The sequence below is a fragment of the Oxyura jamaicensis genome, chromosome 9, assembly GCF_011077185.1.
Source record: "Oxyura jamaicensis isolate SHBP4307 breed ruddy duck chromosome 9, BPBGC_Ojam_1.0, whole genome shotgun sequence".
NCBI lineage: Eukaryota > Metazoa > Chordata > Aves > Anseriformes > Anatidae > Oxyura > Oxyura jamaicensis.
Genome location: NC_048901.1, coordinates 21,034,529 through 21,177,220, shown reverse-complemented (window position 1 = coordinate 21,177,220; position 142,692 = coordinate 21,034,529). Strand labels below are relative to the sequence as shown.

Genomic DNA, 142,692 nt, shown 5'->3' with positions numbered 1-142,692 from the left:
GAAGACAAGTGATTAAGAGTTTGTGTATGCTGGTGTTAAACAGAGGTGATAGTATTTCCACATGAAAATACTTCTCCTGGCTTGAGTGACTGAAAGACTCCCTCATTAGCCCTGTATACAACAGGGGCTCTTTGCTTCATTTCCAAGGCTGAACATATCTGCAGCTGATTCTATTTGGCAGCAATTCCCTACTACCTCTGACCACAGCACTCCAGTTCATCTCACAGTCCTCAGAGCTGGGGGAGCCGAGTGCACTTCTCAGTGAAACTGAGACTGCAACCACGAAGTCCAGGGAGACCCTTGTGTGAAATCATGGATTAAACAACAGAAAGGTATCAGCAGAACATGATTAGATGCTGCATATAGCCCTGACCAGTCAGAAGTTGGTGTTGGAAGGGTCACCCAGGCTGAAAGCTGAGTATTGACCTGCATCTGCATGAGTGGAATTGCTGAGGGGTCCTTGCAAGTTAGCAAAGTGCCAGTGAATGGTCCTGTTGTGCCTCTCCTCCAGGAGACTGCTGCAGCATGTAGACATACTCAGGGCTAATTGAGCAGTACTTTATCCCTCAAGCTGCCTCAGGATTTCTCTAAGACTCCTCACTCAGTGGGCAGATCCAATATCTTTACTTCCTAAAATACCTTACCAGTGAATAATCCCACTGCAGACTTTGAGCTCATGTGTGGGTTAACAGGCTCCATGACACAAGTCAGTATGCCAGAATTTGGGTCTGTGTAAGCAAATCCAATAAATGCCAAATAAGAAATCATCAAATGTAAGAAGAGGAGCCACTTGTATGGATCCAAGTTGGTGATTTTTCTAACAGGTTTGGGTGTAAAGGAGGATGCTCTGCTCCTAGTTAGAAGCTGCCCTGAGCTTTTAATATTAGCTTTTGCTTCCCTGGCTTGGTTTCCTCCTTATTTAGAGGAAGTGAAAGAACACATTTTATGTCACAATGTGTTTTAAAGGCTAATGGATTAATCCTGAATGCAGAGAGCATGAAGGCACTCCAAGAACTCCTACTGGCTTTGATAAATGTGGGATCAGAATCCTCAATCTCAAGGTCTGATTTTGTGCTGCATTCCATAAAAGGTTCAGTGCAGGGAGCTCAACCCAGTTAACGATGGAACACCTCAGGATGTGAAGGACCATCTGAAGTTTCCTGATTTTTTTTTCATAGCCTAACCCAGAACGCTTACGAATTACTCTGTATTCCAAAGCCTTACTAAAATAGCAGAACTTTTGATCTAACCTTCTGCAGCACCTTCTTTGCCCAAGGCTTGCAAAGACACCAATCAACCGTTTCTTACCTTGATTTCATGCTGATTCTGTATGCAGAACTCACCTACACTACCAGATGGCACCGAGGGCCAGAGCACAGGCAGAATAGCTCCTTCTGTATTCTTCTTGCTGGACTGATATATAATCCTGAGTTGTTGGGATGCTTTCCAAATCTCACAATTATGTAGCTTTAAAGCATTCACAAAGGGGCAGAAGTTTTGGGGAAGAAGAAGCCAAATTTTAAAACATAGAGGTTTCAAGTATCTTTACATTAGAGGCATTTTCCTTATAGGCATGAGGCTATAATCACACTGCCCATCTGTCTGCATCAGTGCATACCCCAGCCACTTGCTTCCACTGGCAAGCCTGCAGTGTGTCTACCTGAAATCGTCATTGCTCTTTTGCCATCAGTCATTGTAGCATTCACAAGAAGATTAGGCATATATAGTAGTGTCACCATAGCAGCGTAAGAATGGCTCAGAGAATCTGAAAGAATACGTTAATAAATGGAAGGATCTGTGTATGCAGAAGGTTAAATAACTGTTTTATATAATTTGGAACTATTTCAAGAGCTCTCATGAGAAGAGATTATTCAAAACTGGGCAGTTTTCTAAGTCAAAGACACACAATGCTTAGTTCATATGCTGCTTGTGAATGGCTTTCCAGAAACCTTCAACCTCCATCAGCAGTCAAAACGAATGTTTCTCTTGTTGTCTTGATTAAAGCTTTCCAATTGTTGCCGCTGTGATTCTGAAAGGACCCATCTTTGCATCCCCAGCTCTGCCAGTGCAGGCAGCTTTGTCAGTGCTGCTAGCAGCTCACCGAACCATGTCCCACAGTCACGGCAGGACGAAGGGCGAAGGCTGACATCCAGCTCTGAGAGTTCTTTGAATGCTGCTAAGCCGTGACAGAAAACCATCCACCCTTCGTCAGAGATGCTGTTATTATAACTCAGATCCAGCTTCCGTAGTCTGGCGAGATGGCCATCCTGCGTCAGCAACGCTGCAAGAAATGACACACACAAACAAAATCAATACATCCTAGCAATTGCTTTAAAAGCTTATAAGTAAGAAGAGGAGTGTTTTAATACCATATTATTTAGAGCCTTTCTGCAGTCAAACAGCAAGGATCAACTCCTTGGCAACGTACAACATGCCAATCGCTTGCTGTTGTTCTCAGAAGGACTGTTTTATCACAGCTGAAGGTGCGTACAATATTTAAAACACAGACAGTTCCAAAGGAACAGAAGTGTCAGGTTAAAATTGTATGGCAATCTGAACACCTCTGAGTCAGTTGGAGGTTATATGAAGTGCTAATTAAAATAGGTAGGCAGGCTTTACAGGGAGATTTAGAAAGAGAAAAGCAAAACTCTGCAACGCTGCATGATTACAACAGCCACCTCTCACTATGGGAGGGTAATGGACCTAATATACCCTAAAGGGAGCTGGGATCATTAATGTATAATTAGCAAAAGAGCCACCTGTCAAGGGTGATGTTTATAAAGTCAAAAATGTTCAGGCTTTATTCCACCAGCCTTCAGATTACAGGGCCTCAATAGCTATTGCGCAGCTATTGCCATTTTCAGACACTCAAAACTCATGAGCCAGGCCCATAGAATCACAGGGATGGCTTTAAAATAAATATATTTTTTAAAGGATCCTGAAATTTATTCCTTCATTGGGTTCCCATTTTCCAGAGTTTCTTAGCTGCTGAGAAGTAGGTTAAATATTACTATTTTAATTCTCCCACAACAGTTTGACTCTAGAAACATACCTAATGGACTGAGAGCTGGTAGTGCCTGCTTTACTAGCTGTCAGCATGAACATTTCTCATAAATTACTAACCCAAAAAGAGCAATTGAGCAAAATAAAACTCCTCAGTGGCAGCTTTAAACATCTGATATAAAAAACAGACTCAAACCCTACATTTTTTCCAAGTGCTGCAGTTTTGTATTAATACATAAAACTGCAAGGGTGATTCTTTGCATTTTTATCATTTTCAGTTTTTGCACTGTGCATGTAACAGGGCACACAGCTTTCAGCAAAATGAAAACCCTTTCCGGGAAAAATACTGCTGTATTTTCCATCTTTTCATTTGATTTATGCAAAAACGTGCTCAGCACATGGAACAAGTCCCTTCTGAATTGTGGTCTACATGCACTGGGTCCTTGACTGCTAGTAAATACCATGTCATACGTACTTAGAAGTGCCAAATCTTCCGCCACCAAGTTACAGCTGCTCAGTCTTAACACTTGAATCTCTCTTGCAAGCTTTAGTGCTCCCAAAAGCAGCTTTAGGTTGCCACCAACGCACTTATTCCAAGAAAGGTCTAATATCTCCAGTTCAGGAAGGTGAAGGGCAGCCTCAGCTGAAAAGATTAAGACCAGCAACTTCTGCTTACTAAGAGAAAACAACATGGCCTCAATAGACATCTCACCGGCAATTCACCTGCAAATAAGCTCCTAATAGGCTGCCTACTTGTGCTCAGAATGATTTATTTTGTCTTAATAAAAGTCAGACCAACTCCCTCACCCCTCAAAAAGATCCCCCAAACGTACCTCCTATGCTCATTAAACAATGTAACAAGGGTTTTTAAGGACTCCAAAGAGTTTTCTTGCCTTTCTCTTTACATTTACAACCTCATCCCACTGAAGTCTATTTAGTAGAACTGCTCATTTTTACAACATTTTAAATCCATTTAAAACCAGCAATTTTTTACTGTAATTCACCTTGGAAGGTGAAATGCACGGTATCTTTTGACAGCACTGATTTCCATGATGTCATCCTTACATAATTGTAATGATATAAATATCGTGCTCTTCCTGCGGGGACCTCACAGCAGTTTAGCTTGATGCTGCTTCTGCTGAAGGAAGTCGAGTTTTACTATGGGTTTCAATGTGACCAATAAACAGCACAAAATATACCGTAACTGTACAATGCACAGGAACTAACAGATCCCTCTGTTATAAATGTAATGATTGCAGTCTTACAACCAAATTGTAATTCCAGCATAATATAAAACCTTGTTCTGCCTCCTCCTCTTCTGAGGAATCATATACTTAGGCAGTATATGAAAGCTCACTACCAGACAAAGGACTAAAAGGACTTCATCCAAGCAGGTGTAACGGGGGAAGACATACAATGATCTTCCCTTGCAACCAGATCCCAAGAAGCACTGATTTCATCACAAGAGAGACAATTACTTTTCTACTCAGGACACGTAGTATGACGTAACCATTATCTCTGGAGTTCAGCCAACAGAATTAAGATCTTTGTCCCACAACAAGACACACTTTAAAAAAAAAAAAAAAAAAAAAAAATTCTTACCTAGTGATGAAAAGGACTCTTCACCTAAACCACAATTGCTGATGGCCACAGATTTCAACTTTGGTAAAAATCTGAGTCTGCCAAGAAGAGGAGCAGATGAGACTCCTACATTTTTATTAGAAGATAAATTCAGCTCTTGAAGACTGGAGAGTAAAGGTATCACCTGGGCTTTGAAAACAATAAATATTTGTTAGACAGTCACTGATCTAGGACAAATATGTAGTTATAAATTTGAGTGACATCATTACTTGTCTTTATAAATCAATCCAAAAGTCAAGGCCAGGTTTTGACACTCAATGGTATGATGAGTAATGTTTTACTCCATGAACAGCCTTGACATTTTCAGTAGGAATGCTTAAGAAATTAGGTATTACAGTGTATGGAAGGTTGTCAGGACACAGCTTCCTCTTGAAATTTCCCTGGCTGAAATTCCTAGATGGAAAAGTAGCGAATTTAACATTAAATAAGATGGGGGGGTTATTTCCAAAAGTCATCACTGCTAACTGAAACTATATTAATATGATTATTCTATATTGGTTTTAGTGAGTGTACAATAACTTAAAAATAAACACTTCCAGAACTGCCTAGCAAAAACTGTACTGAGACCTGTTAGACTAGGTTGGGCAGAATCTCTTATGCCTTTGAGGTATTTTCAGAAGTCAAAACCATACATTTGTAAAGAATTTCCTTAAAATGTCCTTACACAAAACATTTACATCTTCTTCTGTTACACAGCACTGGTGGAGATCAAGGACTTCAAGATTTTTCAAGTTGGCCAAATGAGCTGCTGCATCTTTGAAGCTACCACCGATCTCTTTGTTACATGATATGTCTAATTTCCTTAGCTCTGCAAGGTGCTGTAAGGCAGCATCTGAAATGGAAAAGGCAGCATGCTGGTCACTGGCTGGTGCAATAGCACAGATCACAGCTTTAGCATTTATTTACTTTAATGTCAAAGTTTGCACCAGCTATTGAAGTCAAAGCTCTTACACTAAGCTTCAACGTATAAACACAGCAGACATAACAATAATACTGCAAAGCTTCCCCATCCATGCAACTCCATTCTTCTCTAAAAGAGCAGGTGAAGGTGAGGCTAATTCATCCCCTAGATCCATTCAGTCCTCAACATTTTGCTGAAATGATGACTGGAAGTGCTAATTGGTGCCAGCTGTTTTGTCTTACGGACAAGACCTCCACTAGGGAGAGCCACAGATAATAAGCCCATCTCATACGGCTTCACTGGACACTCATTAAGTGAAAATGGTAAATTTGGATTCCCCTCTGAGAGCAGGATTAGCTCTTTAAAAGTTAGCTAGCCTGTCTGTGCCCTTGCCTATGTTCTGTCTGGAGAGAGAGGACGCATGTCCAGAGAGTCATTAATCCACCCTAAGATGTGTCTCAGATAAATGGCATGGAAGGTGACTCTCCCCACTGATTTTTTAAGCTTGAGCTCAGGGAAGATAAATGCTACTCCTGCTGAAAGTCTCTGCAGTCTTTTATCAATCCTCAAACAGCAAATAAGCATTGCCCATTAATACTGCCAAACCTTCAGCAAAACCCCACCTCGCTGCCTTTCTTAAATGGGTTTCAGATGTACAGTTTATTCAGAATGAAAGTCTTTCTGAATGTGAAGTCTAACCTAAGCCCTGGAGGCTGTCTTGCTTTAATCCACACATGTGCAAGTTTAACTCTTTGAGGCCTGGCACATTTTTCAGATCCTGAGCAATGACCTTCATGCTGCAGCCAATGTGTTTGTTGATGGAGAGATCTAATACTTCAAGGTTTGGGATCACGTTTAGTATTTCAGCTGGAAAACAAAAACAAAAACTGAATTGGTAATTTTCTGGAATACACAGATGAACCTTAGAAAAAAATAACACCCTGACAAACAGGAAGAGGCAGGCTGGGTTTGCCTATATGTGTGGTTTAGGCTTATTCAGTTTCTGTTCTACCAAAAAATGCAGCAAAACAGGAATTGGATAGGAATCAAGAAAATCACTGAAAAAACTATATGAAAAAAATATGAAAAAATACAAGACGGTAAGAAAAAATACAGGGGAATAAAAGGCGGGAATACAAGGGGAAATAAAAATTTATAATGAAAAGATACAGAACTATATGTTGCATATGAGCCATTTCCTGCACTGGAGATCAGAACAGAGCATGGGGAATTCTTTTTAGGGAGAAAATCTGTTAAAACACGGAATCAGATCAAAAAAACATAAAGGATTAAGCTATGGTAGAAAGAAAGAGGGGAGGAATGGCAACTGAATGCCAGCTCAGCCTAAACTCCTACCCCTCAGTCATTCCTTTCCATCCCACAGCTAACTACTTATTCAGCTGTTTAACTTCAAGTAATCAGTGTTGGAAGTGCTGGTTTACAAGACTTGCTCGGGGTCTCAAAGGATGCAGCAATCGTGGACCACTGGGCCAGCCAGACTGTGGTTTAGATCCAGCTATTCTTCCGCTCAATCCTCCCTCATGTGATTAGGAAGAAAAATATTCTTTGGAAGAAAGTGTGTTAAATATCAATACTGTGTGGTAAATGCTGTTATAATGCTAAGCACGAAATAAATAGCTCTCGACTAATATTGACCTAATTACAGCCATCATCTAACTCAAGTGAATTACGTTTCTGTGAAGTCAGTCATTCAGTCTAGCTATGTAGATACACTTACCAAGGGATTCTCCATCCTTTGCTGTCAGGTTACAATCTGTAATTTTCAGAAGTTTTATCTTGCATCCTTTTGGGAGTTTTTTTGTCAGGAGTGATAGTTTTCCACCTATATTACTGTTCCATGATAAATCCAGTTCTTCAAGCTGAGGAACAATTCCAAATGCCTCTCCTGTAATAGAAGTCCAAGGTGATTCATTCTAAATATCAATTTCAGTGCAAGACAAAAATACGGTCTTTGAATACATAAAAGGGGAAAGTTAGCCATTTAATTCTCAAATTATTATATTTTATATGGTTTGATAGGAAAATCGGTATATGCCACGCTCCTGCAGCAATGTTGTACAAATTCTCACCTTGTCTAAGGAGCAATATAGATCACAAGTTACTGTCATAGCACACGCAGACCTGATATTTATCCAGGTTCCCAAATACTCCTCAGACTGCTTGCCTATCATTGCAGACCTGTGCCACGACCCAGAAAGTCTAGTCTACAGGGAAGCGACAAGTCTGAATTTACCGTCCTGTATAGTTTTTCCTTATTTTATTTGGCAAGCTCCCAGCATCCTCTGTACTGCGTCTCCAGGTCATTTTGGATGGGATGAAAGAAGTCCTCTCATTGCTATTTCTGAAACTTGAAAGGTTTGGTTCTGGCAGGAATTTCCAACTCACTTCATAAGGAATCAAGATAAGCATTGTTTTGACCCAAACTAACTTTCCCAGGATTTCAAGGCAGGCAGCACCAATTTTGACTCTATTCAGAAAAATGAGCCTTTTCCAGACATGACACCAGCCAACTGGAACTGTGTTAGGACTTCTTTGCAATACTAAAATATCCACTGCAAAATCCAAATTCCTAAATTCCTTTGCAGAGGGGAGAGGCAGATGTACATTCTCCTAACCCCATTTCAATTAATCAGACCATATGCAAATGCAATTTCAAAGTGTCATACATAAATCATTGATCTAAAACCTCATCAGCAGCCTAAAAACTGAGAATTATATTTTAATAAGAAGAACATTTCTTGTCTGTATGTTTTCATAACTAATTCCTCACAGAAGTTTCTTGATACAAAAATAATGATTTCTGCTGTTGTAAGTGAACATCCAGGCTTGAGAGAAAAATACATCTTATTTTTTATCTTTTTGTCTTTCATTTATTTTAAGTGATTTCCTCAATCTTGAATACTGAGCAATGCTCTACAGCTGAGAAATGGCTTTCCCTGTGCAGCACAGCCTGTTTCTGTTTGATGTGGGAACTAGCATTCCAGACACATTTTCCACCCAGAAGATAAATAAGGGACGATAACTTCAGGAATGGCTTCCTACCACCTCTTACAGTCACAGCTCAGAGCAATCAGATCGGAGAGGTTGATATTATGGTTATATCTGAGGCATTTATTTCCAAGCAGAATACACAGATTCCACAAACGAATGCATTTCCACAGATGGATAGACAAGGTCAAACAGGCAGTATTGGCCTAAACATGTGTGTTATTTTTAAAATTGCAGGCAGATCAATGCAAACAGACTGTTGTCATTCCACGTCTCAAGGGAATCAAATTTTTTGACTGGAAATTCAAATCCTATGATCAGTTTTGCATCTGTCTCAGCAGAGACCAAGCCAAGGGGGAAGGAAACAGCATGGAAGAAGCAGACAGAATAAATTAGTTGAAAATATAACCAATAAAACTCAAAGGGAAAAGAAAGAATGAGAAAGGGGGCTGAAAAAGAAAGAAATGTTTGAAAAAATCCAATAGAAAATGAAACACAGCTTTTGCCCTCATCAGAAACAGACCAATTTTTTTCACCAGCTTTTGCAAAGATGGATTTTCCCTCCCCAACAGATAGCATGACCCACTTTTGAGCTATTACCATATATGTTGTTTTATTTCTACATATTTGCTGAAAAAAGCTTGGATTTGAATGACAGAAAAAAACAGCCTTTAAACTCAGACCAGTTTTCAGAACTTGCAAAATAAACAGTAGGTTTCTAGAATAACTTAGTTGGTCGAGTTTGCCCTTCTTTCAGATAACTATCACAGACCCACCCCAGTAGTAAACTCCAGGCCCAGAGGTAAGTGACTCAGCATCAGGACCTGAGTGCATAACACCACTGTTAAAACTTTTACATCTCATGCTTTGCAGGGCTGCAGGCACTCCAAGCAAAGAAGTAAGGGAAGAATAAGTTTCTCCAAGACTCACAAAAAACAAGTTAAAAAGCTCTGAGGCAGCACTTCTGGTTTTAAGTCTCCTCCAAAAGACCATCAAATATTTTGTGATGAGCACTGCATCTGTCCTGCAGCATGAAGTCCTAAGCTGACTCTATTATGACTGACAGCTTGTTTCAGTCCTTCTGTCTACCATTAGATATCAAAAGTAGCCAAAAAAATACTAATCCAGATGGAAAACATGCTTTTTCTCCAAATGGGACTGAATTCTGTTCCCTTCTTAATGAGACAGCTTCACAATCTGAGCAATGAACTCGGCAGAGCCACTCAAATGCATGAGGTTACACATAAACCCAACTTCTTTCTAACCTCCCACAGTGGGAGTTTATTTTGTCCAGTGTGGAAGCAGCAGAGGTAGGATATGGTAAGAGACGAGGAGGATTACATTACGCCCCAGCCGTCTGGAAGTAAATGTAAATGCCATCCTGTACCTAAGGAGGTGACATCCTCAGCTGTCAGCCTGCAGTTGTTAAGTCGAAGGACTCGTAACAGGTTCACATGATGGAGCTGCACAGTGAGGGCTTTCAGGGCCCCTCCAACGCAACCATTCCAGGACAGGCTGATCTCCTCCAGCTCTGGGAGAAATGGCAGTAAAGAAGCTGAAGAAAAAATAAAATAAAATAAAATAAAATAAAATAAAATAAAATAAAATAAAATAAAATAAAATAAAAATGCATTCTGTTTGCATGTTATCTACAAACCCTGTGTGTGAATACATCTTAATACAGAGATGCTTTCTTAAACCAATACCGCACTATAACATCATGACATTCTGTATTTTCTTATCAGTAGTTTGAGCATAAGGACATTCTCCTACTTCACAGACTTGCGTGGTTTTAATATTTATATATATTACATAATTAATATAATTCATTAATTAACATTTCTCAGGGAGCTGGGACCACCAGATGGAATGTTAAATAAAGCCAGGCCTGATATAAAAGAAAGGGAAAGGAAAAGAGGAGAGTGAACTACTGAATAGGCAAATAAGAATTAAAGAAATATACGAAGCGTCTAGTTGAGTAAAGTGCATATTTACCCAGCTCTGTTACATCTGCTGCACTTAATGCACAATTGTTTAGATCCAGATTCTTGCTGTTGGGTTCCTTTCCCAGTTTCTGCATGAACTGGTTAAATCTCTGCTCACCAGATGGTGACTCCGCTTCAGAAACGGGATGTGAAGGGCCATCTGAGTAACAAAGAAATAGGGTCCTGGTTAACCCTGCAACTAACCCAACATGTAGAACCTGTCTGTGGCTGCCAGGTGAACACTTTGCAAAATTAACTAAACCTGCCAGTAAACTGGGTTCTATGTTTGATCAATACGGACCAACAACCTGAGCAGTAAGATTGCTGTAGACCAGATCAGTACAAAGCTCCTGATGCACAGTGAGAAAAGAATCTTCCTTGCACATCTCTGTGCTACCTATGCCAGTGGATGTTTGCACCACTAGCTCAAGCACACGAAATTCTTGCAAAACTCAGGGCTGCAGCTATCTGGATGCACAAGTCATACAACCACCTCTGCGTGCCATATTGCTGGAGTACAGTCTGCACTTGGACAGTGAGAACCAAGCGGCCCTGCAGTTGCGTAGTGATCTTCTCCTGCCTTGTAACAGCTTGTGTTCATTTTCATACATTGTCCGCTTAAGGCAGTTCCTGCTTTCCTTACGTTCTTCCCCCGCACAGTTTGTACAGAAAGAAAAATTGCATTTACACTCTTTACTAAATCCTTTAAAAAAATTGTAATTTCATCTAATGTCCATAGCTGGAAAAGAAACAATCAAACAGCCCCAAACTACACAAAATAGTAACCCCACTCACAGTACCTGTCCTCTCCTTGTTTTCCCCACGCTACCCAAAACTCTCAGGACAAAGGATGGGATTTAAAACCTCACCTTCCAGCATCTTTTTAAAAAGACCTTCATTTTTTCTGGTGTGGATGCAAAGAATACTCGTGTGTGCATAAAATGAGACTCCTAACGAACCTCCATTGCCTTCCCCTCCCCCTCACGAGTGCCAAGGGTAAGGGACATCTGCTCTTGTTGTCTTCAGATTGCTTTAGCAGCAGGGTGGACAGAGACCAATCTTAAATACAACAAGCCAAGCTACTGCTCAAAGCTTGGCTTTGAAACCAAATAAGCTCTGCAGCTAATGAGCTGACTCCAGCACTGACCTCTCACATTGGAAATCAAGAGGGAGGTCACCCAAAAGCTTTATCCCTCCTCAGCAACATGGGTCCCACTCCTTGCATGGCACCTATTAAATTAGAGGGCACATCCTTCATAATGTTTCAATCAGAAGCAAATTCTGGCTAAAGAATAAATTATAGGCAGCAAATACAACATTTGGGCTAGCAAGAAAAGCAAATGATTATGAAATTAAAATGTACACACATGCACCTGGATTTCTTTACTGTATCAACATTACCGTTTAAAGAGAGATCTTGCTTCTCACTCTGATCATCAGCACTGCAGTTGTTTTTTTCTGTTTCTTCAGTTTCCCCTCCGTCCTTGCCTTCAGATTTCCCAAAGTCAAAGCCACTGAAGAATTTTTTGATGGCTGAAGGCTGCTCTTTCCTTTTCCCAGAAGAGGATCTCTTCCCTTGGAACTGTTTTATAACAAAGTCAAATGGGGAACTCTTTGGGATGTCCTCTTTATTCTTGGTCTGGCAGCCCTGAGTGTCTCCTTTTGGGGGATGAGCAGACAGAGAAGGAATCGGCTTTAGTAACGTTCACTCTTCCCTACCCTCTTTCACAACAGCAGATGTATTGAGAATTTCCTACCTTCCCCTCCACACTAACATTGGTATCACTGTTTAGTGGACTAGTCTCTGAACTCATTTCCCCTCCTTCCAAAGGACCTGCTGAGGCTCAGCAGCTGCACAGCAGACTCAGTGGTATCTCTCCCTGCTGCCCTGTTAATGCAGACTGCTCCTGAGGCCACTGGGTGCTGAAGGGATAAACCTGCTGCTTCCCCTACGGCCAAATGAAAGATCCCCGGTCTGAGGGAATGCTAAGTAAGCTTGGCACCGGAGCAACCCATGCCAAATGCCAGTCCAGCGGTCAGGAAGGTGACAGGAGGAGGTGTGCAGCAGGGAGTACAAGGACATCTTTGCCCAAACAACGTTAAACTCTCCCAGCTCAGGGTGGAACAAGCTGATGAAGCCCCATTAACCTTACAGCAAAGCTGAGGTGATAGTGCAGAAAACAACCAGATATTGCAGCTCTGAACACTGGGAGCGTGCCAATGCTGGGAAGAAAAAAAACAAGCCCCCCCAGACAACTTGTTTGAAAAAGTTCAGTGCTATAATGACCTCAATTTCAGTGACTCATTGTAAGGTAAATTAAAGTTTAACTTTATAATATTTTTTATATATTATTTCCTTATTTCTGTTTATCCTACACACTGTATCATCGCCTGCTGGCTCTGAGCTGCTTTGTTTTTCTCTAAACGTTAATATAACACTCCTTCTCCAGGTCTAATTCTAGCACTTACCTGCACACGCATGCTTTTAACCGGGCAGTGACTCGTGCAAACCTAGCAGGCCATCACTGACTCTGCTGTGTGAAGCCTGGGTGGGAGGGGGACGTACTGAACCCTGCTGTGTGCCAGTGACTGCAGGGGAAGGACGGGGGTCAGGGCTCGTGAGCAGATCCCCGTGCTCACAGCCCCCGGTACAGAGCTGCACACTGAACCCCTCGCGCCATCCGCTGTCATCCCCAGAGCACACGAACTCAATCACTTCAATAATTGATAAATACAGTGTCACTGGCAGCAGCAGCACACACGTATGCATTTTTTCTCACGCTGGAAGTTAATCTGCTATGATACAAGTGTTCAAGGGCAGAGCACTTACAAAAAACTTATGCGTTGTTTTAAGCTTGCTCTTAATAGCCTATCGCAGCTGTATTTCTCAAATAAAGCACAGACGTTGTACAAAGCAAAGCACAGAGATGTTACCCTGGCTGCTTTTCATGCTGTAGAACAGTATTATTCTAAGTAGACACAAACACATACCTGTTTTTTCCATTGGTACACCTGAGGATTTGTTTCACCTCTTGCAGCACTCTCAGGGCTTGCAGAAGAGAGCCATGACATGCAAACAGAACCTCGCTCCGTTCCCTAACAGGACTTTCCACATACTTTTCTTTCAAGAGTTTCTGTCTTCACCAGCCTGGTAGCAGCAGTTGTGCATGACAGGTCTGCGGGCTCCTTCCTGCTGCCTCTGTTCCCCTTCACGACCTTCTGAAGAAATCAGCCGGCCTCTCCTTGCTGGGGGGACAGCCGAGAAGCCACCTGAACGCCCGGACCATGTCCCAGCTCGGGCCACCGACGGGGGAGAAGCCAGGAAGCGGCAGCACAGCCCTCGATGCTGCACCCCAACCACTGCCTGGCCCTGACAGCTGCTGCTGGAAGGGGCCGAGCCACCTCACCGATCAGGTTGCAGTGCACCTGAAGAAAAGCTCTTTGTTTTCCCACCCCTTTTGTCCATACCGGTCAGAAGGGCTGCGTGCCGTGCCACCGGGCGTTGCACAGCTCTGTAGGAGAAAGGCACCCAGACAGCTCGCTCCTGGCACTGCAGGGCAATGAGACGGGGGGAGAGGTCCTGCTGTGCTGTCCCGTGCAGGCTGCTTGTAGGCAGCAGCATGACACGGCTTTATGGGGTAATCGTGCAACACGTCATATAGATAAACTGCACTATACCATTTTTGTCCATCTACCCTAGAATCTGAGTTCTGTAACAGTAAGTGTTATGTTTTCTAGCTTAAACATGCTCGTGGTCGCTTACCCTGAGTCTGTTTGGCTTCGGTGATTTTTTCTAACCTACGGTGTCTTCACTTATGTAGCCTAAGCCACCCAAATACTTCTCGTCTCCCCTTACGGGGCAGACTCTCCATTTCCTGCTCTCCCGGGTCTCCACCTGTTCCGACACCACTTACACTTCCTTCAATGCCTTGGGCCTTCCTCTGCCGTGTACACACCGGAGACATATGCAAAGTGGAGTGCTTTGGTGGGGAGTGATAACTCTGGTCAATAAACCCAACGGTTCGGGAAAGCAGCCTGAGGACGACTTGACTCAATGTGTCAACGTAGGAATGATTCAGACCCAGCTGAACGAGGCATGGGTGCTGCCAGGAGCCAGCAGGATAAGATTTAAAGAGGAGAAACTTAAAGTGCACAGCAGGAAAATCCTCCTGCCCGTGAGAAGTACTACATGGGGAAACGATTACGGTAGGAAAAGATGCACAAAACACTGCGATGGGCAGTCTTTTCCTGCAGGAGCGGGGGGCACACTTCCATTCCCAGCCAGGAAGGATCTCCAAGTCGGCTGTAGTGTTGGCTGTTCTCTTTCCACTTTCCACGCTGTGCTTGACAAAGGAACGGCCAGGGATGAGACGGAGGCAAGGCAACCCCTGTTTGTGCCCGTGTGCCAGGCTCCACTGGCCTGCGGCGTTTGATGGGAAGCTGGCAGGGGAATATCTGATAAGCTCTGGTCCCTGGGACCAGGGAAATCCTTAAGTGTGTTAAATCCTTAGCCGTCACAGTGGTTAGGCTGGGCTAGCTTCAGTGCTCTGACATCAGTGCGTTAGGTGACACCTTGCCCATTCAGAAGTTCTTTCACCACTTCAGGCTGTTGGACGATAGCAAAAATACCTCCTGGCACCAGGACAGCATCCCTGCAATCTGCTGAGAAGGGACACACAGTTTCGCAGTGACCTAGTTTTCACTTCCTCGAAATCAGATCTTTACCTTTCTCAACATCCTATGCAGGATGAGGGGACAGCAGGGTTACCCCTGAGCACGGCAGGATGACTAGAGCAAGGGCTGAAAACACGAGTGTTACTTTGCAACAGGCAGGTTGTGCCTGGAACATGCAACATACACGACGGCAGTCCCAGCCAGGCCCCTGCTAGCTGGCAGACCAGGCTGTGCCACATCCGTTGTTGTCTCCTCCACGGCGTGCTGCTGAAGAGTTGTCCTGCTCCTGCCCCACGGAGCCGCGCATCTACTTCCCTCAGTCCGTCACGGGCAGGCTCAGCTTTTGCAGTTTAAAAATAATAAGCGCCTTCCCCTTTGTATCCAGCGACATGGTTTGTGACCATCTGCCAAGTGCCCAGTGTCACATTTGTTTATAGCTGTACCTCCCTCTGGGTAGACCTGGGGCAAAGATAGGAACAGAACCGATTTTGGAACAAAACAGTTAAAGTTGCATCCCACACAGCATCCACTGGTGAGAGATTAATGTGGATTTTTGTACTTTGCCTCATTGTGACTCCTTAATCCGGCATATATTCCAAAGAAATAATGCCATTAGAGGATTAGTGCCACAAGTTCATTTGAAAAAAAGGATTTGCAAACACTGAAATCCTATATTCTATGTACTTAATCACTGAGTATCATTTTGGGGATTTCCTCTCCCTTTAGTAGTGTGTCTTTCAATGCAGCTCAAGCAAGGTAGCAACTCTGTTTTCAATGGCCCTTTTTATCCATATAAGAAAATCAACCCCCCAAGCCCCTGGTGTTGTGGTTTAACCCGGCTGGCAGCTAAACACCACACACCTGGTTACAGTGACACAGAATGCTTGCTGTCGTGCAATCACTGCAGTTATACCAGGTAGGCATTTGGCTCAATATTTACACAGAATGTAATGTCTTTGGATATTTATCTGCTAGGGATTTTTAATGTTGAGTCCTGTAGCATGCACTAACACAGCGACCCTTGTTTACTTCCCCCTAAGGCTGCTCCCTTTCCCAGCTTTACTCACGCCCAGCGCAGCCAGCACTCTCTGTAGGAGGGGACTGAGTCACCACGATGTTATTTCTTCCTCCCGTCCCTTAGCACGCACCTCTGCTGCTCTCTTCCCACCTTCTGCACGAACGTCCCTGCCTGCAGCAGCTTCCGCGGCGTGCTCCCGCTTGGCTCGATTTGCTGTAGGCTGCCTTGGTGAAGTAGGCACCGCATGGGCCAAGAAATTGCTAGGGATGGAAAAATGCTTACTGGCATTGCCGACCTGGCCAGAGCCAGGTTAGCTGGTGCTGGGCCTGCTCCAGTACCTGGTTCACCTTTCCCAGACCACACCATGCTCCCCACAGCTCCCCTCCTGTTCTGTCTCTTCCCTTTCTTCATCCTCCACCTTTTTTCGGTTCTGACGCCTTATAACTCGTCTCCACAGCTGCGAAGCTTTCCGCTGGTGCTGATGTTGCCAGCCCCACAATATCCGTGTCACCCACTAACTGGATGCGGACTGGTTCTGTGTCTCACACCATCACAAACGTTGTGCGACGCTGACAGTTCCCTGGAGCAAACCCATTCCAAACATCCCCACACTGAGATCAGCGTGCGTGCCTGAGGATTAAATTTGGTCCAAAGTATCTGAGTATTCTCATCGTTTCCCACAAAATAAATATTTGGCCTTCCAATGGAATATCAGCCTACGGTTGGTCCTGAGGCAGCTGTTTAAAGTAGATTTCACTGGGTTAGGAAAACTAAGGCCAATCGTTTCATTCAGAATTTATGTATAGCCATAGGCTGATCACAGGAGGTGTTTGAAAAGGCACTGACAATATGCTAAACCAGAGAAAACTTTGGGTTCAGAAATGCATATTCCTCTGAATAACCTTAAAACAGTCCCCTTAAACTCATGGGTGGAAAGGCTGAGGGAAATTTTAACTTTTGATTGTACCTTTACACTTTAAAACATAACAAAAAATAAAGTAACGGAGCTATGATGCTGATGTGCAAAGGTGGGCTCTGCTTGAGCTAACGGGGCTGCACACTCGGCAGGATAATCTTGCAAGTGCCTGTGCTGGATGAACTGGGCGTGAGCAGGGCTGTGACGTGTCCCTCGTTGCCACTGATGTTTTATAGTTATGAGAATTTCAGCCTTTAGCCCAAGCTGCTAAACACAAAGTGTGAAATCACACAATCAGAGAATATCCTGAGTTGTAAAGGACCCACAAGGATCACTGAGTCCAGCTCCTGGCTGCACACAGGACCACCCATAAATCAGACCATGTGTCTGAGAGCATTTCCACGGGGCTGGACTTTTAAAACATGTTATGATTCTCAAAGACAGAAATGACCTTACTTATTATAAAATCATAAAAATGGTAAGTAGATTTTTCCAAATACTATTTCATATTGTATACGCATTTTTGATTTCCTAGAAATTTTGATCCATAAAAATCATAATTGAAAGATGTATCACAGAAAATGTAACTTTATATCCACCATGCTTATATTTTTAACACTCTTCTATCGACTCACTCTTTTTGAAATGAAATTACACAAATACAAACTTAATATTTTTTCCCTGTTACTACCTACGAGTCTGTCAAAGAAGATTTTCAGGGCTGGAAAATTCTTTTTGGTTGAACTTATGCCAGGAGTAATCCCCTTTCAGTTAATCATTTACATGAATGGGTAATCTGCAGAGTTCATGCAAGGCCTGCAAACTATATTAATTACTAGAAACCTAATTAGAAATCAACAGAGTCAAAGGATCAGTGTTACTTCCATACGGTACCATCTGGTACAACGGGTCTGGATAGTTCAGGGAAACTCCCCATTGCATTCTGTGGAACTCCCTGGAAACACATATTCAGATTGGAGAGCTCATTTATGCTGATGTACGAGATGGTTGGCAGGCATTTTTATGGTCATCCCAAACGACAGCACCTGCGTCCCTGTATTTTTAGCCATTATTTCAAAAGTTAATTCAAAAGACAGTGTTTACTCAACACTTCTTTATCAATGTGATACCAGTGCAGTTGCAATTTGTCCTCCCACAACCAAAAATACCCTAAATCCATACATAGGCTAATGAAAAAAATCCCCAAACAAGCAAATATGAAAACAATGTAAAAATGTATGTCCAGAGTGAAAGGAGTGAAGTGCCATAGGTGACACAAGCATGGCAGAGTGCATCTTCCGTTATGTGCCAATGGGCACAGCTTTGCCCATTCCCTTCTCCGGTTATTTTTCAGTTTCTTGTGAGTGGACCCAAAGGCAGGATCCCCTGTATTTTTTAGCCAATGACATCACCGTAGAGTCCGGTTATTTTTTCTAACCCTAAAAATATAGGATACAGCTTCTTGTTCAAAATCACTCTTGGATTTCCCAGTCAGACCACATTGTTCCTTACCTATGCTGCCATAAATACAGGTACCTCAGCAGTGAACACTCTTCTAGTTTAAAACCTTTTGGGGAAATATAGAAAAAAGTGAGGTTTCGCTAAAGAATTTCATGTTTCTGAACACAGATTTTGTTCTGGAAAAGGGCAATCAGTGATAAAGATGCCTTTCGCCAAGTTCTGTGTCAGTCCAGCTCATTTCATTACACAGAAATTAGGCTCCACTGAAATGTATCTTGCTTCAGTGAACTTCATAAGGAGAAGAAATAAGGATTATCGCTCTTCCACAGATTCCTCACTTATGACAGACAATGTTTGGAAACTGTGGATTAAAACCTGCCTAGACTCTAGTTTAGCAGGTTCTCTATTTATACAAATCCATTCCATCATTGTGTTTTGGTAAACAACGATTCCTGAACTGGTAGCAAAATTGTCTAATATCGTTATTTTCCCTCCATTTTTGAGGACCAAGGCTATACATCCCATCAGCTGAGACATGTCCATTATTGATTTTGTAAAAAGGGGAGCAAGTACAGTTCTGGCTTAAATCAGTGCTGACAAAATATCTGGTGACTACGGTAAGGTTAGAGCTACTAACATCCTAGTGTCTGGCACTTCAGGAATTGTGAAATAGGTGATAGAAGTGGCCATTTCTTTTGAAATGAATTGAGAAAGGGTCTCCTGGTTCTTAATTCAGCTTCAGTATAGTAAAACAGACAAAATCTGTTGGTTTTTGGTAGTGTTCTTCCAACTCCTCATGTTCAATGATGAAGTGATGCTATCTTGGTGCATCCTATACCAGAAGGCCCAAATCCCAGTTTTGGGACTTCTGCACTGCTTGCCACAGAGGTAACCCCAGGCACTAAATCTGGGTAGGAGTGTACAGAAGAAGGTGGGGATAACGTGGACTATGCTGCCCTAAATCATCTTAGCTAATAGTGACACTAATTGCCAAACCTAGTCCTAGGCCGAGCCGATACAGTCCACATTACTTTGTGCTACTCAGAACTCAACTTCTACTTCCCCCTCTCTCTTCCTCTATTGCTGCTCTACCACTTTTCCAGCAAAAAAGGACTACAGAGATAGACAGACCACTGCATGACTCAGAAATATACCCTGATGCCTGTGAAATCCAGCCAAGAACATCTAGATCTTCTCTGGAAAGGGGCCAATAAAGCATCTTTATGAATTGTGGTTTTCACACCTCACTACAGCATACAGCAGTCCTGCTCCTGTGCCAAAAATCAAAGACAGGATGCCGGGGGGCTTGAGAAGTAGTGTTCTCTCTCCAAATTTCCCTCATTAGGTAAAATAGAAAAAAATATATACGCATCCCTATTATATTGTTTCTGCTTCTACTGCAGGAAGTATTTTTTCCTAATATTAAGCTTTCCTAGTTTTCCTGAAATGTGATTCATATGGCTTAACACATCTGATGAAAAATATATGCTGATGCAATACTTCGCTCTTAATCTATTTGGGCAACCCAATATCTCAGAAAGCGTTTGGTTCATCCTCGCCCAAACAATCTTGAAACATCCCAGCAAAGGAGTTGTTCTCAAGACCATTTTGATTCATTACATCTCAAGTCACAAGCAAATTATTCTCAGGTTATTTAAAAGAACACTAGTATTTGATTTATTTATTTTTTTTAATAACGATTCTGGGTATGATTTTCTTCTTAATTTAGAAGGTTCCGAAAGCAAAAATATAGTTGCAGTAGGATCAACAAAAATATTTAGATTCACCATTGCTAACCTTTTTTTTTAAACTATCTAATGTAAGATTTCTATGTGTTTTGCATTACGTTACAAAAAGGTAGCTTGTTTTCTGTAAGGTCATGCTGAACTATAGCAGAATTACAGCCCTTTGTTAATGCTAATGCTTCCCCGGGAGCAATTTTTATAAGGAATTTTCTCCAGGTTTAGGTATTGTGTTAGCATTTGAGAGGACTTGGGGCAATTTTTTGATGTTTCAGCGAGCATTTGATGAACTTTAGGTGTGTGAACAAGGGATTAACAAACATGAACTCTGATGTCCCATCAGGTGACATGGATATTAGCAGAAACCAACCACACCCTGCCATTTTAAAATTTGCCACTTAGCAGGCGTTCATTCTGAGAGTTAACTCACCAACAGTGAGAATTAAAGAGTAAATTGCCAGCTTGAGCAGTATAGCCATCTGATCCCTGTGTTAGCCTCACAATATGCTTAACGGGATTTCCATCTTCTAGTTCTCCCCAATCCAATCGGATACACAGCCCTGGAATAAGGCAGCTCTGGGGGGAACGCTTGCCAACTGCCACAAGTACACCGTTTCTGAATATCAGTGCAAAGAGGTGCACCAGAGCTGGGCACTTCTTAGCCTTCTCTCCTATTTCTTCTTGGAACAGGAAGATTTTAAGTGAATGCATCAAGCATCTTAACAGCTAACAACAGCTTAGCAGGTTAAATGTGAAATAGGTTTATCAGATCACCGCGGTGCTCTTCTTGTAATTATGTTTTTACAGCCTGGTTAGAGGATGCTATTGGAGAAGGGCTTGTGATGTCAGAGTGGGTAGGGCTTAGAAGCAGGGATGAGGGCTAATCAAGATAAATTCAATTTGTATTTAAAGTAAAGTCAGCGTTAGTTAAGGCAGTTTTTGACATGTTAATCTTGATGTGTTTTAAAAGCTGCCAATCACATTACTGAGGCAGCTCGGAAGGAAGACGTCTAGTGAAGGCACACACTCTCGGAGGTTCATGGTGTCATCATTCTTCTCAAAACTAAGGCCTTCACAATAGACGTAAGTATACATGATAAAACTAAATCGTGCTATTTTTTTTAACGTAAATAGCAATGCTACATCTGCTAAGCAAGAAGAGTATGATTTTTCATATTTTATAGGAAAGATTTGTGATAGAAACTGCAGAGACTGAAGGAGCCTTCTCCAGGGTGTTTTTCTTTAAAAGCAGCACTGGATTGAAAAGAGTACAGTTAAGAGTAGGCAGGGGTGATTCAGAAAAAGTATGTGATTAACTATGTACCAGTTTCTCAGCAATCTTTTACGTGTATTCTTGTGGGTTAATAATCCTGCATATTCAGGTGGAAACTCTGTGTTTGTTTTACAACTTCTTCCAATTTGTTTGGAAACTTTTAAAGATCTGTTACACAAATGAAAGGTTTTACTGTGGGAAGGCTTTTCATTGCAAAGTCAGTATTTTGCAAGAAAATTGGATACAGATTGAGTCGCTTAATATACAGATTGAGTCGCTAAATCAATGCTTCACTGTCTTCTGTCACAAAATATTCTTAATAGATAACTGGCTGTTAATGTGTAGAGCTGAATCTTTGTGCTTATTTATCTTTTTTTCAATACTATAATTAAAAATCAATATTTTGCAGATATTTCCTAGAGCAGTGGATTTTCTAAACCAATGTGCAATCAGAATTAATCAAGGCTATCGATTTTGGCTGTTTTATTCTGATATACATACACTAGATTTGCCTAATTAAAGTTTTGCTCCTATGCATAGTCACTGTAACAAACCCCAGGGATAACAGCTTTGTAGAACACCAGCATATGCAGTGTGATATATTTTGTAAAAATAACATCATTATGCCGTAAGAGTTCCTTACATCTTGTTATTATCGGAATATGTGGGTGGAATTAACTATAGACCGAGAAAGGCTTGGGCACTATTATATTGCCTTCTAAGCTAAAATTTCAAGCTGCTCAGTTACAAAATACATGAATTTCCCCTCTCCCCCAAGCTCCAAAGATAAGGAAAGAGTGAAAGAGACAATCCTGACTCAAGTAATTTTATTGTGGCCTGATCCTCCAAACTGTGGAACAGAAAACAGTCATTCTGTTGAAGATGCTGACTTTTGAGTCTGTATGCGGGATCTAGCCTGTAATTTCACGTCACTCTTGTAAAGGGTAAAAGGTTGTATTAAAACTTATAATTTTCTATATGAATGTGAAAAATAACCATGGCTTTAGTATCTGATATTTGATTTGCATATATTTAACTATACCTGCAAATATTTTTAAAAATCAGTTTGTGCTGTCTTTTGATTTATAATGAAGTAGCCTGAAAAGATTAATAATACAAAAAAAAAAAAAAAAAAAAAAGGCACCATTTTGTTTTATCTGTATTGATCTAAGACACACCAAATGCAGTTTGCTACATTTTTATCAAAGAAATTTGGGAAGTCTGAAGGATACTGGTGTGATTCTAACTCAAGAGGAAAGGTACTGAGGATTTAGTACAGGTTTTCAAGATTCAAACTCTTAGTTAGACAGTGGAAATCAAAGAGTTGTTAAATATAAATAGTTTTAAAGAGCCTTCCTGAAACCTCTTCATCTTTCCACTGCCTGGTTTCTTTTGGGACTGGCAGTGTTGTCATTTGCACTGGTGTTTCAGGTTAAAGCAAGGCAAGAATCCCACTACAATTCAACTGCATTTCATTTGAAAATACCTGCCTTGTTCTCTAATTATCAGAAATTTTTCCATCCCAGGTCTTGCATTTCCATTATTTAGAAATAAAAAATGAAAAAAAAAAACAAAACAAAACAAAATAATGCTTCCTTAATGCTTTAAAAGTAAAAACGATCTTAAAAAAGTGAAAAATATAGTTTGTTTTTAACTGATCTCACTCATGCCATGTTTTGCAATCTTTCAGCTTTGAAAAAAATAAAAGACAACATGATAGTGTTTCACTGAAAAGCCAAATGTCGTTGCCAATTATTAAATAAATCCATAAGGAAAACAAATTGCATCATGCTTTTCTCTCTGTAGTTAATCCATGTTAACGCAGAGCCCCATCCCTCATAACCAGATTGCCACGTACCAGTTTGTCAGCAGACAAGGGTTGGTGTGCCATGTTACACATAGATGCACGCATGCACACACTTGCTCCGCTACCACCACTATTTGCATTAGTTCTTGTTTAGTTATTTCCCTATGTTTTTAGCCAGCATAGTTATAACATTTTGTGTGCATGCTTAAGCTTCTGCTCAGCAGGAGCCTTTGCGTGCTGCCACGAATGCAAATGCAAGTCCTTAGCACCGTGCTTCTGCAGGACCCACCCCGTGGTTCCAGCCTGAAGCTCAGAGAGGTGCTAAGCAGAACTCCCCCCTCTGCTGCTCACTGTCCTGTATCCGTACCACTCCTGTGCCACGTCAAACAGCGGAAGGGCTGCTCCTTTTCCCTCCACCATCTGCCTGTCTCACCTGCTCAGGGCTCTTGCCTGAGCCTTTGCAGGGCTCTTGCAAAGCCTCTCCACCATCCGTTTCAGTGGGTAAAGCTGATGGTGTCTTGGTAGCAGACAGGAACACCACCTTACCTTTTCCCCCACACATTTCAGTGGCAACAAGACGAACTCCTATTGCCAGCCTTAGTACCCAAGGGACTGAATTTACTAGCACTAGGCCTTGATTTCTTCCCCAGACCAACATGCTTAAAAGAACTTCGACTTGCGGCTTGCAGTCTTAACAATTAGCTAGCTACAAAATGGTGAAACATCCATGTCTTCATTTCGGTGTAAAGGCATGCAATGCGAACTCTACTAGATGACACATACAGTATAAATATAGTTATTTTCCTTTCTTTAGGGAATGTATTGTTCTCAATCCAGTTTTAGGATTACACTCTAATCTCAGTCTCTGAGAGTCTGTGCCCACGTATCTAGGATTAGAATTTAGCGCTACAACTTCTCCGCTGGTACCTTACCCCAATTAAGATGACATATTTCACGATCCTGTAGAACGTGACGTTGGTATAATCACTTTCTCGTTTTCCAAAAGTAACTTATTTTACTGGTTGTGGGTTCTTGAATAAGTACAACTTCAGCACTACCATAGTTTAAAGGTAAAAACCCTTGATATGGCCATTAATAACACTAGAGTGTTATTAAATATCTACTTTTTTTTTTTTTTTTCCAACCAGAATCTGATTTCTCACGTAATCAGGACAGCTTTTTCTAAGAAGGGAGACTGTGGGAATGAAAATGATACTATGCATGAGTTGCTTCATGTATTTCACTCATAAGCTTGCATACATTATATGTCTAAGTGATTTCTCTGACGTGAATTTACATGAAATTTTTAAACAATACCCAGCTTCTTTCAAAGAGTCCATAGGTCCATTCACTGCAAAGGTATACCAAAAATTGCTTTTTAAAAGTGCTAATTATATGCATTTGATGCATATAAAAGCAGTATTAGTCAATGAAATGGTAATGCACTTAACTAAAAAAATAAGTCTTAGAATAAATCTGTACTATACATAAGATGGTATTATAATATGGACACAGAACTGCTACAGACATTTTGAAACCACACAGAGGATGATTCGATTTCCAAATGCTTCTGGTTCATGAAGTTCGTGTCTTGCCACTTCTTGTCTAATAAAGTGAGACAGAATTAGTACTGGGTGAGTGGTTCTGCCTGCTGCCAAGAAGGGTTTGCTAAGGGTAAGACTCTAAAGGTAGAGATTAACTTGTCTTCATCCCTGTAATGTGCTGTACAGCCAGGATTTGTGCAATAGGATCAGAGAAGAGCCATATATGAATGCAACACTGGACAGCTGGTGTGTATGAATTTATATGAACTCGGCGGCTGGATTTTGAGCTGCTCTTAAATCCCAGCTAATATATGTATCAGAAGTATACTTTCCCTGTTCTCCTCTTAGAGATTTCTTTTTTTCTGATGTTGGTTTCTAATATGCTAGTTATTATGAAAATAGTATGAGCCTTAAGTACCCTAATTTTGACCTGCCAGTCAGAGCCCCAGCTAAGTAACTCAAGAAGGTGTTTTTCCAAACAGTGTAACATAAATTAGCAAAGCTCAGTATCTCCTCCAGACACAAGGTTATATACTAGTCTGAATATTGGGTTGTTGAGCTAAGTATCTATCCTACCACATCAACTCAATACTTCCCTGAACAGGAAAGTCAGGGAATTTAGCAAGTCATTTAATACAGATAACATATATACAAAACGTGTAATTTATGTAAAATTTGCACCATACGGGTATCCTGACACTCAGCTTAGGAAAGCAGATTAGTTTCACTGGAAATAGCATCCTGAAAACTTTTACCAGAAATACCAGAGTTATTTTTAATTTATCTGAGAAGAAATCCAAGATAAATTAGATAGGATTGACTGGCACAGCAGAAAACAAAACAAAACAGAATGACTTAATGGAGCAACTCCAGTGAAAACCTCATTAAGGAATCAAACCCTCCTTTTGGCTCATGATGATTCAAAAACTGGGTCAGTGGAAGCAGTAAGCTACAGATTTGGTGGAAGATAGAGATAAACTTTTAAGTTACGTTATTCCGTGACTTCTCAATATACTATCTATTCCATATCAAACCAACAGACCACCTAGTCTGCCTTTGCAAGGATAAGTTGCTGATGTCATGAACGTTGCCTGAAGTGATGCTCTCTGAATCTTGGCATATCTTTAGTCATCCGATAGATAATAATCTATCAAAACATACGGATCAACTCCACTATAGATGCTGCTGTATACGGAATAGAACCCTTGTTTCAGTGGAAATGCCAGCATTCAAGAGACAACCTCACTTTTTTAAAAGAAAGATTTTGAAAAAGGTTTTAGATAGTCTCTGCTTCAGCTCTGAAAGGAGGCAGACGCTGTCACCAGTGTAACATGCTTCACATCCACACGAAATCCAGACCCTACAGAAAATAATATTGTGATACTGGTGCTAATGGTTTCTAACCACAGTTACTGTCACTTGGTTGTTGGTCAAAACAGGCAGGGTATATTTGATCCTACATGAAGGCGGTGGTTTTGGGTCAGAATAGATGGGTCCTTTCCCAGCAGGTTTTCCATGATTCCACACTTTAAAAGTTGCATCACATCATTTTAGTCCCAGGTGTGATTTTAGGAAGGGGCTTTTACTACAACAGTAAAAGTGTAGGAGTTACAGGTAGGCCTGATAAACAAAAGCTTCTTGCAATTCTATGTTTTTTTCCCCCTCACACAGGGACAGCTTCCCCAAAATAAAATGTGTTCCCCACTGTGAACAGAGCAGGGAATTGAAGCAAAATTTAATTGATTTCCTAAAATGATAAAGTGGTACAGCATTTCAGTCATCTGACAGGAGAAACTTTGTCAATGATAACATTAACTTTGAATTTTTTTCTTTCCTGATTTACTAAAATAAAAAGATAAAAACCTCCCAGTTTTTTCCATGGCCCTTTGCTGGTTGCTTTGTCCCTTCATGTTCTCTAGTGAGGTGTACCAGGCTGTATAGAAGTTAGGATGAAGTTTACAACTGCAGCTTTGTTTTCTAGAGCATTTAGTACATCCATGAACAGAGATCACCCAGATGGCTCGCTGGAGCAATATGGTATGGCAAATATCATCTTTGCAGTTGCCACCTATTTTTTGAGCTGCTGCACAGTTTAGTTCTGCACTAAAACGCTTTAGTACTGAGCTTTAGAATGCTTTAGCAGCTCAGAAGCACTTTGGCAGCTCAAATGCTCTGCATGAGGCACCCAGCATCCTAAACCGCTTTAAGTCTAAAGTATCCTTAAAAAAAAAAAAAAAAAGGAGGGGGAGGTGGGGGGCAAATGGAAACATGTCTAGCCATACCCGTTCATATAGCAGTGTCAAGAACGATGGAGATAGTGCTGTTCCTCTTGGACTTGACAGGGTTGTCTGACTGCAGAAAGACCACAATTTTTGCCAACACAGAATCGAGCATTTACAACATTCAGAAACTTAAAGGACACCACCAGACCAGGCAGCTCAAAGCCCCATCCAGCCTGGCCTTAAACACTTCCAGGGATGGGACAACTTGCATAAAACCTACTGTTCCGTATATCGCTGAATGTTTTACTCCTTCCTTTGGGCCTGCTGATTCAGTTCTTCCCACTGGAAAAACCATTGCTGTCTCCTTACAGCATGACTCCTCGGGATCACATGAGAAAGATGTCTATCCTGGGGGAGCAAGGAGCTCTCGAGGAAAAGCACTTGTACCGATTAGCAAGTGGCATGGCAGCAGGAGGTAAGCATGAAGAAACCTAATGGCACATTTGTTTATAGGATTGCTAATCTCGAGAAACAGCCAGCAACAGGTTTAATGCCTTTAAAAAGGTATTTCAAATTTCTCTTAGGAATAATTGGAAAAGCATTCCACTATTAAGGTAATTAAAATTTAACATGGGGAAATTCCTGGCATTCAGAAGCTAAGAGATGCTAAGCATCTGGAAGAGGAGTCAAGGCCACAGAGGAGCTCAGTAACAGGAGCCGTAGCTGGACACTGTGAGGTTCTGGCTCTAACTGCAGGCTCTTCTTTCTAGAGCTGCTCTCTCACAAGGCAGGTCCCTGCCAGTAAGATTTTTTTTCAAAGAAAAGTTGTATTAGAAGTGAAAACTCTCTCAAATAGAGAACTTCACATTCATGGCTATGCTCTTCCAGTTTAATAGTGATATATGAATTCTTGCTGATTGTACATTGTCCTTTTACACACTTGACTGTGCACATCCTGTTTATTCTTACTGCATTTTGATTGTATAAAACCACATTATTTAAGCAAAGCTGTTAAGGTGGCAGCAGAAACTGTGTATGCTTTGTGTCAGAGCTGCGGCAGCGACAGGAGATGCTCATGAGGAATCAGCTGATGGCAGTAAACCCCCCACTAATGGGCACCGGCCAGCAGAGAATGCAGGCAATTTCCTCCCAGTTCGAGCCTCGACTGGTAGACAGGTATTTCACATCACTTCTCTACTGTAATACTACAATTTAAGAATAAACGTTCATGTGTTGTCCTTGAGTATATAAGAACCTTATATTATTATTAACCGAACAATGTCCTTTCCATGTCTGAATGTATTTTTTTCTTACAGAGATTTGTTACCTTCAACCGAAATGATGGCATCAGCTGACCCAAGACAAATTCATATAGCATCCCACCTCGGGCCCACAGTCCCACAGCACACAAACATGCCAAACATATTGGCCAACCGTGTTTATCCAGGCCCAGGTAATGAAGCGTTGTCTGTATCCTCAAAAGTGATAACATACAACTGAGAAAACAAATGGCACCTATTAATTTTTTCCCCATTGGTTTATCAGGAGTATCTACAAACCTTATTTATTTTATTTGGTAAAATAGTCTCACTAAAAGGAGACAGTCTCCTACCAGGGATTCTAAACTGTGCCAGTTTAGGTCTTACACACCAATTTTAACTTCTCTTGAATACACTGATTTCCAAACCATTTGCATCCTTGTATTCTCTTTTCTTTTTTTATTTCCCAGGTATCCCACGCCTAAACAGAAGGCTGCAGCTAAACAAATGAGTCCAATCAACAACATTTTTTGCTACATTTAACTCATGCTCATTTATCAGTATTAGCTGTTTTAGAAGACTACTTTATTGATCATATTCTTTAATCACAATATCAGATGCCATTTTATCTCTCAACAGATTATACTTTTTAAAAGGACTTGTTGGTTGTCCTGATTGGAGACCCAAAACTACAGGGCACAGCTCTAAGTGAAGGCTAGGTACCACAGCATGGCAGCAGAACTGTGGTATGCACATCATGCTGCAAATATATTTACATGAGTTTATTTATAATCAGTTTATAAATCACTTTATACAGAGAGGTCCTATCTTATGGTTCCTTCTTTGACCAGAGGACACAGACTCTAGATTCTACACAGATCTGTAACCAGGATTTCTGGCTTCAGATTTTTTCCCCCTTCTAACCCAGATCTCAAATAAGATATTACCTGAAGAGGAAATGCCATTTAAAATAATACGATATCTAGGCTGAACATAACTTTTAAGGAGCAGGTTTGCTTTGCTTAACTGGTGGCTATTATTTTCTGAGCAGCTGCAACTACTTCAGAGACCTAAGTCACCAAAAAACACAACCCTGCTATCTCCTTTATGGATAACAGCAGGTGCACCTAACAACACATCTGATCCTGGACTCCGTGTTTCTTATACATATTCCCACTAAAGTAACGAACACAAGTAGTATTTAACTTGAAGTCATATCAGCTTCCTGGAGAAGCACACAGTTCAAGCCTTAAAAAGCTTTTTGAAGTGCCTTTGCATTGCTCTGGGGTTTGTGCATTTGCTTGAGGAAACTATTTATTTATTTATTTATTTATTTATTTTCCCTTTAAGGATATAGCTTTCTCCAGCCAGAATCCATGGAGGCTGTGGCCAGAAGGCAGGAACTGGTTCAAAAGCAAAATATTGCCAGGTAATTGAGAGTGAGCTTTGCTCTGAGGTGCAGGCAGGATTAGGGCAGCAAAGGCAGATGGAAGTGATGAAGTAACAGACTTCACTGATTTTTTATTTAGAGTGATTGAGATAGTTTTTTAAACCAGGGAAGCAGAGGACCCTCGTATCTCTGAGGGTCCGAAACGATTGGACTTTCTGCTTGCCCCTATTTTGCGTTTAGCCTTAAAATGATATAGGGAAAAGAAACAAACCCCTGAGCTTGGTTAAAGAAACAAACATGCTACAAATTGCAGACCCAGCCCTTGAGCTCTGGATCCAAACACCCTGAAGATACAAAAAGTCAAAAACAAATTCAAACTTCACAGCTGTGTGCTATCACATGCAGTACTCTAAACCTCTACAGCTGGGCCCTGGGGATGATTAACCATGTCTCCACCCCACTAAGGGTGGACGGTTTTCCCAGTTTAACCAAACAATCTGAATGTCAGGGTTACTATAAGAGAGCCTGCTTGTTTGTACCAGTTTCAGCGTAGTCGGTAGCTGGTGAAGTAGTTGCTAATGCCCTCCCTCACAGCCACGCCATTTCCATAGAGAAACTCCGACCCCAGCTATAGCTGCACTGGGATTCAGCACAGCACCGAGCTGCAGCATTGCTTGCATAGTGAGGTTAAGAGCAAAGAACTGATAAATTTTGATTAGGCATCTCAAGAGGACTATGACAGAAGTGCTTTAAGCTCTTCAGTAAGCCGGTCTTGATTGCTGAACTCATCCGAGCACAAGACTTGCATCAACAATGTGCCTCACATAACTGCTGCCACACAGTAAAAACCCCAAGAAAAACAAGGAAAATATCTAGGCACAAATAGTGCCAGCCTATATCCCCTTGGCCATATCAGCACCACCCCTGCCTGTTCAGGTTCTTCCCTCAGCCCACCAAACCCAAGAAACCCCCAACAGCCTAATTGTCTCCAAGACAATCTCTTACCCAACTCTGAAGCCAGTCCTAGCAACTTCCCCCTGCTTTCTGCCCCCAGCTCTCCCACCTCCTCTAGCTTTGATACCCAGGTGTTATCAAACAACCTGCTGCACCCCTGCAGCTGTGCCAGGCCCAAATGGGCCCAAATCCTTGTTCTTGAAGGGACTCTGCCCCTTACCAAGGTCCCGTGGTCCCCCGTACTCTAGGCCACCAGAGGAGCAGGCCACCCTGTCAAATCTCACAATAAAAAAAATAAATAAAAGAGGCGATAAAAGATCAGAGCTGCCCTGACTGCTTGTGCTCTGTGTGTCTCTTAGGATGGAAATGGAGATGAGTGCTCTTTTTCAGCAAAAAGAAATGGAGAAAGCTCATCGGAAAGGGCTGCTGGGCCTGGAAGCACCTTTCCTTTACCACGGGATGCCAGCCAGCCCCATTGCTTTCCGCGGCAGACACAGACTACCTGAAGGCCACCTTCCCAGTGACTTATACGTTCATCGTACCACCCTCGATGAAATTCATGGCAACACTATGCTCATGGCAGCCAGCCCATACCCCCCAGTCGGCGCTTTGCAGAGGGAGAGGGGCCGCCGGCCAGGAAGAAGAGCTGGAAATCCCAAAACCGCAGACTGTGGTGCCAACGGCACGAAGAACCAAGCTGAAGACAAAACTGCAGACCTTGCTGCCACCGCAGTGGATGATGAGAAAGAGGACAAGAAAGAAGCTGAGGTGGAGGCACCAAACAAACATGAACAAAGCAAAAATCAGACTGAGCCATCTGCAGCTGCCAAAAACTGCAAAGAGTTTGAACAAGACCTGAGGAAAAACTGTGCTGCTCACGAAATTTCTGCTGAAAGCAACAGCTGCAGCAACACAAATGAGAAGGAATCTAATAGCTCTTGTGCTGCGTTTGATGACAAGTACATGTACCCTTCTGCCATCCCGTTCTCAGCACTACCGTATGGATTTCCAGTACCCAGCAACCCATTGCTAACCCCAGGTTTGTCAAGTCTCCAGACTGCAGTTAAAATGGCATATTGATATTTATTATTGTTAATGACTTGCTCTCTTGTTTCTTCCCCTTCGTTTTAAGCAATTTTTGGTACAACAGAGTCATGCCAACTAAACGTAGAATTTATATGCAGTGCTGTTAAAATCTGGGGCTCTGGATAAGTGTACAAATTCTTACATTAACAGTCTTTTCCAACTGATTTGCCAGCAGAGTCTTACAAACCTAACACTTGTGTTTCTCGTTACAGGAGCACATGGCCTGATCCTGAATGGAGAAGACATTTCTACCATCGAAGACATTCGCAAGTGGACTGTCGATGATGTATGCAACTTCATCGGTAGCCTCCCAGGCTGTTCAGATTATGCCCAGGTGATTACAAACATACATCACATTCACAGTCACATTTTAAGGTCTTTAGGATCATCTAGACTTAAAGGTTGTGGAACAAATATGTTAGAGGTTAGCTAGTTGTCCCAAAGTTATAAATGTAGTAGTAGCCCATGCTCTGAGAGGTCACATACACTTCTGCTCGAGTGCTGCAATCTGCAGTCATTGCTCATGACATGGCTAAGAGGGTAACAGCAAAATAATAATATATAAAAAAATATATCTTTTTTTTTTTTTTTTTCTTTCTACATGCCCTGTACAATTTTTAAAGCACTTCTATATTATTGGATATTGGTTTAGCCCGCCTACCCCCCTGAGCTCTTATGAGCGTCATTGCATTTAAAAAAGTGAAATATCATGAGAAATGCAAGCAAAGAGGTTGAAATCGCATATACTCCTGGGAAAGATCTAATTAGATGAACACTACTCTTTCATTGACAGCAGGCTGCTCAAGTTTCCTAAGACAAAACAACCCAAATGAAACAAACAAACAAAAACCTCACTAAGTAACATGGAAAGATGACAGAGTTCCCCAGAAGAACAAGTAGATTTGCTACAGGCAAATGTGCAGATATCTGTACATCTGAACAAACGGCCTCACACTGCAGTTAAGAGATAAATTTCAAGATAAAACACTAAAATTATTTCCTCCTTTTGTTGTCTATGCCTCAGGATTAAGCATAAAAAATAACCAGTGAAGTTTGCTTTATCACCCCATGATGTTATTTTCTTGTTTCATGTAAGATATTCAAAGACCACGCTATTGATGGAGAAACCCTCCCACTGCTAACAGAGGAACATCTCCTGGATACAATGGGATTAAAACTCGGACCAGCATTAAAAATACGCTCTCAGGTATGATCTTCAAATGTACCAAAACCAGCAAGCCACGAAGGTGTGAAAGAGTCAGAAGTTATCAGGATGTTTTTTTTTTCCAAACTAAACCACATTTTTTTCTCACTAAGGTAATTACCATTAATATTGGGGTAAAAAAATAAAAATAAAAAACATGCCCCCAGCATAGCTTGCTTTCACTTCTCTGCATGTACTGACAGCATGCAGGCAGACCCTGGAGGTGGAGGGGCTGTGAGGACCAACAGTTTGAGAGATGCTCAAAGTAGAGTGAGGATGCAACTGAACTGAGGCTAGGCTGAGGCTGGCAATGGAAAAGATATTTGATGGATTTATTCCACTGCGCTCTTTTCCTTTCCCAGCTGGTAAGAAGTGTTCTGATACATACTTGCTTTTGCTCCAGCCTGGCCTTTAAAGATGCCAAGGGAATGTTTCTACAGCCTTTCTGGGAATATAATCTTACATGTTTCATAGGCAGGCTGTCCCTTTATGTTTAAAATTTTCTGTTCTTCATTTCATCCAGTAATATAAACTCTCTGTATGTTTCTGTTGTCTGCCTGTTTTCTTTAATCTCAATCTCTCTGTCACTTTTCTCTTTTTAAAACCACCTTCCCAGCTCCTGGCTGGCAGTTTGCCTCCCCTCTGTCTCATGGGTGCCACAGTACCTAGAGAGAAAGAGCTGTCAGAGCCAGCACGCTGAGCCATTTCCCAGACAGGCTATGCTAAGCATTGCCAAGCTCCTTCTACAAGAAAAATTGAAAAAGGCCAAACCTAGAAAAATACAAGAGAGAAAATGGAAGAGATTTTTTCACTTTTGCTAACCACTGATAAGATGGCTGGGATCTACACACCTTCCAGGCTTTGTCCCTGGCATTGCTACGTGACAGCCAGCCTCAACATTTAATGATGTTAACTCTACCTGGAGAAGCAGCTGCTGCAACTGTGTTTCTGTCTTTAAAGGTGTCTCGACGTCTGGGCAATGTGCTCTACATGATGCATCTTCCTTTGTCCGTGCCTCTCCCGTCTGCTCCAGGCAAACCGTCAGACCAGCCCTCCGACATCGCCTCCCCTCTTCACTGCAACAGCAGTGGCGACGCACTGGATAGTCCCTGCTCGCAGGGTCCAGAAGCTTCAAAAACAGTGGAACAGATTGTTTCAGAAAGCAGGGAAAACCCGTGTGACACAGCTGGATCTCAGGCTGACTTCCAGATGATCACTTTTCAGAAAAGTTGAGCCAGGTCCAGGGCATGAAATGTTACTGCTGATACAGGAACCTCTAGTTACGAAGTGTTTGAGTGGATAGCTGCAGCCTGAAACCCTTGCACGATTGGGACTGAACGAAATAATCTGCAAATGATGCATGAGGCAGTGTGGTATCTCAAAAGCATTTTTAAAATGCAACTACATATTAGTGCAATTACTTTCAAGTGCAATTCATTGAAAAGGGTACCAGTACAGCTAACAGATACATTTAAATGTACGGTTATGGAGGCTGCTGAGGAGCTAAAAGGAAAAGCTAAAGCTGCGTAGCTGGCTTCTGCTTCTGTTGAAGCAAAATTTACACAGAAAATGTGTACAGCAGAATTTACATAGAATTAATTGGGAGACTGTGGAATTACCTGCTATAGGCAGAGAAACATATCCTAGACTCAGCAATTTGAGTTAATTCCATTCCCATTCTAGATCGAAGCCTTTCAAAGTGCCTGGGAAGGATGTAAGGGTATAGGCAGGGTACGCAGATTAAATTCTGGACATCAAAATAATGTCTGTTGCAGCCGTTTTAATTATTCTGAGGCATTCTTATTGCTAGGGCTGCAACCTGCTTTGTGTGACTGCACGGTTGAGCTGAGTTTAGAGTGAAGCATAGGCAGACGTTGTCGTGAAGACCCGTTGCAGAGACAGCAACATCCCTGGAGGCGGCAGGCTGAAAGGCTCCCAGTTCATTCCAGCCTCGCTCCCTGCAGCAGCACCCTTCATCTCTGCTCACCTGGGCAGGCCAAGGAAAGCCCTTCACTCAGCAGATTACTCGGTGTTCTTCATATTGGAACAGGTCACCAACTGTAGCCTGAAAGCTTTCTTTTCTCTGCAAAACTGTTGTTTTCCCCTCTCTTCTGCTACCTATGGCTAATTACCAGTTATGCTGTCCAAACTTTGCAGCCTTGAGAGGAAGGGCAAGTATCTATGGCATTCTGAAACAGCAGAGTCCTGCTTATAAAAGGAGTTAAGCCTGATTCTGCTTTAGCTGAACACTCTGCCACTGACTCCAGTTACAGCAGTTTGGGGCTCTGTGTGTTAATCTCCAAACACTGTAGGCAGGGTTTACATTTTTAGGGTTAACTGATGGACAACTGTGAATGCTATGCAGCAAAATACTCCAAAGTTGCTGGCAGTAACCTTCGGTGATCTTGTGAAATTATTGGGACTCTTTCCATTAACACGAGAGTTTGGATTATGTCTTACACATCATGTGAGGGCATCTTTCACATAAGGAACTGTTTACTGAATACTCATTAGTGTTTAGAAAAAGCAAAATTATAACCTGAAATTGGAAAGCCTACACATAATTCCATGAGACTGTCTAAGAAGAGTACAACAGCATGATTAATCTTGGAATGGCTTTGCTTGGAATTAGTTTGCTGTTTGCTTTGTCTCAATGGGTTTCACAAAATGTCAAGCTCTGTCCTCTTTATTAACTTTTCTATATTTTTTCAAGACTTTAAAACTTAGTAAGGCAGCTTGGAGAGTTTTATGTTGAACTTAATAATGAAAGATGTTTACTTTTCCAGCTTCTGCATAAAACACAATTATCAATGTAAAAATATCCTGTTTGTAATGCTTTTATTTGTTATTTTAATATGTAACTTCTTAGATTACTTGAACCAGAAGAAAAGTTTTACTTTTATAGTAATTTAATTGTTATGATTTTCCCCTTTTTTTGAAGTAGATTCTTCATGAAACATTGGTGAAAAAGGAAATATTTTTATATAGTAAAAGTATCAGGGACACCAATTTTGTTTAGCATCTGAAACAATTTCTAACTTTGTTGTTGTTTGTTTTTGTAAAGTTGACTATCCTATTAACAATGCCACTTATCTAATTAAACACAATTAACATACTGGTTTTCCATCGGCACCCTACCTCCTCACCGTCTTCATCTTCATGAGACCTTCACCCTGAAAGAGGAATGCCTGATGCATTTTAAGGTCAATTGGGCCACAAGATGTCGCTGCAAAGCTACGAGAGGTTAGCCAAATCCATCCCAAAGCGACACGCAGCACGCTGGGGGTACAGGTGGCCTGTCAAGAACGAGGATGTGAAGAAACTGAACTTGTCTTTCTAAAGTAGCAGCCGAGGAGCTTGACTTGAAATCCCATATGCCAGGGAAGAAAGCCTGAAATCTGCTTCTGAAGAGTGTGACTATTTTTGTAAATGGCTCAGACGTGAACGGTTCCAAAAGCAAAGATGGGATCCAAACTTTGCAGTCTGATACCACTGCTGCAATTAAAAAACAAGAAAGAAAGAAAGAAAAGAAAGAAAAGAAAGAAAAGAAAGAAAAGAAAGAAAGAAAGAAAGAAAGAAAGAAAGAAAGAAAGAAAGAAAGAAAGAAAGAAAGAAAGAAAGAAAGAAAGAAAGAAAGAAAAGGAAAAGCATGTGATCCTTTGCACATACTGGGATCTTCTTCCCAAAACTACAAAAGGAATGACTTCATGGCTTCCTGCACTGGGAGGAGACGTGTCAGAGCAGCTAAACTGCAACAAGGCCCAGACTGCATACTGTGCTAGAGGGAAATGGGAAGGAAAGGCATTTACCTCAGCAGACATAATCTTTTCTATTTCCAATGAAGGAAATACCAGTAGTAATGAAAGTTTCCTCTCTGACAAACACTTCAGAAAGAAAGAAAAGCAAAACAAAACAAAAATAAGGTTAACAATTTAAAAATATATAGAATTGGTAGACGGTCGTACTTTCATTTTTGTTTTGTTTTCAGGTGTTATGTTTACACTGAAACACTAGAGGCCTTGCTGATGCTCAGCATCTGCATGTGGTTTTTTGTTTTTCAGTGCTAATTATGGCTGCACAGGGGTGTAGCCAGCAATCACAAGTAAGTAGCAGAGCTGGCAGAACTGTGGTACTTGTTGATTTTCTGGTGGCTATGCCAGCACTGTATTCATTTTTTTCTGCTGTGCTACTTAAATCACATTTGGAATGCAGATGATGTATTTTAGTACATACGGCATCATCAGAGGTGTTTCACTTAACAGCAGTTGTGTGTTAGGCTGTAACACCGATGCATTAACAGCTCTGCTGGGTGGAGTTGCAGTCATCCAACCCTATCCAGAAGTAATTTTGATAAAAATTACATGAAAGCAGACACAAATCAAAGCCAGTGGTTCAATAAAATGAAGGATCAGTCACCTGAATGTGTGGCATCATAGGTCCAAATTCCTCATTGCCTTTCTGCGCTGATTTTGCATTTAACATGTTAACTAACAGAGACAGAACAGCATTTAACAGAATCCTATAATGGAAGAGCTTTCAGACCAGATGAACAACAATCTAAACTCAGGATTTAAGGTATACCTAAAACTGAAACCCCTTGAGAAAGGTGTTTTTTTTTTTTTTTTTTCCTATCTGGGAAAAACAAAAACCAAAAACACCGACAACCAAGATCTGCAGGTGGAAATGGCTAAACATTGAATGAATTCCTTATTTTATTTTGTTTGCACATGCAGCTTTGGCTTTGCTTGTTGAGCTGTCTTTATTTCAACCCACGAGTTATTTCACTTTTACTTTTCTTACTCTCTCCCCACCTCCCACTTGGGGGGGGAGTGAGCACGTGGCTGTGTGGTGCTGAGCTGCCTACCAGGGCTAAACCACAGCACAGGCTTCTGTATTTAAAGACTTCCTTAACATACATCGATGCAATACAGCTCTAAAACAGCCGGTCAGGCTCACAGTTGCCTCTAACGTTCAAATCAGTTTGTTCCTATGTATGTGCTTCATGAGCAGCCATGCTCTTGGCTCTCCAATGGATTTGTGAAACACTGTCTTCTAAAAAAATGCAAGAAACAGTGTTAGGAAAACATAGTTTTATGGGGAGAACCGTACCCTTTCCCTTCTCTCCTCCCATTAGTACTGCCTGCTATGCTATATGTACTTAAAGGCTAGGAAATCTGAGCATTGGGTGACCTCCACCCAGCCTTCATTCACATTCAACTTGTAATTGTTCCTTTGCAGACTTCTCTTTAAAAAACAAACAAAAAACAGTCATCAAAGTTCACAGCATTGCAAGAGCCTGACACAGTAAACTGTATCAAAATATATTTTTCTTATTAAAATGGCAATTCTGAGCATACGTGGACAGCCATCCGTATTTTTAGAGTGTCATCCTTGGCAGCACCAGCAAAATGAAAGTACAGAATCAAGCTTTGTAATACAACCCAAATACTCAAGCCAAATAAGAAAGGTTTTTGACTGACATGGATGTGCAATGCATTTTACAAACTGTGTGCATAGTAGTCAAAGCCCCATGCAGCTTTCAGATCAGATAGATGTAATCCAAAACTATTGCAAGAACCTTTCCCAAGGCCTCCCTTGTACATGAGCTATTCATTCTACTTCTAATACAATACACAAACCTCAGCATTTATTTTCTGAATCGGTCTCCCCTGTGCTTTAAAACTCCCCCTACTATTTGCCATAAGCAAATTGCATGCGCTCTGACTTCCATCAGGGCAGGTACATTCTTCAACCCTTTAAAAAACACCTGGTCAAAGGAAGAAGCGTGATGCTCTATGAATCAGCCTATTTGACCCGATATTTTCATCTCAGCCCTTCATTATTCACTGGAAAATAACAAGTTAGTTCAATGAGGCTGGGTGTTCATCAGGGTTCTTCTACCTGTGATGCTTGGCTTTGACTAAGCCCTTCACGCTACAGTAATTCTAAAATATTAGGAATACATTTTATGGTAAGCGAAAAACCTGCCTCTCCTACTTCATTTGTTGTAGGCCACAAAATATATATATATATATATATTTATTCAGTTGACTTAGCCTTTATACATTCCTTTCCCTTGCCCTACTGCCAAGTTTACCTAAGTCTGTATTCTTCCAAGCAGACATTAGTTCTGCTACTGTCCGTGTGTTCTTCTTGGACAACAATTTCCCTGTTGTTAATGATACAAAGTCTTTTACCGATGTTATAGAAAAAAGAAACCTATTGCCCATGTTACACAGAGAATGATATTTTCTCCTATAGTACAATGAAGACACGAGTAGATGTTTTGCTTTTACAAAACTTAAAAACACACGTATCTGGCATCTGCATGTGTGAACTACTGAAATAAAAATCAATCAAGCAAAATAGAAAAAGCACTCCTAACCAAAGGGAAAAAAAGAAAGCATCACAAGTCAATCTGGTTTCATCTTTGCTGATTACCTTTCAGTTGCAAGGTTCAAACAGCTCTGCGAGATAAGTGCTGATCAGCCCGTGATTCATGGGCTTCCAGCAGTCTGTAAACAGTCTGCATTGACGGTCTGCAAAGCACTCACCAGCTTCTGGTTGAATCCATTAATTTGAGAAATGTGAACTCGAGAATCACGTTTTTATGTAACAAGGATTTTTAACTCAAATACTTGTAGTCATAACAACAAATTGATGGGTTTATAAAACAATAACATTTAGTTTTTCCTAATGCTAGATCTGTAATTATTACCATTCTCCTCCCCCTCCTGCCACTGCCAAAAAATACAGAGGTACAAGCAAGCCCCCCCTTTTTTTTTTTCAAAAAGCCTGAGCTTGTTCTTCCAAAAAATGGGTTGATGTATTTTCCATGTAACCTTTTTTTGTATCCAGATACATCCCCACTGACTCCACTATAGTCTGCTGGACCAGCAGAATTGACATCAGGAGAGTCATATCCATGCTAGGTTCACCGGTCAGTAAAATAAAAACTTATTCTTGCAATGAACAAAGCTGCTATCTGAAACTGATTACAGAAGGACTAGAATCAGGGGAAATTCATGCTTAGTTCAACTATGTTTTTTGTAAGTTATAAATGTCAAATAATTCTGAGTTATGCAGAAATGAAAAGGAACTTGCAAGAATGGAATTGTTGCAGAAGCTTCTTAGTAAAAGATAATTCTGGAGATTTTTCTAATGAATCTTTGTTGCTCTGCTAAATTAAAAGCTGAGTGGCGAACTAAATATTTATAAGCTTCTGAGATGGAAGTGACTCAGGATATGTCTACACTGGAGTATGCTTCTGAGTAATGACTCGTGTTTGTGGGTGGATGTTAGCTAAACCTGCCATGAAAGTATGTGTTGCTGTACGGTATGAGGCCCATCTTCTTTGTATTTTGAGCACACATTCAATGCTGAAGCTGACTGGATAAAATGAGAAGTCACTCCAGAGCCTGCAGCATGCTATCATGTATAGATGCTCTAGGAAATGGCTCCTCATGCATCGTTTGGGAATTTGTCTATCCTCAGCTCCCTCTATGGATGCTCTTCCCTCCTTCCAGCCTTCCCTCCTACCTGTCTTCCTGCCCATCAACATAATGGTTCAGGTAACTCTGATTCGTGTTTTCCCATCTCTTCCCCCAAAGCCAGAAGGATTAACCATGGGTCCAGAGCTTTATAAAAGCAAATGGCTAGTTCAGCAGAACAGACGCTTGGTTGAACTTCTGGTGTTACTTCAATTTCTGTATAGCAGAAGGCAGCATGACGCAAAAGACAATTTGTGACGTGCTTGGCAGTAATCCAGTTGCCAACACGTGGACTTGCACTTCTGGGGCATATCAACTAGACCACATCATCTCACCAGCGTGACCAACACTGGCCCAATACAACGGGACTACCAATAGCACACATGCCAGTAAATTGCCAGGAACAAGTGAATGTAAGGATAGAAGAAAATATATACCCGAGAGAGGAGAACACTGCCTGCCTCAGTGTCCTCCTGCCTTGGGGACCAATAAAGGACACCTAAAAGCACAGTGTAAAAACAAAGCAAATGTCTCAGAGCGCTTCTTTTATCTACAAGGATCTATTACACATCAGCCAGAGGTGATTTTTTTTGCTGTTTCATGAACACATCTTTTTTTTTTTTTTTTTTTTTTTTTTTAAGCTAAGTTTCCAGCATCCCTGCTGCCATATTAGATAACAATAGTTGATTACACACAGGCTAATGAAATGCTGTGGGTTTTTCTTCAGTTGACAAAGGAAACCACTCCACTTGCATGCAATATCCTTCACAACAGTAATTTAAGTGCTCATGATTCGGAAACCTTACTCTAACAAAAATGGCAGTTGTCACTTCAGAGGCTGTAAATTCACTGCATAATTCTGAAATGCGCCTTTTCCAGCGTGCCCCCCAGTTAACACGGACACTTACCTTAAAGGCAAGCAGTTTGAACCTCCACTTCCATCGCCTGGTTTTCTTGAGATTCTGCCACTTGCCTCTCTCCTCTTCTCCAGCCATACCTGTGAGTACAAATGAGCTTGTCCCATGCAAGATTCAGCCTTGATAGGTTCCGCATTCCACAGGGATGGTAACTTCTCTATCCAGTGCCTCACACTGGAGGATACGTTCCCTCGCCCACTTTCTGTCCTTCAGTCCTTTTCACAGATCTGCTTGAGGTGGTCAGTTTGCTGACAGCGAATCAGGACAGCAACAGGCCACTTTGCATTGTTTTTATTTGTCAAATTATATTTTTTGTGCTTGTGGCCTGATCATTAATGCTTGGGTTCTTCAGTTGCTGAACCATCGTTTCAGCACCAGTGGAAGATTGTTATTATTAGCAAGCTGTAAGTTGCAGATGGCTAAAAGTTCTTCTGCAATTAATCCTCAATTTCAGACGTGCTTTTATGTTACTGTAAAGTAAGCACATTAAATAACTGTTAAAATGATTGCCGTTTTAAAAACACATTTTTGAAGAAATATATTTCACCTAAATCTTTGAGAGATTGCCTTATTGTAACCATAAAAACTTTAATTCCCTGTATTTACGATTTCCTCTCTTGAATGATACTTTCTCTAGTTCACTCTGCAGTCAGCCAGCTTAATTTGTAACTTGTATAGATTTTCTGCCCAGCAACAGCAAGAGGAAAACGTTCAAAAGAGAAAGACGTTGCACCAGAAAAAAAAAGCACTAATTCTGGCATGGTGATTCAGGGGCAAATATGCTACTGGAAGCAATCTCATGTTTTTAATTACCCACTGTTCAATCTAAGAGGCTCCAAAATCACAGGAATGGGAAGGGGCAACGCAGTGCGAGAGGGCTGGACAAGATGATACAGCTCCACACACGCTTTTCCATCCCAAAGTGCCAGGGCGCGGTCTGGAAACACGGTGCCAGGATAAACCATTATACACTTTCCTAGCATCGTGACCTAATAGCAAAAGCATGTGGGGCAACTTCTGACAAAAAATCCATTTTCTTTTATATAGGATGATCTCTACTTGTACTTCTGGGGCTGTATGCGAGGGCCAGAGCACCCGGGGTGCGTTGAAGTGGGTAACACCTCACTAAGACTGGGCACATCGGGTGTCTGCATGGCCTAACTGGCTCTTTGGGTGCACCGACCCTAAATGCACGGGTTGTGGCTGCCGAAGATGTGCAGCGGGGCAATGGGCACAGCCTGAGGGGGCACCTGCGGGCACCAGGAGGGGTATCCAGGGGAGGCTCAGGTTGGAAATGAGGAGACATTTCTCCTCAGAAAGAGCAGCCAGGCGTTGGGACGGGTTGCCCAGCGAGGTGGTGGCATCACCGTCCCTGGGGGTGTTCAAGGGCAGGCTGGACGTGGTGCTTGGGGACCTGGTTCAGCGGGTGATGGCAGTGGTAGGGGGGACGGTTGGTACTTGGAGCTCTTGGAGCAATTTTCCAGCCCTAATGATTCCAGGATTCTGTGTTTCCACGACACAAGCAGCCCCAGCGAGGGAGCCGCAGGGAGGCCGAGGGGGGTGGGGAGGGGTCTGCGAGGCCGAGCGGAGCTCCCCACCGCCGCCTCCTTCGTGAGGGGCCGAGGGGGCGCGGCCTCCCCGGCGCCTCTCGCGAGGCCGCAGCCTCCTTCCCCCCGCTGCCTCCACACCCCCGGCTCCCCGCTCCGCCGCCCGGCCCACGTCACCGCCGGAGCGGACGGGGACAACATGGCGGAGCGGCGGCGGCACAGGAAGCGGACCCAGGTAGCCGAGCCCCGGCGGCCTCACGGCCTCCGCCCCGGCCGGCCGCTGCCCCCTCGCCGCCCGCACGGAGCCCCGGCCTCGGCGGAGGGGCGGCCGAGCCCCGGGCCCGAGGCCTCCCCGCGGCCCCTCACGGCGCTCGCCGGGGGGGGGGGGGGGGGGTCGGGGGGGAGAAGGGAGGCGGTGAAGCCCCAGGCTGGGGCATGAGGGGGGGGTTACCTCGGAATTTTCTAGCAAAGCGCCGCGGTGCCGCCGTGAGGGGCTCGGCAGGGCCGGGGAGAAGCGGCCGGTGGTGGTGTTTGGGGCTGGGAAGGGAGCGTCCGGGTGGGCCGAGGGGAGAGCCCCGGTCCCGGTCCCCATCCCGGTCCCGGTCCCGGTTCCCCGGCTCCCACAGCGGAGCCGAGCCGGGAACTGCCACCCCCGGGCCCCTCAATGCTCCCAGGCCGGGCGGTGATGCGGTGGGGGAAGGAAATTTGTTGCTTTTCAGAGAAACGCAAACAGCCGCGTCAGAAAATGGACCCGAGCGGCTCCGGGTCCGCGTAGAGACGCGGGGGGAGCCGTGGGATGCGGGTGAAGGCGGTGAGGGCTGGGTGTCACCCCGACATGCGGGTCTGTGCTGCCAAAAATTGGGGTTAGGGAGTTCTGTGGAGTTCGTGATGCGGGTTTCGTGCATAGCTACAGCATCAGGCGCTAGAACGCCTGTTCCTGGTATGTATTATTAACCCTAATGCTAAGTAATGTTCAGGTTTTATGGCTGTGCGCTGAGTGGAGATGACACTTGTGAGAGAAACCACACAGCTATTCAACAGATGGATGCTTCTTACTTCGTCCTTCTGCTTCGTTGCCCCTTCTTTCTGCTCCTTTCCCTTCCCGGCCCGCTTTCCCCTCCCCTGAGAAGATGGAGATGTGTCAGTGCTCACCGTGGTTCCTGTTTCCCTTTAATTCAAATTACCATGAAGGGAAAAAATTGAAAGAGTAATTAATCAGAATCTTGTTAAATAAGTTATCAATCACAGGCGGTGGGCATTACAGAATTACTCACGCTCCAGAATTGTCACAGGCTGTCCCTTACCAAGGAAGGATGACAGTAGCCCAATAAAGCATCCATCAAAACCAAATTGAGAGTAATTTAATGTTTTGTATAATACCCTGGGCTCTGGTTTTGCAAGCACTTAAGCACATGTTTATTCCAGCCTGCTAGCAATAGGAGGATTTCCTGGGTTGTTACCGATTGCATCCGTGTCTAGGTGTTAATGCTGAAGGTTTGGGATTCTGGCCTAAATTTGTGATACAGTTGTACAGATAAGTCCCTGCTGCCTCCCAGTAGTCCCAACGATAATGGGACGACAAGACAGGGAACAAAGAACATTGTTGAATGCCCAGAGGGTGTCCTTAATTGGTCAGACTGAATAAAGCAGTATGTATTTTTCTGGTTTGCTTTTTTAAAGCTTTTTCAACTTTCTTGGCATAGTTACAGTATGTTTATCATGTTTCAGGGCAACACTGCAGGTTTCTTTTGAAAGGAAGAGCGGGGTGTTTATTTGTAGGTGTCTGAAGTGCTTTAGAAGTGAGTACTCGCTTTAGGACGGTGTGTACCCCCTAATAAAGAGGCTGTTTACCATGCTGTGAGCGGGTCTGACATCTGAATATCTTTGCTAATTTCTTGTCAAGAGTAAGACTGTAGCAGGAGACAGAACATTTAGCTGTGGAAGAAGCTGATGGAGTAGACTTCAGTCACAAATACTGCATGTACAGAAACAGGATTTGGAATAATTTCATATCTACCATCAAGATGTGAATGGTGGTACTTCGGTCAACAAGCTGAACGTGAGATGAGGCATGCAAAAAGGCGCAATGAAACAGCTCAAAATTCTCTCAAGCCTGCTTTTCCATCGGAAGCGCTACCAGGAAGGATTTATTGTACAGAGTGCATTTTCATAACAAAATACGTTGCCCAATCTGGACTGCTGAGCTTCGACTCTTCCTCTGGCAACAAGGTGAAAGTGACGGAAGTTACAGAAATCCCAACTTCAGAAGTCTGAGTAAAGGCATTTTGTAGGTTGTCGGTGTCATTCCTGACGGTAATTTAACTGTAATTAACATGGAGGCACGCAGGAGTGCAAAGAGCCTGTTCTGTGGGAAGCAGACTGCTAGAGCCAGTGGGCTCCCACGTGATTCAAACTTCTGAAATCAGGGACGCTTGATGTATATAAAGGACTTAGTAAAAGAAAACAACATATGTTGTCTGAAGGCTAGTTTAATATTTCTTCTTGAGACAGATACCTCTCAAAGATGGGGGATGTCTTTGGATGCCTATTGCTCCAGCAACCCGATGAAAGCTATTTCATCGCTTGGGAGAAGCAATCTGTCCTGAAACACTCGCTTAAACACCAAATCTTGAGCTGGTCGCTCTGACGAGCGTTCAGTTGGGTAACACGTGGCACTTTGGCAGGTCTGCATCTGGACTATTAAGTCGGCATTAAGTTCTAATTACTTTGGCCAGATTCCATTGTGCGTGGTTTTATTCTGCACATGTGAAGTTTTGTTTGTATTTGCGTTGCGACTAATAGCAGTCGCATAGCATCCTAGTGCTGTGCCCTCTGCTCTCGAGATGCTCATGTGTATAAATACCGCTTTTATAAAGAGAGAAAACCGTTCTGAGGCAGTGATTTGGCAAACGCCTCAACTGCAAACTGAGCTTTGGGGGTAACAGTAAACATACTGCCATTGTTGGCTTTTGTTTTTTCCCTTCTTGAATCACTGGATGCAAGCTTTGAGATTCTCCTGATGAAGGACATAGACTAATCAATATTAACCATTCCCAACCTGTTTCTTTCATGCCTTGATTTGGGCTCTGCTGGAAGGAAAACGTGCAACAGCTGCGTCGCTGCTTCCCGTGGTACAGCTTTTTGTGAATGGCGACGGGAAGGGTCTTCTGCAATCACAATAGTTTACCAGGACCGCAAATTTTAATGCAGCTGGCCTATAATCTTCTGGTAAATTCTAGTAAAGCCAAGTAGGATGATAACCAGGGAGAACAGCTAACTAGCTTTTCTAAAAGGGAGTGGGATCAAGTGGTACAGGAAGAAGAAACAAAAATTGAGGGGGGGAAACAAACAGAAAAATAGGGATTTAAAATAGTAGCTCCTCTTGTCAATAAAAAAAAGAATCTCTCTAGTATGAAAACCTGAATTAGGTTTTTGGCGATAGGAAGGGAGAAAGTCAAAAGAACTGGCCTCAGGTTAGAAGAAGACTGCAGCTGGCAAGTTTTATCTTCCAAATACCGTGAGCTGCTCCTTGGGCATGGGTTTTAGAACCCAATTTGTGTTCTGTTGTAAATCTATAAACTCACAGCTTTTTCTCCAGAAAATGAGTGATAGCTGAAAAGAACAAAGAAACAAACAAATACCTCTACTTACGTAGGATATGTACAGGACAAGAGCACGTTAACCTTTTCTTGTAAAGAAAAGTTAGCGTCCTGTGGCCAGCAGACAGCCGCAGCAATCCAGCAGAACTGGTTCCTCTGCCCCCTCTGCCACGGGGCCTTTTGAGAGACCCGGGGCAATCCATGACGTGGTCATCCATGCAAGAGCCAGGCACCCTTACCCTTGGTAGGTACTGAAGAAAATTCAGATGGAGATTCTTAGATGGTTAAAATGCTGGTTGTCCCGTAAGTGGAGATCAGCCAAACGTCACTGTAACAAAATTCAGGCATTTAGAAAATCCTGGCAAACAGGGTTTGGTGTCAACACTTCTTCAAGATGTAAGTGTCAGTGCTTTCTAGCCTGTGTGCATTTCATATGTGGCCGTGTGCTGAGTGTAGACTTCATAAGCAGGTGGCAGTGGTCACAGGAGCTGACGGACTGCCATGAAGTACGTGTTGTCTAACCCCTGCTCCAGCAATAAGTGGCGGCCCATAGCGGGTGATAATAGAGCTGAACCTCATGCCAGCCTGTGTGCCTTTCGTGCCATACTGGGAGAGGAATGGGACTTTGGGATAACAGATCCTCTGACGGCATAGAGGAAGCGCTGGAGCCAGCTCTGTGCCACTGGCAGACCCCTCTGGAGAAAGCTCGTTCGGCAAAAATGAGAAAACGGCATCCTGAGAGTCTGCAAGGCCAGGAGAAGATAGCCTGGTGAGTCAGCCCAACTCCGACGTGCTCAGACCATCCTGGGATGAGATAACTCAGACACAGCTGTGTGTGCAGGCAGGGTATGAGGAGGAGAGCACGGGATGATGTAGACTCCTGGATGTAAACTCTCAGCTTGGAGGATCAGCTGCACCTGATTAATCTACTCGTATTTCTTGCTTTCCTTATCTGAAACTTGTATAAACCGTTCGGCTTCAGAAGCCTTCTGTGAGGGATGATGTTCTGAAAGCCTAAGGGTGCAGGTTTTCTGTCTTTCCTATAAAAGCGAACTTTAAATATCCGAGAGTTTTCACACACTTTTTAAGGCTGCGTTGCCTGCTTCAAAGCTTCGTAATTTATTTGGAACTACCCCCTGATTCATTTGTAAAACCCTTTTCTAAATGTACAGGAGGCCTAGAAAGCCCGCTGTTCGGCTGTTCCTTACAGCTGAACATAGAGATCTGCTGAACTGCATCTTTAAATCTTGCACTCGAGGTACTGACATTTTCAGTGCTTCTGTTGGCTTCACTTTATGATGGAATTCAGTATTCTGGCTTTAATGCTGTAACAGAAGTCCGGCTCTGCAGGTAAAGGGCTGAAAATAGGATGAAAACTGGGGATTAATTTGGAGGGAAAACTTTCTGAGAACGAGCTTGGTTAAACTATGGCAATTTCTCTCACAGGAAAGCTGCTTTGCTTGGGTTATTCTGCAGCTATCCCACAGAAAAGGACAAAGCAATAGATAGTAAGGAGCAATCAAAAAACCTCTGGTGCCAGCCGCTGCCTGTATAGCACATCACATGGCCTAGCAGAATCATAAATATTGAAGGCAGGGAAAAATAGGAAATCCTGGCAGAGGAATGAAGTGAGTATCTTTAACTTCTCTGCCTGTTTCACGGACCGTGCTATAAAGAAGGATGTTTGCCTTGTGAATCGTCACGAGTATGAAGTGCTGGTGGGATATATTAGAAAAGCATTATTCTGAAATGCAATTGCTGCGTTTAATCGTTAGTACCCATGGCACCTCGGGGTGGGTGCTGTACCGTAATCATACGGTACGTTCATCCGTTTCCTTTCAGTGCATCGTGGTGTAGTTTGTTGCTATTAAACCAAATCGCTTTTGGTACCAAAATTGGTAAGATAATCAGGGATTTACAGTTCCTGGTACAACTGCACCATGTAAGGGGACATGAGACCACGGTACATAAATTATGTGTGCAATGCCAGTTAGTGGGTGCTTACCTGGTGTTACCCACAGCCTGATAGAACTGGAGAAAAATGGAAGGTTGAACATGGAGAAAGAGATTTTCGTCTATATGAGGCCTGTTAGGATCATCTGGCATGTGTTTGTAAACATAACTGGCGAGTGTGAGAGCATATTTGTGCACACACATAAAGAATTCAGGCTTAAAAAATCTCAGCAGGCTCAGAACTAACAGAGTGCTTTTGGCAACGTGGGTATCTTGCGCCTGATTGATTTTCTTTAACAAGGTAGGAAAAGCAAAAATCTCCTTTAAAAGGATAATTCATTAACCTGTTGGTTTTGAAGCTAGCAGTGCAGGCTGTTGAATGTTAACAGCTCGCACTGTCCGAAGTTTTTATTCAGGGGTAACAACGACTGCTTCACCTTGCGTTTCTACTTCTTGCAATATTATTGTTGTGTAGCTTAAAAGCAGGAATGGGCCTTCAAAAATGCCACGTCTGTAAACAGAATCTTTGCATTCTGTATATCCCTATAAATCCACAGTCTTCGTGGCTTCTGTGCTGCATTTCTGTGGGCAGCACAGGGACGGGTACGGAAAAGGTGCTGCCACTCCGGAAAGGTGCTGGGGTTACCGTGCGACTGATCCCCCAGGTCACGGTGGGGAGGGGACCTGGAGACCTGAGCCCTGCTCATTGAAAGAGCTCTTACAGAAAGGATTTGGAGGAGGTTTGCGTGAATCGGTGTAATATCCCAAACGTTTGTTTCATGTTTTTCTGAAGCAGGAACATTCAAAAGGTCTTCCTTCTCCCCTACAACTGCTAGGCAGTAATTCAACATAACTGAAAACGCTTACCTTCCCCCTTCTGTCTTACAAGTCCTTTGAATTGCGTTACCAGTCTGCAAGTTGGTAAACGTACGGCATGTGTTGATGTGTGTAGACTAAGGGCGCCCTTTTCCTAAAATGCACGTTCTGGAGCTTGTGTACCTCATCGTGCGGTGCTTTGTACTGGTGTTCCTAGTCCTGGGACTGGGAGAACCCCCTCCATGATACTCTGGAGTCTAAGTCACGTTGTGGTCATGCAGCGGTACTGAAATCTTCTACACAAATCTCTCAACTTCTTTTCAACGTGGTTTTCAGCCCACATGAAATTCAAGCTGCTCCATATTCTGTCAATATGGCTGTGTTGCTGTCATTTTTACATGCTAATTTGTCTCTCTGTGTTGTTTTTCTTTGCTCTCAGCTTCACAGCTGGTTTCATCCAGCCTTGTAAGCCGCTTTCCATGTGCCAAGCCTCCAGTACTGTCCTCTTACTTCCTCCTTTACCTTGCCCTCTTTACAGAGCTGCTGTATGAGTTTGTCGTCACTGCTTTTGGATCATCTGACACCAGGTTCTGGGATTATTTTTTTGCATGTTGTAGAAAGAAAGTTCTTGAGAATAATGACCTACGTTCATGTCTTTTACATTTTGTTATTTGTAAATTGCCACAAAATAACGAGGACTCTGCGATCACTGATATTTGAGCCCAAATGAATGTTTTTCCCATGTGTTTAAGACTCTATTAATTTTGCACTTTCTCTATTGTAGGAGGTCGGTGAGCCGTTCAAAGAGGAGAAGGCTGTTGCTAAATACTTACGGTTCAACTGTCCAACAAAATCCACCAACATGATGGGCCACCGAGTTGACTATTTTATCGGTAGGGTTGCTTTTAACCACAGAAGGAAACTTTCTAACACTGTACTAGGGGTGGAGGGAGGAGGATTTTGTTTTTATTTTTTGTTTTATCTAATAAGTATTGATCTTTCAGTACAGTTTTGAAAACTTATCCAGATATTAGACAGCTGTAAAATTAATCTTATCTGAAGTAAACATAATAAACTTCTCGCTCTGTGACTTAAAGGTGTGTAGTTGTCAAGTACTTCAGAATAGCAGCTACTCATTTACCTTAAAAATTGAGAAGATGTGAAATGTCACTGGAACGGCCTGGCTGACTGCTGTAGTTCAAGGAATGTAGACTCCACGATGAAATAAATGTCATCTTTCTAACACATTGGTTTTTTTCCCCCACTTTTTCCTTTAGCCTCAAAAGCTGTGGATTGCCTCCTGGATTCTAAGTGGGCAAAGGCAAAGAAGGGAGAAGAAGCGTTATTTACAACTCGAGAGTCTGTAGTTGAATACTGCAACAGGTATGACCTAAATCATCACTTTTATTAACAAGTATAGTTGTCAAGATGTCTTCGTTACTTAGAAACCATTTTGCTTAGGCTTCTTTGATAAAAAGATGCGTTCTAAGACATTTGAATTAGTATGGAAAAATGAATACTATTTTTATTACTACGTTTGAGAATGTCAGATGGGAAATATGAGCAATCTAGTTCCATCACCTTTGTTTTCCAAGCTCTCTCATGTTTTTGTTATGCTGTTTGGGGCAGCAAATTTTCCTAAATTTTATAGTTATTATGTCAGCAGGATGAAAGCTCTGAAATGTCTCCTTCCTGTGGACCTGGACTGCCATTATGGCAAAAGCTGAACTTTGAGGTTCAGTTTATGCCTCTGACGCGGCGTGTCTCTGTTGCTTAGCACAGTCAAAGTGCTTTGTTTAGATGAATGGCATATTCTGACCCTTCTATCCTTTTTTGGGGCTGAATCTTACACTTGGAGAGCTCTGCAAAAGCCACTTACGAGTAACAACTATATTTAGGGGGTTTTGTTGTTTTGTTTTGTTTTTTCTTTTTGGGCCTCTTTCATATAACCATCCAGAAGGTAGGATTCTGCCCCCAGTTCTAGGGCTGAGACAGGGCTGATACTGTTTGAACTTTGTGCTTAGTCAAGAAAATTTAGGAAAAAGAAACATTATTTTAATGCAAGCAGAAAAATGTCTTCCTTTCCAGAATCTTTGGACTGAGGTAAGCATCTGTATGTTTGCTCCTCAGTTACTAAACCATCAGATGAGACAGCAGTTGGTTGAGTCCTTCAGCTCCAGCAGTAGTGAATGCCGATGTAGCACGCAAAGAAAATCAGTGTGACCTGCTGTTCTCTGACTTTTATCACCAGCATCACTTCTTGCACTGATGATGCATTCGGCACCGTACCATGTCTGCCATTTGGTTTCTTGTGCAGGCTCCTGTATCACTCAATGCTAAGGCCACTTTTGGCCACCAGAACTGTTGTCAGGGTTTTAAGCGTTGCCACTGTCTGTTTCCTTTGCCACTTGGAAGAGATGGAGGGATGTCTTAATACAATGGGGAAAGTATTCTCTTCAGCAGAAGAGGCTCTCATGCGTATTAAAAACAAGTACCTTAATTCTCTTAGTGTGGCTATTGTGATTTTTTTTTTTTTACCTGTCCTATCCACCAGGAAACAAATACCAGAGTCTGTGTCATTATCCTGGGTCAGTTGCATTGAATAGCTCCGTGTTTAACAAGTTACTGTCTGCATTCATAGCGCCCCTCCAGTGCGTAAGGGCTCCTGGTGCACTCACATAGCAATCTAAAGAAACCACAGCTCCCAAGCAAGTTGTTTTCTGTTGCTCAAAAGAGAAACTATGTGAACGGTTGTCTGAGGGAAGTTTTTTTTTGCTTTTTTTTTTTTTTTTTTTTTTTTTAATTTTTATTTTAATTAATCTGTGTCCTGCTTTCGGTTGGTCTAAAGTTAATTTTCTTCCTAGTAGCTGGTATGGTGCTGTGTTTTGGATCGAGGATGAGAATAATGCTGATAACACGCCAGTGTTTTTAGTTGTTGCAGAACAGTGCTCACACAGAGCCAAGGACTTTGCTGCACCTCGGGCTGCCCTGCAGCCAGCAGGCTGGGGGTGCACCAGGAGCTGGAGGGGACAGAACCAGGACAGTGGGCCCCAACTGACCAAAGGGATGTCCCATGCCACGGGGCATCCTGCCCAGCAATAACGCTGCTGGGTGAGCAAACAGCTGTGTTAGCTGCCTGCTGGGTTAAGCCACAACAACCTGAAGCAGCTGTCTTTGATAATCAGCGTGCATGTACGTTAAGTGGTAGAAGGACTTCTCTCTCTTCAGTGAGTTCCTAATCTAACAGGCAGTGCAGCATAAGGATTTGATCTGCAGCAAGAGATGAAAGAAACCAAGTACAAATCAAATCGATTCGATGCACAGGGCCAGCTTTTTGCTGTGAATTGGCCCTTGCAATCATAACCCACTGCCTCCCCTCAGTCTGAAGAGCAGGATTCTGTATGGCTCTTCCTATTCTGAGTTTGGGTATGGGCCTTTCAAGGACATTACTTGTTGGTGACAACTTCAGGACTGCCAAATACTACGTCCTATGGCCCAGCCAGCCGTATGTGTACTTGCTGTAAGGCATGTTTGCAGCTAACATGAATGGAATGCTTGCACGTGTGCCACAGTTCCAGCAGTAATTTTATTCAGGGTGCACCTCTTACGAAGTAAGTTAATAAGCTGTTTGTCCATTTCCTTATTTCTGTGATGTGATACATTGACGTGAACTTGCAAATACATATCAGGTAGTTGTATTAATGGGAAAGATTATTAAATGGACTTGATGGCTTTCTCTATCCTACATCTTGTGTATTCATTGTATTTATGCCAAACACTGGCACGGGAAAGTATGTTTTTTACTCAGTTCTGAACAGATGAACAAAAAGGAGCAAGAGGTGAGATGGGATCATTTGTGATGGTGTCAATCAGTTATGCCATTCATGATTATATTAGGTAGTCTGGACTGTTATGTAATGATGTAAGTGTGTGTAAACATGATTATTCCAGCTGCACTTAAATGTATCACCTCTTTTCCTTTTAAGACTCCTGAAGAAACAGTTCTTTCATCGAGCATTAAAAGTGATGAAAATGAAACCTGACAAGGATACAAAGAAAGAAAAGGAGAAAGGAAAGGCTGAGAGCGGGAAAGAAGAGGAAAAGAAGAGCAAGAAGGAAAGTGGCAAAGATGAAAAAAACAAGAAGGAGAAAGAAAAGAAAAAGGATGGTGAGAAAGAGGAGTGTAAGAAGGTAAGTGCGATCTGCAAGAGGAGAGACAAACCTGTTAACAGAGAATACATGAACTGGTATTGTTAAGAGCATGTTGGCTTAAAAACACGTTTTTTCTAAAGTGTTTCCTCCTGTTTTGGTCTTTAAAACACACCTCTTTGCATTTTGGAGTTCTGATTCTGATTTAGGTCAAAAAGGAGACTTCAGTTAGATCTCCTCACCTTGTAGTGCGGACTGAGTTAACCAAAGCCTCCTTCTGTTCCGCTGCAGCGGGCGGTGATGCTTTGTGCAGCTGCACCGTAGCATAGACAGAGATGTATGCGTGTGACCTAACATCTCAAAGCACTGCAGCTGTGTATGTAAAATGAAGCAGCAGTTCTGCCACGTTTGGTGATAAAAATGTCTGGAATGTGATACTCAGTGCCTGTAAGTAGTTCTGTAATAGTGGGCCAGTTTTGTGTTGGAGCTCTGTTATTAATCTGCTTAATGCCTAGTTTTCACAGACGTCTGATCTACTTTCTTTACAGTTCTTACCATTATTACTACACAAGTTTTACATGTGTTTTCTTCACGTTTTCATTCCTGATTTATTCTAGTAGCTGAGCAGAATTCTTAAATTAAAGCATTAGGAATCTGCTGGAGAGACTTGAAGAGATGTATTTTGTCTTCTGTATACAGTGATACGAATCCAGTGAGAGTTAGTAGGATAGTGCTCAGAAGTTACTGCAGTTTGGACACTCCTGAGTGAGGTAATGGCACACAATCAAAGGTGTAGTTTACATGTACAAAGGTTTAGATCTTAAAGCTACATGGCTAATAAAGGAATGAGAAACAAAACAGTCTTGCTGGCGGTCAAAACAGAGAAGGCAGTGTAAGGTTACCTAACTCTTGAGATACCTTACAGAGCTGATTTTGAAAGTTATAAAGTCCTCCAACTCACTGTCTCTGAGGTGTTATTATTAAACGCAATGTAAATTTTTAAACTAATCATTAATTATTGAACTGGTATTTTAGTGGATGACACTAACTTAACACAGGGAAAAATTGTAAATTCAGTTTCTAGCAAAGAAGTAAGCAAAGAGAAGGAAACAGGAGGCGGGGAAGAGGAAAGCACAAAATCCCAAAAGGACTGAGGAAGGTAGAGAATGAAAAGGCAGAAATTGATTCTGGAAAGATGCCCGTGTGGTAAATACGGCACCCAGGTACCCAATAATTCTATGAGAGCTAGTGATTGTAAAGTGTCGTACTCTGCTCTTGATCTTTGTGCAGACTTTGTGGTAATGTCAGTGGAACTTTGCTGTGCATTTGAACACATTATGTAATCCCAAAGTTACAGCCTCATCCTTAGGTACTGTGTATACATAAAATTTCTCTTTCCTTACAATTTTTCCTTTATTTTTAGATACTCAGTTGTTAAGGAATGAGAACTGTAAGAAATATATTATATAGTATCTTCACTTACGATAATGCTCCATTTTTTTTTAAAGTTCGTAAAAAGTTGTCAGACTAAATATATACAAATACTAGAAATTAAAACCCTGTACATGTTTTTTATGTATAATTTGTGTTTCTCTCCAGGATGAAACCCCAGGAACACCCAAAAAAAAGGAAACTAAGAGGAAATTTAAACTTGAGCCACATGAAGACCAAGTTTTCTTGGATGGAAATGAGGTAGAATTTATGGGTACTTTCTAAATTTAGTGTCAGTGTATTGTCAGTTAATAGCTTAATTTACTACATTTCTGCAGACGTTCTTGTCATTATTTTTTCCTTCCACCAGACAATGTGATGGCTTATCTTGAAACACTGGGTCTTAGATATCTGCATTGAGATGAGTGGCAGATAAATGTAGAACAGGAACTTAAAAAAAAAAAATCTAAAAGAAAACTTAATACCCTGTGCCTTACATGTCATTGGCCATGAGGTGAAGTTTTTGTCCTCGCAGTGTAATCAGGTGCTGGAGCAGGCTGTGCAGGAGGTTCTGCAGCCTCCGTGCTCAGAGGCTTTCAACATTGGATCGGGTAAAGCCCTGAGTGACCTGGCCAGGCCTCATGTCTGACCCTGCTTTGAACAGGGGAATGGACCTTGTGATGCTCCTGCTCTTTGAGTTTTCCAACCCAAAACACCCTATGGTCATTGTCATTCTGAGATATTTCTAAACAAATGTCAAGTCCTTTAGAACATAAAGGGCAATCCCAGGAGTGGAAGTCAAAAGTATCTGGCATCCAGAGGCTGTCCAACTTAGTGATCTGAGCAGCTGGGTGATACTTGGGCATTCCTGAATTCTTAGCCTGGCTTTACCACTGAAATTGTGTGTGGTCTTAAATACCTTCTGCACCTTTCTTTTCTGAAGTCAAATCATTTAGTTCTTCAACAGTTCCGTTACCGTAAAGAGACATATTTCTGCTTTTAAGATTTGGGATACATTAGTAACTCTTTTTACTTCAGCAAACATAAACTGTACTCAACATGCTTTGTGTCACTGTATGGGAATGTCCCCTGGGATTCTAGTAGCCCTTTGGTTACAAAACATATGGCAGTGAACTCTAAATAAATTACTTGTGTGGAAAACGTATTTCCTTTATATATCTCTTTTTTGATCTTCTGGCAGTTCTTTTACAAGCTGTGTTGATCTGTTTCGTCCCACCTTGTGTACAATCACACATACCTCTGATCCTCCCCATTGTCTTTTACGTGGAGTACCCAGAACAGCATGCAGCATTCAAAGTGAGCCTGCAGTGCGGTATTAGCAGTATAATAGTCTTTGCTGGTGTCCTAACATTTTTTTTTAGTGATGAGCTCCCATTTTTCAAGAGCTGCATCTCCCATAATCTTCCCTGAGTAGCAGCCAATTTAGAGCCATTCCTTGGGTATTTACGTTAGAGCTGTTTTTCTTTTTAATTATTTTGCACTTATTATAGTGTGTAATACTCCGTACTTATATTGCCCAGTCAAGATCTTCAATTTGGGCTTGCAGAGCAGTTGAGTGGCAGCAGAGCAATGCCTGCATACGGTCATTTTTTATACCCTGTGAGGGTATAAACTACTTGGTGCATCACATTGAAAAAACTCTACTACTGCCTCATCTAAGGTGTCTTCTTGCTAGTTTTTATCAACTCTTCTGCTATGAGGGCTCCTGGTTGCTAGTACTCAGCTGCTTCTTTGAATCTTAACTATTGTCAACTGTAAAGCCTGTTTAGTTTGGTGAGAAAGGAAAAAAAAATTAAGAAAGCTGCACTTCACCGGGAAGGTTTTTTCGTAAAACTGAACAAATCTGATTCATCCATAGCTCTCATGCAAACATCTGGTACTCAAGTGTTGCAGTGGTAGGCATTTTACAAGTTTTTCTTGGCTTCATGCTGAGCAATTTTAATGCATAAAGGAAGAACAAAAGACAACAAAAACCACCTCGATTCGGTGACATTTCTGAATCTTCCATTTCCCCATCAGTTTTACGGTTTGAATGTTTTCCCTGGGATTTTATGTCACCTGTAAATTAATCTGGGTAAAAACTTACTTCATGATGCAACTCTTTGACAGATCTAGTTTGAGATTTTCAGTGTTTTTCTTAAACAATGGGGAAGTTCCTTCCCTCCCAGCTGAAGACTTTGGCCCAGCAAGGTAAAATCTGCATCAGGTCCCGCTTCAGCAGCGCAGAGTCCTTAGGCCTCCTGCCACCAAGCTCAGATTACGATCAGTACATACCTAAGGCAATCAGTAGGGGCATGCAGGCATGCAGCCCCATGGCTCTTTGTCTCTTTTTGCAGCTCTTTCACTGACACAAACCTGTTTCAAGTCCTTAACGCTTCTTTAGGATACACAACCCCTTGCCCTCCTCTTCTGGTATTTCCGATATGGCAGAAATGTTATTTTAACATTTGAATGTTAAATACAGCCAGAGTGCTGTATTGTTCAAAGCAATTAGCCAGGCACTAATCGTTTGAGTGAGGAAACAAATCATTTATCAGAGAACTTGCTTTTCAAGTATTAATAATTATTTCTGTTGTAGGTGTATGTGTGGATCTATGACCCCGTTCACTTTAAAACATTTGCTATGGGACTTGTACTGGGTAAGTAAGAGTAGACAGTAGCAAGCCCACCACAAATGGGGGAATATCACCGGGAGTATCTCTCCTTGGAGAAATGTGTCATCTTCCTGGACAAATAGTTTTTGCTCTTCAGTTTCAGCATGATTTGATACCAATCACATTACATGATTTTTGATCTCAGGATGGAGGGAGGACGCATGCAAATAAACAAAACACAGAAGACAGCTGAAACATACTTCAGCCAACGTCTGAACTTGTACAAGGGTGCAAGCTGTTTATTTCTGTTTAAACTAATGAGCAAGTTGCTTCATGGGCAGCTGTGGTGGGTTACATAAAAATGGGAAAGATTAAAGCTATTAATTTAAACTACAAATAATACCTTTCTGACCCTTGGGTTGGTGTAGTTTAGGCCTAGTCAGTTTTGTTTTTTTTAATTGAATGTAATCTTGTTCACTCACAGCAGTGAGCTAACAGGTAATTTCACTGCTGGTCCAACACCCTTGACCTGTACTTTGCATCTTCCTCGCCATGTGAGAACCACCTTTCTAGAGAACCACTGTCATCCCCTGGGGCCATATTCAGCTCTCTGATCAATCCTTGGGGCCACTGAGAGCTCCACCCAGCTCCCTGTGCGTGCTTCCTGCTGGACTGGTTGTAGGCAGCTCCCTGCTCACCTCTTTGCTTATTGCCTTTCCAGGGGTGCTCTTTCCTCTTCCGATTAAGTACAGTGGCGTAGACTCGCTCAGTGTGGTCCCTGGTGCCTGTCTACCCGCTATGAAAACAGCAGGGGAAATAGAATAGGTTTCAGTTAAGGCCTAAAACACCACCGTGTAGCTCATACTTTTCTAAGCCAATTCCTTGAATAAATGGTTAGCCTAAAACCTTCATATATGTACCAGGAAGAACTAAGCATGTTTCTCATATGTTTGTTCTTATCTTTCTATTTAGTGATCGCTGTTATAGCTGCAACCCTGTTTCCACTCTGGCCAGCAGAAATGCGTGTTGGTGTTTATTACCTCAGTGTAGGTGCAGGCTGTTTTGTGGCCAGTATTCTTCTTCTTGCCGTTGGTAAGTGTCGGTCATCTTCATTTTATCAGCAGGTGAAGTCTAAAAGGGTAGAAACATACCATACAATTAAACATTGGCTCGGATGGATGAATCTCTCAATGACTTCTGATTATTTTGTTAGCAGTAGCCACTTACCCTGGGTATCTATTTCCTTAGCGGCCACTGGGTGTCAGGGTTGTGCCACAGAAAGAAAAGTCTCCAGCTTGTTCCGCCTGTTTGTGCTTCCTCTGCTGTGGAGATTTGTTTACTGCCTCAGTTTAAAAACAAACAGAAGAAGAAGCCAAAATACTAATAATGCCAGAACATGAAAACAGATTCAGTAGTGAGAATGGTGTAACCAGGATTTTTAAGCATTAAGAGCTAGATCACAGATGGGATATGTGGTTATCGGGGGCAAGGAAAAGGCTTGGTCAGTAAAAATAAATAAATAAATAATGCTACTGCAGAATGAGAGGATTTTCCCCATGGTTGCCACTATTGCTGGCTTTGGCTGCCTCTTAGTACTGGATACGTCTTACACCATAGTTGTACGTTTTGAATGCTTATAATAACAAAATATCCCATTTTTTAAATACAGCTCGCTGCATCCTTTTCCTTATTATCTGGCTCATCACTGGAGGGAGGCATCACTTCTGGTTCCTGCCAAATCTGACAGCAGACGTGGGATTCATTGACTCCTTCAGGCCCCTGTACACACATGAATACAAAGGACCAAAAGCAGACTTAAAGAAAGAGGAAAAATCAGAATCCAAAAAGCAACAAAAATATGACAGTGAGGAGAAATCAGACAGTGAGAAGAAAGAAGACGAAGATGGGAAAACAGAAGCAACGAGGAACTCGGGAACGGAAGGCTCGGGAGGCGAGCGGCATTCAGACACTGACAGTGACAGGCGTGAAGACGACAGGTCCCAGCACAGTAGTGGAAATGGAAACGACTTTGAAATGATCACAAAAGAGGAACTTGAACAGCAAACAGATGAAGGGGATTGCGAAGAGGAAGAGGAGGAGGAAGATACCGAAAGTAGGCCTTCACATGAAAAATCATAACTCACTGTGGTTTTGGGACTAAGTATGTGCAAATGGTTGGATTTTCTTTGTTGGCTGATCACCAAAACATAGACCATACAGTAGCATCTTTGTTTGCTGAAATATACGTGTTACCAAACAGTTTTATATCTAGTTCCTTCATTTTTTAACCATTAACTTGATTACTTGGTACTATGTTAATCATTAATATACATTTACAGAAGTTTTATCAATCTGACAAGTTTTCTATTGATTAATAGATTGCCCAGATCGTCCTCAAACATTGAAAACATAGCTTTCTGGTACTTGCATAACTGGTCAATTAGTTTTGCTTCTCAAACTTGCTTTTGTAAAACAGGTAAAAGTTGAATGACCAAATCTCAGATTATTCCTAGTTATACTCATTTGATAGCTAGTTAGATAAAGCCCTTTGTAGCCCACAACTTTCTTGATATTTTTCCTGATTTTATTTCAAAAGATGGTGAAAACTTTCCTAAGAAAACTAGTTTTAGCAGAAGTATTTTGCTGAAAATATAAAAGCTGGTAGTGCTGAATTTGGCTGCAGCGTTCTCTGTTTCTCCAGACTATGTGCCAGCAACTTAGGAAATCCAAACTGGTTTTGTACATCTGGTTCAGAGAAAGATGTCATCTCCAGCAGGTGAAGGAAGCAGCATGGTTTGGAAATGACGGCTGTTTTCTTTCTCCTGTTCCATCATAATAATTAAAAAATGTATTCTGTACATAATTTACAAATAAAGCAAACCATTTACTTTATCTGCTACTTATTATTTAGAGATTTGATCCAGCATTCAGTTTGTATTATTAAAGCCATTTTGTGGTGTATCTATCAGAGAAATGCAAGTCAAGAGGACCTCACAGAGTATTTGTGTATGATCAGTAGCTGTTCCACAAGAGCTTTAGTTTTGTGCCAACATTCCATGTATTTGAGTATGAGTAAATTGATCCTTATTAAATGAAAGCAAACAACATAGCTGTATGTATGCCTTAATGTTAAAACTTTCTATTTTCTGGAACTGGAATACTTTTTAAATGGAAGAGGCCGGAGAGTATTCATCTGTTCAGAAATATGGGTAACTCAAAGCTAATATGAAGTGACCATAAATAATTTGTTTATAAATACCTTGAAGTAGTTTGTGCAGTTTCTCTTATGCATCCCCTATTTACTGGATGTTTGGAGGATTTGCTGTATGGTTTGGTTGACTAAGCATTTAAGAAGTTAAAGCTCGGCATCATTGCTCTACATCACTTCAGTGGTAACTATAGATTTCACTGTTTCCTGAACCCATTCACAGAAGGGTAAGCAAGAAGTTTTAATAACTGACTCAGAGAACTTTTTTTTTCCTATCCTTAATTGCTTCCCCTTCCTTCCAGCATACTTGTTTTTCAGATGGTGCAAATGTATCGATCATAACGGGTGCACTGGTACACAGCTCACAGGTATGGTGTCATTTGCCTCCTGAATATTTGCTCCATAAGAAAACAAACGGGACCACTTTTTTATGCATTTAGCAAAAAATCAAAGGATCAACTACCCAAAAAGACAAAACTCATGGACACCTGTATGGTAGAGCTGATTAAAATAACAAAGCTTTTCACTCATTTAAGCAGCTGTTTTACACTTAGCTCACACAGATGCTAGTTTTCGTTGTGCTTCTATTTCACATCTTCATATCTAACGTTGAGAACAGAACCGTGTTTCTTTCTGTGCAAGCATCTTCAGCTAGCTGCCTCTAGTCATGGCACACCTGACCTTCACAGCCTGCTCGGGAGCTCTTGCTTTTAACCATGCTGGTGGAGAGTTACAAAATCCCCTGTACTGATGCCATCCTTGCAGTTCATCAGGTTAGATTCTTGCTGATGCCAATAGGAGCTCAAGTAAGGGTGCCTGATCTGTCACATATCTCAGAAGCTGGCTGCAAACTAGCACTTTGGAGAGCACCGCTGTGCGTTGAAACCTGTACAATATATAGAAGGACGACAGGACGACGTGTCCAGCAGTGGTTCCCAGTCGGCAGCTGACCTACTGGCAGTTTTTCGAGAAATTAGTTCTGTAGATTTAAGTGTATGTTTCCTCCAAAAAGTGAGAATATCTCTGTATTTAATGGGTGAGAAAAAGTTGAATGGGACAAATAATAAAAACTCGCTGCCATACGTGGCCCCAGGGACATGCAGCTAGGTTTCAAAAGGAAGCGTGAAAAATTTATATTGTCACCCCAACAGAGCTCCAAGCTCACACGGGTGTAGAAATTGAATTAGCCTTTACCTCTTTTACTTGGATCTGCTGTGAACAACTCCAAACTATCAGAAGTGGTGTGAAGAAAGAGACTGCTGGAAGTGTCCTGTGGTTAAGTAAAGGACTTCAAGACTCGTTGTAGCCTAGTATTTTCCACAAATATTTCTCAAATACTTCAGAATTATTTTAGAATGAGATAATGAAGCGATTACAACATGCTAGTAACAGAACCCTGAGCAGACCTGCAGTACCTGACAAACACTTCAAAGACAGAAAATCACAAAGGTACTTACCCAACGTCTGGTTATTTATCAGGCCACTTTTCCATCAGGTATTTCAAAGTAACTTCTTACCAGTGTTGACTTAACTTCCAGAGTGCAGGGCAACCTTAGTGGGAACAAGTATAAACATATATAACTTTGTGGAGTGCTATTTAAACAACTTTTAAATATTACAGACTGTTAAAGGACTACTACAAGGACTATCAAGATGTGCTTACTGCAGTACAATTTTATAGTGGCCTTACTGCTTTTCCTCCTAGTATTTCATATACCCTATATAATTTTGTTATTTGTCTTTGCAAGAAAATGTGATTACTCCTAACTTTTAGGGGAATTAAAAAATTACTGGTAAAACACTAATCAGTATTAATGTAAATCAGTACTTAGAGGAGATGCCCCACCCAAGTATGCTCTGGTACTGATACAATAACCTCACCTCTCCTTTGGTATTACAGTATTCTTATAGTCAGATCTGTCTCTACCAGTTAAGAAATAATTAAAAATTATTCTTTGACAAAATTGCATTTTTCATTATCTGTAGAAATGCTGCAGCCCTGCCGGGGATGCTTGTATCTGTGGTGATTCCCTAATAGCAAAGTACCTTTGTAGCAGATGCTCAGGGGAGCCATTACTTTCATCTGCTGCATATCTGCATAGCTGATTTTTTTTTAATTATTAAATACATATTTTATAGAATATATACTGCTCATTTAAGACCTGTTTCAATTTCTGTTGGAAATCAATCCTGTGCTTTCATAGAGCTGTCTACAGCATGAGGAAAAAACAAAAAATGCAGAATGCCTCAGTTCCTCAATTAATTAATTTATTACATTTAACCAAGACTTGTCTTCCTTTTGTTGTATCAGGAGAAAGGCCGACAAGCATCTGACTTAAGTAAATGTCAGATGTTGAATATGTACACACTAAATGTAGAAATGCTGAATATAGAATTGCCTGGCTTAGCCCCTCATTTTTCTTCCTGCAGCCACCTGCACTTCTCTCAGCACGTAATACGCTGTGGCACTAAGCTGTATGAGCCCTGCAAGGCCGCTTTCCAGCTGCTCCGAGGATATAACTCTTCTCTGATACAGTCACAGCGACAGCAAAGCAATATTCAAACCTCACCGTTGGCATCAAAAGCACTGGGCAGCAGACAAACACCTTCCAGATCCAGCTCTGTTACTGGCAGGAGGTGGTCACTGCCATCAGACCCCCTGTTGGATCTGTTGGCAGACTGGGTTCAGGTGAGCTCCGTTTAAGGGTAATTCCTGCTCATCTCCAGGCAGCTGTGCCCTGCCCTTTTCTCCCCAGTTGCTAAGCTGCTTCCCCTTCACTATCCCTGCAGCACCACCATGCCTCTACTCCAGCCACAAACCTAAGCCAATTTCCAAGATAAAATAAACCTAAATACCACCGGGAAAACAAAGACCACTGTGGGAGAGTGAAGCGTCAGCACCTACCATTTTCTTCCACGGAGCCACCACAGTGAGGACAGAGCAGCTCCTCCACCACCAAGTGGGCCTGACTGTCACTGCCATCAGCTGGGGTTAAACACGGGGCTTTCAATCAACCCAAATCTGCACCAAAGCCTCCCTTTTGTCACCAGGCACCTGGGATTTTGGGGGCCAGCCCTGCTGAAGGGGCTCATCACAGTGACTCCAGGTCTGGAAAGCTGTATTCGCTTCACTTGCTTACACTTGAGTCTAAATTCTTCATGGGTCGCACTGGGATAAATTCAGAGGAGATGCACAAATCTGTAAGATCACAAACAGAACAGAAGACAGGCTCTGTGGTAATGTTTCTGCTCCCACCAAAAGAGAAGGAAACTGCAATACAGGAGGAGTGCTCCGGCAGGAGATGCTCAGGGACCGCAGGGCCTCACGCTGCTCACAGGCAGCTGCTGCCTTCCGAGCCGCTGTGGGAAGGGAGGGCTGCATCACTTTCTGCTTGGCTGACGTTTCATTCAACTACTTTGCATCTGAGGCTAAAGCAAACCTAGAAAGGTTTGAATCATGCAAGTTTGAACACAATTTTTAATATGCTATTTTTACCAGGAAGTCTTCACCAACCACTTTCCTGTACTCACAGCAGCTATGGTTATGATGCAACTTCTGAGGATTTTATTGTAAGACACACTTCAGCATTTAGCATGGAGATTATCGATAGGGTTAGCTTTTCTTTTAAATCAGCCAACTCTTGCTAGGAACTAGTCTGTTCTGTGCAAGGGTCCCCACCTATCTGACCTGCACAGCTACATGACTGACATCAGCTTATAAATCCAGGAGAGGGATGTCAGTTCTGTGAGGGGTCTTTAGAGAAAGACTGGTGGCACACGGCTGTGTTAAACAAGGGTGACCCCCAGCTCACTCCAGAGGATTTCCCAGGGTTGACTGACTTGATTCCCGGCCTCTCTGAAACAATCCCACTCTATAAAATGAGAATAACACAGTACATCCTTACCCGCTTTGCCACTGTCCTGTAGTTTGGAAGACACTTAGCTGTAAGAGATAGGATTGCTTGCTAACAAACTTCAAGTCACACACACTTAATAGTTGATCAGGACTTACTACAGATTCTGATCAAGCACTTAAAAAGGAGTTAGAGCTATAAAACGGGCCAGGCTCTGCTGTTTGCTAAGGCTGCACTGTGGCTTTCCCACTTAGCACATACCGAGAAAGACAAAACGACTCTATCAGTGTAAACAAACTCACAGTGAGCAGCTGCTGAATGGTTTCAATAGACTTCCTGGTAATGGCTGGTACAATTTCATTAGGGCTTCTCATTTTATTTAATAAAACATTGGATGATTTTATTTGTAGTACAGTAACAGGTGCAGGAAAACAAAAGGCACATTTCCTGATCGTGCCCACAAAGAGTCCATTACTCACTGGCTGACACAGAAGGCATTCGTTTTGCCATGTGTAGTTTTTTATGTGAAAAAAATGATCACTCCGAAAAATAATTGTTTTATGATAAAGGACTTCTGAGAGAAGTTAGAGTTTGCAATTGCACTGTGCAAATGGTTTCACTGCAAGTTCAAGTAAAGAGAGCGATAATTACTCAGTGGACACCAGTCATGCTTTGGATACAGATCAACATATTCTGTACAGGTGGTGACCATCATTAATCCTCATAATGTAGAACTGAAACCAAACAGAAGAAAGGCTAAGCTCATGATCTTTGAAAGTACTCCGTAGCCAGGATCCAGTGAAGGATGTAAATGACGCAAAGTCCTAGAAAAAGGTTTTCTTTTGAAAAAAAATAAATGCCACAACTAACGCCCGGAATAAAGCAGATTCACATCTGGACTTCAACACAGTTCAGTTCCAGCCCGTGAACTTAATCTCAGAGGAGATCTGTTGCAGGCTGAATCACAAGGTGTTATTTGTAGCTAAGTTAAAAGCAAAACCAAACACTCTCTCAACCACATCATGTACCAAAAGCCCATGGAGGATGAGATTAGATGTTCTCTGGCTGAGACCTGAAAGTACATTGTTTTGAAACATGGGTTTCTTGCTAAAACCTTCTTCAATCACCTCAGAGACATGAAGAAAGGAAAACAGGAAGCAGAACACCGACTGCTTCACCTGAAAGAGGAAGAAGAGTAGGTTATGAAAACCAGGCCTTACGATCTGCTTTGCCCAGAGGCAAAACATCTTGTTTTATTCAGCATACTAGTGAGACAGAACCATTTATTCTGACACATTCATGCCTTCTGAATAGTGGCAAACTCCACATAAAGGCAATGACACAGAAAGAATGATCAATGCTGGCAAAAAAAAGAGTAAAAATTTCTTCACACCTCTATACATTGAGTAACACAGCAATTTGTTGCATTTGTCTCCCTCCTTCTGAGTTGCAAAAAGCAAGCTGAGTAAGAAGGAATGTCTGTGCTTTTAAAAGGTTCCTGAAAAGTACATGAAAACGTCTTGTAGATGGGACCCAGATCAAATACCATCTTCATTATAAAATAAGCTGTCCCTTGACATGCATTCCTTAGATAAATATTTTATTAAAATCTTCATAAACACCCTAATGTCTTTCCGAGATGTGGCCTTTCAGGAACAGCAGCTACACAATACTTGCTCACCAGGCCATTGCAAAACTCAAATGGCTAATCCTGTGCTGACAAGGCATAAGATCTAATAGGGCATTAAACACGCTCTGCTAGGCAACACCCAGCTAAAGGGCTGCCCAAGAAAAAGGGCACAGGAAAGCCTGCATCACACCAGCACTCATCTCCATGCACAAATGCACTCTGGAGATCACATTCTGCACCCACCTGGTCTCCTGCCAGCTCTGCTCATGGCTGTTATGTGCACTCACCACCAAATTAAGTCTCAGCCCAAACCTCTGCTGCTCAGGACACTGATTTTTCATACTAATTTCTCCAGGGGTTCACTCCACAGTCTGTAGTTCTGCCCACGTGATATCAAAATGCATAAATACGCATTCGATCCCCCTGTCTTGCTCCCACAGGGCTTGGGGTATCCCCCATGCCAACGTGAGATTTCTTGAACTACACAAGGGTGAGATGTAAATGTATTCCTTCTGCTCACTTGAGTGAAGGGGCAGTTGGCAACTAGCTTCTGCAGCACAACAAGGCCCAGTCAGGAAGACCTGGGGGAAAAAAACTAAATTTGGGGCTCGCTACCCAGGAACCATTACCTAAGTTCCTTCACACAATGGCAAAGAAGTCCTATTTGTTACCGACACCTATCAAAGTCCTATTTGTTATCATCTCAAAGAAGGAAGGACGCATCTACCCAAGTCTCTTGCAGATGCAGGGGACACAGAACTACAGCGTGATTTGAAAACGCAGAAAGAAGCTGTTGCAAGAGGTTTGCTGTATCAGTTCAAGCACCCACCTCCTGGAACAAGCAGTCTTTGGTCCTTCACACACAGGTGCCTGTATGCAAATACATATTCATTTCTCAAACCTTTCTACAGCCGCACAGGCACAAAAATGCAGCTGTCTTAATCAACCAGGATGGCTCAAGCCATTACTTAAGAGCAGAGTATTTGTCAAATACCTGAATATTTTCCTGCATAAAGCAAACTGAGCAGATACTAAAGAAGAGCCTGACCTTATTCAACACCGAGTGCGAGCAGCTCCTAACACAATGAGAAGGAGCTGCCAATGCAGAGCTACGTGTTTGATTTTGAAGTCTTCCCTCCTTTCATTATTTTGTGTTTGAAAAACAGGAAGACAAGATGTAGCATTCGGGAGCAGAAAACAATCACTTGAGAGTAATCAGTGAGCAATAAACAAGCTTTCAAACAAGCACCACAGTGGGTCTTGGAAGAGGGAAAGGGAAGCTAAGAAGTAGTTCCAACATTAACTCGGGGATGTTGGAAACGTAAGATTATCCCAAAATACAGTGCATGTAGAAGTGGCTTCCGATCCCTTCTTCCTCTCTTTGAGCCGACAAAAGAAAATTTGATTGCAAGAGTCTACGCAACTTGCCCCTGTGGGACACGCACAGGAGCCTGCCCAGAAAGCTAACCAAGCATGGAGCTGACATGCTGGGCTGTGCACTCTGGAGGTCACGCACACATTAAGATCTCTATCAGCAGAAAGAAATGCTTAAACCGTCACCTTCCCTTCCTAGCTGCTCGTTTCCACCACCCGGGTATCTCCCCACACAGGCCTGCACAGTAGTTTCTGCAGTCGTAAATAAAGTAGCGCTCAGAAATAAATTTAAAAGAAAGGCTCCAGCCCAACAATTTACTAGCCAGCACTGGGAAAAATCATCTACTCTGATTTACTCTGATTAGAACTAAGAAGAGAGTAAACTATTATCGAGGGCATTGCCAGTCAGACACTGGTGAATGCGACCACACAGCAGACTGGGTGCTCTGATGGTAAAACACCCGTTCCGGGTGTAAACATTTTCTTGTTGCATTGCACTCTGTGTAACAGTCCTAATAAGTGCTATTCGGATAAGTAAATAACGCCAATGTGAACGCTGCTCGAGAACAGTTTAACTTCAGGAAAAAAAAAAAAAGTTATTGTTTCTTTGTGGAAAAACAAGATGATTGATATCATAGTCTGAAAAAAAAGTTAAAAATGAGAGCTTATTTAAACAGTGAGAGGAAACAGGGAAGACAAAAATTAGAAGAGCACTCTGCACTTGAATTTAATTCCAGATTACCAGAGAGTTAATTGCTTTTAGAGGTCTTACCAGTCAACTTGATGCTTTTGTACATACAGATCAAACACAGATAGATCCATCACTGATTTTCTATTTAACCTTCAAGAAAGGCAAAAAAATAAGTTTCCCTCCCAATGGGCACTAGACATGCTAAGAATAGGCCTGCTCTACGCTTAATGACTGAAGTTTAGACCAAATAAAAGACTGAGTTAAACTGAGTAAGTTAAATCTGAAAAGCTCCCAAAGATTTCTCTCTCCTAAGCCTGATTAGGTCCCAGAAATTAGGTGTCCTGCCTACCTTTTGGAGGTGGCCCAACCTGCAGGAATCACCTAACAGATGCCATTTACTCCTGCCAGCACCTACTTTTTGAGAAAGGCGGGATGGACACTATCTTCTCCCAGATCTCCCAGTGACTCGCACCTCCTGCTCGGTGAGCGAGCCTGGACAAGCAGCGTGGCACGGCCAACTTGCTGCCCGGGGAGCAGAGGAGTGGCAGCGCCGGGCTCTGGGCTGCACACATGGGACGGGTGCTGCAGCATTGAGCTCACAGGCTTCCACGCCTCTCCTTAGATTTATCTCTGAATTACCAAACATATCATGGGAAAAAAAAAAAACACAAAAGATGCCATAGAATGACAGCTATATTGCATACATGCAGCCAACAGAAAGCCATAGTCAACAGGAAACCACTTCCAATTAACTCAAGAAGCAATGCTCAGGGCTCTCAGTGAGCCACACCAGCAGCAGGATGTGCTCCTATCCTAGAGTTGTTACTAGACACGAAATAAAACAACAAATGGAAAACTAAATTACTAGGCTGATCTGGAGGAGGAGAAAATTCTATTCTGTGCATTTTTAAACTCTGTTAAGTAGATTGCTACAGGATGTCCAAGCTAAAAGGCCAACCCATTTATAAGGTTTTATGTTGTACTTGCAGGATTATCCACTTGAATTCACCATTATCTTAAAGCAAACAATGGCTATTTCCTAACCTGCTTCCAAACTTTTCTTAGTTGCTAAAAATCTCAGAGGACAGCGCTGGGAGAGCTGTTTGCAAAAAGATCTTTTTGCCAAGATGATGTCCACAGTGAAATATTCCTTAGTGTTTTCTATATAATCCTTTAATTATATTATGTGGAGAAAGTTTCTGTATGTAAAATGATATGCCTACAGTACTGAGGGCCTGCAGAATTGTGTGTTGCATTTCAAAACCAGGAGCGTTTTATAAAACCATTAAATGATGTAGAAAAAGTGAATTATTGCACCATTGGCCGAATTCTCCAACATTTACGTTTACCCTACGGTCCAACCAAAGAGCAGCGACACCGCAAGAAGGCGATGCGCCCCGTGCTTGGGGTCACGCTGTGCTCGGTGTGGGAAGGGGAAGGTGCCCATGGAAGCCCAAGGGCGTGGGGCACTTGGTGAGCCACCACGGCCCGGAGAAACCCACCGGCTGCTCCACGCGGGGCACCAGCAATGGGCCAGGAGATGCCAGATGGGGCCAGGTGGTGGGTGCATCCCTGAAAGCACCGAGGGCTGTTCCAGCTGCAAGATCTGGAAAGAAACAGGAGGAATTAATTTTCTGAAAGCCTGCTCGGTCCTTTCAGTGACTTCTTTGGGAAGGGACCTGCTGGGACGGGACCTCCGTACACACAGCTGTTGCCCACCCGAGCCAGCAGCCACACAGGGCCCCCGGGGCGAGGCGCTGCTACCCGGGGCCGTGCCCGCCGCCCTCCCGGTGGCACGGCCGCAGCCCCCCGGCCCCGTCCCGGCCCCGTACGAGGAGCTGGGCACTCTCCGCCATCCCCTCTCCATTCCCAGCCCCGCTCTCCCCTCACCGCCCGGAAACGCCGCGCTCACCGCCGGCTCCTGACAGGGCCCCGCTGCGGGCCCCGCCTCGCCTCAGCCGGGCCCGGCCCCGGGCTCCCTCCTCGGGCGGCCCTTCCCCACCCCGCCCGCTTCCCCCTCCCAACCCTGGCGGTGGTTAGGGGCGGAGATGGCCGCCGGCTGAGGAGGCGGCGGCGCGGCAGGGGCAGCCGGGCACGTCCCGGGACCGGAGGCTGCAGGTGGGCTCCTCGGCGGTCTCCTCGGCGGGTAGGGGCCGGGCAGGATCCCCACGGGACCCCCAGTCCCGGCTTCTCCTCAGAGCAGCCTCCCTCAGCCCCGGGCCGGCGGCGGCCCCGCGGGGTAGAGCCCCGTGAGGCGGGGAGCAGCGGCGTGCGCTGTGCCCTGCCAGCAGCTCCCTCAGGAGTGCCGGCAGGAGGCTGCTGGGGGACGACGCCGGGAAGGCGGAGGGAAATCCTTTCCTAGCCCCCAGGATGAGTGGATTTTAGGGGAAGCGTTGTTAACACCCCCGCTGCTCAGCCCGGGGCCCCCCGACCCGCTGCCGAGGGGATTGAGGCTCAGTCCGACTCGGCTCTGCGTGCAGGTTTCTCCTCCCTGGGAACACGAAGACCAGATGCACAGGGCAGATGGCCGGTGTACGTTGTTCCGTAACGCGTCCTTGGCTTCGGAGGACAGGGTGTACCTGTGCAGAAGAATAACGAAGCTGCGAGCCCAGGTAGGCTGCTAGCAGGGTGCAGCGGTGGAGAATTGCTGCCGAGCGCCTTCACTTGCTCGTCTGGTTCGGCTTTTCAGGAGACACCTGGCTAAACACTCACCAGCTCTGGCAAACTGGTAATAAAATGTTGGTGTCGATTTAAACGTGAGCAAATCGTGGCTCACAGGGATGCTGCGAGGCTGCTTGCAGCTTGCCCAGCTCTCTCAGCTCTTCTCTGCTGTCGCTGGGCGTGCGGATGCTGTTCCTCACGGTTCTGCAGCTATCAGAGGTGTAGCTCTGCGATCGGCCTGGACAGCTTGCTGCTCCCTTACTGAGACTGTTAAGGGCTTAAAAACAACAACAACAACAAAAATAACAACCTCTAGAAAAGGCCTAAAGTGCTTCTTAGCAGTGGGCTTCAGCACAGGTGACCTGCACTATGTGCCATTTCAGATGAGGGTTGCAGACAGGCTTTAAACTTCCTCACAAACACTTCTCCAAGCAAAGGAAGTATTAGGCGCCTGCATTGCCTAAAAGGAGGGGAAGGGCAAAATAAGCAAAGTAGCAATTACCAGTTTTGCAGAATAGCAGAGTTAAAAGTGGAAAAAACATTGAATGCTTTGCTTTCATCTGTGGTTCTAAGAAGTGCTGTGAAAAATTCTAGTATCGCTGTCCTGTTCCCTCAGAGAAGAAACCATGGATAGCTTTTTCTGATATGTTGTGTTGGTGTACATGAAGCCAGCCTGTTCATTTTTCTTAGGGATTAACATGGGAAGTCATTGTAAGGAAAGTTATAACAAGTCTAAGGGGAAAAACAGCAATTCCGAGGTGCCTATCGCTGTATAATTTATATTGCTAAAGGACGAACAAAAACCCCAGTCAACTAATGAAGCTTGTTTATTTTGGCTGCCAGATTTTAGCAACTAAAAAGGATGAGTTGTTTTGAAGTCTTGTCTGCTTTCGGGATATTTCTGCGGTCTCAATTCTGTATAGATTCTATGAGCATAACAAACTGTGAGGCCATAACATATCATGTGCCACTGGTTGCACAATTTCTGTCCTATGTGGTTATCTAATTTCTTCCAAATACGTAGTGGCGCTGAACCACCAACCCCTCTGCCCAGCTGGACAGAAAGACCTCCATGCTTTCTAAAGGGAAGCAGCACAGTCAACCTTATTTCTGAAACCTTTCCTTACAGAAGTAGGTAGAAAAGTAACTTAAGTCTACGTTGACCTTTTCACTCTCAGAAGAGTATACTTAGAAGAACATAAAATGTAGGTGTTCCTTGGCTTATTGAAGCTTTTAACCTTAATTAAGAAGCCTGGAAAATTCAGATGTAGCTTTGGTAGTTACTATATGATAGGGAGTAATGTATAGGTTAAACTACAGCAGAAATAAATCCCTACAAACTTTTTTTTTCCTTTTTTTTTTTTTTTTCCTTTTCAGACATGAAGCACGGTGCCCTGTGATGGTTATTTTGCTGGCTCTTACTGTTGGAGGATGGCTGCTCTGTTCTGTGAAAATTGTTCTGGTCAGTACCACTACCCGCAGGTCCACCAGCCTTTTGAATTCAGCTGCGTGTTGCTTCTGATTATGCTTGGAAAAGTGTCCCTTGATTTCTTCATGTTGCAAGTTAGGCAAAAAAATGTGAAAGTTAGTTTTATGGGATACTTCTGTGTTTCTCTGGCACTTCTTGATTTCATCCTGCTGATCAACATTGCTGTCATTTTCTATTTTGAAGACTTTGCGCTCTGGGGTGTAAGATTTACAAAGTACCACATTTGCCTCTTCACGCAGATAATTTCTCTTACTTACGGTATTTTGCATTACCCAGTATGTCTCGTGGCTGGTCTGGATTATTACATGACTATAGCCCAAACCTCTCAATCTCCTAGACGAGGCCAAAGACTGTTTTATGTATTTGTTGTGACTTTCATATGGATTTCAGGTTTTTTTTGTATTCTGAAAGTTCCTGCTATCTACGAAGAACTAGAAATTCGGAACCGTTTTTCTCCTTATCAGTGTCCTCTCTATGTCAGCGTTCAGAGCTACGCCGTCTCGTTTGCCATGCTGCTTCTCATAGGCATGGCTTTCATGGTTTCTCGGAAGGAAGTCACAACCATGATACTGTCTGTCAAGGTGGTTTCTTTTGCCAGTCAGCCTGTTCTGATGTTCTCCTATGCATCTAACAATGGCACTTGCTTTAAGTGGCAGCTTCTGACCAGACTCCTCGTCTGTTTCCTTGGCACTTGGGCACCTTTTGTGCTCCTTCAGTTTATCATTCTGTTTCTCGGTGCTCGGATTCCAGCCTACATGGAGATGAACGTCCCCTGGCTGTACTTCATCAACAGCTTTCTCATTGCAGTAGCGTACTGGTGTCGATGTCACGATGTTGAACTGACAGAGGAGATGTGGTCTACAGACCCATTTGTTAGCTGGAAATTCTGCTTTATGCCATTTAACAATGAAAACACAGAGCCAGCTGAAAAGCCAGGCACAGTAATTGTGATCTGTTAACGAGCTGCTGACAGAAAAGACTGCAAGTAACTGCTGTGTGGCAGAAGCGCATACTTGGATGTTCTGTGATAGTGTCCTTACAGATAATACAAAGAAGCATCTCCAGAGCTACAACCCATGGAAAACAATCCAACATTCACAAGGATAGTAATAAATATTGCACCGGGATGCGGGCACTGCATGCTTCTACACTAGGCTTTACTGCCAGTCCAAAGAGTTTGAAGTATGGGTTGTATAGAAGACCAATACTTCCAAAAAACAAGTTTTCAGTTAAACCTTGTGTTTTTACTAGAATGTTACATTTGTTTTAAATGGAATGATCTCAGGTTTTATAGTATACAATGCAATAAAGTATTTTTCTAAGCTGGAGCCCTTTTGTCAGTTAGATACAAGTAAGCTACTGTCATGTTTAAACAACTGTGATTTTTTTGAAGTTTATCTTCTTGTTAGAGTAACTTTTTGTCACTTTAAGGCTTTTTTTTGTATGTTTAATGAGGAATAAATTGTTTTAGTTAAAGCTATACCTCCTACATAAATACAAGCTTTGTTTACATACAAGATTGCAAGCTGTTTAACTTTCACAGCTACAGGAAAGGTGATGTTTCATTATTTCTTTGCTCCTGCTTCTCTGATGTATATATGCATATTAAAAATTATTCGTCTACAAACAGAGCAGTGAGAGCTTTAATGCAGAACAAATACAAATGTGCTTACTATGAACAGTTCAGCTAGACTCCCTCAACTAAGCAGACATGTCTCCTCTTACAAGGTTTCTTGATACACGTAAGTACATGCCAGAGGTTAAAGAACAGGTTAAAGTAGAATAGACTTTATTTTGCAGCCAAGATTACTCTGATATTAAAGTAGTTATACTTGCTGAAGCAGGTCTACTTCAGTAGGGGAAAAATTATTCAGACTTCTAGCAAAAGTATTTCATTAGTTTTCAAGTTCTTACAGTTCAATGAAGATTAAACTCTCAGTTTAATTTTGCAGGAGATAAACGTGATACACAACCAAAACAGACAAATGGAAGTAGCATTTATTTCTGAAGCACTGAACTCACAGTACAATATTATATTGAAATAGAAACTATAGAAGTAAATGACACTGCAGGTTGGTTGGTTAATCATTCACTCAGACCCACAGGGAACAATGAAATCACACAAGAATACTCATTAAGAAAAATCTGCAGGTAACAAAAGGTGCAATTACAAGCAAGTTTAAGCAGCATAGTATAAGGTGCTTTGTTTCAGCATTTGTATAATCAATTTATCCATTAACAGACAGATTAAAGTAATCTCACTTCTACGGATTCATAACAAATGAGAGAATCTAAAATTCATTCACATGCTAGTTGGTAATAGGAAAGTGCTTTTTAAAAAAAATGATTCACAAAGTGAAGATCGTATTTTTACATATTCACTGTGCTCTTCAACTGTAAAATTTAATTTTTGGGTTATCATTTACAATACTATATATCAATTATAGACACACGTCTTAATTGCAGAATTTAGTGATCCATGTGCTAAAATTTCTTATAAAAGAATATTCCAGTATATCACTCCATGATAAGAATTTACAATCACGTACCATATATTAATCTTACATTTCTGCAATATATCAACGTCCAATTACTCCGATTTATTACTTCACCCCACATAGTGCTTCTTTGACCCACAGTGGGTGGTATATTTCTTTGAGGTTTCAGTGACAACGTTCAGAAATGAAACCAAAAGGACAGCATTGTTAAAGCAGCAGAAAATGGTTTCTGGAAAATCTGTTAAAAAGGCCATCAAAATGACAGTAAAGGATCGACAACTGAATTTTAAAAGTAGTGTAATAAGAGGCAGCAATGTTCAGCAACATAGTTTGAAGTGTTTGGCACCACGAATTGTTTCATCCTTTATGCTGGATACCGTATGGGAGGAAATTTTATTTCCACATTAAAAGTAGGAAAGCATGTATAATGTTAACCTTGAAAAACAACCTTAAGCAATCACTCCCTGCACCTAGTTTCCAATTGCTGTTATTTAGTGCTTGAGATGTTATAGGACAAAATATGTCTAAACATATTTTTGGACACAGCATTTCCTCAGGTTATATATAAACTGGACACCCACTGAAATGGGGTTGACAAAAGATTTACAAAACCTAATTCCATTTAAAAACCAGCAAGTATCTCAGGCAGTAATGCACCAGGCATTTCAGAAGATCATGAAATAACTAATGCATACAGATTTGGCAGGCAAGGGAAAATAGCTAATTTTAAATTCACTTAACATCGGATGAAGCCAAAGTTATTTTCAGGAAGACACAATTCAGATGCTTCTTTTGGTGCGGTTAGTCTCACCCTTCTGATTCACTGATGCACACAGAACTGGAACTGCAAGAAGCTGGGTAAGGTACAGCTGTATTTATCGCTGTGGTTCACATTCTCAACCTGTAATTAAAGTTTACCCATCCCCATCTGTTCCGACACAGCAGAATTCCCATAGTTGCTGCACTGCTTCTAAAGACAATTTAAGTTTTCTTTTTAAATCCTAATTTTAAAGGGAAGCCACAACATGCAGGCAAATCAAATATTAATATACTGATGTTACATCCCTGTGTTACAATCAAACTCTTTCTTTCATACTTTTTGGGAAAAAGTGCCAAAGAGGATCAGCCTGTTGGCTGTCATCACAGCCACCAAATAGGTGATAGCAGCACTACAGGTCTCAACATAGCATCCAACTGTGGCATCTTAGCCTACCAATGTGTAACTATTTTAAGATATATTAATAGTAGCTCATTTTAAGCCCATTTTAATCTGTGACTTCTTATGGATGGAGATATCTGATCCAGTTGTGATCTTTATTCTATTATCCTCCTAACAGACTTTTCCTCTCTATGTGTATTTTCTTTTACCTGGTGCTTCTGGGAAGTCGTAACACTGAGCCTTGAGTACAGCAATAAAACCATAAACCATTATTTTGTAGAACAGGATTACAGTTTCACTGCAAGACTGCAAGAGGAGAAGCTATGTTAGGAAGGTAGTAAAATCTGAAATAATCCAAACTACAGACAATCACTAACCTCTAGGTTACTACTCGTGCTGTGCCAGCAAATAATGACCTTATACCATGCATACATTTTACAGTCCTTTAATTCTTATAGAATTATATAATATTAGTGGTAACAGTGGTGAAAGTATTAACCCTTTATGAGAAACTTCCGTACTTTCCTCGTATCAGAATCCCTTAAAAATCAACACTGAATTTAGTGAGAATTTGTGCTTCTGGCTTAATCCCATCGTCAGCTAGGGCACCCTTATTTGGCACCCTTATTTGGTACCTACGATCAGTGCTATAAGCCCCTCAACAACCCTATGTAAAAACAGTGCTTTTACGCATAATTAAAAATACTTCTTAAATGCATTGCATTCAAAGCAGTATCATTATTCTATGAATGTACGTTTGTGCTCGAATTATAATTCCTTCTAGATGGAAACATCTCTTCAGATCACATTTTTCCAGATCCTTACTTGTAAAATGACCATTTTGTATACTTTAGCAGGAAGTTAATACAAGCTGGAAGTTAAACATTTTTAACTTGAAATCTGCTAACAACACTGACTTCCAGAACCGTGTTAGATCAACACCGACAAAAGCCAGACCATAAGCTTGCTACATAACTTCTCTTACAAGCATATTCACACCTTTGATTTTTTTTTCCCTTCCACTGAGCTATGAGAGAGAAGTAAATAAGTACAACCTCCACGTGAATAAGCAGGTGTGTATGAGTTACAACACAGAGGTTGCACAAGCTTATGTAGCAGCTTAGAATGGGGGCCTTGAATACTTGTGGAAGCGCTGACCATACGATCCAGCAGACAAGCACAACACAAAATGCTCCGGCCAACACAGCTGAGACCCAACAGGGCAAAAAGTATCAAATGTGCTAAATCCATATGGAGATGAAATGGCGCATGATAGAGCTCCTCCTCCACGGTTAGGCAGAAGGTAGAAGTAAATCAGCCCAATTCATATGGATCAAGGTAACGTGTCCTATCTGGTTTTGCTTTGATCTATGGCCCAGTCTCTGATTATAGCTCTTGGACTACGTTAGGGACAGCTTTTGGAAGAGAAATCGGACATAGCATCTACACTGCAGGCACTTGTCTATATCATAATTACCTTTCTTTTTTTAATGTCACTATTTTCAAAGCCATCCAGTGAATGTAGCTACACAGACCCCTTAGAACCTAACTAAATTCTCATGACCAAAGGCAAATTCCTTTAAAAAGAACTTAATTGAGACTTTGCTTAAGTGAACTAAGCACTAAATGATTTTAAATTGCTTTCTCATCCTAACATTTCCTGTCTGAAACTACAGTTAATTGTGCAAGAGTGACTTCAAAATGTATTCACTACGAGCCATTATTAACACTTCACATTGAAATAATGCATTTTTATCTCTGTTCATCCCTATTCCACTCAGCATTCAACAGAAGCTGTGTGCTTGCAACAAAATACATTAAAGTGTTAGGTTCTCTGCATCTCTAAGTTTGGTGAAAGTTCAAAAAAAAAAAAAAAGAGAAAAGGATCCCAAACAGTCATTATTATCTGTAGCCTAGAAGAACTGGTGAGTACAAGTCTGGTTAGATAACTATGTATTATCTAAATAGATACTAACAGAAAATTTCTATGCCATAATTGGTAGGAGAAAATAACTCTGCAAGCTTTAATATACATGCTTAATTTTAACACAAATAGCCTCAATGCCATCAGGAGAACTACTCGTGTTACAAATTACGTGGATGCCTAATTATTTGCAAAATGAGGACTCACCGCACAGCTGTCACTGAGTTCTTTGATCAGCTTGAGCTATACATCTGTCAATGAATAAGAAATTTCTTACACTATTAATCTGTAAGTTTCTGCACTGGTATTGTGACGAGAGCAGCCTGAAATAGGCAGCACTATTGCTAGTGACACACCAGCTAGCGAAGTCTCACTACATGAATTTCTATTCCAATTACAGTTAAAAAATGGCTTTACACCTGAACGTTTCCTTACAGCTAAGATCAAGATAAAGAAGTGATCCAAAAGCTATTGTAAACCTGCTCAAATACTTTCACACGTTTCTTTTTTCCTGCTGCCATGTCTATGGTTATGATGGACTCCATCTGCTCTACCCAAAAGGCTGGATTCTCACTTGTGATTTGTCAAGAAGCTAGAAGAAAGAATTGCTTTCACGGGAGAGAAATGAGGAAATGAATGCTTGCAGGACAGAAACCTGAGGTATACTGATCCAAGAACAGGAAAAGTTTTACCCTCTATCATTTCCGGAAAATAAAATAATAATAATAAAAAAGATTAATGGATGTAATGGATTTACAATTTAGCCTGTTTAAAACTCCACAAACGTGGTGATCCATGCCAACTTAATTTAATTTGACAAGATGGCTTTTTTTTTTTACCTTCTGTATAAATGAGTTGATAAAGTCTTACAAATATGCCAAATGTGAGGCAGGCAGTGGCTGGGAGAAGTCAGCAGTCCATCGACAAGGCTTGATTTTGAACAAGTGGCCTAGCTTCCTTGCTGCTTCTAAGGTAAAGCATGGACACTCAGTGATAAGAGCCAGATCATTTAGGGGAATATAATTACGCACCCATTTTGATCATTCAGGGGCATTTCTTTAAAATGCAAATAAACTCTGGAGCTGAGACAAGTGTAATAGCTATAGCTCTGTTGGAAGAAATCTCAACAGTCCCATTAAACCCAGTGCTCTGTGAGAGGATGCCCTGAGCTAATGCTGCACTTTGCCTTCAGGAGTAAGGCAGGATAGAAGCCAGTGGAGAAAAAAGAAGGGAAAAAGCCATCTAACACATCTCCCTTTTAAGCTGAGATCCTACAGTGTCCTGCCTTCCTTTCTACAGGAATTGAAATCTTGCAGGGATTACTGATATAGCCCACAACAGCAGCAAGCTGAATGCAGAATACAAAATCCTATGAAATAAATCTAAATGAAAGGATTTCTGGTAGACACATCCAGTGGAGCAACCATTAAAAAAAACTAACATCAACTAAAATCAGCAAGACTTCCTCTTTTGAAAGAGGGTCTGGTTTAATCTGTGAGGAAAGCCAAGGGAAACAGTAGCATAAGCCTGGGAAAACTTCACTGACCTGAACCAAAACAGAAACGACCAGTATGCAAGATTGTTCTGGGGGAATACTGTTCCAAGTGTTATATATCTTTTTTCAGTGAATTCAAAAGCTTCTGCAATAGACTTCAGCTACACTTGAAAGTTAATGACAAAAAGAGTTGAAGAAGAAAAAACTTTCAATAAGAGTAAGGCCCACATTCTTAGTTGCTGCATTCGTGAATATTTAAAGCATAACTCACTATCTGCGGCTCTTCCAAAACCACAGAAAATGTAGTGTACCAGAAGAACCAGAGCAGACATGACAAATGCACGTCCACTCTAAGCTCCTGGCGTCTGACAGTGATTAGTGAGAGTTGTATATAAACACTAGCCATAGAGGTTCTCCTGAAAGCTGTCTCATAAAACAAAATGAAAACAACCGTGAAATTCTCATGCACGTAACACTGATTAACTGTAGGTCTAAATAAGACTCACAACATAAGCCCACAGTTCTAAATATGCCTTAAGCCATTATCAATTCACATGAAAGTACACCTACTTTTTACACTGCCCAAGAACAGTACAATCAGAAAACAGGTTAAAAGTTAGCCAGTGAAATTTCTGTATAAAAATAATAAAACTTTAAGACAAAAGCCAAAGGATAAATATCTAAGATATCTTTAGTCTTCAATTAGCTCATCAAAACAGAACGTACTCTTTAGAACATATGTTACAGATATACTACACGGGGTATCTTACAGAAATGCTACAGATGGGAACCTGTCTTCATCATTTGAGTATCTTTCAAATGAACATTGCCAAACATCGAACCTTTAATTAAGTTTATTTGACAACAGTAACTGAAGACAGAGAAAAACAAAGTAGAAAGTGCTTAGCAACTTCCCTCCAAAATAAACCCAGACATCAATTAATTCTTAAAAGCCTTTGGTGCCATTTGGATTAGGGCTCTCACCACTTACTAGCACGTAACAGCAATGGGTTGTCCTAACTTGGAGTTTTCAGTGGTTGATAAAAATATTAATAACATCTGCTATTAGAAAGCTCAAGCAGTTGTAATTAAAAGCAATGGTTCCAATGTTGATCTCTAGAAGATAACAGTAGAAAGTCTCTTAATAGAAAGAACACAATAGTCTAATTAAAGGAAAATGAAGCACAACTTCTGTTATCTCAACCGACTCTTTAAGGTCAGTTAAATAATACACATATTATTCTACCTGTCATAACCCTTCCTTTCAGCCAGTGTATGTGCATTGACTTCTTTCGATCTAGTTCAGCAGTTCTCAAACTTTAGATCAGTTCCTCTTCTTTTTAGGGATACTTTAGGGTCCCCCTGAATATTTCCCTACACAATCATATATTATGCATTAATTTGCATAAATACAAAATACATTATTTGTAGACACACACATTAAATTCAAATATACACAGCAACTATCAGCTCACGTGCCCTTCTTTCCCTACACGAGAGCTTAGAAATCTAGGCCTGTCCATAAGGGGAGAGGAGCTGCAAAAGGGAAGGAACAGAAGGTACAAAATACATCCACGAACGTCCAAACACATGATGGGGAAGCAAAGATCGAGAAGGTGCTGCTGCCTCAGAGCCCAGGTAGCTTCTGAGGGTGTCAGTAAGTGGGGAAACACATTTGTTCTGCACAGAGCATGAAAGAGTGACCACCGAGGGAAACTCTAATCCCACTGCCTGAGTCTGCAGCATCCGAGCCAAGATCTCCTGCCAGAGGCACAAAGCAGGGCCCCTAGAGATTTCTGCCAGAGCTGCCTAGCAGGGGCGCTCCTCCTGCTCACCTACAGCTCCAGGCTCCTTCCACTGCTGTGGCAGCTGCTCCTGCACCGAGCTCTGCAGGGACCTCACCGGGCTCCTTCCTCGGACTACTGCAAGCCCAGCTCACACTAGCCAGCGGACAAAATACGGTTCTCGGAAGCTTCCAGTGAGGCAATGGGAATGCACTACAGGGAAAGACAAGTTAGAAAAGGAAGTGGTAAGAGGAAAAAGAGGGTCTGAGCTATGCTACCCCTTCTCTTTACCTCCAGTCTTTAGGGTACACTTCTCTCAACATGAGCTTGTTCTGGCTGCAGTTTTCAACCCCTCACGCCTAGGCATTTGGGATCCTGAACCCTGAATGTGCTCACACTTTCTCAGGATCCATTCTGAATCCTCATTTGAGAACTGCTGGTCTAGTTTAACTAGCAGCACGCAAAACTGGAAACCTAACAACTTAATGCCCTCTTAGTGCATAGCAGCATACAAAGAGTAAAGTAACTTATGTGCTTCAGTTACCACTGGCAAAAATGTCATGCCATTGCATTTCAGTAGCCTGACAACGAGGACTTTGATGAGATGCCTACATGGCTTAAAGTACTTCCAGAGTTAAAGAATATACTACAGCAGCAGAGATGAGAGTAAGCCTACACAAGGAAAACAGGCTGCCAACCTACCCCATACAAACAATTTGCTCCAGACTAAAAGAAACTCAGAGAGCACAACTAAATGCATAGCATTTTACTGTTTTCAGTGCTTCCACAGGGCCTGTGGACACTTCTGTTATTTCAGTCCAAAAACTGCTGTATGTGGGAAAAGTCATCTTTCAGAATACAGTAACACAATCTAAATGGTGTTCAGACTGGGGGGGGTGGGGTGGGGTGTTAATCTTAAAATTACAAGATAAAGTACATATTGGGGAATATTTAAACTATCACAGCATATTTCACTTCATGTTTATCCATGAGCTCCCACTTTAAGTCAAAGTATTATTCAGGCTTTACCATGAACTTTTAAATTGCTGGAAACTACAGAGGACTACATGGTATAATCAGAGGAATACTTTTAAGTCTGTGTGGGAAAAACTCCATATACTTAACAAAACATCACAGTAACACTCATGCCATGGTGAAGATGTTGGCATATTACTGCTGGTTTTGTCACAGAGAAACTGTTGTTTAAACCTTCATGTTCATGCCCTACGATTCTTTCAATGAATTGATACGTGCACAGATTTTTAATGCGGGTCCAAGCTTTATATTCATTGCACTCATAAGGTGATCCTCCTTCAACAAGAGGAGAGCTTGTCCATCAATTTCTTGTGCTCTAAATTCATCTGCAATATCTTGACAACCTAAAGGCAATGGAAAAAAAAAAATTACTGTGTTAGAAATGTACATCCCTAGATGCAATGACTGCCCATGCTAGAGTTTTTTAGTTACACAATTCCTAATGCTTGCCCCTTTAGCTTGTGAAACCTATGGAATGTGAAAGCATTCAATAATGATGGGAACTTCTGAGATAATCTGAAAGTCATTTTTACTACATTTACACCCTAACTATTGATGAATTACTTACTGGAAATTTCAAGTCCTAGCATAGACAATTTTCTCATTTCATACAAACGAACAACTGCCGTGATCTAACTGGAAGATCCTTGGAAAAACCCCAGAAGCAGCCATTGTTCAAGCATAATTCAAGTAGGTTCCCTCTAAAAACTGTGCATATTCTAGCGTTAGCTGGAACTCAATGAGAAAATTCACTTACCTATGATTTCCAAAGGGTGTTAATTCCATCCATGTGTTACCACCACTGGGTTAAGCAAACAGACTTGCGGTTTGTGGGCATGACTGTCTCACTAGTACGTTTACCAGCAGTTTATCATCATTTATCATCAAGCGCAACTTTGAACTGAGTGATTTTTTTTTCTTTACATGATAAACTCTTTTTCTGAACATGAACTAACATGGTCTCAAATTACAGCATCAGAAAGGGGACTCTTCATGGATTTGATGGTCCAAAGTAACTGAAGGCCCCTTTCTGCTGAAAAACAAAAGGTTGCTCAAGGGATGTCTGGAAAAGGTCAGCTTTTCACAGAGTATAAAGCACAGGTTTGTTTGTTTGTTTGTTTTTTTCCCCTAACCATTTCATTAACTAGACCACATTTAACAATTAGCTGCCACTTTATTATGGAAAGGGCAAGAAGAAAAAGTCAATGGAAGAAGAAAAAGGCCTCCTAAGAGAAAGGGATCGATAAACTATGATACCAAAAGGAAAACATTTTTTAGCTGCTGACTAACTTTTAACCAGGAGTGAGGACTATTTTGTATAGCATTTAAAGCAACACACCTTTAATACATGACAAGCACCCTCTTCTTGGGCATTACTTAGGGTAACAAGAAATTGGAGTGGTGAAAAGAAAGTGAAATTAGTTTGTCACAAACAGTATGTAGACAGCTACTAAAATAGAGAAACAGAACATTTTAGTTCCTGCACATATTCCATAATATTTACTTTAAATATTTCTGGTACAGTGCAGCCCAGCTACAAACTGTAGCGCAATCAATATGAAAACACTGTTCAGAAGCTCAGAGGTGTCAGAGAACACCTGGAATGGTTCTTGCCAATTCCAGCTACAAAATGAAGATAATGCTGCCAATAACACGAAGAAAAATTTTCAGGTAACTGACCAGTCTCAGTAGGATTTAACAGCTCTAATATCATTATAAAGGTTCTTATTTATGTATTGACAAGCCACAAAGATTCCTAAGCCGAGCACTAAGTATTTCTGTGAAAGATAACCCTCACTGTACGTCTGACTTCAGATCTGATCTTGGTGATTGTCAGACCACAGCACTTACAAAGAATCTGATAGAACAAGCCAAGTGTGTATATTTAGCAACAAAAGTGGTCCTATGAAAATAGATTATTAGTTATTGTTGGAGGCTTTTTCTTTAACCAGGATTTGCTTTATGAATTTGCCTTTCCTAATGAAAAATCCACAGCCTTTTCTCAAAGTCATTTTGGAAAAGCAAAAGATGGAAGTTGAATCTATTTCAGTTCCCTCCTACAAACAAATATGGGTATTCTTAAGTGCTTTCACAATTGGTCATTGTGCAATAGCTTTAAAAAAAAAAAAAAAAGGATGTGAGACAAGTAAGACTATTAATCTGGCAACTGAAGAAAGAGAAGAGGAACAACTTTGCTGCAGGTTAAACTGTTGCCATCTCTTCCAAGACTCTGGAGGAATTCAGAAAAAGCCTGACAAGGACTCTTTACTCTACAGTTAGATTTTAGTTCACAGATCAAAAAAAAAGGGCAGTAAATCAAATCAGGTGTCCCTACTGCTTATAAAGTACAGAAGACACAAATCACTGCGTCTTGCAACATGGCAAATGGCCTGCATGGCCTGCACAAGTACATATTGAAAAATAGCGTAACAAAAGAACAATTACAGTCATTATTTCTAGTATTATTCAATTCTGACAGCGTATGAAAAAATATTTCTTTAAGACTGGTTTGAGAATGTATTGAACAGCAAAAACAAAATGCCAAAAATACCGATGCAGCTATGTAACAAAAATTCTGGCAGGCTGTGAATATCATTTCAAATATCTCCTGAACTTAAAAAAAATAAACGAGGAACTACGTCTTAATGTGGATAGAAATGAGTAATTGCAATAAATTTTCATTGAATACATAATAATATAAAGTTTTTTTAAATTCACAGATCAACTCATTTATAGAATAAATACCAAAAAACAGACCAGCAGCTGGGGACATATTCTGCCATAATGGCTTCAAAGTAGAAATCACATTTTAAGGACGATATTTGTTGTCATACTTGTAAATGAACTGTGTTTATATGGTACTTGAAGTATTTTTTTCTTTTTAGAATGGGAACTATCCTTTATTCTTTTACAGATTCTAGGATCTGGGAGTTATTCAGTTAACTGAAGCTTCAGATCTATAAAGACAGTAAATCAAAATGCCAGTGATACAATCACATTCCAGCAACACAGGTAAAGTACAAAAACTTGAAAGACCACGTCTTAAATCTAAGAAGCTTTGTTTGTTTTTACAGGCATCACTGGAAGTTCCCAGAAGCAGGTGATGTAACTTAATTGCAATTTATAACCCATCAGAAGAAAGGTAAATCAATGGAAGTCATCCCTGATGTAAAACACCCCTAATTCATTTTTTGCCTGATGAATTATATAAAACATTAGCTGGCAGAACTCATGCATACGACTCACCAATAAAGACACATTCCTTACAGGTTATTATTCTAATGGGGTACAGAGCAAAATGGTTTAGCATTCCAGCAAAGAGTAGAAAACTAGGAACAAACCTAAGCTGGGGTTCAGTGTTTACTCATGTGAGTTACGTGGATAAACAACAAATTCTGACATGGCTGTTATCATGGACACCTGCCTTGTTACCTGGAGGAATTACGATATCTGATTAGATAGAATGGCACCCCTGGGAAAAAGAGGGGAGTAAAACTTTAAAGCTTACCATATAGCAAACAAGTAAATGTCAAATAACCTGAAGATGACATAAAGGCAAGCATGAATACTGAGCTAAGGAAAAGGTGTGTAAACAAGGCGAAAAGATGTTTTTCTGCAAACAGCCTTGGGTACTACCTTTGCTGTGTCTTCTAATCTAAGAGTGTGTGATCTATATATGGAATTCTCTATTTCAGTTCCTGTGCAAAGCTACGTAAAACAAATTTTAGTTTTATAGATGAAACCAGGTCATTCTTTTTTAGTGATTTATATCATGCTAAGCCTCTTAAATTTTTCACTTGCATAAATGGAAGGAACTCCCTTCTTGCTTTTTCTACTGAAAAAGCAGTAACTAAGGAGGGAAGTGAAGAAAGAAATGTAAAGGAGAAGTGTGTCTGATCTCTCTACTGACCTCTTGAGAGAAATCAGACTGAAGGGAAGAACACCTCTAGTCTCCATCAGCTGGGGTGCAACAGCAGAAGTGGGACTAGTTCTATCAACATGGGATTTGTGCTGAAGGAACAAGCGAGAGGAAACAAATCACATTCCAGTCTCTATCACCAGCTAACAAGTACACTCGTGCTGTTACCACACCATCTCCTCCACAGAGTGATGCTAAGAGCTTCACTGTTAAAAAGAGCTTCACTGTTAAAAATGTGGAACAAGTTCTTGCACGTTACATACCAGGCAAGGAACGTATAAAAGCCCAAACTTCGTCAACAGTCCATACTGATGGGTCTGCTTGCACCACTGGTAACAAATCAATGCTCTCTGGCATTTTCCTAATTCTTAGTTCCCTAAGTTCACGCTCTCTCTCTCTTTCACTCTGTCTTCGCAGACGCGTGGTCATGGCAGCTGGAACAGTGTCTTCGTGAGAAGCCAGATCTTCTTCTGCAGATGGGTAAGTAACTGGAAGCTGGAAAACATCGCACAAATACACTGCAGTATTATATTTTATTTGTAATTCCCAAAACAATGCCATAGTTTTAAGCAAATATTCCACAGACCTGTCTAAGAAAATGATCTCGTGACGCCCCATCAGGGCCACTCGGTCGACGCCCGCGTCGCCCAAGACTTTGGCTATCTGATTTCCGATTCCAACGATTGGTCTTGTCTGATGTAAACAGCCCAAATTTCTTAGTGCAACTAAGGCTGTGCCTAAAGAAGTAAGATATATTCAAATAATGCACTAATAGCTTTTTGGACTGAATTCAATCAACTTAGCAATAAAATGACATTGTTGTCTACAGAAACGCTGCCTAATTAAAGACAACAACAGGTGTCACAAATACAAGGGAGAAAGGTATCTCAAAGGCCATGTACTCTAACCCCTTGTCTTGAAGGGAGATCAAGTACATCTAGATAACCCCTGGAAGATGTCCATCTTTCCTGCTCTAAAAAAAAATCCATGATAAAAAAACAGCTTTGGATTTTATCACATACTACAATCCTACTTCTCTAAAACATCCTCTAAAAGCTTAATTTCATATTACATCTTTTGCTTCCATTTTCACTACCTAGCTAATACCCAGGTCAAAGGAGAACGAAGGAAGAAAGGCTAATTGCCTTCTGAACACTATTGCACTAATAGTTTCCCAAAAACTACCAAATAAAACATACATTCCCACTACTTAAAGCAGGAGTGTCTCAGGCTGGGGATGAAAAAAGCAGGAGACATAAGAGAAAGGGAGTCTCAAGGTACACTGATGAGAAAAAAAAAGTGGCAGCTAAAAGCTATTCCCCATTTCTAAAATATTTGGGATTAAATATCAATTTTCCAGCTGTAATGATGGAAGATTTTACATTCAGGTGTTGATTATGACTTGTTCCTCTCAACCAAAACAAAATTAAGAAGTATATTAAACTCAAAGAGAAACAGAAATCAGCAGTCATTTTCCTTTGCCAAGCAAAGAGCAGCATTTAATATTTTCAAGAAAGGAGAAGCTTTAGAAAACACTAAACTTACGGTTTAACTATGTCTATTCTGCTCTATGCAAATCATGATTTTTTTTTTTCAAGGGGAAGGCAGTAAGAATATGACCAATATATAGTGATTTGTGGCCCACAGACCTCTGCACCAATTTCCAAACGCTTTCTAACTTTTAATGGTACCCATCAACATTCCTCCAAGTCCAACAGCATTCATGGCATCCTCTGAAAGAGTTCCATAATATAACTATAGATCTGTCTTGAAATCAATCTACCACGGTGCTTTGTACCGAGATAGTCTGCAAATTTGCACAGAAGGCAAACATTTTCACTACTTCTTTATTTTCCAACATCAGATAGTATTTCGGTGCTACTCCATTAATCAGGTAACACTAGGCGGTAACTAGAGGAGAGTACCTTTTGGCACAGGATGTAGAGCAGAATCGTTTTGACCGCAGAAACTTGTTAGAATATCCCATTTTCCCACAAAATTCACACTTCAGAAGATCATTTTCAATTTCATCCAGTCCCTCTAGAGGAAGGAGTGAGGCACAAAGAGGTTAGTTTTGATGAAAAAATTGTGTTCAAGTTTTTCATTTCTTAAGCAGTCAGGTAGAAGACTTTCAAGTATTTAACACATCATAAAATACTTTGATTAACAGAAAATTATGCCAAACTAAGAAAATCATAGATTTTACTCTCCATGCAAAAGAACTTGAGTGAATCGAACCATGGATTAAATTATTCATGGAACTTAATGAGCTTTTTTGTTACATTGCAAACCAGCCACGAGCAGATATGCCCTCAAATATAGCAATGAACTAAAAAAAATAGTCTCTACAAATTGCTTATAAAGAATTCGTTAAGAGAACCGGGCACTTTATGGTCCAAATTCAAGCTCTCCTGTAATGAAATAATACATTAAAGTTGGAAATACTTTATTTGAATAAGCAACAGCTACAACCAAAAGGAGAACTTGTGAAAGCAAATAAGACACTGAATCTTATCTATTAAAAAGATAACGTGCATATAAAAAGAAAAGGATTATAGTGTCTACCAATTTGAAGTCTATTGTTACGCAGAATTTTTTTATGATATTGGTGTGATAGGAAGCACTTTTCCTGTTCCCCATGAAGAACTCAAACAGCAGCTGAGAGAAGCATCAGTGAAAGATGGAGGAAAGCCCAGGAGGCAGTACAAGGTAAGAAGGCAGCGTATGTCACAAGCTGAATGTCTACACCCTATTCTGCTGGAAGAGAATTTTGTGGGTAGAGCATGGTTTGTACATAATTTAGAAGAACGCCACCATCTCTGCAAACCAACTTGCCTTTTGGCATAAAAAAAACAAAACAGAACACCCAAACTTATCCCCAGGCACCATCTGTGAATACATTAGGAGCTAAACTGGCATAAACCAGTAACATTTTGTGTTCGTTCACATAAGCAACAGAACTGCATGCCACATGGCTGCAATCACGGACAAAACATTTATTTAAAAGATCAGTGAGCTAAACAGACATCCATTTCTTCCACATTTCTTATTTACCTGAATCTGTTTCACATACTTTGCTTCTTGCTATTCATCTTCTACATTCACATTTTTTAATTTTACACAACTCATTGCAAATATTGCAGACTAGCTTTCTGTTCAGAACTCATTGTTAAGTTCTAATGCCAGCTAGCACAAACACATATCAAGGTTTAATTAAGAGATTTTAACTATGGATTTGTAAAATTGTTATAGGGACATTACCTCACTAACTAGTGTGCTGACAAGGCGATAAATAAAAAAGCACTAATGCAAAGTTGAAAAGGCTGAAATAGTTATTTGAATAACATATCTGATGTATCAGGATTCAAAGGCATACCTGAAGTCAACAAAAACTTAGGTAGTGTCAGACTGACCATGTTGTAAGTTGCCAACTTAAGTTGGTATCACGCATGAAGTAGAAACTGGAAGCTGGAAGCCTACCAAACCTGACCAACTTTGCAAATGAAGTTAAATACAGACTAGAGAGCCATCCTTCAAATAAATCATTCTATTAAAAAAAATGCACAAACCAGGTCATGTGGAATAAAGTGACTACAGATGAAACCAAAAATTGATGCTAAAAGCCTTCTCTTCTGTATTTTATGTGTTTCTACCATATAAATGCAATCTGCATCTTGGTTTAGCATCAGAAAATCTCCTCTGTTTGACTTCTGCCTATGTGGCTGCCTCCCAATACTGGATATTTCCTAGCTTGCCTAATGAGTAGTTGCCAATTGCAAACATAAGCCTAATACCAGCTTCCAGGAATGATAACTGAAAACAAAAGCATGAATGTTTGAATAATTGCATGAAACAACAGACAAGCTGTCTGACATCTGAGAAACAGCACAGTGTTAATACTGAAAGATTCTTAGGGAATACTTCTGAAAACAAAACTGAACTAAGATCTACTGTAACAAACTCAAGACAAAATAACTATTGCAACCTAACAGACCTAACATACTTGATTTCCACGTTCTAAAAAAAAAACAAAAACAAAACCAAAACCAAACAAACAAAAAACCATGATGAGTGCTTCTGTTACTGCGTGACGAAGTTTGATGTTTTCAGCTCATGAGTTGTGTTAGAGACCACTGCATTCTAAGCAGGACAGTACACAGTTTCTTGACGTTCGTGTGCACCCACAGCAATTTCTGTCATTATGTACAGCTAGTTATAAACATCTGAAAACAGTATCTTTAGAGATAGTGTAAAGACTGGAGGAACATTCCAGATGTACAGACAGGATGGGACTCTGTAATACATACAGACCAGAAGGGAAAAATGGATATTTAAACAAAACTACAAACCTTCTGCAATCATATCCTCTATCTCTGTGTCCGATGAGTTGTCTGCATGTTTTGTATTCTGCAAGTCTGATTCAACACACATAACACTCATGATTTGACCCTCCACTAGCAATCTTTTTTCTGCGGGCTGTTCTACCAGCAAAGATGAACGACTTACCTATTGCGATAAAAGCAAAGCAACAATGGTTAACTGAAGAATGAATGACTGGAAACAGTATTTGTGACTAATCACACAGAGCTCAGTAAGGGGGTTGCTGGTGCTTTAAACAACCAAGTTTTTGACATGAAAGCACTACTATATACAAAGACTCATCTCAGAGGTTTAAATTATCGCTTACATTGAGGTAGCTAGGGAACAAGTGTAAAACAAAGCTAGTGCAAATGTTAGCCTAAAATAACTCTGTTGTTATCTCTGGACAGCCTGCCTACTCAACTGTGTCTCTGATTCATTTAGTACCTTGTCATCCAGTGACACGGGCAAGCCAAACAGCAGCACAAATTCAGATTAAGTAAGACAAGTATACTGAAGCGCTGTAAGAAATTGATTACCAAACAGGGAAAAAAGGTCAACCCCAACATTTGGAAATGTATTCAAGGTTTAATGACCTTGAATTATTATTATTAGCTATTAGAAATAGCTAATAGCTATTAGATATAGCTAATAGCATCATCTTTAAGCATGGTTTGTTTTAAGAATTAGTAGCAAAAAGTTCAACGTAACTTCTACACTTACAGGGAATGGCTCCAACCCCTCCTGAATCACAAAGCCTTCAATAACATGGGTCAGGATTTGTGGTTTAACGATGGCCTGTGGAGGTTTATTTTCTAGACTAGGAATGCTATTGGGCATTGATGTGCTGTTGCTCCTTGTTGTTGCTGCTGGAAGCAAAAGAGGTGGTGGTGGAATAGAAGCATGCGAAGGATCAGATGGAGATTTAATTACTGAGGCACTGACTGATGATGTCACTGAAGGTATTCCCACATGGTCTGAAAAACAGAAAGTATGTTATATTTTTGTGACTTACGTCCAAACATTCGCTCAGAGTTCTAGAAAGCAGAAATGATAAACAAACACACCCAGCTTTGTACGTATGATCCTGTAACACAGGCTTTTCTCTGTAGTTTTTAGACTTTACCTTCAAAACCAGATGATTTTCCTTGACAGACTAGTCCACAACCAAACACTTCTCAAGCAAGCATCATTTTCCTTAACTAAGTACTGATTAACTATAACCACAGCTGGCCTTAAGAAAACATTTGAAAAAAGTCCTTCTTCTAGACTTCCTATACGGATCTCAAATCCACGAGACAAAACCAGAAACCACTCTATTCAAACATGTGATTCTCAAAACAAAGCCGCTGAGGCATTTTTAAAGAAAAAATATTTTCAGGGTTGTTCTGAGCCTTGCTAACCTTCAGAGTCACAAATATACACAATATCAGATGTAGGTACAGAAACCTGGGTATAAGAACCCAAATTTGGGAAGGTTGTACCTCCTGATATATTGAGAGATGTTCCATATATTATCTATTACACATACATACGTGTGTATATACACACATGCGAATATACAGTCCATAGGTACTCACAAATTTCTGCTGAAAACACGATTTTCTGAAGAATACTTTGGAAATACAGGCAATCTCATAACCTACAAAATAATCTACTTCTTCAGGTAGGAAAATAGTACTTGTACTTGATTTTGGAGAGCATTGGCTTTTAGCTCTAGTAAACATCCTATCTGATCCAAACATCAGTTGCCATGTTTTATTTACAGAGAAGAATATTCTGTCCTCTTCTCTTTCTCAATTATTCCAGGAACTGATCAGCACAGAACAAGCTAAACATTCATAACTGATCTGTGAAGCATCCTGTCTTTGTAGCTTCAGCAGAAATTTGTATATTCAGCACATCAGGGGAAGTTACATTAATTTGCAGCACAAAAATTGGTATAGGCAGGTATATCTTTTACAGTTCTCTGGAAAAACATTCATTGGTAGCTTTTGCATTACAACTGTGCCTATCAAAAAATGATGCACAAAAGAATCACACAATGTAAGCAACCATTCTAACAGCTCCTTTTAACTGTTGATCCTAATTCTGTGAAATCAAGCTCCACACCAAATCAACCAGCATATTTTACTCACATCAAATAGCTATCACTTAAAGAGTAACTGGAGATTGATACTCATGTTAAGATTTTGGTATTATAAAAGCATACACTAAAAGCTGAAAAGCTATTTTTGTACTACATTATCCAAATACATCCGTAAGTTACGCCTTTGGGACTGAACAATTCGTTCTATCACAAGGGTTTCTAGCATACTTCATACAATTTTTTTTACTTAAAAGATTATAATCTAGAAGTATAAAAAAAGATGAAAATCAGACAATTTTGCTTTAAAACATCACTAGCTAGTTCCTAAGCAGAGCAGCTACTTTAGCTTTACACCTGTTCTCACCTGACAAAGGCTCATCTGAATTAAGCGCCTCTCCATTCCCCAAGGTTATGGCTGGTGGGGACAAAGTCGGCGGTGTCGGTGTCCTAACCATATTGACACAATCAGATTCCTCAGGCATCTCTTCTTCACATACATTCTCCACCTGGTAAATCTGCATTCAGCAAACTATTGGTTTAGTGATTTCCAGTCTATCATAATACTTTAAAGGAGTTGCATAAGAAGTTTTTTTTTTTTTTTTTTTTTCCAAAACCAAATTACCAGTTGAAGTGTTAAGATATGTTAATCTAATAAAATAGTGTTTTTCAACTGCATACAAAACAATTAATTCTGGGGACATCAAGATGACATTTGAGAATCAAGTTATTTTGTTAAAAACAGCAGAATTTTACAAGAGGTGTAATCATATCACACAGACCAGATAATTTGACTTTTTCAAGGCCATTATCTTTCTGGTTTGCTGTATTTTAATTTACACATACCCTTGTAGCCATTTAAAGACTTCTGCAAAAATGCAAGCTTTATAATTTAAGTCTGCAAATTGTTTTCTATCTTAGACAGCAATGTAATCAAACTGAGTTCTTCAGGAGTGAATGCCAAGACTATCAAAAGCATTACTGAAAAGGTTATAAGGTATTTTCCTAACAATTCCAAAAGTTAATTTACATTAATAATTGACAGCTAGTTTAGCAGATCAGGATGTAAAACATTACCTTCTCAAAAGCACAACTGAGTTCTATTATTTTGCCCAATTTTTACATGAAGTATCAGAGAATTGGGATTACCAATACCCTCAATATGAATGAAAAAACACAAAACACACCGTCTTCCTTAATCTCTTGGTAGACCAGATTCTTTAGAGAAGCCAAGGATGAAGGACTGCAATATCTCATTGGCCTGACTATCCCATGTCCCCATAACAAAGAAAAAGCAAAGTTATATTTGAAGCACTTTCAAAGTATAGTGGAGTCAGTACTGCTCCATTAAGAAAAGAGTTCTGCAAAGACAGCAAGATGATTTGTTTTGACAGACTGGTACCCCAGAACATAATTTTCAAACACCTCACTGTATTGACCTACCTCTGGGACCTGTCTCTCTAAGTCCAGCTTTCACAACTAGAATGGTTTTGGAAAACAGGTATTTTCACGGATTTGGTTGACTTTGCTCTGTGTGGCCACAGATGACATCAAAGAAAGGATTTTTCACTCTCAGTTTAATCCTAGAATTAGAAGAAGGTTTCTGAGCACTTACCACCGGAGTTTCAATTGGTACTGACGGCTGCACTTGAAGGTTTACTGCAACAGTCTGAGGTGGTGGAAGAGTTTGAAATGGCAGCTGGACCAAAGCTTCTGCAGCAGGAAGTTCTTCCTCAGAAACCAAAGTGTTTTGAACCAAAACCTGGCCCTGGGATAGAATTTCAGGCTGCACTTGTAACGACTGCACAGACTGCAGTGGCAGTTGTTGAATCTGGGTTGAAGATGTTGACAGCTGTGGAGGAGCTGCAAGAGGGATAGGTGTGGACTGCAAGGCTGGATATTGCTGGTGTGGTGTGGAGGACACTATCTGTTGGCCCGGGGAAACCAAGCTGGGCTGATCTACTGATCCTATATGGACAGCAGGGGAGGGTGGAAGTGGAAGATGCGGCGGAAGATTAAGTGGCTGTGCAATTGGCCGAACTGGGTTGGCAGCAGTTTGCTGAGGAGTACCCTGCTCAGGCTGAAGAGCTGTTGGCACGAGGGAGTTTGCCTGTGACTGGATAAGTGCTTGAGGATGAATAATTATTGTGGGCGACTGGCTAGGGGAGTGAGAAGGCGGAGGGGAGACCACTACTGACTGCTGAGCTGACTGGGATGGAGTGGGAGATAACGTCAGAGGTGGAGGATGGATGTGAATAGGTGAGCAATGAGACTGGACGCTGCTGGGACCTGGAGGAAGACCGTGGCTTGGGAGTGGCAGACAGTGCTGTGACGGAGGGGGCTCCTGACCAGAAGGAGTCTGAAGTGCAATCGGCTGGACTTGCTGCTGCTGTTGCAGTATCAGCTGATGATGCGAAATCTTTGGAGGTGGTGAATGAAGTGGGATCTGCTGATGTTTTACTAGAGAATGAGGTTGCAATGGAGAATATGAAGCTGTGAACATAGAAAAAAAAAATGGCAATTAGCAATTATTTCCTTAGGTCCAGAGAACATTATAGAAATAATGAAAGAAAGGAAGCTTTTACTTTAAAGTAAGCCCAGCACAACTTTTTCAACCCTTCGGATCCACATTTAGAAACATTTTATTTAACAGCATATAGTGCACAAGAAGAATTTAAAGGAATATACCAATTTCCAAAGCAAATGCAGCAATGAATACATTAACATAGCCACACATCGTACATATACAGAAAATACATGTGCAGATAAGATTATATATGTATATCTTTTTGGTGCTAGTTCTAAGATCATTGCTGATCCAGCCTTCTCTTTTATTTAAGAATTTAATGCAACTTCGAATGGATTTAACCTTTGTTTTGAAAGGGACTGGAATGGAAGAAATAAGCATGTCACAACATGATTTGTTCCTAACTGCTAAGTTAAATTTTAAATAAGAGACTCCAAACTAAACAGCAGGAGTTCAGTATGTAGCAAAAGCATTTAAAGTATTTGCCTGAATGTGAAAGCACAAACTGAAAGGTATGAATCTAAAAATAGTGTAACTTCCAGTGATATCACATCACCTTTAAGCGAACCAGTGACTCACTAGTAATTCCTTGGAGTGTTTGAGTGTATGCAGACACATATTTTGCTCCATGTGCAAGCCTCTTCTTGCTTTCCCTTTTCCACTTGAGAAATGATTTTCCTTTTTTATTTATTCTGCTAGTAAAGATGGACTTCCTTCCTTCCAGAAACAAGTTCCAAGAGCATTAAGGCTCAATAACTCAAGCATGTCTTATTCTTTCTTTAAAAGCTGCCACTAAGCCAAGCTAAATCCCCAGAATTGAGACCAATTGTCTAGACAACCATTACTCTTTCAAATTAAGATGCTAAAAAGCAAATGCATTGCATGCAATGCAAATGCATATCTAACCAACTGCATGCTTCTCTTGATGTATTACTTAATAAAAAACACTAAGATTCAGAGACACTATTACAAATGGACTTTTAAAATTACTTAATATAAAAAAAGTCATTAAATGCCAAGACAACCAACAAAATGGACTTTGGAGACAGCAACAGGCTTGAGGTGGTTTCAACCCACATATTTCTTCACTATGTTTGGAGATGACATGTTGTGACAGTGAGCATGGACAGTGGCCAGTAACGAGAATTATGTTTGTACTGGGATTCAGCTGTATATTGCAACTGCTACATTGTGCTTTGTGATTTCAGAACAATGCTGTATAGCTCTGTTAAATCAAAATCCTCTGTAATGTCAAATATCAACAAATAAGTAAATTTAGTATTAAACATTAAAATCTTCATGTGGAAGATCTAAAAAGACCCTGGTCAGCGAGCACTGGATTCTGACAGAACTATAACATGCAAATTACTTTAAAATAACTTATTTTATGGCTTCATTTTCATCCTACCTGGCGTTATTAACTGATGTATGCTCGAAGTCCGTGTGACCGGCGTACTCCGACACTCTGGAGTTGGGCTATCACCTTTTCTATTGCTTTCTGAAGGATCTGGTTGGCTGCCCTTGGTACTGGTTACAGGTTTATTAGCACACAGAGACAACGACTGAGTCTGGCTGCTGCTCTTTGGTGGGCCGTTCTGCGAACTTGACAACACACCCAACTTCTGACTGCGCAATGTCAAGTTTTGAACCTGGGAAATTGGTAAAATGTAAACAAAGACATAAAACCGTTTAGGACAGACATCCAGCAAAAACAGACACAATTACTTGATTTTATATTACGCTTCTCATCCCACCTTATCAAAATATCTGAGAAGTTAAAAGTCTCCATATCCAAGCATCTTAAAGTCACTAAATATACAGAAAAATAGTGATCTTGAGGTACTCCAGTGATAGATACAGCAGTCTTTTTTCCTTATTGAAGTTAAAAAAAATAGAGGATAATTGTTCATTACACTAATTTGAATTAAAGCTTGCATTTTTTCTCCCTTTTACTCTTACAGTAAATTCAAAGTGAATGACAGAACACATCTGAAGCAAATGCAATTTTATTTTTATGCAGACACTACCAAAATACAGTGGTGAGTATGTTTGCAGAGCCTAAATTAAACCAGAGCCTTGAGTAGTGGTAGTGACAAGAATGTGCTGCATATTATTTGTGTCTTAATACACCTGAGAGTATGTTATTTCTACAGCAATGTTAATATACCTTTCCACCACAGCTCTAATGTCACATAAAACAAAATGCAAGCCTTCTGAAATGCATATTAGTCAGTGATTTTCACTGATGTGTGTTATAACGCAGCCAGCTTCTTGACCCCAGCTTTCCACTCCTACGTGCTGAGCTAAGATTTTATTTCAAGGACAAAGACTACCCTTGCAGAGCACTAATGTATGCCATGCATTACATGAAAAAAAAAAAAAAAAAGAGGACTAATTATTGCCATCCACTTTTTGATTATTTATGCTCTTCCTCATTCCAGTTAGTACTTGTGTAACGAACTAGTTGACATTTTCCTTCTCACTGTTCAGTGTGTTACCACAGGGTGTGCTCAAATCCTGTTCTGAAAACAACAGTATTTGTTTCCTAGTTGGCATGCATGATGCATTTATTGCAATCCTAGCTGTTGCAGAAGGGGAGAAAAGTCTACGAATAAGCAGATGTCTGAGCAAATAAAACAACTGGGATGAGATTATTCTGGAGTTTGTGAGAGCCTAATGGCTTACACTAAACAAGATGCTCCAAATTGAATATTGTCACTCCTGAAGACCATCGAAGTCCAAAATAAGTTCCCGTTCCAGCTTGTGTTTTTGAAGGGGATGCTTCTGAAACGTATGAAGGACATACCTGACCTAATAAACCCAGTCATGGAAAACTCCCACAGTGCCACAAGCACTCTGCTGTCAGCCTCTGACTTTGTTTCTGCAGTTAAGATGAATCTGTTCAGTGTGGGAAGCAAAAGGTCAACGTAGATTTTGGAAGCAACAGTAGGAAGGCTTTACCATGACCTTTTATCAGGACCCTGCGATAAACAGAAGCCCAGGTCTCACAGTCCAGCCTACAGTATAATCAAGGTAAGGTTCCCGTTAAACTCATTCTCCCAGCATCCCAGCATGGTCTGCTGAAAGTTCATAAAAAAGGGAAAGAGAAGGTTAAAAAAAAAAAAAAAAAAAAAGAGCCCAACATGCTAAGAAAGGCTTGCCAGGCAGAGAATAAATGCCAGCTCCTATTCTCCCTCATATAAAATTGACCTAGCTAACTGCCCATTTTAACACCCTGTTGCAGTAACAAGAACAATACAACCAATTTTCCTGGCACAGCACTGCACTGAATTCCCAAAGCTGTTATGCTAGCTAGGCAGTATCACCTATAAAAAAATACTTGGTCTGCTACAATCCTTTAAAGAAAAACAAAAGCGCTGCAGCAGAAGATATAGGACCTAATTGCTCATTTACTGAAAGTATCAGAATAAAGGTAAATTAGATCAGACTGGGAAGGCAGCTACCAGCAGGATACAGGGACAATGCCCCCAGTAAGGACAAAGCTACCAGCTTCTGGATATGTTTTCAGAGTCCTCGCTATCCACATAATGTACCAAATTGTGCAACGTAAAGAATGATGAGGTGGGAATAAAGAGATTGGCATTGCTTCACTTTCTCACTGTATCTCAGAGGTAAAGCCTTTCCCCCTTCACCCTGAATTTTACTCAGCTATCTTTAAACCAGCAGCATGAAATTAATGGTACTCAGCAGGTGATATGGAAAGAGTTCAGAAGTACAGCAGGTAAAATGAGGAATTTGTTTTCTCACGTTGCTCACTGACAAAGCTTCTTGTGTAACAAAGGGGCAGTCTGCTTCACGACTCAGCAAGGACATGGTACCCTGCATCTTTTGAATCTGTAATTTTTTTTCTGTCTGAAGGCCAAAAAGTTAGATGTGGAAGGTTGACTAAAAGCTAAATTCAATAGCTTTGGGGGATGTTAACCTTTTGCTTACCACTGCAAGCCTTGTCCATGCCTACAACAAGGCGATTTTTCATTCCTGTGTTCAATTAATTGCTTAATTAAAGAATACAATGAAAGCTTATCTAAAACTAGTGCAACTACTCTCAAGTTTTTTATTTTTTTATTTTCTAGGTTATTCATTCTAGGTGCAAAGTTCTGCCAAACACTTATCTTTTAAAAATAAACTGGTTATGCTATAAAATGGAGTACCAAATTACCAAGACTGGGCTTTATCAACCTTAAGAGTTCTAAATGACCTCAAGAATTAAATGTCAGAAGAGTATCTACAGAAGGAAACCTTTTTCCAAACTTGGCTCAAGAGAACTGGAAGGTGCAACTAGCACAATACAGGTTTTTCAGAAGTAGTTCGGAAGATCTGTAGAAGTAAAAATAGTCAACCTGGCACCTCCAATTGCTAGAGTACTAGAAATTCTAACAGAGAACCAGACGTGCCCTACAACAAGCAATATGACTTTTGTAAAGCAGTTAGTGGCTCACAGATCTATTGGAATCTTCTGAAGGGCTCCACAGGCACAAGCACAAAGAATATTCAACTGGTGTAATTTACTTGGATTTCCAAAAAGTTTCAAAACAAAGTCCATTAGCAGAGTCCTTTAAAGAAATCCCTACAATAGAAGGAAAGGTCTTTCATGAGAGCATAAATGTTGGACAAACATTTGCTTTTCACAGCAGGAGATGGTGACTAACATTCCGTAGAGATCCGTGCTGTCCCAGATGTTTTTCCAGATCATATACAAATTTTGTGTTTCAGTGCAATGACAACACTAGTTCAGCTGATAATGTGAAGTTATTCAAGGTAATAAAAAAGATGAGAGAGAATTATGAAGAGCTGAAGTGTCGTATCCAGGACCCCAGTTTTACATATAACGTGATCACCTCTAAGCATGTGATGATGGTAAACAGAAAACACTAAAGATGTACAGAAACAGTACCCATTACTAATTTTTATAAGGAAGTAAAACTTAAGCACGATGTTTCCTTACTCCTCAGTTTTGGCACACTCTACTGGACACAAGCTCACCTGAGTAGCTGCAGACTGACAGGAAGATGAGGAAGATGATGAGACAACAGGAATGTCAGACTGGACAGCAGCCACAGTGGTAGCAGGAGTAAAAATTAGCTGTTAAGCAAGAAAAAAAAATATCATGTAACAGACTGAAACGTTGAAAAATATGTTTAAAAAAAAAAAAGGCAACATTTTATTCTAAAGAGTGATATATAAGCTACATGCAGAGATGTACAGCTCTTTTATTTTTTATTTTTTACTTTTAGAGGAACTTATTCTGGTAACAATTTATTGCAGTAGTTTAAGTAAATACAATGAAATGATAATTTTAAATCATGTAAAATATTTGTTCTACATATTCAGAAACATGTATTATATACACACACACACACAGGCTTTCACATAAGCATTTTAAAAAAGACTTTCCCTCCAATATTACAAATGAGTGAAACAAAGGCAAAAAAGAGTTGGCCAATTTCTACAATATTGTAAAGAGAGAAAACCTGGAGTATCTTCCAATCTGTCACAGTGTTACTTAACAAACAGGGCTTTATATCGACTTCAACTACACTAATTAAGTTTCATTGCAAGAACAGATATTGCACAACCAACCTCAAATTACTGATTTCAGTATACTGGCATGCCTAATTGTCACTGATTTCCTCAGTGACAGCACAGCAAAGGCAAGTCTCATGGAAGGCTTTGCAGAGAGACCATTAGTCACTCTCCCTTACTTTTAAAGATACTTCAACTGCAAGGAGCAGCTAGGAAGAAAACATGAAGTTACTTAGCCAGAAGTGAACCAAGCTGGTGATGAGGCTGTTGTTATAAACTAACTACAGATAAGACTTGACCTTTTTACAGAAAGTGGAAATCCTTGACAAGGAAGGAAAAACATTGATTTTGATATGTTAGATAGAAACACTGAAAGATTGCAAGAGGTTTGACATGCTACCAAGAAGAGCAAAATGATCTTGCAATATCATCCTAAACAGAAACCAACAGAGTAAGTTTCTCTCTCAAAACTGGGATGTAAGGCAGTTATTGAAATAAGCAAGAAATTGGAGGTAGAGTCTGGATGAAAACTTAATGTAAATAGATATGAAAACCGCATCCAAAAATCCATGTCACTGAGACAGATTGCTACTATGAAAAACAGCAATCTCATCCCATATTGCTTCCACCACTAATTTGGTAACACATACTGAAAGGCAGTGACATGATGAATTCCTAACTTTCTGTTAACTAGTACTAGGTGATTTCAGCATCTAGGTTTGCTTACAAACCGAAGACTCAGGAAATCCTTTTACTGTCAAATTGTTGGTGTTTGATCTTTAAATCCGTATCTTGAATTCACACTGCTTTTTCAATAAACGTGGGAAAAGAGCCACCAAAGAAAAAGCTCAACATCGCACAACACCATTGCTGAGACAGCTTAAGAAAAAAATCTCAGAAAAAGAACAAACTTTCATAAACACGCTTCACAGGTGCAGGTCCTGAAAGAAGTCATGCCTGCATCTAATTTTATACACCACTGCAGTCACAGTCCTCTGAGTCTTGGTTTAGCGTAACAGTCATTTTTCCTGTTTCATGTAGTTGAACGTAACACTTTAGAAAGCTCTAGTCGTGAACTCCCACTGGCCGTGGAAGCATCTTTGGCCTCCACCAAGCAGTGATCACAACCTGAGCATTCACTTCAGTAATTCCTATGAAATCCCACACAGCCCGTAAGGATCAGTTCAAACAAGACTCACTACACAGAGTATTACACTAAATAAAGTAAAATCACTATACTGATTTTTCGAAGTTGCCCATTAAGAAATGGAAACACCACATTAATAGGAATTGGGAAGAACCTGACGAGTTTCATGTGAACCTAAGGAGAATGAAAGGTATATATCCAAGTCATATTCTAGAGACAGTAACCTAAAGAACGATCTTAGCTAAATGCAATTAAATTTTCCTCAAGAGTCTGAGCTCTGAACGTAACCAAGGTAATGGAAAAAACCTACCCTGAACATAAACTCTAACATGCCTTTTAGGTAGCCAGGTAAGACATGCTCTTTTTCTTTTTTTTCCCATGCTTGATCAATTTAACAAACAGTATAACATCTGAACAAATTTTGACAGAATTAAGCTACAGCAACCCTTTTATTCCTCTGACGTCTAAAGTGTTCCAGAGATATGTACACAAAGATTAGTAACTAAATCCTCAATGCTACCTGAAACTAAAGAAAAATTCTTATAATTTCTAGAAATAACATAAATAAGAACTGGAACAGTAAAATTTGAGGGAACAAAAACCAAAAGCAACAACAAAAAATCCAAACTTACCATTTGAGCTCGTAGATACATTTGAGCCTGGCTTGCACTCAGGGTTGGCGAGGTGCTCCCCAGCAACATAGTCTGTTGGGTAATACTGCTGCTGGTGGTGTTGGAGGTCTGTGAACGGCTTATTATCTGTGCAGGTGTAGGAGAGGTGGAGAGGTTAATCTAAGGAAACAAAAATATTGCTTCTGTCATGGAAATTCAATCATCCTAGGGTCTAAAGCCAGAAAGCCTTTGACAAAAACGGGAGGGTCAGTAGAAACCTCTGAACTGTAAAGATATCAAAAATGTATTGAGCCAAACATCACAAAACTAAATTCTGGCAAGACTGTATTTTCCTTCTCAAATGACAAGCAATATTTAGCAGTATACAGTAGTAAGCATTAATGAATATAAACAACAATGTTATGAAGCCTGAAAAAATACAACTCACAGAAATACATATTTACATAATATGTAGCATGAGCTTGTCGTATTTTAAGAAAAATGTTTGAATTTTAATACTCAAATATCTTTAAATGCTTGTATTATCTGACTGGACGGACAACTTCTGAGATGCTCGTTATGAAACTCGACCAAGGTGCCTGTTTGTGCTGCCAAACTTTGACACTGATTCCTCATATGCACACTTGATCTGAGACTAAAGTTTTCTACAGTTTCATATTAAATGCTCCTGGAAAAATTCTTTTTAGCATCTGCTCAAGCAAAAGCTGGTTGTTTTTTGTTTCTACTGACACATCAAACAGAGTTAAGTGCCCAGCTCTTTTAGATCACTTTGAGATTTTCTTGAAAATCCAAGCCCAATTATTCTGTTAGTTTAACATCAGGCATCTTTGAAAACTTTCCCTCCTAAATTTAATAATGAACGAATGATTTTACTTCTAACGACTGTAAGCCAAAGCAGTGCTATGAGAGCTTAAAAAAAAAACAACAGTTAAATCACTGAAGCTATGCACTGAAGCCATGAACAGCTTGAGGGCATGATTAATAAGCAGGATGTCTGTAGGACTAACAAAGTCCTACTGAAGACAACTGTAGAAGTGTACATAGAAGACTGTGCAAATTACATATCTGAAGATGTCGTTTAAGGAAATGCAGCATGAACACGGAGCCGCTAACAACTGAAACCTGAACACATGCTTAGGATATGGATAAAGTAATTTAAATGCATAAAAGATGCATGATAAAAGATGACAAAAGAATGAAAGCTATAAAGAATTTAACCAGTTTAACATATATAACTGAGCAATGACTTGGATTCTTTAGATTCGGTGCTCCTTAATCACTGGTACACAGAGTTATGATTTTGAACTACAACAGTGCCCTGAACAAAGAAACTAATGTGAAAAATCCAGTAAGAAATCATGTAAGAGATGAAAGCTCAGAGAGTGATTCCTGCAGTGGTCTGAACAGTCACTAGTGCCCACGGAGTGAGCAGCTGCCCCTCAGAGCACCAAGAGTGGGCTGGGACCAGGGAAGCCTCCAACGCCAGCCAGGAACACTAGCATTGGGACGAGAGGACGACACTGGAAGCGTAGCCAACGCTTGCTACAGAGTCACCATACTTCCATTTAGTGCTTCTCTAATACTCCTTTTAACCACACAAATTTAAATACTAAAATCTTTTTTTGTTTTGCCAAATAGTTATTATATAACCAACAGGGGTTGAGAATGGATGCAGGGCTTTGTTCAGTTACGTACCGAGGTCTGCGACATGCTTGACTGCTGAGTGACACTCCCAGTGGGGGAAGTACATTGCCTCCCACCTGACAGGCTTGCCTAGATAGCAAGAATATGCGTCAAATACTGAAATCAAAAAGTGTTTAAGCGATGTTCACATTATTGCATAAACCATCAAAAACACCCCTCTCTAACATTACCCTCTCTCTGAGTTAGCTGCAAAACTGCTCGACTCAGTGGAATTGGATTTCAAAGTGCACTCCAAGCTCTGAACTGGAATCTGCAAGGTGTCAAATGCCTCGAATTCCTTGCAGTTTTCAGGCACTCAGACTCTTGAAGATCAAGACCTGAACGATAACTATCAGAAGTGAAGCCCATCAAACTGTTAATGACGGAGCTAACTGATCAGCTCATCACCTACAGTGCTCAGAACTTAGAATGTGACACCATTAAAACTATTGTTATTAAAACTCACATTGTAATTTATTACGTTTAGAAGCATCTAAAATTAAAACAAACTTTATAAATGCTGTGAGGAACATCCTCACTTCCCCTAGAACAACAGTTTATGTATGCACATCAAGTGTGTATACCAGTACGCTATTCCAGACCTTTGGATGAATACAGGGACAGTGATTTAGATGTATATATTAATAGACTGCAGAACACAACTTCTTAGACTTGCCCAGTCTGATTCTTTTCGCTCTATCTCAGTAACAATATAGGCACAAATCCATCACAAAAAAAAACAAGTCAATATGTTACCATGATCTAATGGAAAAGGTAAAGAAATAGAAGCCAGGAGCATAGAAGAGTCCATCCTCGTTCTGACAACAAACAGCTGTATCTACCCCTGAGGTTTTTAACTCTTAGTATTTCTACATGTAAAAACATTAACTGCCACCTATCCCTGCACGACAGTACTTTCAATCCACAGTCAACTGAGGTCAAAGGAAGTCTTTCCACTGCTTGAATTTTCACAATGGGTCTACTCTGGTGTTCCTTTCATGTTAAAAGCTTTGCTTCAGAAATGAAACACAGCATTGTCATTTACTTCCTACACTGCTGCAGCTGGAGTTAAAATTGAATGTTGCCATTATTTATAACGCAGCCAGATGCGTGGCAAGACACACTAAAATACCAGATGTTCACTACCTGAACTTGATTTCACTAGGATGCATGGCTATTCGTTTGTTTCCCCATTAACTTTCAGAAAAAACCATGGGATGAAGATTGAAATAGTCTATTTTTAATATATACATTTTTTCCTGTTTGATGATTTACATGATGCATTATAATGTATGCAGTTAAGCGTGGAATGGACGCCTATTGGAGCATCTATAACAAAATCCTCCAAATAGTTTGGAGGAAGATACAATTTAAAAGAACAAAGTCATTAAAATATAACAGCAAATCATTGTGAGACATCGAAAGCTCAGGCACTTAAGCTGTTATGTTTGACAATGCTCTAGAACGGTAGTCCTACTCCAGAAAGTAGTAAACCACTGTTTTTCAGCAATCTTCGCTCTCACCTGTGGTACAGTTGCCAGACTCTGAAATTGGGTACTGCTTAAGTGCTGCTGCTGCAAAGCAGCAGTCTGCAGCATTAGATGCTGCTGTTGGGCTGCATACATCTGCTGGAGGTACTGAGCAGCTGAGCTAGGAGGACGGTGCAAGGCCTGCTGAATAACCTGTGATGAATCAGTAGGTAATTAATCACAATTACAAAGCACACACCATACTGACATGATGCTGAAGTTTACCTTTACAAGGAAATAAAACCAAATACATCTGTTTCACATCAACTGTATAACACTGAACTTGCTCCACCACCACTTTTCTCAGCAAAGTTACCAAATGTAGGTACAGCATTTTTCATAACACTACATCCAAGTCTCTTAGGCTCTCATCATCGTATCCTACGTGATATTCTATTTTATTTTATTTTTTGAAAGATCAGGATAGCACACGAGACTCAATTATCAAACCCAACAGCAGGCTGTACAAACTTCCTGGTAATCTTCCCTAAAGAACAGCAAAATGGGGATGGATCCAAGAAGCAGTTACACACACAAAGATACCTCTGGATCCTTCTAGTCAATGGTGGTCGAGTGAACAGCTCTTTGTGGTAAAATGGAAAATTTTATGTTCATAGTCCATACCCTTGGGGAATGGTGAAAAATCAAGTTTTCCAATAGCATTTCTCTCCCATTATCTGGAAGGCAGGCCTGCACACTGCACTATTCTTAAGTGGTCTGATACCTATACTATGAACAGTATCTTATGAAAATCAGTAAGTTAGATATTGAGAAAGACAGCAATTAAGAATTGAAAGTTACTTTTGTGTAAAGCATTGTGCAACGCATGTATTTGAGGGAAATAACATCTGATGGCCCGGTACCTGGACGGCATGCCTGTCAGAGCCACTGTAGACAGATATCTGCGGTAGCGGGGTCCGGGACGTGGAAGTGGTGGTGCTAGTAGTTGTAGATGCAGAACACGTCGTTGTGTTGGGTTCATTCTCCATAGCTGTGCAGCGTTCGTCCAGCCTGGCGGGATTGAAGTTGAAATGAAAGTGGTTCACAAAGAGAAGAGCAGCACATACAGATCGTAAAGGAGAAAATCTAAGCTTCTCTGAGATAGAATAACAGGCAGTTTGCAAATGGATAGGTTCATAGCATTTGCTATTACTTGATGTAATTTGTAGACAGACGCGGTTCTGAACTTTTAAGATGCGTCAAGAGTAGCAATAGGTGGCAATTTAGGAATGCATGCAGAACTTCCCACAAGCTGCACAGAAATACTGCCACATCCCTCACCCCCGTGGCACAGCACAGGAGCCCTTGGCTGTCCATGCTGCACACTCAGCAAAACATTCTCTAGCCAAACATCACTGGCGACATGTTCTGCGACATGTTCTATTTGGAAAAAGAACGAAAAGCTGTAGAGAAAATGCTTTTACTTTCTACAGCAATGCCTCCCCAAATACAGCCACAGTTATGGAAAAAATTACCTAAAAGAATCTCCAGTGATTTTTTCCTAGCCTAACAAGACTTCCTTCTGCTGCAGAGTATAATCTCTCTCCAAAAACATTGTCATTAAAACTGCAATGAAGCCTGTTTCTCAGCGTATGAGCGTTGTTTATCTTTTCAGTTTTAGTATTATGTTTAACAGAGAACATAGGTGCTGTTCATTGCTTTTCAAAGGATGCTTTAAAAAAAGCAGGCAGGGAGAAGTATGTCCTCCTTACAATAAGGAAGGACTCAGAAAAATGATCATTTAGAGAGCTGCAATGTACTAGGGAAAAAAAATAATAATAAAAAAAAAAAAAGCAGCATTGCCAAGTCCCCAGCAAAATGCCCACGGGGTGCTGCATCAAACAGGAACATACTAAGGAGTTTCAGCTCACGCTGCTGAAAGCAGAACGTAGCGCTGCCAATCTGCTACCTTCCCCTCTGAAAACACGACTACTTTGCAAGTAGAAAACTCACAACATCCTCTCCCCAGAAAAATGTTCAGGCTGACTGGCACTGCACATGATGCCACGTCCTGATTACTTGGAATACATAAACCTTAAGAGGTACACGGTCCCCTAGGGACTTTGTGCCCATCATTGTGTTGATATCTCCCATCTTTTGCCATCAAAGACAATTTGTGGCAATAAAGCTTGCTTTCAAAGCACAGATCCTACTATCAGAAATGAAGAAAAGTATGGCTTTGTTGGTAAAAATACAGATCTGTTGTGTATTATAGATGCTATTTATCTACCTGCAGGAGAGCACCTGTTAACATTGATGCATTAACCGCTTCAGTTACAATGAAAACAGCATCACTTCTAAGATCGCTTTACATTAATTTCACTTACTGCTAATGAAAAGTACCTTGAAAAAAGTCTTCTCCAGAGAGCATTAAATGCACATCAAAATATTTACACCTAAGGTTGTCTAGCTTGTTGGAGCAGTTAAGCAACTGTTTAAATTAGCCTAAGAAAAATAACATTGCATGTTTAATTTTCTTAGTTCTTAGCCACATTAAAGACTTATCAGTGAGATATGCAACATGTCTCACTGCACCAAGTTGAATCAGAAGCTGATAATTCAACACTAGTTGATAATTCTTTAGCTAAGTGCATTTTCAAAAATTTTTGATCAGCACGGCCTGGCACTGACGTGCATCTCCAGCCCTCCTCTAGCACGTCTGATCCCAAATCAATTAGAGATGATGCACGAGGCTTACTTGCCACCCCCCAAGTCTTATCGCAACGCAAAGAGTGAAGAGTTGCAGCAGGCAGCACCGACACGCAGAAATACCATGCCCTCTGTTGGCTGAAAGCACAGGAAGGTGCTTCAAGAGATGACACTTGTTAGAAAACCTCTCGTCACTTGGAGTGAAAAGCCGGTTGTTTAAAGGAAAAAAGGACATGCATAAATTGAGGGTTATTTTTTAGCAAGATGACCCTGAATCCATTAACAATTTGGCAGATGGATCCTTTATAACAGAAAGCATTAAAAACGCTACAGAATTTCAATGTTTTTACAGCATCGTAAAGGAGATCAGGGCAACACTGCATATGTAACTAGACCGCGCTTAGTTATAACATACAGGTCTCAGATACAATCAAAAATAGTCTTCTAAAATTTTCACTAACTACTCAACATCAGAAAAGCAGAACTCCTAACTTACAAATAAATTTGCTAAGTGAACAACGGGGGCTGTACTGTGACACTGCCTGTGAGCAGTATCACCTCAGAAGGACCTCTCTGACGGGTGGGTTTTAGAAATCGCACGAACTCTGACTTCGAATAACCGCTATATGTTTAGAAGTGGACTCAAAGTATACAACACAACAAAAAACTGTATTTAGAAGAAGCATTTATTCAAATAGAGACAGTATTAGACGCCACATCGTTTCAAATTATACTGCGCATGATGTAAATATTTAGAGGTTTTTGTTCTTGCTGTTCTGAGACTTAAGGAACGGCTTTGGTCAAAATAAAAATCCAAAGTAAGGTCAGAAAAATCTGCTGTTTTACACCAGTAACGTTGGACTACCAGCACAGCACACACCGTGCATGCGCATACACAGCATGTCGCTAGTCATGTTTGAGAAACTTTGATTTTTCCTAGAGACATGGTAAAAGCAAACACTACTGACACTCTGCAACCGTAATTGATATTTGGAAATTGGTATTTAAGTGTTTAAGCCATTTATTTACTCAGTCCGTTCATCACCTCCCATCAGAACTCCTACGCGCACAAGACACAGAAAATAAACACAATTTTTCCCCAAGCCTAACCCCTAGGCGGATTTCTGTATAAACCCCAAACACACACGCTCCCAACACGCCAATCTCGCCCAAACCGCGCAGTTACACAGGGTTCAGACGTTATTTTTCAGCCAAAACAGTGGTTTTTGAGAGCCACACTCCGCGCGAACGCAGCCCCCGCCCCGCGGCGCTGAGGGACCCCGGGGCTGCCGGGCGGGCAGGGCCCCTCGCCCGCCTCAGGCCGGGCCCCGAGGGCCGACAGCCCCCGGAGCCAAGGCCGGGGCCTCCCCCAGCCCCGAGCGGCGGCCCCGCGGCGCTCTTCCGCCCCCAGCCCCGGGGAGAAAGGGGCGTGAGGGGGGCAGAGGAGGCTCCCGCACCCTCACGGGGCCGGCCCACCGCAGCCGCCCGCGGCCGGGGCGCTGTCAGGGCGCCGGTCCCCGCCTCCGCGCCCCGCCCCGCCGCGGCTTGGCCGGGCCCTGCCGCTGCCGCTCCCCCTCCTCCTCCGCGCGTCCCGCCGGGAGACTCGCCTCGGCCCAGCCGCTCACTCCGCTTCCGCCATCTTGCCGCCTCCCTCCCGGGGAGGCGCTGCGCAGGCGCGCTGAGGGCCGCCGCCATGTGACGCCGCCCGCCGCCATCTTGTGGCTTCGTGCGGCGGGGCCGGGGGGCGGGGGAGGTGGTGGTGGGATGGCGGCGTGAGGGGCCCGGCGGGGCGCGGGCTGCTGCTCAAATTCTTTTTCAGAAAATGGGATGTTAAGAGTCTGGAGCATTAGCTGTAGGGGGTGTGGTGTTTTGAGAGGGCTGTGTGAAGGTTAAGGGCAGGAAAGGGCCTGCCCAGAGTGCCTTTCTGCGTTACTGGTTCAAAGACCTCAGCAGCCGCAAAGGGGAGGTGGTGGTGAACGCCTTAAGTCTCAGGAGTAAGAAACTTACAGATCCATTAGCGTAGCTTCCAGTTCTGTACTACATGTTGTTTCTGAGCCTTTCCCTGCTATGGGGATGCCCGCTTCTTCCTCTGAACTGATCGTAATTGATCAGAGTTGAATTATGCCATTACTTCTCAAATGTAGGTGGTAGTGGCTGCTTTGTACTGCCTGGTGTAAAGAGCAAAGCCCAGCCTCCATGCAGACAAGTAGCCACTGTACCACATAAAGTTAAATCTTGCATGGGATATCCTGACAAGCTCGGTACCTCCATCTCTCTGTCATAAAACGTTTTCACGATGGAATACTCTTAGAGATCTTGTAGGAAACCAAGAAAAATGTTGGAAGTCATAGAGCAAGGTATTGTTAAGATACAGCAAGGTATTTCCTGCTGCATGAAATTGATGCAAGACTGTTTGGAAACTGGGTGGAGCAAGTTTCTTCTGAGGAAGAAAAATACCCACTGCGGGAAGGTCAGGTAGCTTGACAAAAAAGTTCTGTACTTTCTAACCTCCTGCAAGGAAAACAGCAAATGGGGCTTTAAGTTACTTTATCATAAACGTAAGGTGCACGATTGGAATGTGCAGGTCTCGTGTGGCAGCCTGCTGGGGAGCACAAAGCGGCTGAGTTCCGCGCTGCTTTAACAAACATCCGGGTGTGGTGCTGATTACAGCAAGGAGGCAGTGGGGAAGAAAGGAAGTGTTTGTACTGTATCAGAACAAAACAAAGGTTATGTATCCCTCAGGATTCCCAGAAACATCCATCTCTCAAGGAAGTGCTGGGCAAAATAAATACGCGTTATCAACGACGCTACCAACGTCGTGATAAATAGGGAAAGCCTCACGGAACCAATTTATGATTAACAGTTCTAATAAAATACCTTTTCTTAGATCTTAAACGTTCCATTCCCTTTAGTTAAAAACCATCCTTTGTGTTTTCTTTGGAAAAAAAAAAACACAAAACACCACACTCGCTGTACGGCACTTTAAGCTCCACCTGCACCGAACGCCCAGCGCGACCCCTGCCCGTGCTCGCTCCCGCGCAGCCGCGGGGCCGCCCCCTGCCCGGCAGTCGCTGCGCGCTCCCGGCGGGCCGTACCAAGCGGCGGAGCCACCGGGGGGGAGGAAATCCCTTGCGCCCCGCCCGCCCCGCTCCGTCACGGGGGTGCGGGCGCCTCTTGGGCTCCGCCGCTCCCCCCCTTTCCTCCCCGCAGTGGTCCCGCCCGGCCTGGGCGGGCTGAGGGACGGCGGGGGGCGCGCGGCCGCCGCCTCCTCGTAGCGCGGCCCCGGCCCGGCCCCAGCCCGCTCACGGCCCCGGCCCCGGCCCGCCCCGGCCGCCGCCGCCGCCCCGGGGATGCCGACGCAGCGGGACGGCAGCGGCACCATGTCGGCTCCGGGCGGCGGAGGGGGCGGCCTCGGCGGGGACGGCGGTCACCAGGTCCGCGTGAAAGCCTACTACAAGGGGTGAGTGCGGCGGCGGGACCGGAGGCCCGCCCGGTGCCCTCCTCACGGCCCGGTTCTCAATTCACAGCCGGGCCCGCGCTGCCCCCCTCCCCCCCGCGGCGCTCTCGGTGCTACGGCCGGGGAAAATGGGGAAAAAAAAATGTGTTTTGGGGCTGGGCGCTGTGTGTTGGGCTCTTCTCGGGTCTGAAGGAGCGGTGTTGGGCTGAAAACCCGCCCCGTAGGGTCCTGGGGTATTCCCCGGGGGTTTATGAGGGGGCCGAATGGCAGCGAGCTGCTGCCCCGTGTAACAAGCGCTGGAGGCGTTCAGAGGGAGAGCCTGGGTGCTGCTCCCCAGCAGCAGCTTGTAATGACAAATATAACACAAATTCTGCCCCGCTGTGGGTGCGCGACGCCCTGTTAGGCACCGACAGTTAGAGGAGCCGACTTTAAAAGCCTGAGAGCAAGGCCACTGACTTGGGAAGGAGGTGATCTAATCAGAAAACAACGCAGGTTGCATTTTTGGGTTAAGATTGAGCTCTAGGCACTCTCGACAGCTTCCTTCCAGTTACCCGTGTTAAGTACAAGAAAAGACTTATATTTACGGTGTTTGCTGTCTGATCTCTATAGCATTACAGTTTTAAGGAGAGGTATAGAAGCGTTGCTGAGTGCTTGGCATTTGCTAATGCCTTTTGTTTCTGGCCTGCATCTGCTTTGGGGCTTTTCTTGACAAAAGAGCTGTGCAATCTGTGCAAAAATGTGGCATAATCTGATTTTATGAGGTCTGTGAAATGCTTTCAAACTAATACTATGTGAAATCCTCTGCTCTTTTACAGTCTCTTTAATGCGCAATTTCTTAAAGAAGTGGAGATGGCCCTGGCTATTAGCTGACAGAAGCGTTCATTTGGTCAGGCAGTGAACTAAAGTGGAAATTGCTCTGGATTAAAACCATTTATTTTTCTTCTGCTGGGTCAGTTTTAATCTTGATCACTTCCACATGCAATCATTTGATTTCTTGCTTTAGCGTTGGGAGGCTGTGGCGCAAGAACAGAGATAAAGCAGCCCAGGTTTGTGGGAGTGCAGAAGAAAACTGCTACATCGGAGAGGAATGCTGGCTCATGACACTTTAAGTATTAGGTAGCAATTTCACAGGCACCGGAATGTTTTCTTTGAGTTTCATCTGAGTTTCGTCTGCTGACTTTTTAACTGTTAAAGCAATTTGTCTGTTTACTTTTAATAATGGCACTGAATCATATGGACAGTTGGTTAACCAACAAACTAACAGGCTGAATGCCTTTGTAATGATTCATTTCGAGGTCAAAACAAATTATTCCCTCCACTCTCCTACAAAGCAAGTCTCATGCCCACTTGTCAAGCTGGCATTATCAAGAAATGGATAGCACAGGAAAACATTCTACTTGCCCTGGAATGACTTGGAGACTGAGGATCTAAATGCTGATATCCACATGCATGATAATAATGGCAGCATTTTTGCTTTAATCAAACAAACTGTATAAGATGAGAGCTGGATAGAGGATTTTTAGGGAAATACTGTTAATCAGGAAATGTTAATCTCTCTTAACTTTTTTTTCTGATAGAAGCCTTTAAATGGAATGTAGAAGTTACCGTGCAAATGTCGCTTGGAAGGTCTTTTCAACTTCCTCTTGTTGTGTCTGGTCAAAGGAAAAAAAAAAAAGCTTCCCCCAAGAAAACCCCAGCCCAGCAAGGCAGAAGCCCGGGTTGGCTCTTGGAAGGTTGGAGCCTGGCGGTGGGGCTGCTCCTGCCAGCTCTGGAGGCTGAGGCCCAGCCCCAGAACATCGCTTCGTCTGGCCAAGAGCCTAATTGCTTTTCTCAGCCGAGACAAAGGCTTTCATGATGAACTCTTTGAAGGGTCTTTGTTTCATTCAACTATGCAGTGGTAATTCTGTACCATAAATTCATGCAATATGTAAAACCAGGAAGGAAAATTTTCCTAAAACAGATCATGAGAATAAGAGGATGGGAAATCCCAAACACTTGGGAATTGGGTTGAGTTTACCCTGATATTTCCTTCTCTCAAGTAAGCCAGTTTTATCATAGGGTTAGTTTAAAAGGCTGAAACTAGTCTTATCTGTTTTAAAGGGTTACTGTCATCAGGGCAGGGTGTGTGACAGAGGTTCCTGACTGAGTTGGTAGGAATTTATTGTAACTAAAGCTTAGTGCTTTTTCGTTGATACAGTAACAATGTGTATCAGCTTCAAGTGTGCAGCACTTAGACAGCATCTGTAATTACAGCCATTTTAGGTGTCTAATTATTTTTTAAAAGTTTACTTTTTGGCTCATCTCATTTGTTGTAGATGCTTTGTGTCAGTTCAGTACCAGAAGCTGATACATCAGGGAGGATTGCGTTGTAGTGGGTGAGAGCAGGTAGGGGTGATAGGCTGCGTGTGCATTATGAATTCTATAGAATTTATGCTGATTTAAAAAAAAAAAGCAGTCTTGTAGAACCATTTTCTGTCATGACTTGAACTGCTAGCTTTTTTTTTCAGTGGTTGATATTGATTTGCGCTGTTTTAACTGCATCGGCTGTAATGTAGGTTAGACTTCTCGTGTCGTTAAAGGCATAAGATAGCAGTGCTTTACCCACAGACTGACTGATTTGTTTTGAATGAAAAATACTCCTGACAGTCCTCTCGCAATACATGTTAAATTAGCTTCTTTTCTTAATTTTACAGGAGTGGAATAAGTGGTGGGGAAAAACGAGTTCCATTTTAATTGTAAAATGCACCTTCGTAGATATTTCCAGAAAATTACTTTTAAAAGTTTTTGATTTCTCACATCCTTTGTTTATATTATTCTTTGTCTTGAGAACTTTCTGGTCAGATTTTCATCTCGGTATCTTCTGTTGTCTGTTGAATGTGAAGTTCTGCAAAAGAGAGTGTTCAGCTTTGGTTCGAGCCTGTAAACATACTTTTACCCATTCTTGCAGTTTCAACACCAATTTCATTTTGGGGCTGGCTGTTTTTTTCTGGTGATGTATTTTTTTCCCCAGAAAAAGCGATTGTGCAGGAGGAGGCAAGTTCCAGACCTCAGGCCTTTCCTGGAGAAAGAGACGCTTAAATCGTGTAAATAGCAGTGCCTGGATCTTATCGGATCTTACAGCAAAGATAACAGAAACAGCGGAATTCTCCAGGAGAATTCTTGCATGGGCTAATTTCAGTCAGCTAAAGCCTTAACAACTGACATAGGTGTGTGATAAGCGTGTGGATATGTGATTAATATGTGGTTAGATATACCTGAGGATGCAGAGATAGGTGATAGCCGTATGAGGCTCCAGACAGAAAAATCTCAAGCAGTAGCCTCCCACGGAAGCTTGAGTTTAGAAGCAGAGAGTGAGATAGGTGTATTCAATTGCACTTAACTGTCAGCATTGTGTGTTTTTTCTCTTTGTTGTTGCTAAAGGCCCTTGTGACTGCTGGATGATCTATAAAAGAAAAGGCATGAGAAAGAAGCTGTTTGATGTCGGAGGAAAGGTGGGACTTGCATCAGTACAGCTCTTTCCTAATGAAGACAGCATCAGAGTGGTCTTAGGTGCAAGAAGTGTGGAAAGTGCCATAAAACGTGAAGGTGTGACAGCAGAACTACGCTGGAAGTGAGACTTAGCTCAGGAGAAAGCGTCAGTGACACCACTATGGTTAAAGTTGCAAAGTGAGCTTGTAGGAAGACCTGTAATCTTTCAGTTCCTGCATCATGTAAAGCTGCCTTCTCGTCTGTAGAAAGAAACGTGCTAGGTGTTGCTTGTAGCCTCTTGTTCATATTTACATTCCTCCTTTGGTTTAATATCACTTTTGGCTAGGGTTCTGCAAAACGCGCCAACAAGTTGGTGTTGGTTGGTTCAGGCTGGGTGCTTTTCCAGGTCTGTTCTCCGCTGTCTGATACGTGTCTGACTGAAGTTAGTAGTGTAATACTTTAGAGAATTAAATTCTAAAATAAACTCCCCCTTTACTTGAAGGGCAACTAGTTTTCCATTTGAAGGCCAACTGTTTTGCCACTTGAAGGCAACAAGTAGGAAGAGTTCATTCAGTCTGGATCAGCTTTACTTCATCAAGAAGGGAAGGATTTTCGTTTCTAAGCTGTTCAGCACATCTTAATATTGTGGATATGTGACATTTGCTGGTCACTGTAGTGATGTAGAGATAAACATGTGGACTTGAAAAAAAAAATTAAACAGTTTTTAGTAATTTTTTTTAAACTTCAGTTTTCGCTAGAGCAGCAGTGATTACCGCCTGTCAGGACTGTGGTCTGTCACCTGCCTCTTGTCTGCCAGTAGCAGTCATACGGTCATGCAGCTCGAACCCACCCTCTCCCATTGTGCACCGGTTCAATCACAGAATAAACTGGAAAAGTTGAAATGTTCAGCTCTGACTTCTTAGTGCCCTGCAGAACGTAACCTTTTATTTAAGAAATAAATCTGTGTGTGTTGGGGGGATAAACAAAGGGATGGTGAACTTCAGCTGCAAATCAGTGAAGTTGCTAAGCGGTGCGGTGCCTTATCTCCTCGCAAAGAGGTAGGTCCCTGACAAACAGGAAATGCAGGTTGAGGCTTTGCCTCCTAGCAGGGCCTCCTCGCTCGCCTGGTGTCAGCAGCGCGTGCGAGATCTAGCCCTGAATAGAAATGGAGCAGAGCTGCTACTTCACTCCTCTCAACTCTGATTCCATCCTGATGTCGGTGGTGTCAGCAGAGCGACTCATTGGCTTTTTCCATTCTTTCTCTTTTTTTTTTTTCTAGCTTTGCGTTAAGCATCTCTACGTATCAGGGTGCAGATATTGTTTTGTCTTGTGTGGAAAGAAGAGGAGCAATTCCTCAGACAAATAACATAGTAGATTTCTGACTTTCATTCAGATTGAGGTGTAATTTCAGTTTCCTAACAGTTTAATGGAGTCTTTCCTCTAACTAAACTAACTCTGTGCTCATAAGGCCAGAAGTAGGATGTTTTAGCGTGCTTAGAAATTGCTAGTTTGTGTGCTGTTGAACTCAAAGGAGCCTCTGTAATATTCAGACACACATTTATTGTGCCTGTTTGCTGCCCCTCCTGGAAGTGTTTCATGTTCGGTGACCACAGTGTAAGCCACAAACCGCTGGATACAACTCTGCCCCTGTGCGAGGTGATTTACTGACATTGATCTTGATGCATACATTTCAGTCTGGTGGGTGCCTTGATGTGGATTTTGACCGGATAAAAGTGGTGACTGTTTCCGTTCCCCACCACCACCAAATAGTGCTGGCGTTGACAACTGCACCAAACAAATGAATCTTTAACTGGTCGAATTTTGGGGGGAAGAGGAGTGTCACAGGTCAAATGTCAGGCTTATACAAGATGTTTGAAGTGTAGTGTTGTAAACAGTCATCTTTTTTTTTTCCTCCCTTCCTCTCCACCTTCCTCTGAACTGTACCTCTGGCATCCTTTGCTTAAAGGGCTGCTACCCTGAGTCACCTGTTGCCCTGTAAGGCCCAGCAAATACCAAGACAGTGGGTCAGCGTGTTATGTTAATGCGTTTAAAGCATCAGGTTAACTCACTCTCCATCTTGATTATAACAGAAATACCAGTTCTGCATAACAGTAACGCACTAAATTTTAAATCTAAGTATATGCTTTGCTCGTCTGGTCGCCCTCCCTGTCATTGTGGTGAAGCATCACCAGGTCTTTCTAAAGGCACTTCAAATATTTGGAACTTTTTTCCACCCTCTAATCTGGTAGGCAACCTGTTTAATATTTGTCTTTAATGTTTCATAACATCTATGCAATTAAAATTTAGTTGGAGAAGATGTATACGTTCTTTAAATATTTTGGTAACTAGTAACAAAATAACTTGTTAGAGCGAGGAAAACCACCAATACATTAGTAATGTCCTTCAAAATGTTTGCAGCATTTAATTCTTTGTTTTCCACTGATGTAACATTTCATTTCTGTGTGCCGTTAAAATCTCCTACAGCTCACTTCAAAGTTACTCGGGCATTTAAATCTTACTCTTTTCAAAAGCAGATGGCTGGAGGAATAAATGTCAAAGCAGTAATAAAAACCTCTTGGAGCCTGACTTGCTGTAGGAAGGGTTCTTGGTGCTAATGGCTTACTAATATCACTTTAAGACTTTTTTTAGGGGGCTGCGACAAGAGGTGGGCTTTATGTTAGTAGTATGTGGAAGGCATTAGAGGTAATGATGAAATGCTACGTATTACAGTGTAGTTTCTCAGATCTGTTTTTTCTCTTGCTCAGGGACATCATGATAACATATTTTGAACCTTCCATCTCATTTGAGGGACTGTGCAGTGAAGTCCGCGACATGTGCTCCTTTGATAACGAACAGCTTTTCACCATGAAATGGATTGATGAAGAAGGTAAATCAATACTTGCCACTTGGCTTTCTGACAAATATCCGATCAATATGGTGCTGAGCTTTCAATCTGTCCTCTCCCTTTCATCTTTCCCTTTCTCTCTGCCTTCATGAGATAAGCTCAATGTTTTTAGAAATGGTAAATCTGACTGCAGAAGTAATGGCTACCCAATGCCCTTGTAAGTATATCTTAAATGTTGTTATTTCAAATCACTTCGTGTGGAGCTCTGTTTCTTTTTCTTTTTTTAAGCAAATAAATAATCCAGTGACCATTAAAATGTGAATTCAATGTTTGGACTTTTTAGGAAGGAAATGGTAAATGTGCGTTTACACTTGAAGAAGCCCATTATTCCCCATAAGCCTTAACTGTTTCAAAAAGTTAAACTAACCTTAATGATACAAAATACCATATTTGTATGAAGTGTTGGTACAATTCAATATATAGTTGTACATGTAACCACAAAAGGTTGTATTTTGAGTGTTTGCATCAGCTGTTCCTGTAGCAATCTAAAGTCTAACAATGCATAGTTGTTAATTAAACTTTTTACAAGTATTAGAAGAAAAAATTGAAAGAAAATACTTCTCTGAATGGTAGGTCTGAATGATCCGTGTTATTGTTTACTTCACATGAAGAAAATTAAGCCATTTCTCCGTTTTTCTTAACAGATGTAGTCCAGTGTCCCTTCTGAGCTGTATGTACACATTAGGAATGTTTTGAAAAGCTTAATTGTAGTTCTTACACCAATGCCATAAAGAAAGTGTTCTACGCAAGTTTTGAGCTGCACCAGAGACATCTGAATTATGAAATAGTTGTTGAGTTATGTTAGCATGCTAACTACTTGATGGCATAAAAGGCCATAATGTGCAGTGATTTGTCTGCAGTGATTAGTATTTGTATGCAGTGATTAGCATAAATGGTGCTTGTAAACCTGTTTTCTCACAGCTTTCCCATTCAGAATTGGGTGAGTGCCAGTTTATTCAGGGCTTAGAACTAAACACAGACTAAAGTTGATTTTGGAAGTGTAATACGGGCAGGTGTGCTGAAGATTCCGGTCTTCAGATTCTAAGCAGGTTTTCTGCCCCACTCCCTCACCAGGATTCCCAGGTTATTCACACAAGGCAGATGCAGTTAAGGAACGGAGCAGTGTATATGGCCAAACTTCTGTGCAGTGGTGCTATTTGAGTTGGATGTGCGCTTTGCAGTAAGCTGGCTGGTTTGTTTTATCTGAGGGAGGATGGTAGACTTTTCACTGAAGAGGAAGAGTCTGGAGAGTCACAGTAAGAAGTACACCTCTTTTTAATGAAACATGCTTGTAAAAATAATAATTAAAAATGTGCAGATCTAATGGTTTACTTGAAGCAACAGATTGTTCTGTTCAACTTTTGCTCTTTGATCAGGTACAAATAGGAGTACTGCAGTTGGACTTTTTTTCATGTGTTCACTTAGGATAGAGTGCAGGTGTAGAATGTTGTGTATAACTACTTTGTGTATAACTACTACTGTTTCTGAGAGGTAATCACACAAAGGCAAATCTAATTTAGTTGAACAGAAACAAAAAAAGGTCAGGTTCAACTGGAAAATTGAGTTGAACTTGATTTGTTTTTAGTAAAACTTTTGTTTTGAACTTCTTGTTAAATAAGTCAAAATTGAATATTTTCCATTGATATTTTATCTGGCTTTAGATAACTGCAAATTTATTGCTAGCTTGTCATTGAAAGAAGATTTGTAACACATCTGTTTTTTTAATACCTAGCCACCGTTAAAAATACTTTAATTTAAGACTGCTGTTACTCCCCATTAGATTTTTAAAATGAAATTGTGAATCTGAAGGCATTGTGGGAAAGATCAGTTAAACAGTACTGCCATTGTGATCACCAATAAAAAATAAATGTGCAAGTCAGATTTAATTATGAAGCTTCCTACTAATGTCTCTAAGCCTTCTATGCCTAGTTCAAAGCACTGCGTATGCTCTTGAAAGCCTCCCTTTCTTCTGCCAAAAAGAAACACAAGACTGTTTGCACAGGTGTCAAAAACAAATGAAGAAAAACTGGTTTGTTGATTCTCAGTGAGTTTGAATAAATAGTTGTTCCTTCTCCTCCTGCCGTGCTCTCCATTGTGTGAGTTTGTGCGGTGGGTAGGCGGTTTGATGTCCAGATAGGCTAATGGGGCAGGGACCTGCAGTATGATGAAAAATGGCTAAGTAAAGGTGACTTCAAAGACTGGAGTGGTTTTGACTATTATGAAATTCAGAAAAGAATAAAGGTAGAATTCTGATAATGGACAGTCTAGATCTATTACTAGTGTTTTAGCAATGAAAATGAATGGATTCATTAGAACCAAAACAAATTATCTAGAAAAACTTTGGTAGGGCAGGTTTTAAATATCTCTCTGCCTGCTGGGTATGTGGTTCTAGTGCAGAACCTCAGCAATGTCCCTATTAATTTTGTTATACTTTAGTAGAGAACAGTTCATAAGTTGTTGCTTGGCTTTCATACCGTGGTAGTGACTGCAGACTGGAAGCAGCAGACCTTGCTAATTAGATTCAGCTTAGGTGAGATGGAAGTTGTTCTGCCTTCCTCCAATTTCTGTTACTTGCAACTAGCTTACCTGTTAAGGGAGTGGAGAGTAGTATTTCTGTTAAAAAATTGTCAGGGTTGGCTGTATGGAATTTCAGCTAGAAGGAAGCTTGTGCTGCCCATGTGGTAGTGTACAAGCAGGCAGAGAGAAGTCCTGTGTTCTCGCACAGGATATCTTGTGCAGGTGGAGAAAACAAATTGATAACCAGAAGTTTTCTTCACTGGGGCAGAGATAATTCAGATTCAGCAATGATTCGGAAGTGTTTCAGTTGTAGTATCACTTCAAGGGAAAATACTTTGAAGAAGATTTCTTCTTTTGGGGGGATTTTTTTAACAGCAGTACTAATCTGCATCAGATGCTGAAGAAAGATTTTCATTGCATGGCTGTTCCTTTGAGTATTTATAAGTTTCCAAACACTGAGAGTCTCAGGAGGTGAATTAAAATATCAGAGGAGATTTTCAGATGAATCTCAAGAAGCAGGTGTCCAAAGGAAAGGGGTCCAAGGTTAGAATTTATGGCCCTTCTTGCTCCTGATACTGCATACAGTAGGTCTCTAGCGTGATCTCCTTTATTTCCATAAAATTTTTCCATAAGGTATCCTGCACCTCTTGTACTGAAATAATGCCTAAGATCATAGGAGACGAAGCCAATGATATTTTGTGATTATGATCTGCTTGCTACTTGGGAGTATCTTAGATTCTTATTTCCCCTGAAAGCATTCAATAGGACTATTTTCAGATGTACTCTCTGAACAGAATGAAAAATAAGTACTACCATGCAGGAGAATATTGTTTTGTTTTCCTACAATAATAATCTTAGGAACAACTGTGAGGGAACTGATGAATGGCACAGAACTAATTGGGTTAAGCTTTGTATTGTTCTCTTTTCTTTCTGCAGGAGACCCATGTACAGTTTCTTCCCAGCTAGAGTTGGAAGAAGCCTTTCGGTTGTATGAACTAAACAAGGATTCAGAGCTTCTAATTCATGGTATGGTGAAATTCAATATATTACTTCTAATGATTGCACTTACAAAGAAGCGTAATTTTTACATGTTATCTGTGTCTTTTGCACTACTCCAGCTTCCTCAGTTAAAGTCTACTGTGGCATCCTGTCAAGAGGATGCTGAAGCCCATGCACCACACTTTTTTGCTGTCAGCACTTAAATAAATTACTTTTATGAAATTAAGTGAAGATAAAATACTTTGGTATTAGTTTATTGATGAGACAGCTCCCATCTCGCATTTGTTCATCCATCCCAAGGGCCTTTGTGTGCTTGCTGGCAATGAATGGTAGAAAATATGTATGTATGTTATACAGCACCCACAGTTCTTCGTCAGCTTGGCTGGAAGAAAGAGACAGCTTTTCAGCTTCCCAGAAAATCTTTTAAAAACTAGAAAATAATTGTATCTGGTTTTGTATATAAATAATATATATAACAGTGGAAAAAAGGACTAGTATAGACAAGATCATATTTGGCTGTTAGGATACTGTAGTATGGTATTTATAGTCAAGGTTTCCATGTACTGACTGCAGTGATGGGCCACATGAGAAACCATCATCGTTAGCTGTTGCTAGTTACTTTTGTTAGGAAATAATTTCCCTTGCTCTGCTGTTTGGTTGTATTTCTCATGTGTATCGTTGTTTTGTTTAGCGTAAGATTTTTGTGGGCACTTCTCAGCTTGCTTTCTGCTAAACGAAGTTTTGTTAAAATACATTCTGAGTGCCTTTAAGAAGTGTTGTATTTAACCCAAAGATTTTTATGTCTGAAACAAAGATTAATAGAAAGCTAATGTTTTTCTTGCAGTATTCCCTTGCGTACCAGAACGGCCTGGCATGCCTTGTCCAGGAGAAGATAGTAAGTAGGCGTCTTAGTTAAGAAGTACTTAAAATCAGGAATTCCTATTCTAGAAGATTGAATAGATTTCTTCTTCTTGACAATTTTGATATTCTATCATTTGGCTTTCTGTGCTTATAAGTATTAATAATGCAAAATCTCTACAACTTACATATTTAAAAGGAGTAGAAACTTTTGCTAAAATTAAGTGTTGTTTGTCATTTCTGAATCATTGTTAATAAAAACATTGTGCATTTCTGTTAACTATCCATGTGTCTCTGCTTCCCTTGCTTTTGCCTCTTTTATCGTGCCAGTTTTTTTATTCTATTCCTGTCTCTAGTAGTTGTCAGATTGCTAGCTGACTAATGTGAGCAAAGGCTTGTAACCAGTGGTAATGAAGTGTCATATCACCAGTTTTAAACCAATGTTTAGGCAATGTCAGGAGTATTCTCCAAAGACCTTTAAATCATGCTAGCAAACGTACTAACCAGTACAGAGGGGATTTTCCATCTGTCTTAATGTAGACTTCTATGCTGCTAGTATTCATGTTACAAAAGCTTATGGGTATGTTATGCATGAACACGTCTGTCAGTTCGATATCCAAGTCTCTGACAAGTGTCAGTGTACATGCTTAAAAATTAACTTTGGCAGTATGATCAGTGCTGCTCTTCTGAAAATAACAAGGTCGTAGACTAAATCTGAAATAGGTTTCCAACTCAGTGTAGTTTTGTGTATTATAGTTCACAATTTTGGTTCCTGATAATGAAAAAATAAGGTGGCGGCTGTGGACCTAAAACTGGAGGATTTGCGCAAGCGATCTTAAAAATCATGGCATGCACATGAAATGCACCTTCTTCCCTCCTTCCCTTTCACACAGCTCCTCCTTGAGTTTAGGTACGGTAGGTGCATGTTCTGCAAACAAGTGCTTGTATTGTTTGGACCGTTTTCCTTCTTTCGACTCACTGACAGTTGGTCAGAGTATTCTACGTCAAATTTTCTCCAAAATTAAAAAAATGAAAAAGATACTTAGAACATTACTCTGTGTTTCTATAATGTTGCAAGAGTGAAACTTTACTCTGCACATCACTTTACACGGAATTGTCCATGAGAAGATATTGTAGTTCTGCGTTTATATTTTTATGGATATAATCGTATGTTTTTCCTCTTAGAATCCATTTATCGCCGAGGCGCCCGCCGGTGGCGAAAGCTCTATTGTGCAAATGGTCACACTTTCCAAGCCAAACGATTTAACAGGGTGAGACTCTTGTTGGGTATTTAAAACCATGTTACAGGGTTGTCTAATTTTGTAATTTTAATGCTACTGCCTTGAAAAATTATAAGGTAGATTTACTCTCAAAATTTATTCTCATTTTTGTTGATTGTCTGTAGTACTTTTGGTAATTACAGCTTCAGAAAACTTTCTCAGTATAAAATCAGGCACTTAACAAAAATAAATAAATGTTTGTTATTCATTTCTCAGTACAGTCTGTAATGATATTAGTTAAATGCTCCATTGTTCCCTTAAAACCTTAACAGAGGGCAAACTTTACCACTCACATTAGATGACTGAGCTGAAAGTGCATTTGCAGTTCTTTATGTTCTGGGAATATAAAAGTCAGAGTTGCTTATGACACACTTTTAAACAAAAGCTGAGATGTTTTTCTAAACATCCTGCTTATGGTGGCATGTAAGCAACTATAAGTAACAGATCATTTTTAATTTTTTCAAGAAGCAATAGTCAAATACAGTTAAGAATCAGGAAGGCTATCTGCTGTGTTTATTAAAACAAACAAACAAAAATCTTTAAAAATGAATAAGCAAGGTTTCTTGACAGCTTCAGTGCTCTTCTTTCTTTTCTAAGCTGAGTGTATCATGCGCTAAATAATGTTCAAAATTGTCTCCACTAAACCTCATCTTCAGCATTATTCATCTAACTCTACTTTTTTTTTTTCTTACAATGCTCTGGGAAACACTCATTGACCTCTTCCTAGTCAAAGGCTGTCAAGGCACCATCATGGAATCACTTTCCCTCTTGCTTTGTAGGCACCATGTTTTCATGGTTCTTTTGAGTTGTGTTGAGTGTTCTTCAGTGAGTGGTGACCCTCCCATTCCCTGTTACCTGGTGGTTTAACTGTGCTGAAGCTTTTGCCCTCCTGCTTTTCTCTCTACAAATCTTAAGTACTTGTCTACACAGAGAGATGATGAGACACTTAGCAAGTCAGTTTGGTTGTAGCAACTTGCTGGTTTACCTGCACTGCTTTTGACCTGGAGTTGGCTCACGTCTCTCTGGGTCCACGTGCAGCAGAAAAGCCTGACTGTGCCTGCACCTTTCCAAGCAGATGTATTCTTTCCTGTACGGCAGTTGCTGCTTATTGTTCATTCGTAATTTCTGAGCTCTTCTGTGGTATCTGCCTGTTCTATCTTTAAGTTCTGAGATAGGGACTCTTCTTGCGTAGTGCTAAATTCATTGGGGTCTCTCTGATCTTTTATCCACTGTTCTTCAATAACAAGAGTGTGGAGCGTGTCTAAATAGTTTTTATTGTTTACTTTTGCTCTTCAGTCGGTTTTGTTGGTTTGTCATTCTAGCGAGCTCATTGTGCCATCTGCACTGACCGAATATGGGGCCTGGGTCGCCAGGGATATAAATGCATCAATTGCAAACTCCTTGTTCACAAGAAGTGTCACAAGCTTGTCACTATTGAATGTGGACGTCATACACTACAGCCAGTAAGTATGGTTTGTCTGAAAAGTTGCCTTTTAAAAACAAACAAAAAAACACAAGAAATGAAGCAAAAGAGCCCACTTCATACTAACGGCTTTCAAACTGTAGTCTGCAAATAATCATGTTAGATGAAAATTGAAAGGTTGTCATTCTTTGTCTGCTGTGTTAATGGCAAGAAAGTTTCAGAGTCAGTTAGCGAAGTGGCAGTCCAGCGAGAAGAGTTCAGTCAGTCTTATTCTTGCATCCGTTATTCCTGTGACAGATACATTTACCTTTTCCTTCACTGTATTGTTACGCTGTGTACGTACATTTGTCAGCATATATATGCACACAGACACTATTTTCTATCTTCAAAGAGAAGTGCAAGTAAAATATATTCTCTAAACATCTGTTAGATTACTTGAGTATTTTCTATATAGAAAAGGAAGATTGAGGCACAAAAATTTTGAGACTTCTCTCAAGAGATGGAATTATCTTTTAGTTCTTAAGTCTTTGGGGGGGGATAAAATAAATATCTTTCCTAGTTTAATATTAAAAGCAGACATCTACAAGTCTATATTCTGCAAATTCATTTGACTAATATATGTACTGCTAAAGTACTTGAGATTTTCTGTCTCAGTTCTGATCTGCTGTACTACTTTTTCTCTGTTGTATTAAGTTGTCACTTCAACAGCTTCTGGAAACTTGTCATAACTTCTGGAAAATAGGTAAAATAAGGACTACAGTCGTTCTTAATATTCATTGTGTATGGATTAGAGCAGTAACTATGTTGATTCATCATGTTAAAAAGTAGCTAGATTATATTCCTCGGGGATTGATTATTGTCTCCAAAGTAATGTTTTTCATGTTTTTCAGTCTATTACAAAAATGTGCTTAATTGCAGGAACCAATAATGCCTATGGATCCATCATCAGTGCATCCAGATAACGTAGAATCAGGTAAGATCAATAATTCTTATCCTTTAATTTACTGTACATAGATGGAACGTGGATATTAAAATGGAACAGGATAACTTTAAGCAAATTATTCTTAAAATTTTGTTTTAATTTTAATAAGAGATTCTTAATACTAAGGGGAAAATAAATATAAAAATCATGTAGTTTTCTGTATCTTGCAGTTTAAGAAACTAGGCTAAAAATGAAAAATCTGGGTAGTCAGCTACCTTTTCCCACTGATAAGCTGCATATTTTAAATGTCCTGAACAAACAAACAAAAAGCCCTGGACACAATTACAGTGAGAAAAAAAAATCAGTAAGGTTTCTACATGATCAGTAGACAAACAAATTTATTCTTGCAACAGTCAGAATGGTCATCCTGATGTTTGAATTTGGATATAGACAATGTTCAGTTAAAACAACAAAAAGCTGATATTTTGAATAAGATGCTCTGTGTTGAGATTAGTCTAAATAGGTTTCCAAATATCATTAGCAGATTCTAGTCTGCTATATTAACAACCATAGTGGTTGTTAATGCAGCAAAAATAATTATTCCAATAGTTCAGAAACGACAACAAAAAAAGTTTGCCAGTTTTGAATGCTTATATTACATACATTTAAATTGTTTCTCTCTTACTTCAGTTCTTGCGTGTGGAAACTTTAGGGAAAAAGAAATTCTTTCATGTCAAGTCTAATTGTTTTTCTTGCACCTCTAGTGATTCCATATAATCCATCAAGCCATGAGAGCTTGGACCATGTTGGTGAAGAAAAAGAGGTAAAGTATCTAACCATGCTAACTATATTCAGAAATCTTCAAGTCTGTCTCTATTTCAATGCTTTCATAGTTTATCTTGTCACAAAATTAAAACTAGTCCATAAAGCACATGTGGGATTCTAACTCAGGTGTATGCATGTATGTCTTGCAAGCTTTAAACTTGAGTTGAGATGCACTTTGATTTAGAAAGCATTTCAAACTCTTCCAGTTTCACTTGTTCTCATCTGCCACGTTGCTTCTGCCTCCTTCCTTTCCCGACATTGCTTTTCAAGGGTAGTGCAGTTTTAAGAATAACAGGTGTTATTTGAATCACTTGTTTATATTCATTTTGCTGCTCTGTTTGAAATGTTAACTTTCGTTAAACAACAGCAACTGCAATTGTTAAAATTGACAAGCCTGCTCACTAATTCCAAAGTATCTCTGTCACCAGGCAATGGGCATTAGAGAAAGTGGCAAAGCTTCCTCCAGTTTGGGTCTTCAGGATTTTGATCTGCTCCGAGTTATAGGAAGAGGCAGTTATGCCAAAGTACTGCTTGTTCGATTGAAGAAAACGGAACGCATTTATGCAATGAAGGTGGTGAAAAAAGAACTCGTCAATGATGATGAGGTAGGCAAGCTTTTTATCAATAACTCAGCCAATTATTCTGAAGACCTTCGGTACCTGCAACAAAGGGGATGCCAAGGCTTCTAGGTGTGCAATGTTAGTTGAAAATTATGCATTATACATTCAACTTCTTAAAAAGTATTTTTTTACAAGTTCACAAGACAAGTGACCAATTTTGAGGTCTTCATCAACAGACTGGTAGTTCATAGCAGTCATCCAATGCCAGTGGTTTCTGCCATAAGCCTCATTACGTCAGCATGTGTTGTCACTGTCATAATCGGTATTGTCTGCAGCAGTAACTCATGCAGAATTCAAGTTAATGAGCCTCTCATACTTCATTATTTTAGAGCAGTACTCAGTGTTTTCTTCTGTTGCGTTCCCTGGGCTGAAAAAGAGGTGGAATCTGTTTTTCATATGTTCGAGTTTGTGGATTTTTTGTCATAAATGAGATTCTCACGATGTTATTTCATTTGCTCTTCAAATCAGTCGTCTGTCTTAATTAGGTTGTAGCTTACACAGTGATTAGAGGAAACTTGTAGTTTGTAGGAATTGCAGTCTTCAACTGCCATACTCCTCTCATTGCTGAAGATTTCCCTGACATTTGTAGGATGTAGGACTAGAAGGTATTCTGAGCAAATTTGCCGACAACACCAAACTTGGAGGAGTTGTGGACTTGGATGAGGGTGGAAAGGCCTTGCAGAGAGATTTGGACAGGCTGGAGAGCTGGGCAATCACCAACCGCATGAAGTTTAACAAGAGCAAGTGCCGGGTCCTGCACCTGGGACAGGGCAACCCTGGCTGCACGTACAGACTGGGCAGCGAGATGCTGGAGAGCAGCCCCACAGAGAGGGATCTGGGGGTCGTGGTTGACAGCAAGTTGAACATGAGCCAGCAGTGTGCCCTGGCAGCCAGGAGGGCCAACCATATCCTGGGGTGCATCAAGCATGGCATTGCTAGTTGGTCAAGGAAAGTGATCGTCCCACTACTCTGCGCTTGTGTGGCCTCACCTCAAGTACTGTGTGCAGCTCTGGGCACCACAGTACAAAAAGGATGTGAAACTGTTGGAGAGTGTCCAGAGGAGGGCGATGAAGATGGTGAAGGGCCTGGAGGGGAAAACATATGAGGAGTGGCTGAGGTCATTGGGCCTGTTCAGCCTGGAGAAGAGGAGGCTGAGGGGAGACCTCATTGTGATCTACACCTTCCTCGTGAGGGGGAATGGAGAGGCAGGTGACCTATTCTACACAAACACCAGTGACAGGACCCAGGATAGGATTTGTTTAGGCTACTCTGTAAAGATTTGAGTGACTGTGGTCTGCTATGCAAGAGCTTTTGCATCTATTTCTCGGTCTACCATTGATTTCTTCTGCATTTGATAATGCTACTTTACATTCATCTGCACAAGTTTTTCTGCTAATTGTCTTTAGTATTTGACCTACAAAGTGTAATAATCTTTATCCAAATGTCTCTTTCCTTAAATAGGACATTGATTGGGTTCAGACAGAGAAACACGTTTTTGAACAGGCTTCAAATCATCCCTTTCTTGTTGGACTACACTCTTGTTTCCAGACAGAAAGCAGGTAAAGGTCATGAGATGATAAGTCCTGTAGTGGTTTATGAACAAAAGGCATGTTTATCATCTAAGCTTTTCAGATTAGAAAGATGCAAAAGATTGTGAAATACTGATTGTTAAAATGGGAAGGATTCTGAAAATAAAGAGAGAGAGAGAGAGAGAGAGAGAGAGAGAGAGCAGAAAAAAAGATGCTTGAGAATTGGAAGTAGAAGACACAAACTAAAATGGGAGGAAAAAACAAACAAACAAAAAAACAGAAATTAATCTAAATGATGCATAGACTCTGAAGATATTTCTCTAAGTAGAAATTGGAAAACAGAGCCTGAGTTTAAAATGGAAAACAGTGGAATAGAGATGAAATTTTTTGTGCATGTGCCTGTATATAGGAAAAGAGATCTCAACAGAGTAAATTACTATTCTATACAGTAATAATTTTCAGCACAAATAAAAGTTACTGTATATTTAAACAATGTCATTGCTGTACAAAAAGGTGATAAGCTAGTGAGAAGAGAGTATTTGTAAGATATTAGTAATATCAATTATGAGCAAACGAGATTAAGAGGATCATGAAGGAAAATATGGATTTTTTTTGTGTGTGCACAGACACGGATGTCAATCTATTTATATAGTCACATACATAATGATGAGAAGCAGGAGTTGTAACGGATTAAGATTGTGGGAAGGATTACTTACTTTCCTCTAGCAGTAAAGAGATTATCTAGCAAAACTTTGTATACTTGATTTTTTTTAACTTTGGGAGTTTATTAAAGGGAAAGGAAATAGGTGAAGCCAACCATGTTACCAGAGAGATGGGAGGAGTTAAATTGACATTGTTCAGTTACAGACCTGTAACATTCTAAATATCTGTTCAATAAACAAGTCTTTCAGCCTTGTATAGAATCACTTGTGATACACTTTTGTGTGTTTCAGGTTATTCTTTGTTATTGAGTATGTAAATGGAGGAGATCTAATGTTCCATATGCAGAGGCAAAGAAAACTGCCAGAGGAACATGCCAGGTATGTCTAACTGCAGATTTATTTAATCAGAACCAGTTTTCTGACACAGTACAGTAGAGCAGAGATTACGGTGGTGAGCTTGCAAATCTTCTCCAGATCTGAAGAATTTAATAAATTTGAAACTGCATCCTCATTTTAATGCTGCAAGCTACAATATTTTTTGTTTCAAGAAGGAGCTATAGTTGGAAACACGAATTGCTTGTATTAGCGTTACTGTTGATGACTGCAACTGATTCTGATTTTTTTCTAGAAAAATACTTCTGTGGTATTTTTTTAATTGTCTAATGATTGTGTGTTTTTTAGAACAATCATGGACAGACATCTAGGCAAATGCTGAGTTCTTGCATGTATTTCATCTTAGGTTGAGGTGAAAGGAATGATTTCACCAGAATTAATATTACTTAAAAATAATTTGTGTGTGACTGTGGATAGAGATGGTTGTATGATTGCAAACAACTTACCTACTCACCTGGAAAAAAAATGTAATGAAATACAAAAGATGCTATTTAGGAAAGTGTCATTCTACCAAGACTGATTTGGTGGTTTGGTTTTTTGATTGTTTGGGTGATCAACATCTCTTTCTACTCTAGGTTTTATTCCGCTGAAATCAGCCTAGCATTGAACTATTTACATGAACGGGGGATAATCTACAGAGATTTAAAACTGGATAATGTGCTACTAGATTCTGAAGGGCATATTAAACTCACAGATTATGGCATGTGCAAGGTAAGCTGCAGTTCCTTGCTAACCAGTAAAATCAACAATTAAGAAATTGTTCTAATTTAAAAGATGTAGAGACATAAAAAGGTGAAAGTTTGAAGTATTTGTTTATACACAATGCAGATAGGCTGTAAACTCATTTCAAAATGAAAGCAGCTTATTCAGGACTCTTGCCTTAATTCCAAGCGCAGTCTTTAGTGGAGTGGGAGAGTGGAATCTTTTCCTAAGATGTATTTTTTCTCCATCCTTTTTTACAGGAAGGACTGAGGCCTGGAGATACAACTAGCACATTCTGTGGAACTCCAAACTATATTGCTCCCGAAATTCTTCGGGGAGAGGATTACGGTAAGTTGCATTTTTCACTGCTTTCTTATAACTTTTGGCTTGTCTCTTACTCAGGTTGTTTGGCAATGGAACATGCAAATCTCCATCAGACACCTGATCCATCTAACTCAACATTCTGTCTGAAAAAGTGAATAAACCCTTCAAAGACAGGAAACATTACACTGAGCAAAAGAAACACCATGTCTCCCACATTTTAGCTTTTTACCAATCTTGAAGAATAACACGGGTCTTCTAAACTTATTATTGTTTATAACTATTTTATATACTCTTAATGATGTACTTGCTGTCTTGAATTGTGTTCATTTTTGGACCTTTGTATCTGGCAGCAGGGATAGTAATAAACGTGTTGCAAAGGGCTTAGATAACAGACATCCCTATCACAAGTTTCAATGTTTAAAAAAATGAAATTGTCTATGCAATTGCTGGTTTAGGAAGTTCACAAGATTCCTGAAGCAAGAGAGTACAGAAGGCAAAGTTTTTTTTGTGTATGTTTCCTCTACTTACCCTTTCTGCTTAAGCTTCCAGTGCTGTGCCAAGCAGATCTTTGATCTTTTCTTCCCTTAAGATTCTGAAAAGTTCCACAACTACTTCCAATTAAAACCCAAAACGACAACAACAGAAAGTGTATCTGTACTTTTAAGTCTACTAACTGAATTGAATGTCTCTGTTTGACTGGCTTAATAACGTCCTTCTGTCCATCCTTCCTTGCGCAAACTTTATAGGCCAAACAAACTGTATCAGTCTAATCCTAGCCACTGGAAATTTTTTTCTTTAGCAGTGCATCATAAAATAGATATGTTCAGCTCCATAAATGACTGTCTTTCTACTATTAAGAACCACGTACTTCCTTCTTGTCCTTCCCCCGCCTCAGATAATGCACTGTTGGTTAGCAATGACTAAGCTTATACATAATCTAAGACTTTAAGGTTGTAACACCAACCTTTAAACCTGTTGAGTTTCCTTTTCTTTGTACAGCGTTCCTTCCTGTCCTGCACCCAATGAACCAAGTAATGTCTGTTACAGCTGTTACCTCTCCTCTATTCAGTAGTTCATAGAGAACTCAGAACGACTGTCAATACTTAAATTTTTGAGCTAATTCTTAAAACAAGTCTTGCTTTAGCCCTAAAAATGTTTGTATTTTTGCTCTAAAAAACCTTTATCGGTATTTTCTCTTGTGAATTCTAGGCTTCAGTGTAGACTGGTGGGCACTCGGTGTACTTATGTTTGAAATGATGGCAGGCAGGTCACCATTTGATATCGTTGGAAGTTCTGACAATCCTGATCAGAACACAGAAGACTATCTATTTCAAGGTAAGTACAATGACTGTTCATATACTTAAATGCTTTGTCTCCACTTACCTTTAACCTAACCTTAAAGATGCAAAGGCTGATGTGAACCTTGATTTCTTGCAGTAATTTTGGAAAAACAGATCCGAATTCCCCGATCCCTTTCTGTTAAAGCAGCAGGTGTTCTAAAGAGTTTCCTTAATAAGGTAAGAGCTAAATCAGACAATTTGAGACTTCTGAAGAGAAGCTGTTTTTTAAAACCTGTTGACTAATTGTTGTGTATCAGATGTACCTTATCTGCTGTACGCAGAGATAGGGTAGAAAAGGTGTGAACATACTGCAGAATTTTAATGGGGCTGGGAAACCTGTTTTAGATACTTCTCTTAGAACCTGAAGTTTTAGATTCTTAGTCTGGGGTTGGGAGTAAATTTCAGGTTAAAAGGTTTAGAAATGCTCTAAATAATTTCTTTAACTTGGGGAATTGGACAACCTTACCAGATTTATCTGGGTACTTAAATAGGAGTTAAGCAAATCACTCTGACAACTTCTGATGACCTCCTTGAGGAAAATGCAGAGGCATTATGCACTTGCTATTTGCTGGTAGCTAACTAGCTAAAACATGCATCTGTGGATTAGTTTGAGCACATGCTGGATTTTATTTAGTGAGTCGCAAAAGTGGGGGGAGAATAGCAGGAGAAACCAGATTTGGTTAAAATTACTCAGCAGGTAATACTGTTAAAGAAAATTGCTTCTGTTGCAGCTTCCTCCTGTCCTCCTGTACTGAGAGCTATAGTGTTACAGCCTCCTAGTGGAAAGACCTGTTAAAATAATCTTTCAGCTGTATCTATCCAAAACTTGCAGTTGCTATCCCAGTGCAATTGCCTGGCATAGGCAGTTTGCTCGTTGGGAGGGAAGAGTCAAATTCACTTGTGTGTTTCAGAGCTTGGTTAGATTACAGTACATTGAAATAGGTCTAAATAAAAATGAGGAAAGATGGGGTGGCTGTTTATATATGTCAGTTATAGGCTTCCATATATTCATGCCTGTTTCAGACAGTAACTTGGAACACTTTCCAAAATAAATAATGTTAACTTAGTTTTCCATTGCTCCTTGTGACAGAATCCATAACAATTCTTAATTTCTCACAGAATTCATAATGCTTGTGTTTTTATTCATGTGTAGGCCATGGCACCAATTTAGAAATATTTTTGTTCTTGCACAGGATCCAAAAGAGCGTTTAGGCTGCCATCCTCAAACGGGATTTGCAGATATCCAGGGACATCCGTTTTTTCGCAACGTTGATTGGGACCTGGTATGTGCATACCTGTTGGTGTGACTTACTTTCTTTATTATGCCACAAAAAAAAAAAAAAAAAAAAAAAAAAAAAAAAAAAAAACTTTCAAAAACTGTAAGCTCCTAACTGATGTACCACAGTCATAATACAGAACCTTTAAATTCTTTTTACGTACTGTAGCTACAGTAATTTAATAGAATACTCACAGAAAGCATACAAAAGAAAATTAAGAGTAACTTCCAGCCTTGTTTAAAAACAATTCAGTAGGTTGTAACTCCTTCTTGGTGTCACTAAATGCATTTATTCTTAGATGGAGCAAAAGCAAGTGGTGCCTCCGTTTAAACCAAATATATCTGGAGAATTTGGTCTGGATAACTTTGATTCCCAGTTCACCAATGAACCTGTGCAGCTCACTCCAGATGATGAGTAAGTAATACAGAATTTAAGACATATTGATAAGTCAGTGAAGGAGTTAGATAAAATCATAGAATAGCTGTATTTATATTACAGAGAGTGTATGTAAAGCAGTAAATAATGATTTCTTATGTTGGTTTGGAAAATTCTTGCGTGTGTCCTCATGGTAGACTTAGGATGGACAGATTCAATATTGTGCTATGGCATGATGTAAAAATCAGCAGTTGGAAAGCCACTATAAAGAATTTTAGTCTGAAAATGGATGAATAAGTGCTATTTTACACATTTTAATGGTATCACTTAAAAGAAACGAACACGTGAAGGAGAAAACCTGTTTTGTTGTGTGGTTTATTTCTGCATTACTTTAAGCCATTTTATTTTTAGAATATTGCTCCCGAGTGGTTTTGTGTTTTGTCACTGTTGCAAGGGCTAGAAAAATGTTATAAGGAAAGAGAGGGTCAAAAGCAAAACAGGGGAATGTTCTCAGTTGCAGTCTATTGTAAAGGTCTATGTTTTAAGACAAACTACCAGCTAATCTTGCTGCCTTTTAATTTTGTTGAGCTAACAACTGTTTTTAATCTTAATAGCGATATTGTGAAGAAGATTGACCAGTCTGAGTTTGAAGGCTTTGAATACATAAATCCTCTTTTGATGTCAGCTGAGGAATGTGTCTGAATTCTCCATTTCTGGACTGTGCCAATTATTACCCTGTTTTTGCATGGATAAACATCTCTTCATTTGAATGCACTTGCATAAAAATGAATGACAAAACGTCATACCATTGCCACCTAGTGTGGATTACTCGGTAATTTTTCTTTTTGTATTAATTGTCATCTGGGACAGTTGTTGTGCTGAACCTCGGGATGCCAGAAGATTTAAAACGTAAACTTCCCAGCAGTCTTGCCAAACTTGAATTTTAATATAGAGGTTGGTCTCGGGGGTTCCTGACTGAACAATGGGATCTGGCTGTATAACTTGCCAATACAGTGTTCTGATAAAGGAAAGTTTTCTTACTGCTTTAAGAATACAAATTGCATTAGGGAAAGTAATAAAATATCATTAAAGGACTTCCATTTTTCCAGCAAGACAAGTAAGACCTCATGACTTTTGTAGTTCTAAATCTAAATGTATGATATCCCTGTTCTCCTTAGATGTCAAAGTTGCAGCTCCATCTTACAGCTACATTTGCCCTTCAGATTTAAATGACAGTAAGGAAAGCGGATTTTAAAACTGAATAGGTCAAGAATGGCTGTTCTCATAGAGTATATTGAGCCTGTCCTAGAGGAATTGATTAACTCAGTATTAGAATCAATAGGCTTCACTCCAAAATGATAATACAAGGACTTGTACATGGTTTGATACACAGAGTGCCTTTCTGAGCCTGTCCCTTTCAGTGAGGGTTGTTTGTGGTATTGTCAGTTTAAGTAAGTGGAATTCAATTAATACTTTAAAAAATTAAAATCTGTAGAGTGCAATTTAGCAGGAATGGGCAGCTAATACTGAAGAATGCAGAACCTCATGCTATTATTTATTACTTTCACAGTTTCTGTCTTACTGTATTAGAACTGCATAGGTTACAGCTATGGCCTAGGTAAGGGCATTGTTTCCCTTTTTTTAATCTCACTGCCATACTGTTGCCAGTGGAAAAAGCACATCTAGAAAAAAAAAGGTGCTGTCCACAATGACTCCCTTAACTTTTCCATTTATAGACAGTAATTTGTAATCACAATCAAACCTTACATGTCAGTAGTAAACTCAAATCCAATAGTAAAGCGATTGGAATAAATAGAACGGTTCAAACTAGGACTTTCGGGAGGTGCGTTTCTTACATTTCACGTTAGTAAACAGTGTAATATACAGCACAGCTTATTTTTAATGTTTGAGGAATAGTTTTGAATGTCTTAGGCTGAAGAAATGCCAAATGTATCACTTTTTTATTTTTATTTTGTATTTTGGGGAAAAGGGATTAAGAGACATTGAAGAAAAGAATCTGTATTATATAAATAAGAGCTGTATGGCAAGCTGAGTGTTACTGAAAACAGCATTAAGTGTCTGTAAACACGTTAGCAAACCTTATCTGAAGCTTTTAATAATATTTCTGTTTAGTCAATGTCTCTCCTTGAAGAATCCTTGTGTGGTGAAACTGTAAATTCATAGCACCAATCTTCTGATGAATTTTTTCACTTACGCATTGGCTTCAAGGGGAGAGATTGCACAAATGCACAATAGTTGGTAGTATGGGATTTGGTTCATACTTTTCTTTGCAACGTGAGTAGGAAACAAAATATTGGACTGAGTTTTCAAAACTGGGAAGTGATTGGAGGGGCCTCAGTTTCAGGGAAATGTTGAACCTCTGCACTGTTAAACCAGGTTCCCTTGAACTCAAGTTGTGTATTTTCAAATGTAAACTATCAGAGTAAACCTGTTTCTAAAGAGCAGCTGGTAACTTCAGCATGGTTAGTTCATGTGAAATGAACTGCTTGCATGCAGTTGATTTGCAGATTATCACAGTTTAAAAGTGTGATCAAGTGTTTAGCCTTTGACTCTTACACTTGGGTGCCTAGTTAAGACATCAGGACTTAATTGGTATTAAACTTTGAAGTTACTTAAAGCAAGCAAGAAAAGGTTTGTACAGTGGCTTAATTTCATATGGGGTATTAAGTAAAATGGCTTTATGTAGGGAAGGGCATTTCTGCTGTTCATCACAGAAGTGTTATGGAGTAATATACACTGTCTTTTGTGCTCAAAGCAAAAAAAAAAAAAGATAATGTTACAGAAAAGAATACTTTTTCTATTTATATATCTAACCATTGTCGATGAGGTAAATCACAAAGATCTTACATGACTGTAAGTCCATTTTTAAACTTTAATTTTCTCCCAAGTGCCATGATATTAACAATTATTTTTCACTGTTGAGCATATAGCAAGTGTCATGAATATTCAGAATGGACATAGGGTGTAAACAGTTCAGGGTGGTAGGCTTTGTTTTTTTTGAATACAGTGTCTGCATCAGAAGCATGATGTATTTATGTGGAGTTAACCTTTTTGTACACAAGTTGGATTCTTATAGGTGCTCTGCTAGTTAATATTGTCACTATTTTCCTGTTTCATGTGGAATGTGGTCTTGAACATTGTTGAGTAATCATTCCCTTTATTTGTGCACAATTTTTACTTTAAATAAAACATTTACATTAGGCCTCTGTGTGTTAACCTCAAAAACAAACACTGCAAAACTCTGGGATTTGCTTGGGATCCTTGGAAGACCCTTAACTATCCAATACACCTCTGCCAGCCCGTGATTTCCAAACGTGTCTTGTACACTGGAATGCAGGTTCCTCGCTAACATGCTTCAGCAGCCTTATATTCATCATGCTCTTTGGGGAAAAAGCATCTGTGTCACTTCTGTCTTTCCTTCCAGCACCAGTGATGAAACAAAACTCACATAGGCTTCAGTCAGCTGTGCGGGTACCGAAAAAAAAAGAAAAAAGCCTTCAAGTAAAATTTAAAATGCAATTCTAGCTTATTTGACCAAGGACCTCTTCCAGCTGGAGCTTCTGAGACGTTTCAACTGCTGGGGATTTGTGGTTCAGAGCAATGCTGTCATCATTGCACTTTTCTCCATCTGATTTCTGTTTCTTTCACTGCTCCCCACATATTCTCAGATTTCTGACACAGCGGCAAGGGCACTTACCTCATACCCCATTACAGGTGCAGCATTTTATGATATCTGTATATTAATGCCTGCGTATCTGCATTTTAAAAGAGACTTCTTCTTGCAGCCTGGCTTCTCAGTAAAAGCATGTAGCAGCAGTCCTAAACAAATGCTACGTACAGATGGCTGCATATCTTAAATACTTGACCTTCCCCCACGCATGCTTCTTGTTTCTGTTCAGTTTGGTGGCCAACTGCTCCCTGCTCAGTCTGAGCAATTGTTTATGTTAAGACACTCTGTGAAAGAAATTAATCGCTTGCATCAGCTCTATGTGCTTGATAACTGCTAACCATGCATTCTCACTCCCCGATGGATATTCTCAAAGCAGTTTAAGCAAGAAAGGTATCTGAAGGTATCTGAAGGAATTGTGGTGTTTTCCTGAGAGGAAGAAGTTGGTGCTTGGAGTCTCTTTCAAAAGAAGGAAATTTTACAAGGTCTTGTATTTTCGTGAGGAGTTCAGTTACTGTGCTTTTTTTTATAATTTATTTTCTGCTTATGTTAAAGGAAGCTGAGAGGCACACGTGATGTGTGATCTCACTGTTACGTATTTAATCATTGATGATTAAAGGTAGGGAAGCATCCATCTCCTGGATCTGTTCATCTTTTGTGGGCGGTGGGCTTTTCCAGACAGAAATAGAACTGGAAATCTGTTGTGCAGGCATTTGACTTCTAAGGCAAGGAACCAAGTGGCTGAGCTTATATCCCTCTTACGTTGGGTGCTGAAGCATTGAGCTAAATGCCTAAATTTTGACCGTGATTTTAGATGCAGAAACTGGGTCATAGTTCACAATTTTTATTAGATACAGCATTTGTTCGTAACTGTTTTTAAAGTAACTTTTCCCATAAGATGTGGATCGTGCTAAAATCGATCAGCTTTTTGAGTTCTGCAACATGAGGTGTCACAGGGTATCTCTAATACAACATCTCATCTGTATTAATTTCTTGTAGTAGGCTTCACAAATATATCGAGTGCTCTTCAGTACTACAACCTACCATTAAAAATTGCCACTAAAAAGATTTTTTTCCTTTGAAGATAGCAGCATGCACGTTTTTACAGAGAACACTTCCCTCCCCGGTCAGTGTTAAATTGTCCTCTTTTGCAAACTTAGAGACTATATGGAACACTTTTAAAAGTACACTGCTTTTCCTTTTGTCAGAAAAGAAACTTGTTTGTAAATATGTGACTTAAATCTTACCATTAAACGGTGACAAAATTCTTTACATGCTTAGCAGTGTGACAAACAAGTTTTTGCCTGCGTTAACCAGCTCAGCTGAAAGATTATTTCATTTTGCTGTAATATGTTCTTTGGCACTTCATTTTATACGCAGTTGTTTAGAGGATTTATTTTTATTTGCACTTAGAAATGCAGATTAGTTCGTCTCACTTGCTCTTCTTAGTGCGTGAGTGGAAGAGGTGCAAGGGATCAACCCAAGAGACTGCCAAAGGTGCCTGCAAGGAACAAAAAGAGGTATGTGTGCGAGGAGGACAGGACCTGTTCCTTTTTGAAACATTCTGTTTTGATTCATGGTATTCTGGAGGCCTGTGTTTTTGCATGTGTCCTGCTTGGTATTATTTTAGAGATGTATGAAATAAATTATATACTTTCTGGGAAGCCTTGTGGTTTACCATATGTTATATACGCCTCACTTTTTACTCTAACTGAAAATGAAACTTCTGCAGTCACTTTTTCATTGTAAAGGAAAAGCCACTTTTTAAAATAATAACTGTTCTTCCCTAGAGCTGACTTTAAAGACAAAAATTCTGTACAGGCTGCCTCGGTTTTAAACCAAAGGTGTTAAAACCTAGCAGTGAAGGTGCTATTTGTGAATTACGCTTTAATACAACTTTAGAGGTTAATTTTTTAAGTTTCCAGAGAATTTGAAAATTCAGAACAGTAATAAAACCAAAATCCCTCCTATGCTCTGCTATTGCAATTGATTATATCTTGCAAGGGTCAGTAACTCAGGTTTTAATTCCTTTTGGATCTGTTTTGCACAGTCCACAGTAAAAGTTGTAGGTGGAGTTAACGTGTTTTAGACAGTCCTCTACCTACAGACTTTGTCTTGTCTTGCCTAATTATTGTAGCTCTATAGCAACATTATTACAGCACAATGGTTACCAGAATTTGCAATTGGAAATGGAAAATGTGCAGAACTTTTAAAACACAAATGATGATGCTGAATTCCTAAGCTTCCTACATCAGTAGGTCTAATAAAAGATGGAATATCCACCCACATGCAGCTTGCTTGTATTCCCCTCAGTGACATGCCTCCTCCCTACCCTGGGCAAAAACAGTTCATGTTTTCATGTAAGGCTGGAATCTCTTGTACTGTTTAAATGGAGAAAATTACCAATATTTATAAAACCCTTCTACAGAATCATTAATTTTACTCTTTGCTGTCATTTCCCTTCTGGAAGTGCTGCAGATATAGCAGCAGTGTTTGATGCAGCAGCCAAAAAGAGAGCCAATGCTTGCACAGTCATATGTAATTCTGTGTTGCTGCAGGCTAAAGAACAGCATTTATGAAAAGTACCAGGGTGCTTACTACACACTGCTGCACAATGTTAAAATTCATTTAAGCATATTTATAACACTTCTGTGCTTTGAAATGTACAAACAACAAAGATATCAAACTGCATGTTGAGGTGGAATGACTGGTATTTATTAATTACTGTGCGTTGCTAAATTAGATCAGCTGCAGTCAGATGCAAAGATGAGCCCAGAGTAGTTTTATGGACCAACATCTGTGAAATTTCCTTAAATACACAAGTCTTATTTGCAGTGAGTCTCAAGTGGCTGGAAAGTACAAAGCCCTGATCAGCTTCCAGTTCATGAAACTCCAATAGTGCCTAGAGGCTGATGTTTTCAGGTGTAGACGTTTCAGCTGTGATTCTGCTCCTACAGAGGACTGGGTCTGGCAAGTAGTAGGGTAAATGTAGGGAAGGAAAAAGGAGCTTCCCATAATGGTAAGAGCTATTACGATAAGTGCTCCTGGAGGAAGGGCTGAGTCAGTCTTTAGTGATTTATAATAAAAACAGAGAAACAAAATGACGTTGGGAAAGGCCAAATAGTAGAGTATTAAAGGGAAAAAATGAAATTCTCCATTAATTGTGTTCTTCCCCATGATTAAATCTTGGCCTCCGTTTTTGGGAAGCTTTTATCTTTACTTTGGCCTATGTGGAATGGAGGGGATTTGTCTTGTCCTTCATTTTCTGTTTTCTCTAGCCCATGAAAAGGGAAGTTATGTTTTTCTACAGGCATTCTACCCCATGTTTATCTCAAGAAGCTCCAAGAGAGAGTACACTTAATTTCAAGTAATTTGGAGGTTTATATCCCTTAACAAAATTAAGGTTTCTTTTTCGGTACCCCTTCATTTTGTAGGAAAGCCTTGCTTCTGCCTGAGGGTTCTGCAATATGGCAACAGTAAAACAATGATCTTTCTTGTTACACTGCCTTCCACTGAACGTAAAAATGGAAGTTGTGTTCTGCTTCAGACTTACAATTCCTTCATTTCCACCCAAATTCTTTAACAATAGAAAGGTCAAGTGGTTTTCTCTAGGCTTTAAAAAAATAAATATAACCATGATTGTCTTTATGATCACTGTTACTGTTAAAAGCCCAGGCACAGCTGTTTACACAGGTACTCTAAACCCTGTTCTACTATTGAAACTGCCAGCGATTTATTGTTTTTGCAATATGAAGCACCGTGTGTCTCCAGGATTGCACTGGGCAATGTGCAAGCATACAGTAAGATGCTTTCTACCTGCAGATGTGAACTTCAAGGGCAAAACCTGCAAACAAAAGTGTCTCACACCAAGGGGAGTGATAACAGAAGTCAGGACTCTGTCTATCACTGCGCAAGCAATATATGTAGTTTGTAATACGTGAAAAGGAGCTTATGCTTATTTTTATACATGTAAGGGACAATTACATGTTTTGGAGCAATCCTGGACCTCTGCTTGCCCAGTCGTCATCCCAAGGAAGCGTTGCAGATACTGCAGCGGATGTGGTATTTTAATAGAGTTAAAAGATGCCTTGTGAGGCCGCTCTGCGTGAGGCTGGAGCACCACTCAGCCAGGCCTGCCCTGAGGAAACCTGAGCGCACCAAAGGTGTGAAGTCAAAGATTAAAGTGTACCCAAATACTCTGCTTGTAAACCGCTCAGTGGCAAGGTAAGTTTGGTTTTTCCCTGCTGTGATCATCCTTCCAGCCTGGTGCTAGGAAAGAAAGGACCGAGGCTGCTCAGCGCGGGGAGCAGAGGGCACAGGGGCTGCCTGGTGTGTGTGCAGCCACCCCTTCTGCTGTGCTGCATGTTTTTGTTCTCGCTGTACCCGTGTGGGGTGCTGCACGGGGTGAAAGGCAACGGCAAAATGGGTCAGTCAGCCGCAGCGCTGCCCTCGCAAAGGTGTAAACCAGAGAGCTTTGGGCTCCTTGCACACAGCAAACTCGTAACTTAAAAACAAGCCGGACAAGGGCTAAGCAGTCACTGAGGAGCATCTTCCAGCAAGAGGAGGCTCCTCACATAAACCCCTCTTTTAAGGAAGCGATGGCGCGATTTATGTGGGGGGTTCCATGCTGCGCTTTGACGCCTGC

The 142,692-nt window shown here is 40.9% G+C and overlaps 7 protein-coding genes across 18 annotated transcripts in view; 4 read left to right on the top strand and 3 right to left on the bottom strand.

The window, feature by feature from the left end:
* LRRC34 (leucine rich repeat containing 34) overlaps positions 1-1,435 on the bottom strand; it is a 20,726-nt gene extending 19,291 nt beyond the window's left edge. Inside the window, exon 1 of one of the 2 annotated variants that reach the window (XM_035335078.1) lies at positions 1,309-1,435. In XM_035335078.1, coding sequence (XP_035190969.1) covers positions 1,309-1,319 — 11 coding nt within the window. In that variant the 5' untranslated portion in view covers positions 1,320-1,435. The remainder of the gene's footprint in view (positions 1-1,308) is intronic. The other variant, XM_035335081.1, reaches the window with a different exon arrangement.
* Positions 1,436-1,926: 491 nt separating this feature from the next.
* Positions 1,927-15,031, bottom strand: LRRC31 (leucine rich repeat containing 31). Of its 2 annotated transcripts, XM_035335075.1 has the most exons (10): positions 13,531-15,031; positions 11,941-12,198; positions 10,550-10,699; positions 9,942-10,109; positions 7,284-7,451; positions 6,245-6,412; positions 5,309-5,476; positions 4,606-4,773; positions 3,479-3,646; positions 1,927-2,281 (listed from the first exon to the last, which is right to left on the bottom strand). In XM_035335075.1, exons 1-10 carry the CDS (start codon positions 13,541-13,543, stop codon positions 1,962-1,964), a joined length of 1,749 nt encoding a protein of 582 aa, XP_035190966.1. In that variant the 5' UTR covers positions 13,544-15,031; the 3' UTR covers positions 1,927-1,961. The 2 variants fall into 2 exon arrangements, with proteins under 2 accessions (XP_035190966.1, XP_035190967.1); XM_035335076.1 differs by lacking the exon at positions 13,531-15,031 and having other exon boundaries at positions 11,936-12,288.
* A 6,147-nt stretch (positions 15,032-21,178) lies between these two features.
* SAMD7 (sterile alpha motif domain containing 7) lies at positions 21,179-34,560 on the top strand. Its single transcript, XM_035335077.1, has 9 exons — positions 21,179-21,433; positions 27,568-27,671; positions 28,246-28,372; positions 28,513-28,649; positions 29,806-29,884; positions 31,159-31,838; positions 32,098-32,219; positions 32,982-33,092; positions 34,050-34,560. Exons 2-9 carry the CDS (start codon positions 27,569-27,571, stop codon positions 34,320-34,322), a joined length of 1,632 nt encoding a protein of 543 aa, XP_035190968.1. The 5' UTR covers positions 21,179-21,433; position 27,568; the 3' UTR covers positions 34,323-34,560.
* Positions 34,561-43,108: 8,548 nt separating this feature from the next.
* Positions 43,109-60,865, top strand: SEC62 (SEC62 homolog, preprotein translocation factor). Its single transcript, XM_035335087.1, has 8 exons — positions 43,109-43,278; positions 50,196-50,304; positions 50,689-50,794; positions 53,398-53,602; positions 55,160-55,252; positions 57,591-57,651; positions 58,579-58,698; positions 59,276-60,865. Exons 1-8 carry the CDS (start codon positions 43,243-43,245, stop codon positions 59,743-59,745), a joined length of 1,200 nt encoding a protein of 399 aa, XP_035190978.1. The 5' UTR covers positions 43,109-43,242; the 3' UTR covers positions 59,746-60,865.
* On the top strand, positions 54,707-74,140 carry GPR160 (G protein-coupled receptor 160). 2 transcript variants are annotated; one of them, XM_035335089.1, is made up of 3 exons: positions 54,707-54,719; positions 70,964-70,975; positions 72,402-74,140. In XM_035335089.1, exon 3 carries the CDS (start codon positions 72,456-72,458, stop codon positions 73,470-73,472), a length of 1,017 nt encoding a protein of 338 aa, XP_035190980.1. In that variant the 5' UTR covers positions 54,707-54,719; positions 70,964-70,975; positions 72,402-72,455; the 3' UTR covers positions 73,473-74,140. The 2 variants fall into 2 exon arrangements, with proteins under 2 accessions (XP_035190980.1, XP_035190979.1); XM_035335088.1 differs by lacking the exon at positions 54,707-54,719 and having other exon boundaries at positions 70,956-70,975.
* Positions 74,141-74,491: 351 nt separating this feature from the next.
* On the bottom strand, positions 74,492-110,221 carry PHC3 (polyhomeotic homolog 3). Of its 8 annotated transcripts, XR_004753350.1 has the most exons (16): positions 110,091-110,221; positions 106,698-106,854; positions 105,829-105,987; positions 104,318-104,395; positions 102,623-102,781; positions 100,304-100,402; positions 96,708-96,948; positions 94,388-95,265; positions 93,140-93,290; positions 91,410-91,663; positions 90,677-90,833; positions 88,253-88,367; positions 86,914-87,064; positions 86,591-86,822; positions 86,319-86,419; positions 82,629-82,752 (listed from the first exon to the last, which is right to left on the bottom strand). XR_004753350.1 is itself a non-coding variant. In XM_035335066.1 (15 exons), the coding sequence occupies exons 2-15, from the start codon at positions 106,821-106,823 to the stop codon at positions 82,598-82,600; spliced, it is 2,955 nt and encodes a 984-aa protein (XP_035190957.1). In that variant the 5' UTR covers positions 106,824-106,854; positions 110,091-110,221; the 3' UTR covers positions 74,492-82,597. The 8 variants fall into 8 exon arrangements, 7 of the variants coding, with proteins under 7 accessions (XP_035190957.1, XP_035190959.1, XP_035190958.1 ...); XM_035335066.1 differs by lacking the exon at positions 86,319-86,419 and having other exon boundaries at positions 74,492-82,752; XM_035335068.1 differs by lacking the exon at positions 86,319-86,419 and having other exon boundaries at positions 74,492-82,752; positions 102,623-102,748.
* A 1,428-nt stretch (positions 110,222-111,649) lies between these two features.
* On the top strand, positions 111,650-137,583 carry PRKCI (protein kinase C iota). Of its 2 annotated transcripts, XM_035334171.1 has the most exons (19): positions 111,650-111,768; positions 111,807-111,943; positions 118,174-118,295; positions 121,767-121,856; positions 122,674-122,724; positions 123,873-123,958; positions 125,290-125,430; positions 126,309-126,363; positions 127,077-127,135; positions 127,566-127,742; positions 129,219-129,316; positions 130,240-130,326; positions 130,917-131,052; positions 131,304-131,391; positions 132,577-132,702; positions 132,805-132,884; positions 133,901-133,990; positions 134,283-134,398; positions 134,974-137,583. In XM_035334171.1, the coding sequence occupies exons 2-19, from the start codon at positions 111,834-111,836 to the stop codon at positions 135,059-135,061; spliced, it is 1,800 nt and encodes a 599-aa protein (XP_035190062.1). In that variant the 5' UTR covers positions 111,650-111,768; positions 111,807-111,833; the 3' UTR covers positions 135,062-137,583. The 2 variants fall into 2 exon arrangements, with proteins under 2 accessions (XP_035190062.1, XP_035190063.1); XM_035334172.1 differs by lacking the exons at positions 111,650-111,768; positions 111,807-111,943; positions 123,873-123,958 and having other exon boundaries at positions 118,244-118,295.
* Positions 137,584-142,692: the final 5,109 nt, after the last annotated feature.

Coding starts and splice junctions, on each gene's coding strand:
- SEC62 (XM_035335087.1), top strand. CDS start 43,243: ATGGCGGAGCGGCGGCGGCACAGGAAGCGGACCCAG. Junction 50,795..53,397: donor GTAGTTGAATACTGCAACAG/GTATGACCTAAA, acceptor TTTCCTTTTAAG/ACTCCTGAAGAAACAGTTCT. Junction 58,699..59,275: donor TATTCTTCTTCTTGCCGTTG/GTAAGTGTCGGT, acceptor TTTTAAATACAG/CTCGCTGCATCCTTTTCCTT.
- GPR160 (XM_035335089.1), top strand. CDS start 72,456: ATGGCTGCTCTGTTCTGTGAAAATTGTTCTGGTCAGTACCACTACCCG.
- SAMD7 (XM_035335077.1), top strand. CDS start 27,569: ATGACTCCTCGGGATCACATGAGAAAGATGTCTATCCTGGGGGAGCAA. Junction 31,839..32,097: donor CAACCCATTGCTAACCCCAG/GTTTGTCAAGTC, acceptor TTCTCGTTACAG/GAGCACATGGCCTGATCCTG. Junction 32,220..32,981: donor GCTGTTCAGATTATGCCCAG/GTGATTACAAAC, acceptor GTTTCATGTAAG/ATATTCAAAGACCACGCTAT.
- LRRC31 (XM_035335075.1), bottom strand. Junction 6,413..7,283: donor AAAGGATGGAGAATCCCTTG/GTAAGTGTATCT, acceptor TTTGTTTTCCAG/CTGAAATACTAAACGTGATC. Junction 5,477..6,244: donor AGACAGCCTCCAGGGCTTAG/GTTAGACTTCAC, acceptor TTTCCATTTCAG/ATGCTGCCTTACAGCACCTT.
- PRKCI (XM_035334171.1), top strand. CDS start 111,834: ATGCCGACGCAGCGGGACGGCAGCGGCACCATGTCGGCTCCGGGCGGC. Junction 125,431..126,308: donor GACGTCATACACTACAGCCA/GTAAGTATGGTT, acceptor GCTTAATTGCAG/GAACCAATAATGCCTATGGA. Junction 131,053..131,303: donor CAGATTATGGCATGTGCAAG/GTAAGCTGCAGT, acceptor CCTTTTTTACAG/GAAGGACTGAGGCCTGGAGA.
- PHC3 (XM_035335066.1), bottom strand. CDS start 106,823: ATGGAGAATGAACCCAACACAACGACGTGTTCTGCATCTACAACTACT. Junction 96,949..100,303: donor GTCAGTCTGCAGCTACTCAG/GTGAGCTTGTGT, acceptor CCAATTTCCCAG/GTTCAAAACTTGACATTGCG. Junction 88,368..90,676: donor AGAGGATATGATTGCAGAAG/GTTTGTAGTTTT, acceptor TCCTTCCTCTAG/AGGGACTGGATGAAATTGAA.